Source organism: Anabrus simplex, chromosome X (genome assembly GCF_040414725.1).
Source record: "Anabrus simplex isolate iqAnaSimp1 chromosome X, ASM4041472v1, whole genome shotgun sequence".
Taxonomy (NCBI): domain Eukaryota; kingdom Metazoa; phylum Arthropoda; class Insecta; order Orthoptera; family Tettigoniidae; genus Anabrus; species Anabrus simplex.
The window spans coordinates 10,385,817-10,507,712 of record NC_090279.1 but is presented as its reverse complement, the minus strand read 5'-3'; the positions used below and the strand labels follow the sequence as shown (position 1 = coordinate 10,507,712).

Genomic DNA, 121,896 nt, shown 5'->3' with positions numbered 1-121,896 from the left:
TGGAACTTGGGACTGTTAGATCGGCACCGTAGTACTGTTCGTTAAAAGTGAGAAAATCTGCAGTTTTTCATTTGATCGAGTATTTTATATATAACGTTGGTTTTAATCGCTACATTCCTACCGACTATTTTGTAATGACCTATGTTGACATCTTTTAGGAAAACCACAAATTCAGTCTTTCTGAAAATCCCGCAGGGAAGCACGGGTACATCAACTAGCAATTATAAATAAATATCCCTTGTTGATTCGTACCGTGGCGTACTTTTTGAAAAAAGGTCATGTATATAACTTTTTAAAATATGATTCTGAAAATGAATATTTGTTTTCAGCGTTAGCGCGAGTTCGCCTGTGTACTGAATGCTGCACGACATCGTTCTCCTGTAGGCCGCAGAGTGGCCTTGTATCCTAGGTGTGTTGGCTGAATCACAGTTAATTACAGTTAAAAATCACTGCTACTTCAAAATAGCAATCACAGTTTGACCTGTGAGTGTAAAATCACTGCTAGTCACACCACTACTTTTCAAAGTCTTCTAAGGAACAAGGCTAATGGCGTCCATCTCACAGCTTGCTCAGAACAAGACTCCTCGCTCGCTAGTTGACGAGACAGAAAAACAACTGCAGAGCGCTCCGGTCAAGAGAGACACTACGCATGCTCAAGTCAAGGATTAGCTTATTGGGCCAATAAGGAAAATCAAAATTATTGACGTAATGACGGATTTTAAATGCATTTTAAATAGCCACAGTACCGGCACATAAATTAACGGCAATGCAACAATGGCCGAGAATTGCAGATAAGGTCCCCACACACAAATACATATGTTCAACAAATGAGGGTATCGTAAATTATAGTCACAGAAAATATTAAATCATATTGATTATAACCATAATCATAGATCAAGAAGCCATCTCCTTGTCGGCAGAAGACTGCACAATATCTTAATTCTAGTGGGGAGGAAATATTAGATCATTCTGTATATATATCATCATCTCACTAATCTAATTATCATTGTGGAACAACTTCGACTACTTCATCATGGCACTCAACCCTTAATCACATCTCTGAGAGGCAAGTTTCGGATCCCTTCAGCAAGGGGGGCGGTAAAGAAGCAACATTTATGCACGTCTCAAGGGTCGTAAGTTCAATGCAGATACTTCTGAACAATTAACGCGAAATACACAAAGTGTGCGTGTACCCATTTCTTAACACTAGAATAGACTATGCTGGCTCAATTCTCATAAACATTGGCGTGAGATGGAACAAGACCAGACTGCCTAGCTACCAAGTCTCTCTACATAGACATGATACCTGATCTCACAACAACTACATTGCTCGCCTCTCTTTGTTCACTTATTTTCACAGAGGTCACCCCATGAACATTTACAGTGATAATGGCACAAACTTCTTCAGAGCAGCTAAGGAAATCAAGGCCTTTCTGAAAAACAATCCTGAGAAAAACCAGCTCTTCCCTGCTACTGCAGGCATGGGACTTATACAGCATTCCATCCCTCCTGCAGCATTACACTTTGATAGAAAACGAGAAGCAGCTGTCAACAGTCTGATATATCACCTTAGAAGAGTGATGAATTCTTATTTCTTGACCAACAAAGAATGGACCACTCTTACAACACATACTCACATCTCTTCACTAAAGTTAAATGATGACACTTTTGACACTTCTTACCTAACTACATCCAATTTCCTTGTAGGAGAGAAAAATACTACACTCCCTGATCATGATTATACTTCCTCTCTCATTATCCAGATGGCTGTATATTGAGCAGCCAACCCAGAATTCCTGAAAGAGATTGTCAATTAAATATCCCAATAAATGGGCAGTTAAATACCCCATAACAACATAGTCACACTGAAAGAAACACATGCTATGCAGTGGACGATGGCAGTGATCCTAATTCATGTAACAAATGTTCAGGTGAGTAATGGGGAACATACAAAGCCTATTCACAAACACTGTCCTTTATGACACATGAAACAGAAAGGCAAGATCACTCTTGAAGGGCTCATTTATTCATTGAAATTTTAAGTAATATTATAAGTCACCATAGACTAGTATCATCACAGACCACATTAGGAAGGATAAGAATGTTTTCTACTTGCCACAAGATGGCTACAATGTATGTAGTACATAAGTGAATTCTGACAGTAAGCAAGCAATCACCTGCAACTTGTATCTACAAATAATTGTATTATCTAGAAGTCAATAATTAATATAATCAACAAGATTACAATGGTGTTTCATTTGGAACAACTAGTAAAATACCCAGGAACAGTAACAAAAAAGTGCTCCTTATAGCAACTCCGCGTTGGAAAAAATTCACTAAGTCAAAAATATTAGTAGCAACGATACCACCTCCATAATGATATACAGTAGAGATCTTTGGATCTACCCCAACTGCTGCGTGATACATAATGCAAAATCTTAAAGAACATGAAGGACAGGTGAAAATTAGGTAAGTAAACAGTCAATCTCATAAAAAGGTGTATCAATCATATGTATTGAAATGAAGGGTCAACCACTGATATCTGTTCAGCAATTTTCTATTTTCAGTACCTAAGAATGGCTTATCAAATTATGTACATTACCTCAAGTGAGTTTTCCTGCATTGGCCCTGGCTCTGTTAACTCTGATTTGGCTTCTTTTTTCAGTGGTATCATTTCTGATACATTTTCAATATTTTCCTGTGGAAAATAAGATACATAAGTTATGCACGTAACACACATTTACAAATACTGTCACCAACAAATGAGCATGATAATTTACTACTTCCAAGTATTACAGTTACTTTCAAAATTTTACTACTGTTTAAGAGAGATTTCTACCAGCAGAGGATTTCAAAACCAAAGGCTGCACTGAGAATGGTGTTATCATCCTTGTTCAAACCTAATGTCAGAGAAAGCATGAGACTGAGAACCAAATATAAAGTTAGAAGCATTTTCTAGCCATATCAGAAGATATCCTACCAGAGATGGAATTGGGACCATCTCGCACAAAATTTTGGAAGGAATCTGCCACAGACATAAACACTAAATTATATTAATTGATTTTATGTATCCAATTACGTCTATCAAATCATTGAGGTTGTTTGAATCACATCCAAGTATTAAAACTGTCCTAAATCTTTTGCCATACAGTGAGAAATATTAATACTATGCTCTTAACATTCATTTTGTTTAGACAGACAGATCAAAATCCCTTGAAACATTTTAATCACTTTCTATAATCTGGTTTTGGCAAGCTCACAGGGGATAAACACTGCATTGAGACAGTTCTGTTCATCCAAGTGTAAAAATAAAAAACGAACATGAAAGAAGCAGGCTTATCACAGTCATAGACCAGGGAAAGATGTGATGCAGGTCAAACATAAAGCAACTACAAATGAAATGTTTTACTACTACAAGGATGTTATGCAGTGTTCTGTGAAGAACTGTGGGGATGAGAACACCATCAGTGTTGGAGTGTACATCTGCAGTTTCAGAAGCTCTTTCATGATCTACGAAGGTCATCCAATAAATAAGTTTCCCTATTTTTTCTCTGCAAATCACATGTTTTAGAATTAAGTTGGTACTGTAGGAACTTCCACTGGCGTATGGCTGGGGTAAGGTGATCTTCAACCGCACGTGCTTGCTCTGTGTTCACCAGTACGGCGCTACCTGCCATAGAGCTACCAATTGAAAGCGTGTCCACTTGTGAACTTTGTTCTGTTATTCGGTTTACCATGGCAAAAAATGAAGTGGCTACCAATATTCATTGTCATTTGGTGTGAGTTTATAATGAAAAATGCATGCTGGCATTCATGGTTCCTGGAACAACAGCACGATGTACATGATGACAAGCGCCAGTCCCAATACAGCCACTGTTGCAGGTCGGAATGTGGTGGACGAAGATTAACGCGTCAGCACTGATGAGATAATGAATCTACTGCCTCCCGGCACGGAACCTGGGCAGTCCTTTACTGCAATGATATTGCTGAATGTCTTGCAGTATTGAAAAGTCTGTGCAAGATGGGTCCCAAGTTTTCTTACTGATGCTCACAAGCAATAACAGAACGAGGTAGCCTGAGCTTTCCTGCAAATGCTTCAAAGAGAGGGAGATCAAATGTCTCCCCGCATTGTTACTGGAGATGAAAGCAGGGCGCATTATTCAACTCTAAAAACAGAACCACAAAGCATGCTATGGAAGAAACTTGGCGAACATGCTCATAAAAAGGGCCAAGACCTCAGACTCTTTTTTACAATTTACTTTATATCGCACCGACACAAATAGGTCTTATGTTGACGATTGGAGAGGAAGAGCCTAGGAGTGGGAAGGAAGCAGCTGTGGCGTTAATTAAGGTACATCCCCAATACTTACCTGGTATCAAAATGGGAAACCACGGAAATCCATCTTCAGGGCTGCCGACAGTGGGGTTCGAACGCACTATCTCCCAGATGCAAGCTCACAGCTGCGCGGCCTTAACCGCATGGCCAACTTGCCCGGTTAGACCTCAGCCTCTGTAGGCATAGTTTTGGCTACTGCCTTTTGGGACTGTAATGATGTTGTATTGGTTGACTGACCGCCCCAATGCACTGTGGTCACACATGAGAGGTCCTGCAAGGTCCTTACAAAGCTCAGAGTTGAAATCCAACGAAAACGTTCTTGTCTTGTCTCAGAAAATATTGCCCATTCAGCTCAAGGGATGCAGGATTTGCTGCAGAACTTCAAAAGGGACCTTTTTCCCCATCCACCTTATTCTGCGGAACTTGCCCCGAGTGATTTCCATCTCTATCCACAACTCAAGTTGCACCTTGGAGGTAAGCAGTTTGCAACTGATGAAGAGGTGGAAGAGGAAGTGCACCGCTGTCTACAGAGATGGGACCCAACCCGGTATGATGAAGGTATCAAGAAACTGCTGCCAAGATAACAAAATATTTGGACTGAAATAGTGACTATGTGTAAAAGTAGTGTACGAGTTGTAGAATGAAAATTAAATATTTCTCAAAGGTAAATAAAACCAAGCACCATGGGGCAACAGCCCTCGTAGGGCCATGGCTTACCAAGTGACCACTGCTCAGCCCAAAGGCCTACAGATTACGAGGTGTCATGTGGTGAGCACGAACAATCCTCTCCGTTGTTATTCTAGACTTCCTAGACCAGGGCCACCATCTCACTGTCAGATAGCTCCTCAATTTTAATCACATAGGCTGAGTAGACCTCCAACCAGCCCTCAGATGCAGGTAAAAATCCCTGACCTGGCCAGGAATTGAACCCGGGGCCTCTGGGTAAGAGGCAGGCATGCTACCCCGACACTGCAGGGCCAGCACAAGTGTAAATAGCCTGCTTGTATTTTTTGTAAAATAGGGAAACCTATTTATCGGATGGCCCTCGTACAACGAGACCTTTAAACTTCTCACTTGGATTCATGAAACATTTTGACACTACAGGGGTGCAGGAGGGACTGCGATCAAAAGCTTACATTCTATTAAAAGTTAGTTTACTAATAAAAGCGAATTAAAGTATAAAATTCCAGAATATACTCACTTATCCCATTTAATACAGAAGAAATCGAACAGTAGCTGAACTAATGAAAGGAAGATAAAATGATGCACAAAATGGAGAGTTTGTTAAAGATGAAGCCATACTTTCCATTGTAGACTTAGTTAAATGTAACAAAAATCTTTCTAGTTTGTCAAACATACAATTTTAACATAAATTATTACACTATAAACATACCCGTAAAAAATAAACACTCTATTATACAAAGAATGACATGTTTCATTCTACAAGAACATCCTCAGATTCTATGAAATCACCCAAAATATGCATATATGTACAGCATTGTTTACGTTGCATAAACTTGTCAATGATAGAGAGTTCAGTGATAATATGAGCCAGTACTGACAAATAAGAAATTTACAAGTATTAATATATCGAGAAAACTCCTGAACTTATCTAGACTGCCAATGCCAACTTTGTTGTCACCAAATACTATTTAAGGACTGTGGTCATGGAGAGGTAAATGGAAAGTTTTGAGTATAGCATAAACCTTACGGAGAGGGGAAGGGAAGAATGAGAGGGGAGCGCCGAACATTGTGGATCCCTCCTACTGGATGTTAAAATCTAGTACACTGTACCATAGAGAGGAGAGGGGGAAGTAGGATGGAACGAGTGGAGCACTGTGGAATACTCTTTCCACACTAGAGAGGGGAGAGAAGGTTATTAACCTACTTCATGTTATAATGTACTTTTATTTAAGATGGATGAATGCAACTGAATGATTTTAGATGAATAATGTATGGAATTGAAATAGAGAATATCTATAGGAAATTATTGTGATAAATGCCAATTTAATGAGTAAGTATGGTCCAGATATTATGTGAGTAGAGCGATGTGCAGGGAATTATTTAAGTGTGTATGGTCATTAAAGTTGGTTACGTTAGCACTTTTTGCGATGTAGATCTCGATTGCTTCCCTCATATTCGAAGATTTTATTTTATTTTCAATGTGTAAAATTTTTAGATATGTGTTGATGTCTGTGAAATAGTGTGAACTGTCATATATGTGCTCCCCAAAGGCTGAATGCTGATTATATCTGATTGTTTATTGTATTCTTTGAATCTTGTGTGGAAATTTTGTTTTGTCTGACCTATATAGGTGGCATTGCAGTTAAGTTCTTGGCACTTGAGTTCATAGACTCGGGACTTTGAGAAAGGGTCTTTTTTTTGTTTAGGTGCACTTGTTGATGTGTATCTGCAGTGTGTTGTTCATCCTAAAGGTTAATTAAAACCCTGTTTCCTAAAGATATAACCTACTTTTTATGTGTTATTATTAATGTAGTTGAGGACCAAGTGTGATGGTTTTCCAGGGACTTTTCTTTTGTTTCTTTAATATTTTATCTACTGTGCCTGGAGGGTGGTTGTCTTCTTTCATGATTTGTTTAACAATTTGTGCCTCTTCATTGAAATCCATTGTACTCATTGGTATGGAAACAGCTCTGTGTATCATTGTATTCAATCCTGCTATTTTTAGTGTGTATGCATGGTTAGACTCGTCAATAGCATGCAACACCTGAGTGGGCTTGCTGTACACTTTGTAAGACAGGTTGCCATTATTCCTGCTGATTGTGGTGTTATTTTCTTATTAGATTCTTGCTCCATTGTGAAGCTGGTGGAATTTTGTAAATAATTTAGTGTGTTTAATAACTGGTGTGCATTAGTGAAGTCATCATCATATGCACATGATGTCACCTACATACCTGCTCCAGTATAATATTCCTTTTGAATGCTGATACGTTCAGAAGATGTTTTCAAAGTTATTCAAAAAATGTTTGCTATTATACCTTATAATGGTGAGCCCATGGCTAACCCTTCTTTGTGGCAATAGATCTTGTCAGTGAATGCAAAGCAATTTTGGTGTAGCATTGTTCTATCAAGGCTAATTATTTCTTTGGTTGCCTGCAGTGAAGTATTTTCTTTATGAAGATTTTCGATAATTTTAATGGATTCATCTATTGTTACATTGGTGTACATTTTTGCTCCGCTTATCCCCAGGTTTCAACCTATTAATTGTCCGACTCGTTGGCTGAATGGTCAGCGTACTGGCCTTCGGTTCAGAGGGTCCTGGGTTCGATTCCCGGCTGGGTCGGGGATTTTAACCTTCATTGGATAATTCCAATGGCCCGGGGGCTGGGCGTTTGTGCTGTCCCCAACATCCCTGCAACTCACACACCACACATAACACAGTCCTCCACCACAATAGCACGCAGTTACCTACACATGGAAGATGCCGCCCACCCTCATCGGAGGGTCTGCCTTACAAGGGCTGCACTCGGCTAGAAATAGCCACACGAAAAAACCCTATTAATTAGGAAACATTCAAGCAGAGCACACCATTTCATAAAAGGTTAAATATTATAAAAAATATTGATCACAATTTATTCACATTTTCAATAATATTAGAAAACATGCCATCATTTACAACGTTTAACATACCATCATGTCCATTTCTGTATTCATTGAGTCATAAGTTTGTCAGTTCAAACCCCCACCCGTGCTGGAGATACTCAACACTGAGGTAGGCTGTATTTGTCACATTCTCATGTTGTCTAAATCCCCCTAAGCCAATAAAGATGAGATTCTGGAAGTGTAATGGTGACCTTGTATATCAACTTTCATTTCCTCTAGCAAGTGCCTTCCCATTCTGTTTCTATTTTACTGAAATGCGCCTGTTTGATTGCTGCATTGATATATACGCAATCGGTAATGTCACGGAATAGATTGTCTCCGCCTAACATATTTAAAAATAATTCTCATAATACTCTTTTGAAGTTATTGATAGGTTCAACATCATCCATATAATCATTGAGTAATGAAACAAAATGTTTGTGTTACCTGAATTGCAGCCGCATCATCATCAGGTCCGATTTCTAGATATCCGTTTTTAATTATATCACAGTTATCAGTAAAATTATCTTTGTTGATATGTTATTTACTCACTAAAAATTTACCTCCACCCCTGCTCAACAATTCTGTGTCATTTCTTATGCCGTTATTCAGCTCAGTCTCAATATCCGCAGTATTCAATCCCGTTATGTTCACGAATTAAACAGCTGACCAGCATTCGCGGAAGTTCAAGACCGTTGCCTAGACAACTTCAAGACGAATTCTCACTCTTCTTTTATTTCCTAAGCCTTGTAGATTGTACTGCATGTTCATCAAAGCCTAATAAACAATTCACTACCAAAAAATACAAAACTATTGCAAAGATTGCACACGTATGCAGATAATGCAGCTAGGTGTTTTCGGGCAATACGGACCGTAAGGCAAAGTGAACAGTCGGCCGCTTTCGGGCGGGAAGGGGTTGATTAGTTCTAGACTGGTTTAAATTTATCTGTCTTTTTTAAGTGAGATTTTCTCTTTTAGGAATTTTTAAGTTGTTAGCTTAAATTGTAACTTGGCACATCATAATTTACTATTGGTCTAATGGGACATGAGCTTTTGTGTATTTTGGGGATGGCCCTTACTGTGGGGAGTTTGGGATTTTTTGATGGTGAGGCATTCTTTTTCTTGTTCTGTGAGAATGAAGTCTGTTTGCTGGATAGCTTGTTTTATTTTGTTTTGAAATTTATTTGTAGGATCACATTGTAGTTTTTGAATTCCGTTGTTGTTGATGACAGCTATTGTTCTTTTTTATATACCCAAGAATAGAACATAATAAGAAGTGTCAAGAGTATAGATCTTGAATAGCAGTGCACTCACATCTCAGATATATTCAGACACCGTTCTGTTCTGTAGTGCCTGTAATTTAGAACTCAACCAGCACACATTTATTCAGAGAACAGTGTGCATAAGCTGCAGAATTTCACCTTTCAGCAACTCCTGGATAATATCACATCTTTAAATTAGCAGTTCACAGTTTTGGGAGTAGATTTTTGCTGTCGAGTCACAATTATTCATTGAATATCCCTCTTCCAACTCTCAAGGTTTTCAAAGACTCTGAGGTGCAAGAATGATGTGCAGGAATTCACTTTTATGCCAGTATAACTACAGACGTGTGCTGGGATATTCAGCTTCATCAAATACCTCTAGAATGGACCCAAATTACACTCGCCAACATGAAAGTAGAATGTTATCACATCACCATGTAAGCTATCAGATGAAGAGAGACCGAACTGTAAGCCACACATTCAGAAGATTACAATGGACTGTGTTTACAGTAGCAACAGACAGAGCAAGGAAAGATGATGACATAAGTAGCTTCTTCTCCAAAATTATTTCACAGCTTCCCCGCCAAGGTAGAGTTTTACTATGAGATCACCCAACATTAGTAACATTGTAAAGAAGTTTAAATGATGCAAATCTTACCTGAAATTTCTTTTGGAGGAAAAATATGTTCACTATGAGATTCAAAGACCTACTGGCCATAACCGAATTAAATCCAGCACCCACAATTGTCCTTCAGTTCAGCAGCTACTAGCACTAAATTTGGATAATGTATGATAGGAGATGATGTTAATCCCACAACGATACCATTACCAAACCATGGAGAATAAAAACATAACCATACAACCTACAGAAATCCATTTCAATAAAAGCCAGAAGTAATCAATAAACAATACACAGTCATTTGATGGGTACTTAGCTCATGAAATGTCCTGATGCCTCGATCTTGAAACGCTGCCTGTCACAACTTCATTGGTAGCTGGACCTAACCAAGGTTCCTTCACTATCAAGTCCACAACTTTAATTCAGCTTTTTGCCACTATCAAACATAGCATGCACTGCCATCTCCCTAGTAAATGCTAAGAGGCCAATTGTCCACTTGGCGACCATAATCTGGGGGCATGTACCACCAGAAGCCCTTTCCTTGCCCCACAAACAAAGTTTCTGTCACTAGTTGGACCTATAGATGTATATAAATACTGTTGTTTGTACTTCCTAAGAGTTGGCTGCCTTGCGTAGCACATTATCACATACTCCCAGACATAGAAACAAAAGAGAGACATACTTTTCCTAGATGCCCATGTAGCAAATGGCGACTGCTGGGGTTAATATTGGGGAAGCACATAGTAAATTATGCCCCTGCCAAACTTATTCAGCTACTAAGGGTTAAATTCTGACCTCTATAAAGTTATTTGCCATGAGACTCACAAGTGATGCATTTGCTGTTCTTTCAAGCCAGGCTGGTTCCTCTTTGATTTTTACTTGCAGGTCCATTTCACACTGCAACTGAAGTAGTTAGAAGGTACTGGGGTTCTTGATTACTTCCAATTGATTTTACACTGAAACATAGCCCAGAGAAATATATTACCTTATTGCAGTCATTGCTACTTAGGTTATCTGTCAACAGACTAAGCATTATGCTTGAAATTTTACATGATCGTCAATATTATGAACATTCCAAAAAGACTCAAAATTTTACATGACTGTTAATATTGTGATCATACCTATTGGACCTCAAGTTTTCTATGACTGATATTATGCAGAAGAATCTCCATAACAACACTGATAACCATAACAAGAATTCTACATATGATATCCTAAACGGAAACTTTTCAAAATTTCGAACCCTACTACCATATGTCGCAGCCTACAGTGTAAAGAACAACTCAACATTCGCAGCGTCACTATTAAATTGCAAACATAGGTAAATAACACAGCAACACAATAATTAAAATTAAGCACTACATATTGTAATTTCTTACTGAAACTAATATCCGCAATTCTTCACCTGCGTAGCCCTTCAGAAAAATTCTTCACTCCAAAAAATTTTGATAGGTAATGTAAGTTACGTTATATTGCTACAACACACGAGGAACAGATTTGCCGGCACTTGTGACACAAAGGCCAGGAGTTTTCAAAAAGAATGCCAGTTATATGCGTATACAGTTTTAATGCTTAAGTGGAAATAAAATTTAAAAAAATTAAAAATATTAAATGTTAAAAATATGTAGAATGCTGAAACTGAGAAAGATTAGTAGTATTAACTTCTTACTGTTCCCAAATGAGATTTATAATTTTCGGAAAAGTAAATTATAGAACTTGAACCTTACCGACAATAGAGATTGTGGACACAGTGTAAATGATATAAATCACAATTTCTCAATGAAGAAAATCTGTAGCACAATAAATTAACGGAATAGGCTGTACAAATGGCTAATACGCGTCTTATGTAACACATACCTCACACCTAGAGACAAAACCTGATATTTTAATTCAGTGTAATCACTTAAAACAAACACTTAAAGAACGGATTTGATTTGTATCAGTCAGTAGGACGGGCTGAATTTAGGAAAGGATGAATTACCAGTGAGAACTCCAGAGTACACGACACTTCTTGAAAACAGCACTGGGTGCAATGTCCCGTTATATTTCTAACTATCAACTATCAATACAGTCCTGCTCTAGTGGGCTTTACACGTGGTCAAAGAGAATGAGTAAGAGATGACTCTCAACGTTATTTTTCACTTCTGAACGCAACGGCCGCGCAAAGATCGCCAGGAATTGCACACCAGCGCCTCTAGTGTAAACAGGGCTGAACTAAAATTACCGGGCGGGTGATTTAAATAGTTTTGCGCGCGGAGAGTCCCCAGGTTCTCGTCCCCCCTCCACTCTTAAATATTATATTAAATATATTTTTTCTTTTCTTCTTTCTCTTCTATTTTTCTTTCATTTCCTTTTCTTTCTTTCCTTCTTTCTGTTACATTTTTCTGAAATACTGCATTCTGAACAACAATACACCTGGAGGTTGGACTGTGCTTTATTATTATTATTAATAATTTTTTTGCTGGAGAAAAGAAGCTTACCACCTTGTGCTGCTTATTATAATTATTTCAATTATGGAGCTAAATTTCATTTTTACTAATTCACAAAACCTTGAAGGATCGGAGTGACTGGCCTTGCCTGTGCTGCTTTTGTTTGTTTCTGCTGAGGAAAAATGAAGCTAACTCACAAAGGGAGGAAGGAAGTGACCTGAAGGTGAGTGGGATTGGCAATCCTTATCTCAGATTAAGACCTATGACAGAAATAGACACTAACATCCCCTCGTACATCAGTCCTCTTTAACACTACTTAAGCCAACTGTAACAATCAATAGTATCAAGATATGCCACTTATGCAGGAAATAAAATATAAATACAATGTAAGAAAGAAAATCAAATACAGGAGCCAAAATGATGAAAGGAAACTCATATGCTAAGGAGGGAGTTTGTAGGATTCAAAGGTAAATTGAAATGAAACATGATCTTTTGATTTATGGAGCTATATTCTACCTACTATCCACAGTGTTACAGGTATAATATTGTGTAGAAATTATATTCAGCAGTGTTAATCATCAATTAATATTCATCAGCCAGAAAACTATTCAATACAACACAAATACAAGATCATTAATTTATGAAAGAGAGACTGGAACTGACAAGGTACAACATAATACTTTTCTCTCTTATTGCAGTTTAACGTTGCACTGACACTGCAAAAGTTTTCAGCAACACCATTTGTATTTTCCCAAGGAACTTACTATATGATCCACCTTTCAGTCTGTCAAAAGAGGCACCTAGGGCCACACACTGAAAAATATTGAGATTTGTACTTCTTTTGCATCTACTAGAGGATGGCAAATCTCTGGCAGAGTAGTGTTTGAAGAAACCAAGACATGATAGCACATACTCTGTTTCTACATACTGCACCAAAACACAACATATCATTCAATCAGTCATCTGCATTTAGATGATAAACAATGTCAAGCTACAAAATTGTATGCATCCCTTGTATTCATTGATCTACACTATTTACAATAAAAATGTTCTATTTTATGTGACTGTAGGATATATCAAAAATGTTCTGCTACATTTAAAAGGATGGAATCATGAATATATTTGAGGGTTTAAAAGACAAGAGAGAGCTTACAGATTCTGTGATTGCTCGCTCTTACAACATACAGGAGGTACAAATAATGCTTCCTTTCAGTCCATCCGCAGGAGAGGAGTTCTAATAAATTTACAGAAATATGTAGCATCAGGATCTACATACAATAATATGGCAGCTGATAAAGCACAAAACATTCCCATGCCAAGTCACAACATAGCTCCACCTATTAACAGCTATGTCCAAGGAATTGCTTGCTAATTTAGTACAGTATTATGAACAATATGCTGCTATTTCCACAACATTACGGTGTGCTGTGACCTAGACGAAATGCCAGTTGAAGACAGTGGAAACTCACTTCAGACAGTGCCATTTGTACCTACTGTATATCGAAGGCAGAAATCTATGTTAATGGTTGCAGAGTAGGCTGATCTGTGGTCTAACAGCATGCACTCCAACCGGCCAACCAAGCAGAGGAGGGGTGGCTATGGTTCCACCGTGTTTCTACACCTCTGCATTTGGGACACAGAAATGGGCTGTTCCCCTACCACTGGCTGTCCTGAGATTGGTTTTTCCTTTCGCCTGCAGTAAGGCGATTGATGGGACAGTTCCTAGTATATGTCATGGCCACCAAACATCTTGCCCTCACCACAAATCTCCATGCTTAAGATGATGATGCCTGTTGATTAAAAGGGCCTAAAATCTACTTCATTGTTTTAAGAGAAAGTACAACTAGGCAACCATCCCCTATATATATTAGTAATCGGAGAGAAGAAATGGAAGGGGGCTGACACAAGGAAAAATGATGGTATCAGCTAAGAAGGACCATGCCCTTTGAGGAAAATAAGACTCCCTAGGCCTCCATACATAATACAATCGGGGGCAGAAAAGAACAGGTCGTGATCGAGGTAGATCAGATAGGATAGATGAAAGTGGGGAGCCTGCCACAAGTAAGCGGAAGCAGTGCCAAAATTCAATTAAGGGATCCGTGGTCGCCTACCCAAGCTCCCAAGTACAGAGCCCACATGGGACCCCTTTTAGTGGTCTCTTACAGCAGGCAGAGGATGCTGTGGCTCTTATTATACTGCCACGACCCACAGGGGGACAACTATGATAAGGCTAGTTGCTTTACGTTGCACCGACACAGATAGGTCTTATGACGATGATGGGACAGGAATGGACTAGGAATGGGAAGGAAGCACCCGTGGCCCTAATTAAGGTACAGCCCCAGCATTTGCCTGGTGTGAAAATGGGAAACCACAGAAAACCATTTTCTGGGCTGCCGATAGTGGGGTTCGAACCTATCTCCCGAATACTGGATACTGGCCGCACTTATGTTTCAAATTATCCGAAATTCATTTGCCTTGGTGTGGTATGTTTTCATGTTCTGGCCTCAGGAGATTAGTAAAACAAGAACAGTAAGGATGCTTACCTCAAATATCTTGTACTTTTTCTTCAAACACGCAAACGAAGATAACATTTATACGCAAGCAAATCAAAGTAAAGCTAATTGTCACAAACGTCAAAAACGTGGTCCAAGTTGTCAAACTCAAATCGACCAATAGCAATCGGGAGATGTTTCTACCAATATGAGCTGCCGTATTCGTCACGTGGGCTTAGGGTGAGTGACGTGATGTACAATAGCGCGCCCACGCGGGTGGAGGGCAAACGTATTCCGTCTGAGCCGGGCCCTCGGAACGCTAGGACTTATGCTGCTGTCAAACCCTTTCACGTGGTAGTGGTGGGCGTAAAGTTCGGCAGAAAGGTTCACTGCCAACTCAATCCTACATATATAGATTGAGACGGCGGTGGTTCGGTTATTGATGATGGGGAAGAAGGGGCGTTACCGTTGAAGGAGGGATTGGATATGGGTGGGGTATAGTAGCCATTACTGAATGAAAACAGCTCATTTGCGAACTTTAATCTGAAAATGCAACAACCCGACAACATTATAGAGATCATTTTGCAGTTGCTCACAATCTTGTAACTTATTTATTACTCTATACAGAATAACATCTGCGAAAAGTCTTATCTCTGATTCCAATTCTTTACACATATCATTGATATATATAAGAAAACATAAAGGTCCAATAATACTGCCTTGAGGAATTCCCCTCTTAATTTTTACAGGGCCAGATAAAGCTTCACCTACTATAATTCTCTGAGTTCTATTTTCTAAAAACAGAGCCACCCATTCAGACACTCTTTTATCTAGTCCAACTGCACTCATTTTTGCCAGTAGTCTCCCATGATCTACCCTATGAAATGCCTTGGACAGGTCAGTCGCGATACAGTCCAATTGACCTCCTGAATCCAGGATATCTGCTATATCTTGCTGGAATCCTACAAATTTTGCTTCAGTGGAATAAACTTTGTAACAGTATGGCTTCTCTTCTGTGTGTGTCCGCATATGAACAGTTAGGTCAGAGTGCCTTTCTTTGTGAATGATTTGCCACAGACAATACAGCTGGTTGGCTTCTCGCCTGTATGGGTCCGCATATGTTCGGTTAGTTTGCCTCTCTTTATGATTCGCCTCTATGTCTCCGCATATGTTCGGTAAGTTTGCCTCTCTTTACGAATGATTTGCCACAGATATTGTAGCTGTATGGCTTCCCGCCTGTATGGGTCCCCATATGACCGGATAGAAAGCGTTTATGTATGAATGATTAGACACAGACATTGCAGCTGTTTGCCTTCTCGCCTGTATAGGTCCGCATATGATCGGTCAGACTGCCTTTCCTTGTGAATGATTTGCCACAGACATTGCAACTGTTGCAACTGTAAGACTTCTCGCCTGTATGGTTCCGCATATGTTCGATTAGTTTGCCTCTCTTTATGACTCGCCTGTATGGCTCCGCATACGTACGGTTAGTTTGCCTTTCTTTATGAATGATTCGTCATAGACATTGCAACTGTATGGCTTCTCGCCAGTATGGATCCGCAATTGATCGGTCAGAGTGCCTTTCTGTATGAATGATTTGCCACAGACATTGCAGCGGTAAAGCTTCTCGCCTGTATGGGTCCGCATATGATCGGTCGGATTGCCTTTCTTTGTGAATGATTTGTCACAGACATTGCACCTGTTTGGCTACACGCCTGTATGGGTAAGCATATGATCGGTCAGACTGCCTTTCGTTCTGAATGATTAGCCGCAGACATTGAACCTGTTTGGCTTTACGCATGTACGGGCACGCATATGATCGGTCAGACTGCCTTTCGTTGCGTATGATTTGCCACAGATATTGCAACTGTAAGGCTTCTCGCCTGTATGGGTCCGCATATGATCGGTCAGACTGCCTTTCGTTGCGTATGACTTGCCACAGATATTGCAGCGGTAAAGCTTCTCGCCTGTATGGGTCCGCATATGTTCGGTTAGTTGACATCTCTTTACGATTGATTTGCCACAGACATTACAGCTGTGTACCTTCTCGCCTGTATGGGTACACATATGAACAGTCAGACTACCTTTCGTTGTGAATGATTTACCACAGACATTGCAGCTGTAAGGCTTCTCGCCTGTATTGGTACCGATATGTTCGGTTAGTTTACCTTTCTGTATGAATGATTTGCCACAAGCATTGCACCTGTAAGGCTTTTCGCCTGTATGGGTACACATGAACGGTCAGACTGCTTTTCTGTACGAATAATTTGCTACAGGCATTGCAGCTGTTAAGCTTCTCGCCTGTATTCGTCCGCATATGATCGGTCAGATTGCCTTTCTTTGTGAATGATTTGTCACAGACATTGCACCTTTTTGGCTTCACGCTTGTATGGGTAAGCATATGATCTGTCAGACTGCCTTTCGTTGTGAATGATTAGCCACAGATATTGCAGCTGTAAGGCTTCTCGCCTGTATGGGTCTCCATATGTTCGGTTAGTTTACCTCTCTGTATGAATGATTTGCCACAGGTATTGCAGCTGTATGGCTTCTCGCCTGTATGGGTCCGCATATGACCGGTTAGAATGCCTTTCCGTATGAATGATTTACCACAGACATGGCAGCTGTAAGGCTTCTCGCCTGTATGGGTCCGCAAATGATCGGTCAGATTGCCTTTCTTTGTGAATGATTTGTCACAGACATTGCATCTGTTTGGCTTTACGCATGTATGGGCACGCATATGATCGGTCAGACTGCGTTTCGCTGCGTATGATTTGCCACAGATATTGCAGCTGTATGGCTTCTCGCCTGTATGGGTCCGCATATGTTCGGTTAGTTGAAATCTCTTTACGAATGATTTGCCACATACATTGCAGCTGTGTACCTTCTCGCCTGTATGGGTACACATATGAACAGTCAGACTGCCTTTCGTTGTGAATGATTTACCACATACATTGCAGCTGTAAGGCTTCTCGCCTGTATGGGTCCGCATATGTTCCTTTAGTTTACCTTTCTCTATGAAAGATTTGCCACAAGCATTGCAGATGTAGGGCTTCTCGCCTGTATGGGTCCGCATATGTGCGGTTAGTTTACCTCTCTCTAAGAATGATTTACCACAAACATTGCAGCTGTAAGGCTTTTCGCCTGTATGGGTACACATATGATCGGTCAGACTGCCTTTCTGTGAGAATGATTTGTTACAGAATTTGCAGCTGTAAGGCTTCTCGCCTGTATGGGTACGTAAATGAACAGTCAGACTGACTTTCGTTGTGAATGATTTTCCACAGACATTGCAGCTGTAAGGCTTCTCGCCTGTATGGGTCCGCATATGTTCGGTTAGTTTACCTCTCTTAATGAATGATTTGCCACAGATATTGCATCTGTATAGTTTCTCGCCTGCATGGGTCCGCATTTGACCGGTTAGACTGCCATTCTGCGTGAATGACTTGCTACAGACATTGCATTTGTTTGGCTTCTCTCCTGTTTGAGTCAGCTTGTGATAAGATAAACAGCTGTTCTTGACAAATGATTTGCAACATACAGTGCAAAAGTGAGGCTTGTTGCCTGTGTAAAAACCCATTTGACCTGCTAGTTTTTTACAGCTGATGGATTTTCCACAGACGTTGCAGAAGTATCGGTTCTCGCCCGTGCGAGACCGCATAACGTCCGGCCTTTTCCTGAAATTTGAATGAGATACTGAGCAATCGTTTATAATCCCACCTTTATGCAATCGCGTGTCCCCAGTCAGCATTTTCCTCTTTGTAAAGCAATTATCAGAAGATCCGCACACTTGGAGCGGGTGGATCCTGAGGTGTTTCGACAAGCTGCTTCGGCTACATAACACCTTTCCGCAGTGATCGCACTTGAAGGGTCGATCTTCCTTGTGTCTCTTCAGATGTCGCAAGAGGTCCAACTTCCTAGCCAGGACATCACTGCACACACTACACCTAAAACTAGATGATCCGCCTTCCGGAGGTTGATGATCTCTATGGCTCACCACGGGTCTCGATCTACAGTGACAAATTAAAACCATGTGACCAATAGTTCAACAGCCAACTCCACCACAACTCTCACACAGGGGATTTGCTACTGGACATTCCAATCACTGATATCCTGTGCAGAGAGCTCGTTACTCATAAACATTACATTCCTAAGAGTAAACATCATCTGAGGTTAAATTTCAAAAGCTCTCACTTGTTACGAGAATATGTTGCGTCTTTTCTTGATCACGATATCAGGCGCAAGAAACTTGTCACGGTTTAGAAATGTACGAGTTAATAGACAACCTCATTTGAAGAAAGGATGAGAAGTGGTCCAGCCTAAAAGGGTAAATACTCACACAAGCTCTTTAATCCAGCACATATTATTCTATCGAAATCCGTCGTCTGTCCCCCTACATAAAGAACGGCATATGCTTTCGAGTTTTGATCTTGTTGAAGCACTCTGCGCTTTGTTGCAGGGAAGTAATAATTTCTGTAAAGGACCTTGTTCTTTAGGTTGTTTGAGAGAATGTCTGTGCTGTAGACATTAATAAAGTTGAGAACGTTTGCCGACATTCAGCAAGATCTGTTTAAACAAGGCTAATCATTTATCAATGTTATTTTGTCACACAAATATACATATTGTATTTGTACATTGTTATATCACTATAGCATTTTATTATGTCACTGTGTCGCTTTTCCGAAATATGTATTTTTGATGTGCAATCAAACATAGCCAACCTATATATAGGACGGTAGGTTTATACAAGGACGTTCATACTTACTACCATGTACTACATCAGTCTACGTCTTAATTCCTGTATTTAACACGGTAGCCACTAATCCTCATGAAATCCTGGCAAAGCTGAAATATAACAAGTATACGACGGCTCTCTCGCTAGCATTGATATTGTCTTTTCTCCTCAAGACACTCCGGTTAAAGATATTATGAAGGCAACACAGAATATGGCATTGGTGGTAGCGTTTTATTACAATGTCCTAATATCCAAATTTTGAAACCAAACGCAACCTATCATGCCCTTGAATATTCTTACAAGTATTACTTTAACAATACGGATAGAAGCAGCATGAAAATCAAGGCTTGAGCCAAAATTCGAGATGACAAGACGTTGAATTGCACCGTAGTGGATATTGCTGCTATGTAAAAGAAGAAATATTACTCTATTTATTTCAAAAGATCACGGGCAACGTGATTATTTTTAGTGGATTAATAACATAGTTGGATAGCATCCAATTCTGAGCCTGTCTCCCCACCACAGAGTAGTTCTACATATTCTACGGAAGAAGGGCGGGAAATGCAAATTTCTTGGTTAAAGGTGAGATCCGCTTAAAACTGCGACATGGGAAAATCGATCACGCATGCTAAAATATATCGTAACATGGACTGGTACATTCCAATTCATGCTGTATGATCTGAATTTACATGGCCCAGTCGAATGAATGACTGGCTCACAAGCAAAGTAATGGGTGGCTCGACCATGTATTGTTACTGCACTCTTTGGAGAAAATAAGTGGACAAATGAAAGGGGGACATTGATTCCAGATATGACAGGCTAAATCTCTTGATCATCAAACAAGATATTGATGTTGACACCACTAGACAACAGGGGGCAGAAACTACGACACTGGATGGTATGTCATGCATTCTGTGGCATATCACACCAAGCAAAGGTGCAAAAGTCTGTAACACTTCTTCTTTACGTGAATACTTGATTCCTGTGACAAGTAATTTATCAGGTTCACAATTAGTTTTCAGTAAAATAATGTTTCATTTTGCATTAATAAATATCGTACACCAACCAGCTATATTGCTGTAACACGTGGCGCTTCCCAGGTGACGGGTACGGGTTCCCCGCTGGCCTGCCGATGAACTTGAGCAAAATATAAAAGCTCTCGCGTACCAAACATGTACAAAGTCCTTAATGGCAACTTTGGCGGAGATGGAGACGTTCACTAGAGACCAGATGGCGGAAGAGGTACACTAAATTTCTGGAAGTTAATGCAGAAAAGAGGGTAGCGTTTCTTCTCTAGAAGAGTGGGTGAAAAAGGCATCTGTTCTCCATGTCCGCAGCTGCGTTACTACCTTCCGTCATGAGCACTTAAATGCTTCAAGACAAGCCGGCCGTAAGATAATGCCGTTACATCATTACAGAAATATGTCTCATGGTATCGGAGCCAAGGTTAGTGCAGCCCCTGGAAGGGACGCGCATTGGCAGTGCCCAGTCAGCATGAAAAGTATGCTAGGGTTACCGTCGCACGGGCTGTGACGGCTAACCATGCTAGAACCCACATTATGTATCCCATCATTGAATTATGCCTGGGTGAAGTAGCGAATACGCCACTGCACTTGAGAGAAGGCTTGTAGGCATTTGAGAGGTGCGGAAAAAAAGATGGAATGGAGAAAAGTCATGTGAAAAGAGGTGTGGTTACTAACTGGTGTACAACATAAACCGAAGAACAGCTCATGGTGTTGACATTGTCATATCAGCTAAATTTGACGGTTCAGTCTCCGAGGTGCAAAAGTTTGACAATCGCTTGATGTAACTCGTCCGCATTGGGGAGAGAAGGAAATTCCAATTATTCAGCGCAACGCTCCAGAAACTGACGTGCGCATGGAAACCAAAGATGCGTTCTGGGCACTGCCTGACAAGAAGACCGCTGACTATCTTATCGCTGCCGCTGATCTGAATGGACGTGTCGGACCGAGGAAAGAAGAACAAACAGTCCATGGCGTTCATGGATATGGAGAAAAGAACGACGATGCCCAACAAATTCGCGATTATGCAGAAACTGATCACCGCAAACACACGGTTCAAAAAGAGTGATATTCATCTACTCTGTACTACAGTGGCTCCCATCCAATTGGCATTGACTACATCCTTGTGAGAGGGGAAATCTCGAAGATGTTCTAGAGATAACAGTTGTCCCTTATTAAATCCTTGTGATGCAACAAGACCAGTCATCTAAGCTGTGGATAAAGTCACCAAGAGCCCAATACTTCACAGGAAATAGACAATTGGGATCAAATGGTTGCCCCTGATGAAGGAGACTAACGTCGTTGCAAAAGTTACAGAGCCACAAATCACCATAGTTGAAGTGAGCCGGACTAAACTGAAAGACGCCTTTCGCTCTATTCCTGGAACAATTAAGTCAGGGCGACGACAACGAAGGATTAAACATGATATATGGCCAAGGAATGAAGATTTTAAATATGCAGTACGGTTGAAGAAGCAGCTGTACCACGAGTTTCTTGCTCGTTGGAATGCCTACAAGGCAGCCACTCGTAAAATGAAGGAGGTATTTGCCGTAACAAAATCAAACCGGTAGGCAGGTCTATATGTGAAACATGACATGCGCGAATTCGAGCGGAATTTTTAACGGCTAGTCCAATCGAGCCATCGCAAAACGTCAGAAGCCCAACGTTTTTACGGCATCAATGAGGTACAGACGATTTGCTACTGGACAGGCGGGAAGCGCGAGTACACTGGTGGAACTATTTTGACAACATTTCAATCATGAAATTTCCGTATCTACCAATCCTAATCACCTCCGCTGTTGAAGGTCCAACGTAGGAAAATGACTTCACTAAAGTCCAGACTATGCTGAAGGAAATGAAACCAGGGAAAGCCATCTGTCCCGATTATCTTCCAGCAGAGTTTTGTTTCTCTCAATTGGGGGATGCAGCAGTGTGGCTAAAGCAAGCTTTTCAACCATATCATAAAAGAAGGTCAAAAACAAACAGACTAGCGACGGATTATCAATTCAGAAATAAGGGAAGCCCTGCCAATTTTTCTAATCACGGCCCGAACATACTTCTGAGCCTCGCAATGAGAGACGTAGAACAAATCTTCGACAAAAGGATTAGCGATTTAGACAAACATACAACAAGCCAAGCTGGATTTGTGTAAAATTGTGGCGCAATAGGAGAAACCCATGCTGCCGGACTATTACTTGAGAAACACTGTGAAAAGAATAAGAGGCTTCATCACAAATTTCTGGACCCTTAGAAGCCCTTCCATCGGGGACTTCATGACCTAATCAGTCAGCCCAACAAGTACATGGCATTCCAGAGCACCTTGCTGAGAGGGTATAATTGCTCTACAAAGAACAATTGAGTTGTGTTCAAGCTGCCGCAGGAGCGTCTGATGACTTCCGCATAACTGTAGGAGTCCATCAAGGCCCAGGCTTATCACCACTGCAGCTTATTCTTGTGATGGACATAATTACCACAAACCTGCACAGTCCAATACCATGGACACTTCTCTAAGCAAATGATATCATTTAGCTGAAGAGAATAAGCTAGACCTGCAGCGTCAAACAGAAGACTGGAACAATCGACTAGCGCAATAAGCCCCGCGCCCCAACAAGAAAAAGACAGAATACATTGCATTACATCGTCGAGAAGTTGGAACCATGCATGTTGACGCTGACGATATTGTACGAGTAGAGATATTTAAGTATATTGGCTCCACAATCTATGATTATGGCCGACTTACTGATGAAGTCAACTTAAGGATATACAAAGCCTGACTGAAGTGGAGAATGACAACAGGCGCCCTTCCGAACTTTGGACGAAGGACCATCTCTAAACTAAGTTCTACCGAACTGATATCTGTCCTATCGATATCCATCCTGTCGTTTTCTACGGCAACGAATGCTGAGCAGCTCTAGAGGTAGAACGCCAACTAAGCATCATGGATACGAAGTTGCTTAGGTGGAAGGCTGGCATAATTAGACTAGATCACATTACAAATGATGTTATTAGAAAACGTTTTGGCATTGCAGCGATCCAGAAGAAAATTGGGGAAAGGCGTGTGCGCTGGTTTGGTCATGTGTTGCGTGTACAGGACGATACATTGGGAAAGTCAGAGTATTACACAGAAAGTCGGTGAAAAGAGGCGCTAGGGACGAACCAGACAGCATAGACTGATAAAGTGCACAACGGCCTGAAAGTTGGAAGACTACATGCAGACATGACCCGAGACCGAACTAACTGGAGTCAATGAACCACAACACTGGACCCTGCCACCAGATGCAGACTGATGAATATTCTGTTACAAAAATGGATATTTTACACATCCTAACATTCAAATTAGTTTATTGTATGTTCAAATTTTCTCCCCTAATGCCTATGTCCGATATATATAAAAACTTATTTTCACAAAATAGTGTTTGAATGTCTGAACGCTTCTGGATTTCGTGTTTAAGTGACTCCTATAAATGCATTGTGAAGATAAACTTATAACTCAAAAAATAAAAAATGGGTATATCTGTGTTAAATGGGAAGGGCAGTTTGAATATCCGGTGAAATTATACGAGTACCTACAAGAGGGGAGTCCGTCAGTGTATTCTAGCCTGAATAGAATTTTGCAATTCATATTTCTGATTACATACGTCATAGACAGCAGACGATCATATTAATCAGTTTGTTATTTTCACTCCGATCACGCCTATAAATATGAAGACCATGGAGGAGTGGCACAAAGTGGTCAGCTCAGGGCCATGTGACACTCAACGCTCTAAAGCTGGAACGAAGCCACATAACTAAGTGGTTAGTTCAGGACCATGTGTCTCTACACAAACGGAAGTAAGCCTCATCACTATTTAGCTCAGGACGATGTGTGTCTCCACAAATGGAAGGTAATCTCATCACTAATTGGTAATCTCAGAAATACGTGTATTTCCACAAGTCAGCAATTAGGAAATTTTATGAATCTTAAAATCTTTTCTTATGTAATTCAATACCCAACTGGCATGGCAAATAGTTTAGACATTTTAAAGGAAGTCATTTAAGTTGCGGCATGATATTTGTAGACTGCTGAAATGAGAGTGAGGAAACAATAGCGCCTGAGGTGAGATATAAAACAAAGTGGGAAGTAGCAGATAAGATCCGGTCGACTGAATCCTTCAGAAGCATCTAAAATCTATGATGTAAAATGGACTAAGCTACGTAGACAATGGACTGTCCTCTGACATATATGCCAGGAAAAAAGAAGACATATAAAATGCATGTCGCATTGCTGGTCTCTGCACAAAATATGTGTAGAAAGTAGAAAGCTAATTTAGACTCCATCAAAAATAGAAATATGATTTTGTGTGTGAAAAGGATTCATAAGCAACAGTTTTACTGGTGGTCATAATACAAGATTGTTCTCTAACATAGCCTATTGTGTCCTGTTACACATGAATTACAAAGAAACAGAGAGTGTGAGCTGGTACTTGGTAGTTCTGAGGACCGACATGGATATTTCTTGCCACTAGTTGTGAAAGTACAGTAGGAACAAGTCAGTGCATTACATAAGAGCAGAGAAGACTCTAACCACTCACAAAATCAAGTAAACCATTCAGAATTCATAGTCTCCATCACAAATCTGGTTTGAAGTCAAACCTTAGGCTATGACTAGCCATCGCATGACCTGCTGATACAAGGGCTTGGTTAAGAGCACCAATCCGAGACTATACAATCATTTCCCACGGATTATCAAAGATCATTTCACACAGTAACCAACAAAGGTGTGACAGCAAAAAATTAATTAGCAATGTCACAATTACAGTTCAAAAATACTACTGGATTAAATGTTTTAAAACAGGACATACACTTGTGGTACTTCGTAAGGTCAGTGACAATAATTACAATTTTGAAAGAATATTATATCACTACGTTATTTACCTATTATTATTATTATTATTATTATTAGCATAGGGCAACCAGTTAGATACATATATACAAATATATAGTATTTACAAATGTACACAGACAAGAAACATGTTCTATAGCAGAATGTCCAGTTGAGTGATCTTCTGTATGGCTTCCTCTGTTGGTTCAAAAAAGTCACTCGGGCTACCTGTGTAGGAACGTCGTGTACATTCACTTACAATATGGGGATCATCTGTCGAGATGCACCACAGTCGCACTCCGGTGATGAGATATATTTCCACTTATAAAGGACATCCCTGCGTCGTCCATGATTTGTTCTCACCCAATTCAGAGTGGTCCAAATCTTATATGGTAGATGATGTTCACCAGAAAAGATGTTGTGTAAGGAACTGTCTGTGGCAACTTTCCAGCGACTTCTTCATTCTTCTAAAGGGTGAAAATTCCCATCAGCCGATGCGACAGCATCATGCAAAGATGGATGCCATGACTCCAACCTCGTAACCTTGAGAACAGGAATATCATCCAAAACAGGCAGTTGAGGCTTCATTTCTATCTTCTTGAACTCTCGGATGGGAGCATTTTATCTTTTTTAAACAGGTGGCATTATACCTGACAGAATTGGGAGCCAATAAAGGGATGTGGACTGGATATTAACCGCAAGCTAACATTCAGTTGAGTACCAATTAGTCTTGTATATGGGCTATCCAGCCAAACTGGTGCACAGTACTCACCACACGAGAATACCAGTCCCAAAGCAGATCATAAAGTCTTTGCTGATGAACAACAACTTGAGCCATACAATTTCTGAAGGATAATATTACGTGTTTTGAGCTTTTTTGACAGATTCATAAGATGTTGTTTGTAAGATAGTGTGCGATCAAGTGTAATCCACAAATATTTGGGAGAGCTGCTATGCCGAAGTTCTTGGTGACAAAAACGTATGTGAAGTTTAATGCCAGCTTGGCAATTATTCAGGTGAAAACATGACACTTCTGTTTTGTTAGAGTTAGGACACAGTTGCTATTTCTTGAAGTACGTTTCAAGTGAAATCAGGTCTCTTTGTAGCACTTCTTCTGTCACACTAAGGTATCGATTTTGAGTGGCTAGTGTTATGATATCAGCATAACAAAATGTTGCCGATGATGTTTCTGGGAGATCGGAGATATACATATTGAACAGTAGGGGAGACAGTACCGATCCTTGAGGTAATCCATTTTTGAGCTTCCTTTCTCTACTCATACTATTTCCCATACACACTTGAAATCTTCTGTCATTGAGCACATTGCTTATAACATCCACGATGGTCCTACGGGGTGCAATTCGGAGAAGCTTGTAAATTAATCCTTCCCTCCAGACTGCGTCAAATGCTGCTGTAAGATCAATGAATACAGCTGAGGACTTGAGTTGTTTCTGGAAACCTGCTTCCATGTGGAATGTCAGTGAAAGCACTTGATCGCAGCAGCTGCGATTTGGCCTGAATCCAGCTTGATCAACTGTAATACGCTGAAAAATAGTTGCGCTGATTCTGTTGTGGAATAGCCTCTCAAAAAGAAGGGCAACTGGTCTATAACTGCTTGGTTCATTGGCAGGCTTACCTGGTTTCAAGATGGAAATCACTTTCGTTTGTTTGAATTCTGCTGGGAGTTGTCTGTTCTGTAGAAGGTCGGTAAAAAACCTTAACAGCCAACTTCTTGCATTCTTCCCTAAATGAATGCGAAATTCTGGATGAATGTCGTCAAAATCTGGAGCTGTACTTGGTTTAACGTCTTTGAGAGCAGCATTGATGTCTTGCACCGTAAGCGGTTGTGAATACCTTGATGTGCGTGGTGTTCTTGATTCCAGAGTTTGGAGCTGGCGCCGTATGTATTTGGTATGCTTCTTATCTGATGGAGTTTGGGAAGTTGTGACGATGTGAGATGCTACTTCATCCGGAGTAACTCCAGGCTGTTGCTTCACCAAAGGTGTCCTTCCTCCAAGTTTTCTGCGGTGCCCCCAAGATCTTCTACTGGAATGAGTTAGGTCGATATTCTCCACTGTCTCAATCCACCGTTCTCTCCGGGTAGTATCCATGCTGGAAAGAAGTTCATCAGCTATGTCTTCATCCCAGTATGCCGATATTCGTTATAAAGTGCATCAGTCTCTACATTCCAACCAGGGATGTATTCTTTTCTATGGCATACTCTTCTTAGCCGCCATCATAACTGCATCTACGAAACACTTGTAATTGTGCTTAGGAGCAATCCACTGAGTACATTTATCCAGTTCAGTGGTGAATGTTGACGAATTTGCTTTTCTGAAGTTCCTCCGAGCATGTGGTATTGACCGTACAACAGGAATTTTGATGCCAATGTCCACTACAATGGGGCCATGTTGACTGTGGGGAAAATGTCTTAACACTTTACGACTGGTATGTAAGGGCTGTCCTGCATCATTGCAGCTAACAAATCACAAGTCAGGATTGAAATCCCTATTTCATGCAGCTGACTGGAAAGTACCAAGATCTTTTGGGTCAAAAATCAGATGGAGATTATTCATTTCTGTCTTTTCGACGAGTTTCTTTACACATTCATTGTCATTCGAGTACTTCCATAGTTCGTGATGGCTGCTGAAGTCGCCTATATAAACTGCAGGGTGTTGAGCAGTCGGGAGTATGGTACCTGACCACTGTGCGTTTGGGGGTTTATAAATGTTAAAAATAGTAACATGTACCACTCGCACAGCAACACAATGGATGTCTTCGTATTCGTTTTGAAAGAGCAGTGAGGCATCTTGGATATTATGACGAACATAAGTAGCTATACCATGTGCACTGTGATATGTTGCACCAAGAGCTGTGTAACCACTAATGAGGCCCCTTTTCCGAAACTCTTCTTCATTGGCTGTATGGGTTTCATGTATACCCACAACATCTATATTATTATTCAGGATAACTTAGGACAGGTAGTCACATTTTGCTCTGCTGATGCTTTCTACGTTAAGCTCAAAAACATGGATGAAAGGTCCGATGTGTCTTGTCTGGTAGCTCTGAGAAGAGCCATTTCCATGAAAAACTTCTGCCATTGCTGGAGGATCTTTAAAAAGATAGGTCCAGCAGCCACAGTTATTGCTTTCTTAGCACCACCCGGGGGTCACGTGTAGGGCACTTTGAGGGTAAACCTACGGACGTGAAGCTATAATGTACCGCCTATTTATCTACTTTTATGAGATAATAAATTCACTTACTTGAAGAATTCTGAATTTTTTAGGCAACCTGTACAAATTGAAAACTCCACTTGTACCTGTCCATTTTATTAGTTAATACTAATTGTGTAAGTATGTTTGCAATCAACACACTAGAAGCACCTGACTGACAATGAACACTAAAATGAAATAGAAAGTGTGACCACATCACTGGAATGAACATAAATTCAATAGCACAATTTTTTTATGCTTACAACAATGCACAAGTTTTATTTGAAAACTATGATACCGAAGATGTAGCATAACTGACCTCAAAGTTTCATTTCTACAACACATTATCTGCTTTGGCATCCACAAATGGAGGAATCTGACTTAACACATAAGAGAACAGAAATGATCAGAAAAAAGGAATCTAACCAAATAATTTCAAAATGACATTCTTCGAGTCATCACATTATTGAACTCAGCCATCATTATATTGATTAATGAAACTGATTATGTTAGTTTTAAATATTTATTGTTTACAAAGTACATAAAACTTAACAATTTCTGTGTGTCACTGTTGGCATGAACGTATAAAAATATTACTCAGAATATCTGGAAGCAATAGTTTCATATAGCATTTCAGATGATACGAATGTGATGAACACATGATGCAGAGAGAGTGAAAGAAAGAACACTTTTTCATGGTTGCTTAAAGGTATTGTAAACAAATACACTTCAAAAATATCTAGCTTTACCAGAGATTCTTTTTGTAGATATATATTGAATAAAACTACGAGTACATGATGGAACATTAAAAATGATCTTAAAGTTCCAGAATATTTTAGATAATTTTAACCAATAGAATTTTCAGATATTAGTGTTTAAATGTAACCTTGCAGAGACAGGATTGAACTGATGAAAATGGCCACTTTTGGAGATAAACCAACCACAACTGAACACAACTGTGAATAGGTACAACATATTCCATATTGTATAGGACTTATAGTATACGTACTTTGTTTCTTCTTTGATGTATGGCAACAGCTGATCATCAGTTTGTTTCTCTATGAATATTTCCTCCTTAGTATCTTCGGAAGGCTGTCAGTAGAAAATAAGAAAAGTAGAATAAAGAATTAAGAAAATAAAAATACATAGGCCTAAAATAGAAACAGCTGAGAAAATAAATTTCATAGTGGCACAAGAAGAGTATAATTAATTTATCTCCCATTTAAAAAATATATAATGGATAGGAACAATCAAATGAATATCCCATTAAATGCAAGAGAGGTGTCTACCTTGGTGGCAAATGGTACCCAAAAATACATTATTATCAAGCACTAAATTTTAAAAGAACACAGAAGAAGACAATTTCCTAAAAAGAGTATTATACAATTTTTGCTATTTTTTTCTATTAAGCAAACAGCTCATCCTTAGTAAATGTATAGAATTTACAAACTCTTACTCATAATATTTTCTGCTTCACAATAATAGTCAACACACATACCACTTGTGCAACTACTTCAAATAATAATACTATACAAATTCTATTAGGTTAAAATTTATATTGCATTTACTTATTTATTTTATTTTTTACCCTTTTTGGAACCTAACATGCACAATGACCTGCTGTGTTTTAACCTGAGTCCCTTTTGACAATGCTTTTCAAACAATTGATGAGATATAAGAACATGACAAGGAACACACGTTGGACAGCAGTAGACACAGTAGCATAGAAAGGGAGGAACATTGCAAATTTGTAAATTTAAAATCACCTACATATTTGTGAATATTCAGCAGAGTATATGTACACATACGTGTATGTGAACTTGTACAATTTTAGGAAAATAAATAATAGTAAGCAGTATCTCCAAATCATTGCCCAATACCATTCCTTGCTTCTGTTTCTCTTTCTGTTGATCCGTAATTCCACAATGATTAGCCATTTTCTTCATCGTCTTATATTCATACTCCCCTGTTCCCATCTTCCTACATATGACTTGACTTGTCACCTCTTTGTTCATTTCCATATTCCTATATACTTTCTTTCCAAAAACACTTCAATGTAATGTCACATAATCCCACAGTACTCCCACCACTTTCCCTACAAGTGGACAATGCTTATATCAGAAGCATAGAAATATCCATCATCCCCTTCTGTACATCACATTAAGACCAAAAGCATAAATCAGTTAATGTCCCAATCAATGAATGAATCAATCAATGAATCAATCAAACCACAGCAATTAGAGCTGCTGGTTGGTTAAATAGAAAAAGATTGTGGAAATATATGAAACAAATTATTTCAATCACTAAATCATCTTCCTCTAAGTGAACATTTGCCAAAATTTGTCCCCTTGAATTCAAACTTATCTTCATGTTGCGACTTTCCTAGACTTAAAGAACATGATTTAAATGTATTCATCAACTAATGTCATTCCAAGACATCTCTCCAATGACATCTCAGAATATACTGCATAATCAAACAATTTGTCTCCTTTCTCCAAGTCTCCCCAGCTGAAACTTTGCAACATCTCTCTAACACAACTCTTTTGTTAGAAATCACCCGCAAGAAAAGGAGCTATTTCTGTGGATCATTTCCTGTTCTCTACTCAAGTAATACTGGTGATGATCTCACACTCTCATTGTGGCTTTGCTGGAGATTTATATGCCCTCACCTTTACAACCCCTCAAAAAACTCATAATCATATTAAGAGATCTGTAAATTTTATTTTCAATATGTTTAAATGATTACCATAATGAAGCTATATCCTTATTATGAATAGCTAGGTACTTACAGAGATCCCCATGAAGAAATTTCACCCATCAATACAATAATAAAACCGGAGAGGACTCTTTCTATATGTGAAACAAAGAAACTGACTTTTCACCACGTTTACAAATATAGCATTGCCCGATGTCCATCTTACAATATTGTCAAGGTCTTTTTCAGTTACTCATAATCCTGAAACTTATTTATTACAAAGAGCCTCATCACTTATTTCAGTTCATTATTCATATTGTTTACATATATATGAGAATAAAGGTCTCATAATAATGCCCTGTGGGACCCAATCCCATAATTGTTACAGGATCAAATAAAGCTTCACTAACTCTTATGCTCTGAGTTCTATTTTGTAGAAATACACCAGATGTGGCCAAATTTTAATGGTAAAAGGTATATTTCTACGTTTGTGTAAACTACTGACCTTTATAGCCTAATCCTTGAACTGGTTTGGAGGCAAAGTTTCCACTTGGGATATCCTGGTCCACACTATAGTATTTTTTCATACAGTGGCTACAGTGAGAACCTCAATGTAATTTCATTATTCACATGGTTTTGTGTCATTTGTGTTAGTGAGCATGTTCTGTTGTTTATCTTTATTAACTGCATATTGTTGCTGTTTGGAAGTAAATAAAGTGACCTATTGTTAAGACTGTGCATTCTGTAAATTACATGTATTATTGATACTATTCAGGAGTTCAGTTGTATTTCTTAAGAGTGGTTCTAGAGAACTGTCAAATTTTGAGGTTATGGGAAGACGAAGAGACCTTTCGCCAAGAAAGGCACTGTCACAGAGCTACTTCTTGAGAAACGTCATTCACAACAAGAAATAGATTCTAGATTGCAAATACCACAGCAATCTGTAGGTAGAATTTTAAAATGTGAAGATAACGGGAAGACGAAATGTGATGATGATGATGATGATTGTTGTTTTAAGGGGCCTAACATCGAAGGTCATTGGCCCAAGACAAAATGTCAACAACATGTTGGAAACTGTGGGCAAAAGAAGAAACCAACCCAAGGAGGAAGCAAAACTGATTAATTTGTCAGTAAACAACCGCAAGGTTACTAGTTTGGATTTACGTAAGAAATTAGAAGAGTATGGGTCATTTGTATTAGCCAGGACTCTGAGGCGAGAGCTGTTTAATGCTGGAATGAAAGCAAGATGACCTCAAGGCAAAGCGAAGTTTACCCCTGCTGTGGCTGCAAAGAGGTTCCAGTGTCCCTAGACTCTCCAGAATTGGTCATCTGATGAATGGAAACAGGCAAGTCCATGACAATTACTGTAATTCCTAAATTATCATTCATTATTCCATTATAAACCAATCTAAATGATGTAACCGTACAGCACAGTAAATGTATGAAATTCTTCTTTTAAACCTTACAGCTTATTGCATTTAATGCTAGGCTTATTTGTTTTATTTATTTCAGGTTTGCTTTAGTGACAAATTGGTATTTCCTGTCGAAGAAGAGACAAGTCAATATGTCAGAAGATAAGGAGAAGCATTCCATCCAGATTGAGTGAGGCATCCAACTTCAGTGATGATCTGGAGTGTGTTTTCTTGGTATGGCCGTGGACGATTATATATTGTAGAAGGAACTATCAGACGTGAACAGTATAGTATTAAGAACCCGTTTGGTAGCTCAGGTGCAAGAGTAGTTTGGCCAAAGTGAATTTATTTTTATGCAAGATGGGCCTCCTTGCCACACAGCCTAGAAACAGTCCAGACATGAACCCCATAGATTATCCTTAGCCGATAGCAAAGAAAAGTCCAAGGAAAAATAACAACAAAAATTGGCTTGATTGAGAAGCTCGGTCAGATGTGGTGTCATGATGACGATTTAAAGTGTCAGTGTAAAATACTGTTTGAGGGTATGCCCAGTCTAATCAAGTTGCTCATGAAAGCTAAGGGGGTGCATACCAAGTACTAATGTCATGAAGTTAAAAATTGGTAACATCTCATGTGTTCAATTCTCAAATTTTTAATGTTTAATAATTTGGCCATATCTTTATAGTCACCCATTTAGCCATTGTTTTATCTATCCCAAATGCACCAATTTTTGGTCAGTAGTTTCCCGAGATCTACCCTAAGAAAATCCTTAGATATGTCAATCGTGATACATTTGACTTACTGAATCTAATATATCTGCTATATCATATTGGAATCCACAAGATGAGCTTCAGTGGAATAATATTTCCTAAACCTGAACTACCTTTTATCGAGCCTGTTGGTAATTTCTTAAATGTGTATAACAATCACAAAGAATGCATTCCAAGAGCTTGCATGCAACACAAGTCAAGATGACTATTGTGTAATTACTAGCTTTAAGTTTAGCAGATTTTCTCTATACACAGAGTGCTACTACACTAAGTATTCATTCATCAGGTATAGCTGTTTCATACATACTCTAATCAATATCTCAATTGAGCGACAGATTTCTTAGCCACAGGTTCCTCAAAGACAATTCTTTCCCTGTGTTCTGTGGAGTCTTTTGTGAAAGCCAATTTATATACAGGGAAAGAATTTTCTTTGAGGAACCTGTGGCTAAGAAATCTCAATCTGAACTGCATGACCGGAAGTAACAAGGTCACTTTAATTTCCTCAAAAGGAAACATTTCCCTGAGAATCTGACTGCACCATCATTCTCAAAATTCCGCGAAGAGCATCCCTGATTTCTCTGTCAGTATAGTTCTGATACACCTTGTACACAGGTCATTACAGTGAGTGCGTCTCGATTGAGATTTATATACAGTATGCCTTCGTCTTATCCTACAACTCTTCTTGGACTGCAATCATCCATAGGAACGTTAGATATTCAATACAAGAGGAACTAGGTTATATCGTACCCAAGTTTACTGTGACGGTTGCAGTGAAAGATCTGTAGAATGTGTCTACATGTTGTCAATTGCATTAAGATCAACAAGAGGAAAATTTATGTTGTTGCTAGGGTCTCCTTCTAGTCTTTAAGCTTCCACCACTTGATGTTCTCATGGGCATAGAGGTCCTTAAATCCGCTATGCCTACCTTAAGCAGAGGTGGAATACAGTCAGATGATATGACATTCACATGCTTTCTTCGTCGTAGATCACAGTGCTGAACAACGATAAGGTCAATTTGCTTGCTGCAGTCACCACAAGTGAAACCTCAAATATGAGCTCCATCATCATATCAGGTACCGAAAGTATTACCACCACGGCAGCTATAAAAATTCTTAGTGACCATCATGCGCATTAAGGTCATCACAGTGAAGTGGAAACTCATCTTCAGGATACGCTGCAACATGACCTCGTAGTTCCTGCCAATGCTCTTCCCTATCCAGGTCGTCACAGCCAGATTGTGACATAGAAAACACAAGTTCGAGAGGATGCAACGTCGAATGTAATTCACATAAGGCTGTCGGAATAGCACTGAACCTCAGCAACTCAATCTTGCATGCTTTTACACACAATGAAATCAACTCCATTCCTGCTGGATGTAACCTGGCAGATAAGTTCATAGACATCTTTGATGTCATGAGATTTCTGGCCTTTCCCAAGCGAGCAACTTAAAATCTAATTACATAGCTACACTTCAATTCTAAACCGGACTTACATTATCCAAACTGTAACATGTTAACAGGAACAATAGAATGAAAAGATTAAGTAATAATAAAGCAAGAATGATATTTACTAATAAAATAATTATTCTACAATAATTCTAAGCCAATTTAGATGTATCCTAACTACAATAGTTTAACTGAAGCAACAAATATTCCTAAAGTATAAATTTATGGAACTTATGAGAATGTAAATATTCATTGACTATGTACATAAAATTTAGTTTCCTTGATTCATCAAAGAGACAAAAACGTGAATAGTTTGAATGTAATTATCAGTCAAAGAACAATGGCCAGTTATAATCATAAATTTAAGCCATATTAATGAAAGTTAATTGAACATAACCTACGGCATATTGTTTATTTGATGGTTTCTACCATTTCTCTTTCACACCGACACAGATAGGTCATATGGCGATGATGAGCTAAAAATGGCTAGGAATGAGAAGGAAGCAATTGTGGCCCCAGTTATTCAGTACAACAAGGAAGCAATTGCTTGAATTCCTTTTCAAACAACACGTTAAAAAGTAAGTTTTTATTTTAGAAATTCAGCTTTCACAGTTCCCCAGATGTACATGCACATTTGGACATAAGTTTTCATATACATGTCCAAAAGTAGTAAAGTAGATTCCCAAAATTCTATGCAGAGCATGCCTTCCTCCCTTGAAGTCAAGATGGGCTGCCTACGTATGCTCTTCGGATCTAGGATCGAGGTGGCCCTTACTTCTTCGCAGCTTCTCTGTATGCCCTTCACCAAGAATCCCCTTGTGAGACTTATCAAGCTTATCAGCATTGTAATTACGTTAGACAATGCTTCCATATTTATGCTTATATTCTTGCAACGCATTCCGAAGTAACCCCATGAAAGAACCTTACACAGAAGAACAGCCAAAGACATGATTCTTGAGGTGATCAAGCTAATGCAAGTTGAACCTAACAGCACTTCAGTTAGAGTAAAACAATTCACTTCAACTAACATTTCTTAACAATGTGAACATTTGGTACCACACGATACAACAAGCAACGTCTCTCACTGAGGGACAAAGAAAAAGAGACAACAATCAAGAAAAAGGTTTATCACAATAGTTCTATGAACTTTGACTGTCCTACATCAACACAGATCTATCCATGTTAAGAAACAAAGTACACATATATGTGAAGATAAACCGACATCCAGAATTATCGCATGGAATATTTGGAAGAGAAGTGTACGAAAATACTAATCAATTGCAGGGTATATGCTGTAAACGGGAATCATGGATCAAAGGTATCTGGGCATAGAGAAATACTCACAGGTCAATTTATCTCCAAAAGTGAGGAGACAGGGTTGGATCAAACACATTTCAATGACACATGGGTGAAATATCAATTAAGAAATAGTAAATGTAATGATTATCATTATTTTACTGTAAAACCAATTTTAGTATTAACATTAACAGCTAAAAGATAGCTGGGCATCTCAGAGAAGTTAACTGTTAATAATGCAGAATGACACTACATAAGCACTGTACAAGTCTACAGATAGTTTCACCTTAAAGTTCTACACAACACTTTATACTGAAAATGCAGTTTTCACACCACACACAGGATTTCTACAAACCAATTTTACTAATTCCGCATCAATATATCGAAATAATACACTTTTAATACTTCTGCATCATTTATAAAGCAGTGTATACTGTGGAAAGAAATCTTTCACCTACAACATATTGTAACCGAAGATGGCATAACTGGAGTTAAAATTGAGATTGCTGCAAAAGCCTAATTTAATTCGGTCAGTGGGTCATTTACAACAGCTGTGGTGAAGGCCAGGATCTGATAACACTGGAGAAATTCGCCTTTAGGCTCATTGCTGCATGGCCGTTGTTAACTTGTTACGGAGTTATCCGTGGTAGTTAGAGGTGAAAGAAGGTGCGGGCGGGAATAGGTCTCAACTTACGAAATTAAAGTTAATTTAAAACTTTAACAAAGGTTACATTTTCTTTTCCAGATAAACAAATAACAGACTATAACAGGTACCAAGTAGCAGATTAACAAATTAAGAAAGTACAATTTTAGTTCGTTACAAAATTTGGGCTTCGAGCCCGACACTCATGAACCTTGAGCTATGAGCCCAACTTTACCTATGTACCAAGTTCAAACAAAGGGGCAGAAAACCCCAATCATGCCAAGGAGCACTTGCTCCCGCTTACCATGTTGAGACTCCTCGAGGCACACAGAAATCCAACTTTAAGAAAGAGAAAACCCGCTCTCAAGGTTCAAGCCTATCAAAGGCCCCAACAAACAATACTTCAAACTGCCCTCAAGGCATACCAAGAACAGGGGTAATAAATACCCAACCTACTGGGCCACTTCAGTAACATCTCTCCTAGTGTGATTATGTAGCAGGGGGCGGGAAGCGCCTCTTTCTTCGGGCAGCAGTTCATCCATAAGGTAACGGTCATTTAATAACTTAATTTCTCGCTAGCTCAGCAGTTTAACCCTCGGGGCAGGTTCGAAACTTTTCTCATGTAAACTATCTTTAAAATGTAATAGACACTTGGTAAAACTTCGTCTCTTTAACTATAAATTGGGATAGAGATTGCTAAACCCTCTCGAGCTCCCACTCCTATTGTTTTGAGGTGACTTCATTTTCACAACCGTTTCTTCCTTTCTTATGCAATAAAGTCTTCTTATACAAGTCACCTCTTTAGTATGGGATTAGCCCTTGTGTATGCAGCCTAGTGCCAAGTAGGTTTTAAAAGTTTCTCTTATTGGTCAGGAGGTTAGCATGCGACAGATATGAACAGTTAACATTTTCAAGGCTAACACCGCCCGGCAAGTTTTCAGAACTCTTCACAAGAACAGTTTTGAACCATGATACTTTAAGAAGATGTGAAAAAAATTATGATTGGTTACCAACTAATCACACTTTCTAGGCCGAGAACTGATAAAAGCAGTGTGTAATAGACGCTCAACTTACTCAGCTCCTACACTACTGATTTCATACTGCTCTACTTTAGAGCACAACTTCACTTCGCTTTCCCACTACAATTCTACAAGATATTCTTCGCCAAGAGACGTTTATTAGTCGTGATGTCTCATCAAGGGAACACTTTATTTCGTCTTCTACAAGACATAACCATGACTATATTAATTCCAGAACACGTGTGGTATGCATAAATCATCTGAACCCGCAAGTTAAGTGTCGACTGACATTTAAATAGGCATGGTTGGAGCACATATCAATGTGCCGCTTCAGTTACAAAGAGAGAGAGAGAGAGAGAGAGAGAGAGTGTGTGTGTGTGTGTGTGTTTGTGTGTGTGTGTGTGAGAGAGAGAGAGAGAGAGTGTGTGTGTGTGTGTGTGTGTGTGTGTGTGAGAGAGTATGTGTGTGTGTTTGTGTAAGAGAGAGAGAGAGAGAGAGAGAGAGAGAGAGAGAGAGAAAGAGAGAGAGAGAGGAAGCCTACTGTTACGAGAAGCCTGCAAGACAAGGAACAAGGGGAATCATCATGCTGCTTGCAAGAGGAATCTTTACTTTCATCATGGTGCACCTTGCAAGGGATATTTCTTCCGGAATGTCTAACTTAAAGGAAAGATCCCACCAAAACCTAAAGGGTGGTAAAGGGACCAATCATGAGACGTTGCCAGCCAGGAATAAATCAACTTCAAACATAAAATTTTAAGTAATTTTTTAAATATTAATTTCATTTCCAGAGGGACTTCATTCTTGAAATAATATTTTCTATTACTTTCTGCTGCTGTAGATTCTTATCGCTTCTGATCTACTTAATGATGTTGGTAAATTTTGTGAATGATTGAAATACACTCATGTCCATAAAATCCAGAACACCTTGAAAGACTAGAGATAGGAAGTCTATATTCATAGGACATGTGCATTAGTATATTCTGAAGAAAGGTCCACATCGATATCTCTGCGCAACACTGACTGGTAAATTGTGCCTGCTGTGTTTTTAGTCTTAAGGTCGATAAAATGTGCTTAAATGTAGCTGCGTATGCTTTTATAATATACTTTATATTAGGCTTATACCTTGTCAAATTAAGTAATATAGACCTTAAGACTAAAAACAACGCAATATGACAAAGTCATTCTAGGAACTTGTTTTACTCGTAAAACTTGAATGTTAATGATATAATTCAAGGTCATATGTACATAGCAAAGTTTTATCATATGTTGTGATCGTTTTAATGTGTTCAAAAAGTGGTAACTTTTTAATATATAATAGTTTTCTAAACTTAGACATAAAAAACAGTATTATTCATTCTGAAACATATTACCTAATGTCAAATATGAAATGTTTATGGGCAAGGCACAACTATTAAAAAAATGTATTATAATGTGAATGTACATGACAGCTGAGGATGACGTGTGAAGAGTCGAAACAGGTCCTGTTGTAGAAGAAAATTTTAATAAATTAGTATTGATTAGGTGGATCTCTTTCTTTCTATGACATATTTAGTTCATCTATATGAGTTTAGAAACTAAACTCTTGGCACTAAGGTGACATAAGTGAAGTGTGCTTTTATGTCTATTTAGGGCTGACTGGTCCGACTCGTTGGCTGAACGGTCAGCGTACTGGCCTTCGATTCAGAGGGTCCCGGGTTCGATTCCCGGCCGGGTCGGGGATTTTAACCTTAATTGGTTAATTCCAATGACACGGGGGCTGGGTGTATGTGTTGTCTTCATCATCATTTCATCCTCATCACGACGCGCAGGTCACCTACGGGTGTCAAATGGAATGACCTGCATCTGGCGAGCTGAACCCGTCCTGGGATATCCCGGCACTAAAAGCCATACGACATTTCATTTCACATTTCAGGGCTGACTGGACAATGTGAGTTGTAACTTCAAGGAGGGGGAGATTAGGGTGAATGGACTAGCAGATAGACAGGTGGATGGGATAGGTGGGGAAGCGGAAGTGTGGCAAGGGAAAATATTGCTATGGTCAGAGGGATTATGGCTGTTTGTGGTATGCATTGCATATTGCGGAAATGAAACTAAAACACAGCATGTGACTACACCCTATTAATGGTCAGCAATTAACATATTTTAGGTAATTAAATTGTCAGTAATAACAATAGTGATAATGTGCAACAGCAGATTAGGCATACAGAATACTCAAGTAGGAGCTTTCTATACGTAGTGTTGACGTTAGAGCTATGTACACGTAATATGGAGGCCTGACTTAAAACAGAACGAGTTAGGAAAATTTTATTAAAGAGTATGTACATCGACAGGTGGTAGGATAAGAAGACAGATGAAGTGAATAGATATTTAGACAGATAGATAAATACAGTAAATGGATAGATAGATAGATAGATAGACAAATTTACTTGAAAAAATAAAAAAGCTAGCTCCTCAGCTGTGACTTACGGTAAACGATGGCTTTGGACTCACATAGTCAAGTGATCAAATAGCACTGCAAGAGAAGCTTATGCCATAGGAAGTTCCTTTAACTGGCACACTTTTAATTTCATCCCGTCAGCCTTCTTGATTATGATGTCTCCTGAGTCAGTCCAAGTGTTTCTAAGACCAAAACACTGGATTGCTGTCGTCATGATCGACATTCTGGTAGCTGTAAAATCTTCACAGATTGTTGTGGATGAGCCTTTCAGTTTCCTTTTCCTAGTGAAGACATTCTGCCATGAGTGATAAGACACAAATTTGAATAGGATAGGTCTTGTTTTCCATGGTGATCAAGGAGCTAGTCTGTGACACCTCTCAATATCATTAAGTGTAACATATGCACCTACTGCTTTGCACACGCTGAGCACTAGTTCACCTAAGTTTTCGTTCAAACATTCTGGGATGCCGAAAATCTTACATTATTCCTCCTGCTGTATTGCTCCAATGAATAACATTTGGAGTCCATATCCTCCTTCATTTTGTGGATTTCCACCTCCTTTTCATCAAGATTTTCAGTTAACTCTGAAATGCTACATTAAATATTAAACTTTTTTCAAGTTCTCTTATAACCATTTCTGTTATGCAGGTCAAAATGGCCTGCACAATTTTTTTAAGGAAGCTGTCCGAGTTAATAAAGTCGTCCAGCGTGCACTTCATGAGGTGGTCTACGTTGGCATCATTGGTAGTGGCTGGGCTTCTAAGTCTGTTGTTTTAGCGGCCCATTTGGTTTACAGTGCAAATTTGGAAGAAAAAGAACAATACCGACAAAATGTGTTGGTACGATTCATAAATACAAACGTAACACTGCTGCATAACACCTTCAAATCACTTGATTACTGAGGAGCCTCACTCACCCACGTCCGTGATGAACCATTTCATCAGATAGGTTAGAAACTCAACATGGCGCGGCCCGAATGGTGTCACGATGCATTACGCATTTACACAAGGTTTACCTACATCAGCACATTTAATAATTGTAATAATAATAATAATAATAATAATAATAATAATAATCGCAATAGCAATGAGCACTTGAATGAGTATTAAGTTCAAGTGATTTTCACACTTACCTGCATTCAGTCAGTGTTTTTTGTCTCTTTTTACATTTTACGAGGTAGTGACTATCGCACACGTCATTACATAGTAAACAAACAGAGTCATCTGTTGTCTATGTGCATATTTCACTGTGGAAGCCATATATTTAAGCTATTAGAAAGCTGAAAACGCAATATAGGCCTCTCCATTCAGCAACAACACAGAATATACAATAGTAAGCAAATCAAAACATTGAAAATTGGATCAACCGATCAGAGCGCTATAGGCTACCCATATAGCTACTGAAGCTATTGGTTACTTCACATTCAATATCACACTTGGTTTTGTTTGAATGTTTATTCAGTTTCCTTTACAATTTATTCCTGGCATAAAAGACATAAGCCTACCCAAGATTACTGTTATAAAAATTAAAAAATGTGCTTCTATTAAGGGAAAAATAAGGTACGTCCATTTTATCTGGCCGAAGAACTAATTTCCAGATATTTTCTGAATTCCCTTACATTTCCTGGTTTTCCCGCTATTAATCAAATTCTCTGACATTCCCTGATTTGCGGTTTTCCATGCAGGTGGACACCCTGTTAAACCCTTATTTGGGCCAATGACCTTCGTTGTTAGGCCCCTTTAAACAACAAGCAGCATCAAACCCATATTTGCATGGGGAGGCCACTCACTTTTTATTTTCATTGAAGTGCCAAAAGGTTCATGATCGTGTGTTGCTATGTATGTTTTTACTAGTTGATGTGGTAACCTCCTTTTGTCGAATTAGTCAAGTGGAGATGCTCATGCTTGAAGTTGGCTACAGCTTCAATGTTCAAATCGACTACTGAGGGATGTGTAATGACGAATCAGTAACGAGAGGAGGGTAGAACAATATTTAAGATCAGAGAAAAAATGGTTAAATTTTGTGAAAAACACTGTGTATACATTTACCTACACCGTCAACCTTTCTGGTATGAACTAGTTGCCTTTGTAGCATCAGAACAAATGACACTTGCACTTCTTGTATTGTATCTGTGTGGTATTGAGGGAAGGGGGTGTGGCGGGGGAGAGGAGATGGGCAGAGCATTGAGCTTATGCGCTGTTGGCTGTAGGCTGAACATTTACAGTGATAATGGCACAAACTTCTTCAGAGTAGCTAAAGAAATCAAGACCTTTCTGTAAAACAACCTTCAGAAAACCAACTCTTCACACAACTGCAGGCATGGGACTAAGTTTCCTCCTTTTTATAACACATGGTCCTCTATGTAACACTTTGACTAGAGTAATCAGGATCGTGATTTTAATCCCTTAGGCATGAGATCACAGCTGATGATGCACATGCAGTGGGCGAAACATGTCCCCTTAAATTAGTATGACAAGATGAAATTCTTAATTTTAAGAACCCAATGTGTATTGAATACGAGGATTTCAATAAACTTTTGTAACCTCGTTGAATTAATGTACATTTCAATATGGACCAGTCATGAGATTTGTAACATATAATTATCTGAGATTGTTGTAAACAACCCACGGAGTGAAATTAAAGTCCACTGTTTGTATCGGAGTTGAACCCTTTACACAAATATTATATTAATGTTGTGCAGGAAACTAACAACTCATATAAAGACTATTTATCCAATCATAGATCAAGAAGGCCATCTTCTTGTCAGTGGATGACTGCACAATACTCCAATACTAGTGGACTGGAAACATTAGAAATTCTGTATCACCTCACAAATATAATTATGATGGCAGAACACCTTAGACTACTTCATCCTGGCACTCAACACTCTGAGAGACAAGTTTAGAATCTCTTCAGAAAGGGGAACAGAAAGAAGCCACACTCATACACATCTCAGGTGTTACAGCGTGTCATACTAATTTATGTTTCGCCCATTGCATACGCATCATCAGCCATGATCTCACGCCTGGGGGAATAAAAATCAGGATCCTGATTACTCTATGCAAAGTGTTACATAGAGGAATAATTAATGAGAAATACACAAATGGTGCCTTTAACCCGACATACCCATTCCTTAAAACTAGAACAGACTACGCTGGCCCAAATCTAATAAAAAAAATTGTGTGAAATCGAACAAGACCAGACTGCTAGCTAATAAGGCTCTCTACTTAGACATGATACACGATCTCACCACAACAACATTTCTCTCCGCACTTTATCAACTTAGTTCTCAAAGAGGTCAACCCCTAACCATTTACAGCAATTATGGCACAAACTTCAACGGAGCAGCTACAGAAATCAAAGCCTTCCTGCAAAATAACCCTCAGAAAACCAACTCTTCGCACAACTGCAGGCATGGGACTGATGTGGCATTTCATCCCTCCTGCAACACCACACTTTGGTGGAATCTAGGAAGCAGCTGTCATGAGTCTGATTTAACGCCCCAGACAAGGGATGGATTCTTATCGCTTCACCAACAAAGAATGTACCATTCTTGAAACACATACATCCTCTCACCAAAGCTAAATGATGAACCTTTTGACACTTCTTACCTAACTACATCCCCTTTCCTTATAGGAGAGCCAATTACTACACTCTCTGGTCATGATTATACTTCCTCTCTCATCACAACCTTGCCCACATGGCTATATTTTCAGCAGCTAACCCAGAACTCCTGGATGGTGAAATGAATATCTCAATAAATGGGCAACGAAATACCCCTAGCAACATAGTCATAGTAAAAGAAGACGACAAGCATGCTATGAAGTGGACGATGACAGTGATCAAATGTGCATCCTGGTAATGATGAATTATTCATGTAACGAATGTTCAGGTGAGTAATGGTGAACTTACAAGGTCTATTCACAAACACTATCCCTTACGATGTATGAAATAGAAAGGCAAGATAACTCCTTAATGGCTTATTTATTCATTGCATGTTTAAGTAATATTGTTCCGAGATTAACTGTGGAACGCAGAGAGGTGAAAGAAGGTGTCAGCATTAATGGGTCTATCTACGATATCAAAGATTAATTTAAACTTTAAAACAAGGGTTATATTTCTTTTCAGATCTCAAATTTAACAAAATTCTTCACTAGGTCAAGGAACAAAATATCAGGTACAAAATAGCAAACAAGAATAGAAATCCAAGGGTTGGAAATTAAAAGTTTTGAGCTTCCAGCTCCAATTTACAAGTTTACAATGCCACAAATGTTGCGTTTGGTTAGATAACGAGAGATATCTCCCAAGACACAGTTCTAGAGCACCTTGCTCCAAACATTACACATACGGCCTTCCAAAGGCCCGACTGAAAATTGCACCAATATCAGACAAGAGTTTACATGCTCTTTAAATTCAGCCAAGGATGCTGTGCTCCCAATTCCTTACAGCCTACTTAAGGAAACATTACAAAAAACTATACAATTTCTGGCATCTCTAGGCACAACCTACAATTCCTTTACACAGCGGTATATTGTACCCATACTACTGGGCCTTCATGGAAGAGAACAACAGGTTATATTACTGGTCCAAACTCAAAATGTATGCAGTCGTAAACTTGCACTCCTTGAATACCAACTTTTGAAACCCTACTTGGGCTTATGGTCCGATGATGCAGTGGCTAATTCCACACAACTGAGGTGACTCGAAGAGAAGTTAATGAGTGATTTACAGAAGAAAAAGGTTACAAGATCGTAGTCACCTCAAGATAAACTGAAGGGGAATTCGAGAGGGTAACACACTCTCTATCCCCAATATACAGTTTAAGACTGTATGAAATTTTACATTAGCAGAATGAAAGCTTACATTTTTGAAAACAGATGGTTACATAGTTAAACATTAGAAGCTTCCCCTCCTGTGAGTTTAAGGAGATAGCTACAGATATAGAAAACTGGTGGCCATTACCTTGTGTGTCTTAACACACACTCAGAAATTTGACGAGAATAAGACAAGGTAACTAGAAAAAGTCGCGGCATTTATACCCGATGGGAGGGTTTGAGAAGGCTCTGGGCAAAATCTGACCACACCCTCTCATTTTATTTGATATTCAAAAAGTTACAAGAAGCTTATAATTGGCTGAAAAATAAATACAGAAACTTTGTGATTGGCCAGAATTCAAAGCTGGCAAGATGAGAAGGAAGTGTTGCAAAACATTGAAGTATCAAAATAAATGAAAGTAAATTTAGTTGAAAAGACTTATAAACCCAAAACTTCTTTAAATCAGTAATTATTCCACCTTGCACCAGAGTACATGACCGGAACTTTTTGTGGGGACATCTATGGAGAAAAATTCAAACTTTTTGATGTACACCAAAACAAAACAATGAAATCCAGTCATTTTAGGAAATGTTAAAATAACATACTCAGTTATTCAGTAGTGACATCTTCTGATCAATGTTGCAACTTTATGCATTAGGGGTTTCAAGTTTTGTTCGATAAATAGTGTTCCCTAAGGTGCTTCTTTTCAATGTGCGGGGTTGAGGTGCACCTCCCAGTACAAATATTATAAGTCACATTGGACTAGTACCATCACAGACCACATTAGGGAGAAAAAGAATATTTTTCACTTGCCAAGAGATGGCTACAATGTGTGTAGTATACAAGCGAACAATTACAGTAAACAAGCATATCACCTGCAACTTGTATCAATAAATTACTGTGTTATTTAGAAAACAATAAGTAATATAATCAATAAGATAACAAAGGTGTTTCATTTGGAAACGACTAGTAAAATATTCTGTAACAGTAACAAAATAATGTACCTTTCAGCTACTTTGTGTTCAAAACTAATTAACGAATTCAAAAGTATTAGTACGAATGATACCAGCTTCCAAATGACATAGAGTTCTTTGGAATAATCCTAACTGCTGCACAATTCATAACGCAAGATCGTGGAACAACTTGAAGGAAAAGTGAAAACTAGATATGTAAACAGTCAATCTCATAATAAAGTATATTATCGGTAGGACTATCAATCATGTGCACTAAAAAGATGGATCAAACCCTGGTATCTGTTGAGCTATGTTCTACCCATTTCCATTATCTGACGATGGATTATCAAATTATATACATTACCGCAAGAGAGTCTTCCTGCGATGACTCTGGCTCGGTTAACTCTGATTTAACTTCTTCTTTCAGAGCTATCACTTCTGTGACATGTTCAAAATTTTCCTGTGGAAAATAAGAAATATTAGGTATGCTCATAACACACATCTACAAATACAGTCACCAACAAATGAGCATCTTAATTCATTAATTTCCAGTATTACAGTTACTTTCAGAATTTCACTAATGTTTAAGGAGGATTTCTACCAGCAGAGGATTGTTATAACCAAAGGCTGTACTGAGAATGGTGTTACTATTCTTGCTCACTCCTTATGTCAGAGGAAGGATGAGACTGAGAACAAAATATAAAAGGCCAAACGTTTTCTAGCCATACCAGAAGATATAATACCAGAGATGGAATGGGGGCTATCTCACACAGAATTTGGAAGGACGCAGCCATAGGCATAAACACTAAATTGTATGAAATGTTTTCATATGTTCAATCATATCAATCAAATGATAAAAGTTGTCTGAACCAATTAGAAGCGTTACATTTCTAAATGATTTTTTGTTCTCAGCATACAGTTTGTTCATAGACAGATTAAAATTACTTGAAATAATGGAATCACATTCTCTACTATGGTTTTGCTGAGATCACAGGCGCTACATAAATCATTAATACAGTTCTGTTTCAAACAGCATATTTCAATGCTTCCAAGTGTAAAATAAAAAACATAAACATGAAAGAAGCAGACTTATCACAGTCATATAACAGTGAAAGATGTGATGTAACCCAAAATCAAAGCAGCTGGAAATGAAATATTGCATTACTATAAGCATGTTATCTAGTGTTCTGTGAGGAGCTGAGGGAATGAGGACACCGTCAGTGCAGAATCAGCAGTGTTGGAGTTAATATCTGCAGTTTCAGAAGATCTTTTATGATCTACTACGAGACATTTAAATTTCACTCCTAGATTCATAAAACCTTGTCAGCATTACAGGGGGAGGGGGGGACTGTGATCAAAAGCTTATGTTCTCATGTAAATTAAGTAACTAATAAAAGTGAATTAAAGTAACAAGTTCTAGAATATGCCAACTTAACACATTCAATACAGAAGCGAAGAGTAGCTGAACTAAGGAATGGATGAAAAGGATGCACAAAAAGGACAGGTAAATAATGACAAAGAGAAAAGAAAAAAATCTGTTTAATGTGCCTTAAGTCCTTAAAGTGTCAGAGCCCTCTAAGAAGGGGCATATAAAAGAAATCATTCTCAGAAATCATACATTCTAGAGCCCTTAGACATGGTTCTCTATATAACATAGAATCTGACCTGCATTTGAGGAATAGAATGAACTAATCACTATTCTATCTTTCTAGAAGAATTCAACATCTGAGCAAAATAATTATTTTCAGAGAACGTACATTCAGATTTTGAGCTATTTCATCCCTCGTATGTCATAGGCAAATCTGCTCATTGCTTAAAACACATAATAACTTCCAGCACATTGTGGATGTGAGGGTAACCCAGAATAAACACACCTCTGTTGACATTTCGTTTAGCAGACTGGTGTATCCAGGCTCAAAAACACTAATGAAAGATTTGTGATTTAAGTTCTTCTACACTAATAATGGTAGGAGTAATAATTTTTAACATGTGGTGCTAATACTGGTGCAGTAGTGTAAGAGGATATTAGTTTTTTAACCCTGGAACCGGCAAGCGGTTTACCTTCAAGCGGCAAGCATTTAGGCGAATTTTGCAAGCAACTTTTAAAAATTCATAAAAATGTTGTTTTTCAATTTATTTTCATGTATAACATGTCATTTTATTCAGAAAAGGACGAAGATTACTATAGTAGGAAATTAAACTTACTAATTTGGTATCCTGAATCAGTATGGGCGAAGTATTCAACACACGCTAAGTATTCCAAAATAATCCGAAACTTCTGGGCAACGTGTACGTAAAAAGTAACATCATATGCAGATTTTACTATATACAAAATTTGCACAATTTAATGCTGATTAAAAATATGTAGAAAGGTTTCACTACATTGAAGTATTGTAAAGTCAAATAGAACTGAAATAACACAAGCACATCGCACCAAAACGTGAGTCTATTTAGTCAGATTCATCCTCGCTACCTTCGGGGTGGCTCTTGTTTCTTCCTACTTTCATAGGCCTCCAAAAAGTTTATAATTTATGCTAGTACTGTTTATGGACACCACAATTACATCCTAGGCACCAGAAGTGGGTACGTGACTTTTCTCTGCAGTCGAACGGACAGGGTACAGCCGCAGTTTCTTCCCTGGGAGGCGTACCAGCTGATGTCCCATTTCTCCTGAAGGTCCAGGTGGAATGTATAGAAGAGTTTCTTCATCTACAAGACCTTAGACAATACTAACCATAAATTCCTCATGTTCAAGGGGTTTGTCGGTTTTCAAACTACAGAGTATGTAGGCATCAAAAATTACCATTACCAACAGGTTATAGAATATTTCTTTCCAGTCGAAACGTTTTAGTGACATGACTTTAGAAAAATATGGAAATATTTGCGATTTTGAAGTGCACCACTATTTTTCAGTATTGTTATTAGGGTTCAGACCCATATTTATAACTAGAGATGATTTGTTTCGATTTTTGATAGTGTATCGTCAACTCATCTTTGCAGGCGAGAATACGGACCCATAATTCCGGAATTAGTTTTATTTCGAATAATTTCCTGTGCGTATTTATTAGTTTCAGCCACTAAATTATTCCAGATAGCATTAGAGAAAAAAGAAATAGAAATATGTTAGAGGAGGACTGTTTCCCGGAGGGCAATTTCGTACACCCGCGTTTCGAACTTTGAACTACTCTTCCACCATTATTTTGGCTCTGGAGGATAAACTCTTGCACACTTCGGTTCTGTTTGGTCATCTGCATTACCGTCATTATTATCATCATCAGTGGCTGGTTCATGGTGTTCAACATCATCGTCAATAACAGTGTCGAAATCACTTAGCCTAGGCTCATATAACTCGCCACTACCTGACGAATTATTGTCAAAATCATCGTCAATTTCTTCTAAAAATACGTCACTATCACCTTCGCCGTGCAGATCAAACAAACATTTACGAATTTAACTACTTCCTGACAATTCAATAATTTTGCGCCACGAAAGCTAATGCACATCGGACAGCCACAGCAAGCACAACAGAATGACCGTCTGCAAAGCGTTCTCGTTTTTCCACGTGTATACCGCACACTGTGTCATACTAAACTACTTCAGAATTGTGCTGTATTATAGAGTAGAGTTTCCTCTTCAACATGATGCAAGATATGACACACAGATGTCGAATGTCAAGACGCTATCTTGAAATTAGTCAGCGCTGGCGTAATGCATCTCGATAGCGACCCTGCCGGTTGAGTAACAGCGAAATGAGTCGCGATCGCGACGATTGCCGGTTCCAGGGTTAAAGCACAATTGGCCAACCATCCTCTATTTTAATCAGAGGAGAAAAATAAAAAAGTGCAACCCCTAAACCAAAGTAATTTCAATACTGTCAGTAAAAAGTACAGACTAATCCAAGCCCAACCCTAAGTTCCTAAGAGTTGGCAGCTTTGTGTAGTGCATTGTGGTGTATTCCCAGACAAATAAGCAAAACAGAGTTGTACTACGCATAGATGCTCATTCAGCAATTGGTGACTGCTGGTGTTAATACTGAGGAAGCACATAGAAAATAATGCCCCTGCCAAACTTATTCAGCAATTAGGGGTTAATTTCTGACCTCTATAAAGTTATCTGGAATGAGACTTACAAGTGATGCAGTTGTTTTTCCTTCAAGCCAGGCTGGTTCCTCTTTTATGTTTGCTTCCAGGTCCATTTTGCACTGCAAACTGAAGTACTTAGAAGGTACTGGTATGGTTGATTACTTCCACTGACCTTACACTGAAACATAAGCCAGAAAAATATATTACCTTATTGATGTCATTGATACTTATGGTGTTTGTCAACAAACTAAACAACAATCGTGTCATTTTATATGACCATCAATATTATGATCATACCAAAAAACCCAAAATTTTACATGACAGTTGATATTATGATCATACCTATAGGACCTCAAGTTTTCTATGACTGATACTTCAATCAAAGCTAAAGACCTGCAGTTTTATATGATTTCTAAAACAGTGATCACATCCATAGGAAATATAATTTCACTTATCTGTCGATATCATGATCATTGTCAAAGGACCCCTGGTATTACATGGCCGAGCTTGATAGCTGCAGTCGCTTAAGTGCGGACAGTATCCAGTATTCGGGAGATAGTGGGTTCGAACCCCACTGTCGGCAGTCCTGAAGATGGTTTTCCATGGTTTCCCATTTTCACACCAGGCAAACGCTGGGGCTGTACCTTTATTAAGGCCACGGCCGCTTCCTTCCCACTCCCAGCCCTTTTCTGTCCCATCGTCGCCATAAGACATATCTGTGTCGGTGCAACATAAAGCCAATAGCAAAAAAAAAGTATTACATGACACCTTATATCATATTAATAGCTATCTAACATACAGTTTTATATGCAACTGAAACCACAACAAGATGACCTTTCTTGAAAATTCATTGACTGTACGGTTTGCATATCACTCTGATCACCGGGGTCCATATACTGGAATCTTCCTACCATTTTTATCCTTTGCAATCGGCTTCAAAACTCACTGAACAAGTTCACAGTTCTTTGAGTTGTGTTCTATCAAAATTTTCCTTCCCAGGATCAAATTCTCTCAAACCATTCTCCTCTCATTAAGCTTATTCACTATCTCTTTATTTGAGACATGTTCTATCAAAATGATCTTCAAGAACTTCTGATAACATGGCATTTAAAAGGCTTCAAACTCTGTTTTTCTTGGCACCAGTTATTATCTGTGTTTCACTTACATATGGTGTCATACTCCTTACTCAGTGTAAACATAATTTTAAAAGTTTTTAATCTGTTCAACCTAAAGAACGTGACGGAGAACAGATGGGAATTTAGGCTGGATTCAGTGATGATATTTATCGATATTGAGAAGGCATATGTCAGTGTACCATGGCAAGTGGTCTCGGATACATTGATAAAAAAGAAGGCAGGGAGAGGTGAAGGACATATTATAAAAGCCATGAACGAAAAGTGAGTAAGTAGTATGAATACTAAGATAGGACAAACAAACTGGTTCAAAGTAGAAACAGAACTTCAAAATGGATGTGTTTTATCCCCTCCAATCTTAATTACAATCATTGATGAAATCCATAAGAGTATACAACAAAAAAATGGGAACCAAGGAGGCAAAGGCCTCACTCTTTGCATATAAGACAGTAATATGTGGAGAAGATGAAATGGAAGGACAAGAACAAGATGATGTAAGGAATCAGGAGATGGAGGAATATGGAACGAAAATCAGTGTGGATAAGAGTACGATAGTAGTGGTGACGAGAGGTAATAGAGAAGGAATTAGGAATATTGAAGTAAATGGAAGACCATTAGAAGTTGTGGAAAGCTTCAAGTATTCAGGGAGAATAATTGAAGAAGGTAGGAAAATAAATTAAGACACTGGATAGAGACTTGAACAAGCCAATGAGTTTTACCAATGTGTGAGATGTATAGTCTGTAACTGGGACATCCAACGGAATGCAAGAAAATTTTGCACCCAATGTATTACACACCATGGACAACAAAAATACATGATGAATGCAGAATGCAAGAGGCCAAGATGAAATTCTTTAGAGAAATAATAGGGAGGGCATAAAGGGATAAATTCAGAAACATAGAAATGAGGGAGTGAATTTGATTCCCTGAACTGAAAGGCAAGATAGATATACATAAGCTGAAATGATATGGACACATGATGAGAATGGAAGAGGATAGAGTTCCACAGTAAGTATTTACAGAGAAAGTCATAGGAGAATGCCCAGAAAGGGATGAATGGATACGGTAAGGAGAGTACAGAGAAGAGTGGAGTAAAATTAGAAAAAATATTCGAGGAAGGAAAGGAGTGGTGGAGAGAGAAAAACTGAGGAGGTTCTTGATTCACATTTCTACCCAGAAGACTGGAAATGGAAAATGAAGAAAATTCTGTTGAAATGAAGACAAAAGTTTATACAATACTGCTATCAGCTCATTTCATCGAACAATGCCAGCAAAATTTACTTAAGTGCCTTTTCTTTATTTTTCTATGCATGTCATGTCTAATGACACAACCAAGTGGTGTTTAACAGAGAGCCCCTTGTAGGGAGTTCCATGTCAAACGAGTGGTTTAAATGTTAAGCAGTTTTTATTGTTTCACAGGTGGTTCGAAAATTGTCTATGTTGAATACACACAATATTAAACAGAAGGAAGGATCCACCTTTCAATACTCCGTTTTATGTTGAACCAAATAGAGGTTACAACTTGTTCGTTTGGGACCGGTTTCAACACATTTGAAGTGTCATCATTAGCCAATTGGCAAAGCAGTGCAAAAATTAAGTCATAAATGTCTAAAAACAACTAACACAGTGATCATAACTTAACAACGGAGTATTGAAAGGTGGATCCTTCCTTCTGTTTAATATTGTGTGTTTCTCTATTCAATACGGGAAAATCATGAAATTTTTAACTTTATATGTTGAATACCTCGAGTAGTGCCCCAGAGAATTCATTTCACCCAATTGCAGTGTTCATTAGTCACTTTGTGATATTTTACTGTAAATGTAAACATACTGCACAAACAATGAATACTACAATTTCTCCTACAGGTGATACGAGCTTCGTTCCTGTGGCTAATTTTGTAGATTCTTACACATTGCCAGGGAATACATTTCTATGTAAACACATATCTATTCAGGAAACTATGCTCATTTGTATTTTGTATATTTTAATGTAGGGGACAATACTGAAATGTGCCGTGTTTACTTGTTCTGACTACCGTTTACAGTTTCTACAGCCAGAATTTATTCCTGAAGATTGTTCTTCCATTCCTGAAAGCAGCTTAATGTTGCACTAACAACTCCAAGGTAAAGGGTTAAGATTAGGTATGCAGTGGCATTAATTAAGGTTAATTAATGATAAAATGGGGAAACCACGGAAACGTTTTTCAGGGCTGCAGATACTAGTATTCAACCCCACGCAATCTCACCACCACTCACTCCTGAAAATCTTTTACACAGCAATAAATCAGAAAGACAGCCGACAGTAACCTAAATCATCACAAAAACATACCAGAAATAGCTGCTGCGGGGTATTGATGTGACACAGAAGAATCTCCATAACAACACTGATAAAACAAGATACAGATATCCTAAATGGAAACCTCTCAGGAATTTGAACCCTACTTCCATATGTCGCATCATACAGAGTAATGAACAACTCAACATTCACAGCCTCACTATAAAATTGCACACAGAGGTAAATAACGCAGCAAAACAATACCGGTAATTAAAATTACACACTAAATATTGCAATTTTTTGTCTAACTACCATCCGCATTTCTTCATCTGCGTTACTCTTCAGAAAAAAAAAATCATCATTCCACAAAATGTAGATACATGATAGTTTGCTACTACACACAACTTGCAGGCACTTGCAACGCAAAGGCTGGGAGTTTTCTAAAAAGCATGCTAGTTATATGCGTATTCATTTTTAATGCTAAATTAAAAATAAAATCTAAGAAAACTAATAACTTTAAATATTAAAAATATGTAGAATGCTGAAACTGAGAAGGATTAATATTAACTTCTAATATTCTTACTTGAGGTCTATACATTTAGCAAATGTACATTATTGAACTTGAACATTACCGACAATATGTTAGAGGTTGTGGACGCAGTGTAAAAAGACATAAATCACAATTCCTCAATGAAGAAAATCCGTAACTTTCTTAACGGAATAAGCTGTAGAATTGGCCTTATATAACAACATACCAGCCACTTCGAAACAAAACTGGATATTTGAATGTTGTTCAACCACTTAAAACGAACTCTTGAAGTACAAATTTGATTTCTAACAGTCAGTAGAACCTTAGCCTACAATGGTTCTGTTCTGTTCTGTTCTGTTCGTGAAGTTGATTTGGGCTCGTTATTTCACCCAGACACAATACTGTATTATATTTGTACTAGTTCTACACACGCACACAATTTCAATAAAGTAGTACACCAACGCAGTTGACAATGTTTTCTGAGTACGAAGTACGTGAAGATTGAGGGAAGTAGACCATGCAGCAAACTCACAAAATGGGTCCAAAGCACTTGAAGTAGTTCAGGAAAAGACGTATCACCTAGACAATTGAGAGAGGAAATACGTATACAAGACTAGGAGATATAGGAAAAGCACAGGGACACAAGGTATACTAATCTTCACGCTAGAGTGGCCGTCTCAGCGACTTCTACAAAACATACACACCGGGCCAACATATAAGGGACAAGTAGCCTACAATGGAATACAAAGCCTGCCCGATAGCCACTCATAGCTGTCCGCCCTGTGGATGCTTCTTCTTCTTCTTGGTTAGTTTTTGGACATCGTCGTAAGACGCTACGCCCAGTCACTGGTTTGCGGGATAATTAATGTCTGGGAGAGGTACCAACATGAGAAGAAATTAATACACTACAAGATAATAGGGTTAGCTATGTAATAAAATGAATGACAGCCAGTAATAAGGAAAAATACCAATAATATGGAGGCTAAACTATCTAGGATAACACAAAAACACTGGGACACAGGGTTCTAATGCTTCACGTCTGTGTGGTCTGCCACGACGGCTTACTACAAACAAACTCGACCGGACCACAAATAAGGGATGGAATGCGAAAGTTCGTACCTATAGGGAAGGAAAAGGTTATAATTGGATGTTACAGGTAACTAAAAAAGTAAGTATTAGAAGTATTAAGTCTACAACGCAAAAAGTCGGTTGAAACACTAAACACGAAACATTTAACTGCAGTTGGTAACCCGCATGAAGAAGCTTAGCTACGAATTCGTGACGGTGATGTTCATATGTCTGACACTGAAAAAGGATATGATTGACAGTTCTTACTGCCCAACCACATGGACATAAGTTACTTTCGATAACATTAAGGCGATAGAGATGAGCAGGCGTACACACATGATTGAAGCGAAACGTATGATTATAGGAATATGACGCCGAGAGTAGTAACCAACGGCGAACCACGGTTTAGTAAGAATATCAGACAGAATCGTGAATAAGTGCTTACCTTTCAACGGGGAAGTTCGGCGCCATTGCACACCACTGATCGTGGATGACGTGACGACAGTGTTCCCATAAGTCTGTGTGTGAAACTGCGTTATAGTAGACCAATCCAGTACCCTGGGCGTCCTCGTTAGATAGGATATCCGCTGTGACGTTACCGTGTTTTCCAGAATGGCCCGGAAGCCATGCGAATAATACTTGAAAATGACGGAGGGACACAGCTGAACGTAATTTGCGGAAATGTTGTATGTACCAAATATTGGAATGTTCGGAATTGTCTAAAGCCATCAAGGTGCTTTAGTAGTTAGTACAAATGAGAGCTGTGAATATTCCAGAATATTCTATGATGTTGCGTATGTAATATGTTCCGATAATTCCATTGCAGTATCCGAATGTTTTACTTAGCAGTAGGGGAAAGTCCAATGTATTGAAAAAGTTCCTCATATACTTCTTGTAGCTGATGCTTACATGGGTCTTTTGGGTCCAATACTGCGATTAAATCTGCAAAATCGTTAAAGAGTTTTCGAGACCATTCATTAGATTGATCGTTTGATTTACTATGTAAAGCCGTAACAGAGGGAGATGACGATATTGGCGCAGGGGGAGCCGAAGGTTGCCCTTGAGGACTTGGCTTCCGGGATGTAGATGCAGGCTCGGTAGAAGTAGCAGGTATCAAACGCACGACTGGAGTGCCAGAATGTTCTGGAACCGTCTTCGGATTACTGAGCAAATTAAGATATGATGCCCTGTCATAACCTGGCTTAGCGGGTGGACGGGAAGGGTTACTAACCACCATAGTAAATTTACGCTTTCGAGGGAAAGTTTCAGCCGATTGAGATGATCTATTAGGTAAAGGAGGAAAATGTTGGGGCATCAGAAGGGGGTTAGATAAGGACTGTAATGGGGCAAAATAGTTTTTCACTTCAAAATATGATTTGTTTTCAACACTCATAATGCGTTTAATTTCTTTTTGTTGTTTGTGGATTTCACAATGTTCTGCTCCCGCAGGATGATTTCCGCCACAGTTAGCACATTTAACGACTTGGTGAGTGCAGTCTTCAGTAGAATGAGTAAGGGAACATTTTCCACATCTCGGCTCCCTGGAACGACAATTAGTAGCGGTGTGTCCATACCGCTGACATCGTTTGCATAATAAAGGAGAGAATATAAATGCCTGAACCTCTAACATGACTTTAAAAATGGACACACTTTTCGGAAGTTGTTGACTCTCGAATACAACCTTCACAGTACCTGTAGGGATATATTCAGTTTTTCCGTCTTTAGATGAACGTCTACTTAGACGTTGTACCTTCACTACTGGATATGGTGAGTCTAAATAGGTAAGAATGTCGGTTTCGGAAATAGTAGTGTCTACTCCCCGTATGACCCCTACTCGCTGAATATTCGAAGACGGAATAAAAGCAGTCAATTTCTTTTCCGTAAGAATGGGATGAGAAAGAAAGGCGTTTGCAGCCTTACTAGACATGAAAGTAACTTGAATTCTATTTCTTCCCTTCCTATGGATGGCCTTGACGTCACTAATGTGCCTCTCGTAGAAAATTCGTCCCAGAGCCATAGGGTGAATATGTCCTATTTTATTTGTAGAGTCAATCGATTCGACAAATACTATGTAAGGGCCAAGATGAGTGGTAGAATAGGTAGCTACAGGAACCTGCGGACGCTGGTCCGAATCACGTATTGTATCTTGAGAACTGTCTTGTTGAGCAGCAGAATTACTAACGTCCATGGGTAAATCCCTACGCACGGCACCTGTACCAATATCAGGAGGCCGGCCTAAAGGGCCGCCGCCACTATCTACAGACATAATAGCCCAAAAGGAATTTCCCTACACTAGCACCAGAACAAACACAAAAGAAAAGTACTAGAATACGAACACAAACATAAAAAACTCTACTTATCTACTGTACAGACAGGAAAAGGCCGCTGCACCAGTGACCGGATCGAGACGTGTGCACCGCACAACAGCCGAACACCGAATGCCCTGTGGATGCTATATTTGCCGCTAGAGTCGCCGCAATTCTTCTTCTTCTTCTTCTTCTACTCTTGGGATTTTCTTGGGCGCTGCTAAAAAGCCATTACCCAGTCGCAACACTTATTTTATCACTAATCTGCAATATAAATTTATACTGAGTTTTACTTATGACTGATAGAGTTGATCAACACTTGTAGAAACACTCAAGAAACACTAGGGTTACAGGTCGAGAACGTGACGTCTTCATAGGTTACAGCAAAGAGATTGAGTTACAGTTATGTAGAGGAGGATGCGAGTTAAGTAGCTCATAAGACTCTCTAGTCAAAAGAAGTTAGAATTTAATGTTACAATTATCCAAAAATTCTTCGCCGCAATTCAACCTCACATCAATACCTTGGTTGTCGGTATTTCTACACGTTGTCTGCCTACTGGTGACGTCGTATTGATAAAATACCTCAATTATATGACAATGGTGTACTGTTGCGTACCGCTTTGTAAACAAGGCTCTAGAAATATAGTTCCTGGAACTAGTTCCTGGAATTAAGGGTTAAAGCAATAAGCAGACAAGGTATGGTACAGTAAATACGCAGACCATGTGACGGCAAAAGTTAGGTTACTTATTATTAGGCTATTGCTCCTGTTCTGATGATAATTATATTATCTTCGATATACATCTCCTGGCTCGAGAGACAGTGTCACCGTCTAGGAAGCCCACCTCCCTCTTCAGGGGAGGAATGAAAGTATTTAGTAGTTACATGATCCGCCAACATTAGCATCAGTGGCGTATCCTGGAATCTCCACTGAGGCATGCAACTAGTAACCATGCAGTTAACACAATGTATTAAGTAAATTTCAATTCTACTCACCCTAATTACATGTAGGTGAACTCGACCCAAACAGTTTTACTGTAAGTTTCTGGATTGAACGTGCGTACACAATTCTTGTTTTCTCTTTCCAAATTTACGAGGGTCCGCCTCTGTGGTGTAGTAGTTAATGTAATTAGCTGCCACCCCCGGAGGCCCGGGTTCGCTTCCCGGCCCTGCCACGAAATTTGAAAAGTAGTACGAGGGCTGGAACGGGGTCCACTCAGCCTCGGGAGGTCAACTGAGTAGAGGTGGGTTCGTTTCCCACCTCAGCCATCCTCGATGTGGTTTTCCCACTTCTTCTCCAGGCAAATGCCGGGATGGTACCTAACTTCAGGCCACGGCCGCTTCCTTCCCTCTTCCTTGTCTATCCCTTCCAATCTTCCCATCCCCCGCAAGGCCCCTGTTCAGCATAGCAGGTGAGGCAGCCTGAGCGAGGTACTGGTCATCCTCCCCAGTTGTATCCCCCGACCCAGAGTCTGAAGCTCCAGGACACTGCCCTTGAGGTGGTAGAGGAGGGATCCCTCGCTGAGTCCGAGGGAAAAGCCAACCCTGGAGGGTAAGCAGATTAAGAAGTAGAAGAAGAAGAAATTTACGAGGGAAGGTAGAGGTCTCGCGGCTTTAACTATTTGCATTCAAACTGATTTACAATTATATCCGTTTTAGACTCATCCATCGTCAATACCACATTGCGCAAAATATAATAAAACAACGAAAACGACGAATAGCACAGGAACAGCACACACAGAATGAACTCACTAATCAGCAAAACACACAATGAATTTACTCACTAGTTAGCCACAACTCAAGCACTTGAGGTAAGTCACCCCAGTGGCATTGGTCAGTTTCGTCACGTTGGGTTCTCGGTAGGAGGTAATCTGTGTGTCCCGTTCGCTGTAAACATGTCGACTTTCTCCAAGTTGCTAACAGATGGCAGAGGCTAGCACGGGTATGGGGTGACAAATTCTGACCAAGTTTCAATTGCAGCGACATCGTTCGGAGGGTCTCAGAACTACGTCTGCCACTGAATGCAATTTTAAGATTGAATGCCTTACGTCGTTAACTCCTCCATTTGCTGTCTCTTTCTTCCGAGAGTGGAGTAGACGGCGAGACTACACCAGCACCACACGTAAGCAAGCAACGGAACTAGTACAGTTGCGCGGACCTTTTGAACTTCTGAGAGATGAAATCTTTAATATTTGACCTGAAACAACCTAAAATCGTAAATCAGACAGTTCTTTGTGTTGTCATAACGCATGCAATGAATGCCTTGCATTCAAGGAGAATACGCCCCTGATAAGCATATTATTTGGGAAGGTATAAGCAATGCCAAACTCCTAGGGTGTCATGGCCATCGTATTTGGCACAAATATTGGAGTAGGTACCCCGGACTTGAAGGCTCTCTCATGCTTCCATTATTTCCGTGGTATACTCTACATGAAACTCACACTGAGAATTGCCAGTGTCGAAACTGTGATTTGAAACTTGGAATATTCGAAGTGTGCAGCTGCCCATTCTTATCATGGAGCGTAAGTTAATGTGCTCGTCTATGCAGGAGGAAGAGAGGAATAGTTGTGGAACGTAAAGTGACACAATATACTGTACAAGTAGTTCCTTTTTACCTTTCAGTTTTTCGTGAAAAACAACCAGAAAAGGAATAAATGGTCTCCTATAAGTTTCTAAATGGCTTTCGTCTTATTTTTCGGAACAAAATAAGTAAAATGTGTCTTTTCCAACTTTTGCAACCGTTAGTTAATGAACAAATCACACACGCGGATGAACCGGCAGCTACGAATCCTGAGTTAGCAAGAAATTTTTAAACACAACTGGAAAGCATCGAAAAGGCAGCCGAAGGAGCACCATGAGTTTCTATGTCGAGTGCTGCAATGGCATATGTTGGAGGGTATTTGGCAAAAGTCGTCAAAGATTACATGCCATGTCAAGAGTGTGTTGATAAAATTAGTAGTATCAAGAGTCGATCTCCACTAACGTCATTACTAAAAATCAAAGACAGAGGTGGTCTCAGGTATCCAAAGCCAAGGTTTGTCTCACTGCTCATGAAACTGGGGAAAGTAACGGACGAAATTATATCGGTAACGCTGGGCGGTCCAAAAATAGCACAAACATTAACCAAAATACTGTTGCCCCATGTTGCTAAAAATCATATTCTACAGTGTGGGAAAAGTGATCATCCTGTGGAACTAAGCAGAATAATACTGCACAAGTTTCTGGGCCCCTCTGTCACTAACTACGATAATGACATGACAGATGAGTATCGCCGAGAATATTTCTTGAGAAGAAAAACAATCTATGAGAAGAAAATATCTAGAAAAATGGTTAAAGTCGTTCCTTTTCAGTGAAAATCTACGGTGCGGAAGTAAAAATACCTAGTGCAGACCTTATATCCTTTTAAATGCCAGACAAAAATTTCGACAGTTATTTGTGTTATCTGAAATTAAAATACACAGCTGAATTGAACTCCTAGGGGTAAAAGGTGAACATTTATTATATTGTACTTCATTCTGTTCAGTAAGGTGTATAATATACAGGAAGTATGGTTTTAACTCCCGTTAGCAATGCTAGTGAGTGCTGATTTGAGGTGGTATACTAGCGCTGCAGTGGTCAAGGCGCGCACTGCCAGGCGGACACTGTTTCTGAAGAGAGCACTGCGAGTGAGCAGGCTTTGTATTCCTTGTAGGCTAAGGTAGAACAGGCTGAATTTAGGAAAGGATGTATTACTTAAGACTTCTACTACTTCTTCTTCTCCTTCTTCTTCTTCTTCTTCTTCTTCTTCTTCTTCTTGATACTTATGGACTTTTTTACTGTCGTCCAGCCACTATGCGTATAAAAAGGAGATCACACGCCAAATAGAGTCCAAAAAACATAGGATAAGTGCATTTTGCACATATTATAGAGGGTTGAAAAAACTCATGTCTTGAAAGCAGTCTAAGGGTTCACTGTTCACATACAACCAAAACTTGCACAGGATTCAAAGATGGAAGCCAGAACAGCACGCAGTAATGATAGGTATAAACTTGTGGAGAGAACAAAATATATGGAGCACCAGTAAATATGATCGAACTGCGAACATGTCATGTAAATTCTTGTATGGAACGTAACAGTGTAAAGCAGGTGAGAAGGGGGAAAATAAGGGTGTGTGACACAGAAAAAAGCACAGGGACACAAAGGTACTAAACTTCACGCCGAAGTGGCCTGTCTTGGCGACTTGTCTACTACTCAAACACAACACCGGGCCTACAATTTGGATAGACAAACACTTAGGAAAAATGTAGTAGAGAGAAAGGAAAAAATTTAAGCTAATAGGAGTATTAATTGAAGGAATATGGATGAGTTGAGGTATAGGCCTATACCAGAGAATTTAGTGCCGAAATGAGAATACTATCCTAAAACAGTAGTGCGCACTGTTCTGATTTAGTTGGCGAAAGACGAATGTACCGGAATTACGTATAGTAATGTTTGAAGCACGAGGAACGGGAGTAACAAAAGACTGTAGCTGTGGAAAGTAGCAAGACAAGCAGTAGCAACTAAAGTGAAGTAAAACGGGAGCCAAATGAAAACTAAGATCAAATGAAAATGAGTGAATAAACGTATATACCAGTGAAATATGTAATTAAAGGACCAAAAGCGTGGAATGATTAGAGGGTCAAATGAGCATCTTCAATAAATTGATTAAGAACTGCAATGATATAAGATGAGAGATCAACTAATAGACAAGTAAGACTTGTAGGAAATGGAATTTTCATTCGTGTCAGGCTAGCGAGTAACTTACACCGGGGTGCAGAATAGAGAGGACATTGAAAAATGAGATGGTTACTATCCCCTTCTAATTCACCACATACACAGTTAGGATGATTAACTAAATGAAAACGAAACCTGTATTGCGGCGTAAGGGAATGATTGAAACGTAATCGAATTATGTAAGTGATATGTCGACGTGTGTATGAACCCTTGGCAAACCAGGGTTTTGTGGTAATATGTGGTTGTAGTTGATAATAATACGTGCCTCTAGAACGTGCAGTTTGATTCCAGTCATCTTGCCAGGAGCTGTAGGCCATGTCCTTAAGACTGGGATAGAAATCAAGAGGGGGTATGGCTACTGTGAGAGGGGGCGTGGGGAGTCGACTAGCTTTTTTAGCAGCAGTGTCCGCTAGATCATTACCAAGAATATTGGAATGTCCCGGTATCCATACGAGTGTAATATATATGCCATATTGTTCAAGGTAATAAAGTAGGGATTTAACAGTATAAATATATAAATTTAAGGATGGAGTAACAGAGGATAATGCCTGTAATACACTTTTAGCGTCGGTATAAATAGTAGCTTTTGGCAAGGAATGTTATTGTATGTAAATTAATGCTTGTTGAATGGCAAATAACTCTGCAGAAAAGATGGAGAAAGTAGTCGGAAGATGAAAACTTTCAATTGTGTTGGAGTCTCTAATAACAAAAGCAGCACCGACTCCTTGGGGGTGTTTTGCCCCATCTGTGTAAAAGTCTACACCGATAACAGAGGGAGATATGCACATTCTTTTTGACATGGGGTAGGCGCAATCAGCGATAGCTGACGATCCTGTTAATAAAGATGTATGAGAGAAAATTATTGTGGGTGTGTAGTGTAAGCTTGCAAATGGAGTAGAATACAAGGGTATGGAAGGAGTTCTAAGGATCGAAGTGCAGAATCTGTTTATAATGGTATACGCAGTATATATAGCTGGCACGCGTCCCGATCTAGGCGGACATTGTTGATAATAGTCATAGCTTTGGAATTAAATGGGAAGATGAAAAATCAAGCCTTTTAATCAGATACTTTTGTGAGAGCAGTAAACGCCTTATCACAAGTGGGACTTCACTCGTTTCCACTAATAATGCATTGGTTGGGGTAGTCTAAAGTGCTCCAATACAAAGGCGTAAAACTTGAAATTGGAGGGTATTGAGTGGAATAAGCGAGGTAACTGAAGCGATGTCTATTATGTGAGCTGAATAATCAAAAATGGAGCGTATAAATGCTTTGTATAAGGAAAGAGCAGTATTGGGGTCGGCGCCCCAGTTACGACGAACTACAGTTTTAAGAATTTTGATAAATCCATCAACTTTTTGACATATCAAAGTAATATGACGTTGCCAGGTGAGTTTGTGATCAAATATTATTTTTGCTTTTTTTTGCTTGGGGCTTTACGTCGCACCGACACAGATAGGTCTTATGGCGACGATGGGATAGGAATGGCCTAGGAGTTGGAAGGAAGCGGCCGTGGCCATAATTAAGGTACAGCCCCAGCATTTGCCTGGTGTGAAAATGGGAAACCACGGAAAACCATCTTCAGGGCTGTCGATAGTGGGATTCGAACCTACTATCTCCCGGATGCAAGCTCAATCAAAGATTATGCCAAGGTATTTATGATGAGTAGTGAGAGGGATACTATATGCCTCAAAAGTAAAGGGAGTGTGATCATATGAACGCTTATGAGTAAATATCATTGCCGCACATTTTTCGATGGATAGTTGAAGGCCATTATCTTGAAACCATATATACACGTGACTCATGACCAGGTTCATCAGCTGTCGGGCAACACCAATGTTGTCTTGCGATGTGTAAAGAACTATATCATCTGCATAAATAAGTGCTCGGGCATATTGTGAAATGAGATGTTCCAATTCACTGATATTAAGGGCAAATAAAATTCCGCTTCATATATCACCCTGAGGCAAACCATTACAAGCAGAGCGGCTGGGTACGTGATGATACGATTATTTAATATTTAATGAGCGATATGTATATATTTTGGCAGGATAACAATAAAGGCGGGAGGTATGCCTTTTACCGCTAATTTTTCCCAAAGACAGTGGAGTCATATGCACCTTTGATATCTAAAAATATAGAAAGAGTACTTTGCTTTCGATGTTTGGCTAGGAGCAGGTCAATAGTAAAAATATTAATAGGATCTTGGGTGCTTTTGCCTTTAAGGAAAGCATATTGATATTTAGGTATTAACTGATAATATTCAATAGTCCATAATAGTCTTTGTAATAATACTTTTAAGAATGTCTTACGAATACAAGATCCAAGTACAATACCACGATAACTGTTTGGACCTGTTGGGGATTTTTGTGGTTTGAGGATCGAAATCAGAAAAAATTCAGTCCAATGCGGCGGAATATGCTTATTCAGTAAAATATCATTATAAGAATTTAGAAGTGCATTTTGTGCTCGTAAGGGTAAGAGACGGAGCATAGTGTATGAAATATAGTCCGGGCCTGGGGTGGATTTAGAGGCGGAATGAAGGACAGCTGATATTTCACTTAATTGAATGGGTTGAATTAGAGTGGAGTACTGTGAGCGAACATTATACGAGGGAAGTTCAAAATAAGGTATCACATAGTCGGGGGTCAGAGAATGCAGAAACTTATTGATGATATCACGTGGGATGATTCGATGTACTTGATATTGAGAGGCACGCGACAACATACGAATAGCGTTCCATAAATGCAGAGCTGACATATGAGAACTGAGAGAGGAGATGAACGACTTCCACGCAGCACGTCTTTTCTGATTAAGGATACGTTTAGTTTTGGCAATATGATTCTTTAAACGTAAATAATTATCTCGCGTTAGAGAACGACGATATGTGCGGAATAAAGTCTTGCGGGTTAATATTAATTGGTGACATTCCTTATCCCACCAATGGATATAATGGAACGGGCGAGGAGTAGAAGAGGCGAATGGTTTGGGAGGATGATAGATATCAAGATACTGATGAAGAAGTGACATAAGGGAAGAGTACGTGTTGATGCGCTCGGAGCTATGACGAAGATGATATGGCCTATAAGATATATGTGTCTGTTCATCAAATGATCGTATTGAACTTACATTGCTGGATGACATTGAAGTGGGCTGGTCTTGTATGGGTCTACCAACTCCATACGTAATCCATATGGGATAATGGTCGCTGGTGTAGGTATCTGAGAGTCTTGACCACGTAATTATAGGGGTCAAGATTGATCGAGAGAACGTTAAATCAACCGCACTAGGTGGGGATCCAGGTACAGTGAGGCGATTGGGGGATCCAAAATTAAGAAGAGTTAGGTCATGCTGCTGAGACGCTATGAGGAGATATGAGCCTCGTGGGGTATCACTAATGCCACCCCATGCTGTATGGTGCAGATTGAAGTCCCCAAAGATGATAATATGAGACAAATGATGAAATTGATGGAAAAAGCGAGACCAACTCGAACTCGAAATATAAATATCAGGGGGGCAATACAGGTTAATAAGGTGTAGTTGCCGATAAGAAATGGCGACAAGAAAAGTATGTGGAATGTAATACTGTATAGGTAATGATTGATATGAGATCGTATAATGAATAAGAAATGCAGCCCCTCCATACCCCGGGCCATCATGCCGCACAAGATCATATCCGGGAAGTAGAAAATTTGTTTGTTCGGAAAACCATGTTTCCTGTAAAGCAATAACATGTGCTTGAGTTTCATTAATTATTAACTGAATATCATTCTTCTTATGAAGGACACTCCTAGCATTCCATTGGACGATATTGATCATATAAAGAAAAAATATCACTTAACCTGTCACGTAATTGGTAAATAACATGCTGTAAAGAAGGGTGACCGCCTACCGCCTGCAGTAGGAGGATAATAATTTTATGTATGTCCTGTTGTAAGTCGTCTTTTTGGCGATAAACGGGACGTTGTGGCTGGTCAGAAGATGGAAGGGGGGAAATTACATTTGCCAAAGGAGCCGGGAATTGCGGCTGTGAAAGGGGTGGGGGGAGCATTATGTTCATAGGCACAGTAAGTGGATTAGGGGTATCCCGATGGATAGCCATGTGTGCAGCTCGATCATACCCCTGAGCGGGTTGCGGTCTGGGTGATTGAGTAAAAATCTGAGTAAACTTTCGTTTTCTCGGATTTGAAATAGGAGGAGGGGAGTGTTCAGCAACAAGAGGGGGAAATTGTTGGGGGTGTTGCGCTGGGCAGTAGCTAGGTGGTGAAATCTTGGACTTGGTCTCAAGAAATGATACATGCTCGGTGCTCATTATTTTCTTAATAAGCTGTTGTTGTTTGTGCTCGGGGCATGACACATGTCCTGTGGGATGGTCCCCATTATAATGAGCACATTTAGTATACTGCTCCGTACACTTATCCGTAGCATGCGACAGGGTGCATTTGCCGCATCGGAACGTTTGCGAACGACACTGACGTATTGTATGGCCGTATCATTGGCATTTCTTACAAATGATGGGATTAGAGATAAATGGTTCCACCTCCAGAAAGACACTATATAGAGAGACATATCGTGGCAACTGCTGGGATCGGAAAACTACTTTTACTGATCCAGTAGGAAGGTATTCGATAGCCTCATTAACAACCGCTTTACGTTTTAATCTCTGGACAGATTTAACAATGTAGTCAGATTTGAGATGTTGGAGTATAGATTCCTCAGTCAAATTTTTATCAACCCCTCTTACGATACCAACACGGAATATGCTTGTGCTTGGAATATATGCCCGTGCACAAATAGATTCTAATAACGGGAGACTCAGAAATTTATTTGCTTGGGTAGCATGCTCAAATTGCACCTGAAGACGATTTCTGCCTTTACGTATGATGGATTTTACTGGTAAATTTCGATCACAAAATAAACGACCTAAGGTCATAGGATGCTGCTCTCCAACATTTTTGTCCGTTACAGATTCTACTAGAACAATGTAAGGATCAGAATGTTCTCGAGTGTATTCGTCCGAACTAATCAAAGATGTCGACTTTTGAGTATTCTGAGTGGTTTGTTTGTTAGGTATTGGATCTTGAGAACTTTGATTATTAGATTGACTATTTAGAGAAACATCGTCCATTTCCACCTCAATCTCCTTTTCAACTGGTAACTTGGAGATATCCAGAAGGGACCTCCCATCACTGGCGGCAGCCATCACACGCTAACTTCACAAGACACAAAGCACGAACAAACTCATCGCGACCACCTAGTAAATACCGTGCACACTGTACAACCGAACTGATTCGCAGCACAGCGTAGACTGTATTACTTAAGACAACTACAGAGTATGAGACACTTCTTCCGCTACTTGAAATGTGAATGGGCTTGTTATATCACCCAGTTCCAATACTTGTAATAAATCACGCTGTACCACTCATATATACTAAAATACACAACTGTGGGGAGAGTTGTAGTTGAACACATCCGTAATGTCTACAATTGTAGTATGAGGCACTTACTGAAAAGTGCACTGTTGGCACTGAGTGAAATGAGTAGTGTTTAAGAACCTTGTGTCCCGCTATGTCTAGCTCAAAGAGGATATATAAGGGAGAAGGAACCTCTCCGGGTGAAAGAAAGAGAATACGAAAGCAGGTCCGTAAGTCTAAACGAATGTGGACAGCCATGGAAGGAGGAATCAACTGCCTGAACTTTACGATCCAATTCTTCGTACACTAACGGAAATAAAATCATACGGTTTTAATACATATATACATGCATTATCATTAAAGTCCGTTATGCCATTCAGCGTACAGTCTGCAAGCCTCCGTGAATTTACCAAAACGGCACGTCGCGACAATCCTCTATTTGCAACCAGTGCCGTGGCCTCACTTAGTTCTATACCTCTTATCATTAAATCGTTAGAAACTGAATCAAACTATTGTCATCTTGGTCTCCCTCTACTCCTCTTACCCACCATAATAGAGACTATTATTTTTCTAGGTAACCTATCCTCCTGCATTCGTCGCACATGTGCCCACCACCGAAGACGGTTTACGCGTGCAGCTTCATCCATCGAGCTCATTCCTAACATAGCCTTTATCTGCTAGTTCCGAGTAGGCCTACTCTCCTGCCATTATTCCCACCTGTTTTAAACGCAACAATTCTCGCTACATTCATGTCTGTTACTTCAGTTTTATGAATAATATATACTGAGTCCACCCAGCTTTCGTTCTCGTAAAGCAAAGATGGTCTGGAAACACACCGATGTAAATACAGTTTCGTCCGGGAGATGACTTCCTTCTTACAGAACAATGTTGATCGCAACTGCCAACTCACTACATTGGCTTTACTAGACCTTGATTTAATCTCACTTACTATATTACCATCCTGGGGGAACAACCAACAAAAAACTTAAAATTATCTACCTGTTCCATGTTTGTATCACCAATCTGACATTCACTTCTGTTGACTTTCTTACCTACTGACATCAATTTAGTCTTGGAGAGGCTAATTGTTATTCCATACTCACTGCACCTATGTTCAAGTTCCAAGACATTAGACTGCAGGCTTTCGGCACAATCTGCCATTAAGACGAAGTCGTCAGCAGAGGCCAGACGGCATACTAAATTTCCACCCGCCTGAATCATTCCTTGCCAATTTATATGTTTTAGCAGATGATCCACGTAAACTACGAAGAGCAAATGAGAAAGATTACAGCCTTGTCTAACCCCTGTATGTATCCTGAACCAAGAACCCGTTCTACCATCAATTCTTACTGGAGCCCAATTGTCATCACGAATGCCTTTGATTGATTTTAATAATCTACACTTAACGTCATCCCCCCCGCAATATTGTGAACATCATTTCCCTCGGTACCCTGTCATATGCTTTCTCTAGATATACTAAACCAATACACAGCTGTCTATTAATTTGCTAACATTTTACATTCACCTGGTGCGTACTGAAAATTGGATCTTGACAGACCCTCCGTGCTCTGTAACCACACTGGATTTCATGCAACTTCCTCTCTGATCGCACCCTCTCTTCCGAGATGCCGGTGAATACTTTGCTTGGTATAGTAATCATACAGGGAACGGATTTATACGTACTAATATTTATTGAATTATGTACATATATATTTAGTTATTTTTATTCAAATATGGAATTATATATGGACTTAAAATTGCACATATAACATTCATTTCTATTTTTATCAAAGTTCAAAGAAGCTAAACAAAGTACATCTACATGCAACATAATGTTGCACTTCACATTTTAATATATTTGAAGAACACACAATATTTTATTCTCTGTTACCAAAAGAATGGATTACAAAATGTTCTTTTAAGTGCTGCAAAGTGAATCTCCATCTATTATCTGTAAGGACAGTTTTATATTGACTGAAACTGCGTTCAACATCGGAAGACGTAATGGGGGCATAATTCAACTTCAAAATACCTACTGGCGTTAAATCCAGTGTTAATTTTACAGTTAAACCTCCACACAGCATTGCAGCAACCTTTGTCATTTCTTCATATCCGGGGTTATTTGAAAGCACAGTGGCCATCTCTTGTTTGCTTCATTTGCAGGATTTAGTTGTTCCACAGTTTTATTCACAATTTCACAACTTTCAGAAAGTGGGAGATGCGAGTTTTGGAGCCTTTTCAGTGTTTTTTGATGCATAAAAAATTATGCTGAATGTAACATAAGTCATTTTTCACATATATGTCGCAAACAACTGTTTTCGCGGCTTCAATTGAGGCTGCATCTTCACAGTCCATGGTATGCAGAACGTTCTTAATACAGCCTATATATATTCAACAAAATATTCAATCGCTTGCAGCCACGTACCCCCACCTAGTTAGAATCGGCTTAGGCGGCACTGGAATCTCTGGGTACATTTCTTTCAAAAGATGAACTCTTCTGTGGGCTTTGAGAAAAACTGTTTTCACTGAGGAAATCAATAAATTTATCTTGGGGTAACTGCCTTTTACCACTTCAGCCACACGATGAAAGGCATGTGCCACACATGTTAAATGAGTCATCCTTGGATATACAGCACATAATGCTTCTCCGGCGTTCATCATATAAGGTGCAGAATCGCTAATAAAAAGTAACACTTTATTATACTTAACGCCCTGTGGCCAAAGGTTACTCATAGCCTCACTGAACAGTTTTGCTATAGTTTTGTTATCGCACTTTTCTAAAACATCACAGTGTAAGAGAATCCGTTTACAATAATCTTCGCTTAAAAAGCCAATGATTACCTTGCCAATTAGCCTGCCTTCTTTGTCTGTTGTCTCATCAATGGAAACCCAAATTCGACCGTCTTTAATCTCTTGCCTTATCTTCCGAACAGTTTCATCGTATATGGCTGAACAGTACGTTTTTCTGAACGTTGACTCATCCGGGATGGATCGTTTGGTATATTTCTCGAGGAATTCCATGAAGCTCTGATTATAAGAGAGGTATGTCAGCAGAGATGAGAGCACGGCAGAGATCGGTGTTGAACTCGAACGTTACACTGGAAGTTGCTGGTTGTGTCAGAAACAACTGTCTCTGCTTGGAATCTCCTTGGTTGTTAGCCTGGTGTTTACTGGTTGAAACATGCTGTTGCACTAGGAACATTTGAGTAGATGTCAGTGTACAAAGACACAAATTACAAAATAATATCTTACTGTCAGTTGATAAACCATCTTCTTCAAATTATGATACGTAACTTTTCAATTTTAAACTGGTTGACTGAGCTACTTTAGGCACATTGTAACAATGTTAATGTCCTTAATGAATATCAATATACAACTGCACACACTGAACGTACTAGAACACTATGATCCGTCTCACTGATAATTCAAACTGTGAAGACTGGTAGTGAACTAGATGGAGTTATGAAGCAATCGACGGGAATGCCCGAATTAACTAATCCGGAAACCACTAGCACATGGTCGTTGAATGAGATTTCCCTAGTTACGAAAGCATGGCACAGACACAGTCGATGTTATGTAATGCAGCTTATCAGTGCTGTAAGTGTGATTCAGATAGTCACGGTACTGATCATCTGATCTTCACCAATTCCGGGCTCAACCTTTCTCTTTCTTCGCACCGCTTTTCAGCTTACTTTATCAGCCCAGACCTGGACAGGCGTGATAATGACCTGCACACCACTTAAAATATTAATTTTTTGAATATTGATTTTTAATTTATTTCTTCATTATTGAGATGACTGCTAATTTAATATAATTTAATACTTTTTAACCGAAATATGGACTATATTGATTTTAATGGCGAAGAATATGGAACATATGTACTAAACTCTGAAATATGGAAAATGAATACTCCATTTTTAACTCCACGCGTCATGATTCGTAAAGATAATGAAAAATATAATTAATTTTATCTTCCTAAAGGGATATGCATTTACATATAAATCCGTTCCCTGCTAATCAATGAGATACCTCGATAGTTGTTGGAATCCTTCCAGTTCCATTGCTTATAGATAGGTGCAATTACTGCTTTTGTCCAATCTGAAGGTACCTGACCAACACTCCATTCTAATCCTACTACTCTATAAAGCCATTTCATTCCTGCCTTCCCAGTATACTTCACCATTTTGGGTCTAAATTCATCTATTCCTGCTGCCTTATGACAATGGAGTTTATTTACCATCCTTTCCACTTCATCAAGCGTAATTTCACCAACATCACTTTCTTCCTGTCCATTAGCTAGGTTGTTCGCGACACCACCAGGAAGATTTCCTTTTACATTGAGAAGATGTTCAAAACATTCCCTCCACCTCTCCAGTGATTCCCTGGGATCTATTATGAGTTCACCTGAATTACCCAAAACACTGTTCATTTCCTTTTTCCTTTACTTCCTAAGATTCTTTATTACTGTCCGGAAAGGTTTCGCTGCTGCTTGACATAGTCTTTCCAGGTTATTACCAAATTTCTCCCACGGTTTCTTTTTGGATTCAACAAATATTTGTTTCTCTCTGTTTCATTCAACGACGTGCAATTCCCTGTCTGCATCAGCACTTGTGTGGAGCCATTTCTGATAAGCCTTCTTTTTACGTTTACAAGCTGCCGTCACTTCATCAATCCACCAAGATGTTCGCTTTTCCCCACCTTTACACATACGCGTTCCTAGGCATTCCCTTACTGTTCCTGCTACAGCATCCCTGTATGCCACCTATTCTCTTTCTATATCCTGAAGCTGCTTACCATCCACTGTTCGAAGCTTCTCACTAATCATATCCATGTACTTCTGTGTAATCTCCTCGTCCTGGAGATTTTCTACTCTTGTTCGTTTGCAGATAGATTTCATTTTCTGTATTCTAGGCTTAGAATTACCAATTACCCTTTCGAATACTTCAGTTCTGTTTCACTACAGATCGGATAGTGGTCTGTATCACCGAAAAATCCCCGTAAAACTCATATTTTCCTACCAGACTTCCAGAATTTAAAATCGGTTAAGATATAATATATTTTGTGGACCTGTTACCCTTAGCTCCCCAACTGAATAGCCTTATGCTTGAAGAATATATTCGTAACAGCTAAACACAAACTAGCATAGAAGTCGACCAAACACTTCCCGTTCCCATTAGCTTCCATGTATTCCCCACATTTACCAATTACCCTTTCGAATACTTCAGTTCTGTTTCCAACTCTCGCATTGATATCGCCCAATCAGCTAACGTATGCGGCTGTTGGCCGCAAAATTTTTAACCAACTCGCCGTTTCGTCTCGGCGCATCACAGTGTAATGGAAGGAGCCAGTATTGAAATAATAACATTAAGTTATTTATTAGACCACCTAATCAATACAAAATCGTCTTGGATGATTTACATAAATTTGTTAGCTAATAGTGGGACATGTTTCGCCTTCCCTGAAGGCATCATCAGCCATAGTCTTAACCTTAAATTAAAAATAAGCGTCTAAATAACATGTAGTAATGAAATGAATTTTTAAAATCTTGAAGAGATTTGAAGTAAAATAACATTAAAAAAACAACAATGATGGTTTGAAAATACAATGTGATGAGATACAATAGTGGAAGTATTAACAAAATTAACATTAGAAGGCTGCTAAAATAAGTACAATGGATAAAACAACAGATTGTTATACAACAAGTAGTGAGATTGCATAAAAGTAAAGTTGATAGTCATGGCGGTTATAATAAGACGATGGCGAAAAATCTTATATAATCAAAGTAAAGGGGAGAGAATAAAAGTCAAAGTTAGTCGAGAGATCCGAAGTTCATCATGATCTTGAAGATAAAAGACAAAGTCAGATGCATATGGTGAAGTTGTAGAACACGTTGAGGATCTGTTGTTTTATCCATTGTACTTATTTTAGCAGCCTTCTAATGTTAATTTTGTTAATACTTCCACTATTGTATCTCATCACATTGTATTTTCAAACCATCATTGTTGTTTTTTTAATGTTATTTTACTTCAAATCTCTTCAAGATTTTAAAAATTCATTTCATTACTACATGTTATTTAGACGCTTATTTTTAATTTAAGGTTAAGACTATGGCTGATGATGCCTTCAGGGAAGGCGAAACATGTCCCACTATTAGCTAACAAATTTATGTAAATCATCCAAGACGATTTTGTATTGATTAGGTGGTCTAATAAATAACTTAATGTTATTATTTCAATCTAATATCATCAATACGGACCAAAAAAAATGATATTTATTACATGTAATGGAGCCAGTATTCCTAAGTTACACCCTTCCCCATTAGGCGGCACGGTTTCCAGAAGTCTCCACGACAAGGAGGTGCCCAGTGTGTCTTCTAAGTTCATAGATGTCAGATCGGCGGCTGTCTGGCGCACGTTAGCCAGTGTGTCTCAGCTTTTGGTCACAATATAGGTGTATGTTATTATTATTATTTTGTTTTGTGGATTGCTTTGTAAATAGGTGTTTTCAACGACATTAAGTATAAAATTATTAATGTCTAATACAAATAAGTACATACTATAAAACTTTTGTCATAATATAAAATATACGCATCCTTACTTAGAAACTTGACCAGCTACTACTACTTCTGTAGCTAAACGCTTGCTGAGCATCTTATGAAGAATAGCATTACATTCCTTGGGATTCTGCGTGAAGTCTTTGCAGTGTGATTTTCGAAAGTTCCAGAAATTACTTAGTGCCTTTACTTTCTTTTGTACGAGCGTCAATCAATCAATCAATCAATCAATCAATCAATCAATCAATCAATCAATCAATCAATCAATCAATCAATCAATCAATGAATCATTAAACCAATCAGTCAATCAATCAATACTGATCTGCATTTACAACAGTCGGCCAGGTTGCAAATTCCCTATCTGTTGTTCTCCTAGCGTTTTCTCAAATGATTATAAAGAAATTGGAAATTTATTGAACGTTTCCCTTGGTAAGTTATTCCAATCCCTAACTCCACATCCTATGAACGTACATTTGCCCCAATTTTTCCTCTTGAATTCCAGCCTTATCTTCGTATTTTAATCTTTCCTACTTTTAAAGAAACCACTCAAAATTATTCGTCTACTGATGTCATTCCGCGCTATCTCTCCACTGACAGCTCGGAACATACCACTTAGTCGAGCAGCTCGTCTCCTTTATTCCAGTTCTTCCCAGCCGAAACTTTGCAACATTTTTGTAAAGCTATTCTTTTGTCACATATCACCCAGAACAAATCAAGCTGCTTTCTTTTCGATTTTCTCAGTTTCTTTCTATCATCAATAACCTGTAAGAGAGATTATTCGGCATATTTTCAGTTTACAGGCTGGTTATGTCTTCAAGCTTATCCAGGAAACATAGAGGAGAACTAATGTGCTAAGCTATGTGAACGGAAATTAGGTCAGCTTTCAAGCTCATTTCTGAATTGAGAATAATAATGTTAATATTTCTACTAACTAAATCTATGGTTTTTATAAAGGACAAGGAGCCAGAATTTCGTCCCACAAGAATTCTTTTACGTACCGGTATGTCTGCAGACATGAGACTGGCGTATTTGAACACCCTCAAATACTGCCGGACTCGAACCCGCCAACCCGAGCTAGTCATACGTCCCCTCCTTCATCAGCTTAAATTAAATGTAAGTTAAATATTTCCTGCCTTTATTTTGATTTAGGCATTAGTATAACCGTATTGTCAACGGGAGGGGGGAGCGAGACGGAAAAGGAGAGAGATCTAGATTGTATATTTTATTGCAATTTCCATAAGTTCAAGGACTTACCACGTAGGACCTATACATCCTTCCTTTGGCTTGGATGTTTTTTATTCTTCTTCTCTCTTCAATAAGCAGTAGGGGACAGGAGGGTCATTTTAAACATATTTTGAACTTACACTTCGGTGTATCTCAAGCTTACCACATTAGGGGAGCCCAGGAATTCTCCAGGGGCACTAATGAGTCAAACAAAATTACCAGATTTTTTAAATATATTGGCCTAAGTCACACTGATAGAGGACATGTTGTAAGGCAAGAATGGCATAGGAAAGAGGGCTAATACTAAAATGAAAGGAAGCGGTCTTTGCCTTAATAAAGGTACAGCCACAGAATTAGCCTAAAGTGAAAACGAGGGAACCAAGGAAAAAACAAATATAACTTCAGATCTACCGACTGAGGGGTTGGAATCCACCACCTCCTGAAAGCAAACTCACAGCAGTGTAATCGAACTGCACAGCCAATTCACTCAGTTTCTTGTGACGCGCAATACCACATGGGCTTACTCTCTCCCAAATTGCACAGTTTCGATTTATACCAGTTATAACCGTATATGGATCTTCAGATCTTTAATTATACCAATAAGTAAGAACGTTATGTAGTGCAATAAAAGGCACTTCCCTAGTCTGTAGTCTAATTGGTGCGGGTATAATTAACCGAGTGATGATGGTGCTACTTTTTGCTTGAAGGGGCCTAACATCTAGGTCATCAGTCCCTAATGGTATGAAATGAGACGAAAGAGAATGGCAATTTAAAAATTCAAAATCGTCCACAGAGCAGAATAAAAACGTGATGAAGAATTAAGGGTGGATATGAATTTAAAACAATCGCTGGATCCGACCAGAAACTGTCATAAACGATAGTATTACTGACCGAGGGACTGCTTCTAAAGCATAATCCTGAATGGCCCGTCATAATGACACGTATCGCTAGTAAAGTAAAATCATAGTATTCGTAATGTTGCAGTACTAATAAAAAACAGTGTAGACTCATTATGGTATGACTCAAACGTTCACTGAATGTAAGTGTGCCCTTATGAAAAGTACGACATACTTGGTGTTGTCAAAACAGTTGTCAAGTGTGAAACTTAATTTTCTTATAATACTTCAATTATTTTACGTTATTCCCCGTTCGTTCTCTCAGTATACGGTATACTAAGTCCCATTAATATTAAGAAGGTCAACGACATGAGGAAACTTATACTGTATATTGGTGGTAAGATGCCAGTTTCTACCATGACACTGTCAACAACTGTCCAATTACTGAGCAGGTAGCTCTGCATGAAAAAGAATTCTGATCCCCTTAAAGAGAAGCTACTTGCAGTTCTTGTTTCATATTCTTAAACTACGGTCAGGGACTACAATATGTTCATTACAATGGTTACAAGGTCAGTTCTCGATGAGAGAACATGAACCATATTGAAGAATGTAATGTCCTATAAGACGGAATGAATATGTTTGCTGATTTTTTTGTTAAAACTATAATATGTCCGTTGTTTAGGATCACTTCATAAATCTCTGATTTCTAAATGTTATAGGTTGATTGAAAAACGACATTGTAACGGAAACTCAAATTAAAATCAAAACTAAAGGACAGGGATGAAAGTTTCGTTTATATTTTCTAAGAAAATTCAGTTCACATGGAAAACTGTACGCATCCGGAAAACAAAATTTATTTTTCTTACCTTCAGGGATGGGATCTGAAATCCGTATTATAGGAATAAATGGCCCTTTACTAGTTATATGCAAATTCAAAAATTTCGTTTGTTAATTCCATTTGGTATCTCTCCTGTTAAATGCAATATTTTGGACGTGTCCCCTTTTCCAGATGACCGACTCAGTCAGTGCCAATCGCTCAGCTTGACTTACGTCAGGAAAAAGTTTCTGTTCACCACAGGAACTGACTCCAGAGATGAGAGAACTCAGTTCGTTTTGATAACTACTAGCAGTATAACTTTGTTGTGCAGCACAGAAACAGACTCCAGAGGTGAGAGAACTCAGTTCTTTCTGATAACTACTAGCAGTAGAACATTGTTGTGCACCACAGAAAAAGGCTCCAGAGGTGAGAGAACTCAGTTCTTTCTGATAACTACTAGCAGGAGAACGAGGAACTCTCAGTAACGTTATCAAGTCTAGCCGTTACTAGGAACGTACAACTTACCGGAAGTTCCATGGAAAGGTAAAAATCGTCGCGCTAAGAAATGAACAATGCCAATTACACTTCACTAGTGCTGAGTGTCTGGATTTGCGTAATGCGTTGAATCAATTGTATATTAATTTCAGTCGAGACAACGCCTCAGTTCTCTTTGAATGAGAATCCAATTGCTTTTAGATGTTTCCTGTTCGTTGAGATACGAGTATAAATGTCCTCCATCATCACTGAGGGAAATTTGGCTACAGGTGAACAAAACGCATGCTGCATTCCCTAGTACAGCTACGAGGAAGAACGAAATCACTTTGGACCCACGAATTAACCTGCTACTCATATCTGGAGCAGGCTGAGTGAACCTCTGGGTCATGTGCTGCTCCAGAAAATGAAATATATTTTCTCACGTTTCTCGAACTCACACCCTTCCAGGAGAATCAAGGACGTGTTGGCAACTTCGGTTATGCAGCCCTTGTTAAATAGAGGTCTTACTGTAAGGGTGAGTCTCAATTCTGTGAAGACAGGTGACTGGTGTAAATTCAGGATATTTCTCCCTCTCTCGGACGACCAATGAGTTACATCCAAGTGTTAGGCGATTTAATATGCGTGCCTAACGGCAACACAAGTGTTCATAGACAATAAAACTGCATTTTATTCGTCGTAATTTGACATTGAAAGAATGTTTAACTTTACTCTGCGCGTTTAGCAGTTACAAGAGCAAACAGGTGTTTTAGAAAATAACCTCGGAGTGGTCGTAAGAAAGGCGTTGGTAATAAACAGTTGTACATCGCGGATGTGATTGTACTTCTTAAAGTAGCTCACATTACGGTATCTGTAATGAGAAAATGTGTAGATCTGTTTTTATCGTGAGAGGAATGAGAACTACCAAGTATATCCAGATATATTCATGTAACAAACGTTGAAGAAACTGCAACTCAGGTACATTTTACCGCACGAGCTACTCATCTCTTGAAAGAAGCAGTCATACATCACAATGAAAACAATAACAAGATATTCATAGCACTGCGGACATTGAGCAGGTACGGCAATTGCTTGTTTTAACCACTTAGAATATAATTAACTACTTCTAAATCCCGTAATGGTCCACATTGTTTATTTTCGTGTTATATTAGTTATATTACTCGATTGTAAGCACTTCTGATACGAATAATGGAAACACTCACTCGGATCATGAACTTAATAGTGGGCACTAGGAAAGTTTTGCAATACGCAGAACCAGTTGGCTGGACACCGCATTTATGGTGAGGGATGAAAAGAGGGGTGAAAACCGGTCTAGAAGACAGCAAGGCGCGACCTTCACACCATTTGTTACCAAGCAGTGGGACTGATAGCATGTTAATATGTCAGTATGGTCTAAGGGTGAATATCGCGCAAATATCCGCTACAATTTTGCTCGTGTATTAACTGTTAACCAGTGCCTGGAGGAAATGACTCCGGTGTTGGGGAAAGACTGTCCACATCGGACACCAATTTTCCTCTGGTATAAGGAGTTCCAGAGGGGAAATTTTGGGGTTCAAGACGATCCTCATTCTGGGCGACCCTTTGAATCAGTGACTGAGGAAAACATTGAAGCTCTGAGGAAAATGTTGCAGCAAGAGGGACGGATGACATATCGGCAGGTGGAAGAGACCTTCCACATCCCTGCACCAGCTACTCATTCAATTCTACACGACCATCTCCATGTTAGAGAGGTTTGTTCCCTTTGGGTGCCCATTCACTTTCAGAGCAAAGGGCACATCGAGTGAAATGGTGCCGGAAAATGTAAAAACACTTTGAAAATGAGACTTCACGTAACGCCAATAGCATCGTTACAGGTGACGAAACTTGACTCCATTATTACGATGTCCCAACAAAATCTCAGAACAAGGTGTGCCTGTTTGAAGATGAGGGTACTCCTGTGACTGAGCGAAAGTCAAGGTCAGTGAAGAAAAGGATGATTGCAGTATTCTTCACTAAAGGGGTCATCTGACTCGGGTTGTGCTAGGAACACAAAGGGGAGTTACTGCGAAGTGGTACAGTGAGACTTGTCTGCCTCAGGTCACCCAGGCTCTGAAGCAGCTCCGTCCAAGGTCACGGCTCAACACTTGGCTCTTGCATCACGACAATGCTCCAGCACATACAATTTTCGGCTGGAATATGGAGTTCCAGAGGGGAAATTTTGGGGTTGAAGACGATCCTCATTCTGGACGACCGTCTGAATCAGTGACTGGGGAAAATATTGAAGCTGTGAGGAAAATTTTGCAGCAAGAGGGACATCATGCTAATGCAGCAATGGGTTTTCTTGCCAGATCAGGGTTGACTGTGCTTGTTCGCTCTCCATACAGTACTGATCTTGCCCTTGTGACTTCGCACTCTTCCCAGAAGTGAAAATGAAGCTGAAGGGGCGGCGTTTTGCATCCGACGAGGAGCTTCTGGCAGCATGGGATCAAGCGTGTGAAATGCAATCGAAGAAAAGTGGCAGAGTTGGTTCAGTGACTGGTTTCGACGTATGTAGAAGTAAATTGAGTGGGGTGGAAATTATTTTGAAAAAGTCTAAAGCGTTCACTCACATTGCAAAACTTTCCTAGTGCCCTTTGTATTGGGCATTTGGAAAGAGATCCTCTAGCGAACAGCAATCCATGAGCAAGGGAGATGGAGGGAAGATATTTCGTTGATCAGTCACATGCAGTGTGTGGGCTGAGAGCACAAGATTGTCACTATCAGTCAAGTAATTGAACGATAGGAAGAGATAGTTATGCTCATGGTAGAGCACCAGGAGATCGGGAACAGATTGTTACAGAACTGATGACAACCTTCCTCTCTTAACACCAATCAGAGGAGAATGAAGCTATCGATAAAAGGAAGGGAAGACACAAACCTCATAGCGTCATAGTCGGAAAAGATTAGGAGTTGACTAAGGAAGATCGGACAGTGAATACCAAAGTTAGGAAGCTCACAAAAATAACTAGATAGTGTGTTAGACTCAGCTACGAGTTCCGTGGTCACCAAGCGTAGAGTCAAGGAGAGGTTACCTCTTCTTTCTCCTACTTAGGATTATGTGATTCAGAGACGGACGATCTTTTCTACAGCTGTCCCCTATCAGTTCAACATATCGCATCACTAATCAGATAACTTGGTGGTTACATAGAGTTAGGCACCCCTGTAAGTCCTTTCTTACGACCGCGCTCAGGGTGATTCTGTTCAGTCTGGTTGTTTGTATACTACATTTAAAAATGATGAGCTTCGTATTGTAGCCAGAGAAGGGGTGTTAGGTCAGAGTGGCGACAGTGGGATCACGAGCTGGGTAAGACCATGTTTCCCCTCTCCCTGTCCGATATCTCCTGGTAAAGTCCTGGTCTCTTCTGACGCACAGTGAATCCCTCATTTTCTGTGGACATGTCTTCATTGCATTCTATTTTCTCTTTTGTTTTACCTGCGCGCTGTACCGTCCTGGTCACAATCCATACTTTGTAAGGAGCACGAACACTACATTTATGAAGAGCTCGCTTCCAAAATTGGCAAGTTATTGAATTACATGTAAAAATTACTTTATGTGTAATTTTTACTCGTAATTCACTTCTGAAATTAACATTGTAATCGTTACATTGTAGTAATCGAGATACATCGCAACAAGAGCTTGGTAACTTTGGAGCCCCAGCACTCGTTCATTTACTCGCAGCTTGTTGATATTTAGGTAATCGTGTACTACATTGTTCAGACGGTGGTGGTGATTATTGTTTTACTGGACAACCATCCTCTATTAACACTAAGCAGAGGGAAAATGGAGGAGATATGGCATTTAAAAGTATCGGCTAAAGAAAGAGTGGACTCCATAGGACTCGAGCACCTCAAAAAACCGTGGAAGAGACTCACACAAGACTGACGTAGCGGAACCGTGGAGGAGCCTTACACAAGAGCCAGCTAGAGGAACAGTGGAGGGGTTCACACAAGACTGAGGTAGCGGAACCGTGGAGGAGCCTCATACAAGTGCCAGTTACGGAATCGTGGCGGAGCTTCACAGAAGAGCCAGCTAGCGGAACCGTGGAGGAGCCTCACACAAGAGCCAACTAGCGGAACAGTGGAGGGGCTCACACAAGACTGAGGTAGCGGAACCGTGGAGGAGCCTCATACAAGAGCCAGCTAGCAGAATTGTGGTGGAGCCTCGCACAAGACTGAGGTAGAGGAACAGTGGAGGAGCCTCACACAAGAGCCAGCTAGCGGAACAGTGGAGGAGCCTCACACAAGACTGAGGTAGCGGAACCGTGGAGGAGCCTTACACAAGAGCCACCTAGCGGAACAGTGGAGGGGCTCACACAAGACTGAGGTAGCGGAACCTGGGAGGAGCCTCACTCAAGAGCCAGCTAGCGGAACCTGGGAGGAGCCTCTCACATGAGCCAGTTAGCGGAACCTGGGAGGAGCCTCACACAAGGCTGAGCTAGCGGAACAGTGGAGGAGCCTCACACAAGAGCCAGTTAGCGGAACCTGGGAGGAGTCTCACACAAGGCTGAGCTAGCGTAACAGTGGAGGAACCTCACACAAGAGCCAGCTAGCGGAACCTGGGAGGAGCCTCACACAAGAGCCAGCTAGCGGAACCTGGGAGGAGCCTCACACAAGACTGAGCTAGCGGAACCATGGAGGGGCTCACATAAGACTGAGCTAGCGGAACAGTGGAGGAGCCTTACACAAGAGCCAGCTAGAGGAACAGTGGAGGGGCTCACACAAGACTGAGGTAGCGGAACCTGGGAGGAGCCTCACACAAGAGCCAGCTAGCGGAACCTGGGAGGAGCCTCACACAAGACTGAGCTAGCGGAATCGTGGAGGAACTTCACACAAGACTCAGATAGCAGAACAGTGGAAGAGCCTCACACAAGACTGAGTTAGCGAAGCCATGGAGGATCCTCACACAAGACTGAGCTTGCGAAAACGTGGAGGATATTCACACAAGACCGAGCTAGCGGATTCGTGGAAGAGCCTCACACAAGACTGAGCTAGAAGAACCGTGGAGGTGTCTCACACCGTTAACGAGGCAACTTTTCTAGCCTTCCCCATTTATGTTTTGGACTGGCTATCGCTGTAGAAATTAGTGTCACATCATACTCATCTTTCAAACTGGTTTTCTACGACTACTTCTAAGTTACTGGGGGCCATATTCCTAACTTATTATTTCTACTTGCCTAAAACACTCTGTTCTATTTTAATTCAAGAACTGTCTGTTTGTGTTTCGCGTTATTCTGTGCCAGGTATGGACCATTGATGGACTAATTAATATAAAAATAGGATCAAATAAGTATAAAGTGTGCACTATGGAACAGTTAAATGAACTAAAATGATATGCGGGAGAAATGGTCACAACATTTTGTAAATTTCTATTGTAGTTTCATTTTAGAGTTATCCTTGTAGTATATCGTAATTTTTAACTTTAACTCCCTATTAGAACGTAATTAGTAATATAGTTTACTTTTGCCTGCCGTAGTGGTAGATTGGTGTTAGTAGCAGCAGACTTGGTTCAGTGCCTTATTTTTGTCGTGTTTATTTCCACTTACATTATTGACACATTGCCATTATCGTACTGATCGCAGTAAATAGTTATTTCCATTCCCATTATTGTCATAATCTTCTCCAACGTAACTGAGAACAACGTAAGTTACAGTCCCCCTGATAAACTTGAGACAAACGAACAGGCTCCTCTATTCCTTGCAAACATTCCTCTAAACCTTTCATTTACTCCACCCTCCCCCACTGTCGCTGGAACCAGCTGTGCAGGCAACACACATCTATTGTCATCTGAGCTTTCTTGCCATTCCCAGTCGACAAGGGACATCATTAACCACCAGCTTTCTCCGTACAGTAATGCTTTAAATATTTGCAATATAAACGCTCAAAGCTTCATTTCGGAGGCGCGAATGGATGAAATAAAAGCCCTATTTATGCCTCCCAGTTTCCACGCAATATTCATCACTGAATGTTGGTTAAAACGACACCACGCAATAGAAAGACTGCAGCTGGCGGGTTATACATTTCTCAGATCCGACAGATTAAGTAATCCCTCCGGGGGTACTGCCGCATATGTTACGACCAGCTTACGCCCTAAAATAATCTGTAGGTCTCCAGGTCCGTACGAGCGAAAACCTGAGTTCATGTTCCTGGAAATAACTGTGAGTGAAGTAAAATGTCTTCTGGGTGTAGTATATAAACCACCGAAAGCAGGTTTTTTATGCGATCTAGAGACTCAAATACAAGATTAAGTCCCTGATTACTCAAATATAATTATAACGGTTGACTTCAACATAAACCTTCTTGAACCTAACTTCTTTTAAAGCTTGCGATTTAACGTTTTTCCCTCTCAACGCTACACATCACACAGACACATCACACACTTTAATTGATCTCATTACCACTAACCAACCTGAAGTAGTTCTTCATCGCGGTCAAATTAGTGCCCCAGGCATATCGCGACATGATGCTATATTTATAGCCTATTCTATTGAAAGTCCCAAGTTCAAACCGAAAATAATTTCATACAGAGATCTACGAAGAATTGATAAGAATAAACTTTTACAAGACACAGTTGCAGTGCCATGGCATGACATATTGAAACTTAAAGTGACTCTCTTCAATCAACATATGACTGAACTGTACGCTAGACATGCCCCTGAAAAAAGGCTCGAGTTACGCGAAAGCCAGCTCCCTGGCTCTCAGATGAGATTAGAGCACTAATGGCTGAACGCGATACTGCTTATAAACGAGTTAAGAAACATTGCACTCCTGACAATCTACTGAACTATAAGAGACTAAGAAACGCTACGACCCAACAGATTAGAAACGCGAAACTACGACACGCTCGCAGTTTAATTCAAACAAATGTTTCAACAGTTGTATTGTGAAAATCCATAAATAGCTTTGGAATTACCAAAGGACGAGTCGACGACGAAAAAAATGTACCCTTGAAAAACCTGAACGATTATTTTTCATCTAACTGCAAATTAAATGCAGCCCTGAAACAGGAAGTTCTAGACGGGAATTATGCAAAGACCCGAACAGATAGAGAAAACTTCTACTTCCGTCCAACAACACACTCACAAGTCAGGTTTGCTATAAATCGGATAACATCAGCGGCAAAAGGAAATGACAGTATAGGAATAGAGATGATAAAACTTATTCTGGATGTGATATTACCTGCACTAATTAACAAATTTAACTCTTCCCTTGTAGAGAGCACATTTCCCGAAATATGGAAAGTGGGCATTATACGTCCTCTAAAAAAGTAGCATCCCCTTCTGAACCATCTGACTACAGAGCCATCTGCATACTTTCTGCTTTATCCAAAGCGCTAGAGTTCATCGCTCATAGACAAATAACAGACTACATGACGACTTACAACATACTTGATCCACTACAATCTGGTTTTCGTCAAGCACACAGTACTACAACGGCACTACTGAAGGTCACAGATGTCATCCGAGAAGCTATGGACAACAAGGAAGTGACAGTTTTAATACTCCTAGACTTGAGCAAAGCTTTTGACTCTGTTGAAATTGACATTTTGCTCTCGAAATTGTATTTCCTCTATTACTCGGACAGCGCCCTCCTTTGGTTGCATTCCTACTTATAAGGCCGTCGGCAGTGTGTTACAGATAGAATAAACAAATCAATTTGGCGGTCTGTGCAGTGTTGTGTACCTCAAGGGTCGGTGTTATGACCCCTTCCTTTTTCTATTTACATTAATGACGTCTCCCAAATCCTAACACACTGCAAATACCATATTTATGCTGATAGTGTACAAATGTACCTCCATACATCTCCAAATCTAATATTTTTGGCCGTAGACAAAATCAATCAGGATTTAACATCGTTTTCTTCTTGGTCTTTGAGATGTGGTCTTAGGTTAAACCCAGCAAAAACGCAAGCCGTCATCCTTGGATACCCGAAACTACTCGCGAAGGTCAATCCACCAGAGATTCCATCCATAAGGTTGTGTAATACTAACATACCATTCATGTCATCAGTAAAAGTCCTAGGTGTTACTTTCGATGATGACATGTCATGGAAAACGCATATTACAAACATCACCCAGAAAGCATTCTCTGCATTGCACATGCTGCGCGGGTATAAATACTTATTTTCCTGAAAAACTCAAAAAATACTGGTAGAAGCTCTGGTTTTCCGTCATTTCGCCTATTGTGACGCGATTTATAGAGACACTCGGAACATGTTATTGAGCAGATTACAACGTGGTCAAAATACATGTGTGAGATACGTCTGTAACCTACGGAACTATGACCACGTAACTCCTTCATATAACCACCTATCTTGGCCCCGACTAGAAATCCGTCGCACTGTGCGTACCCTATGCCATCTCCATAAAATCCTTAATTCTTCAAAGCCATTTTACCTTACTTCATGTTTCAAATACCTATCCTCTTATCATACTCTTAACACCAGATCTGCTAATAATTCCATCCTTGCTTTACCTACCCATAGAACTGCCATCTACGATAAATCATTCACAGTAATTGCCTGCCGTGAGTGGAACTTCCTTCCCGAAAGTATCAAGGGGTTAAGCGCTATTCGCACTTTTAAGGAAGCACTTTGGAGACTTTTATGCACTAGTAAGGATCATCTGTAAACTTGATGCTGCTACTTACAACCATTCTTTTGTTATGGATGTCCTGGTAGAGAGTCTAAAATTCTTATCCGATTTCTTTTTAAAATCGAGTTTTATGTACTGCCTCTTTCTTTTACATGTATAATATTAGTTTGAAGAATTTATCCTTTCATTATATCTGATTTATTTCATCTTCATTTAATCTTAATTTATTTCATCTTAATGTAATCTCACCATCCTTGTATTTTTATTAATTTGTATGAGATCTACTTATTGTAAGTAATACAATGTAATATATGTATATTTCACTTCCTGGTTAGACGGAAGAGGAGGCCTGAGGGCCTTATATATCGGTTTTGTTACAATCTGTACCCCTTCTGAATGTTCATTCTTGTTTTTCATGGTTTCGCAAGGCTAGGTTCTTTACCATATTAGATCTTAACCAGGCATATCATAAAACACCTCTGGCAGAATAATCTAAACACCTGACGGCTTTCGCCACGGATTGGAATCTGTATCAATACTACCGCACCCCTTCGGGATCCACACGTATGCAACTGTCCTTACTAGACAGCTGGAGAGGGTCTTCTCCGATATCAAATTCGAATATCTGAAACATTACCTCGATGATGTCGTCGTGTTTTCAGTGACCTCCGAAGAGCACTTAGATCATCTGACGGAAGTCCTCAATCGCCTTCGGAAGCCTGGGTTGACTGTTAAATTATCTAAGGTAGCCTTTGCTAATCCTTCTATGTCGTTCTTAGGGCATACTGTGTCGCCCGATGGTGTTTATATTGACCATTCCAGAACACAGGCTATTCGTGACTTCAAGCCTCCGAAGGACATAAAGGGAATCGCTAGATTCATAGGCATAGTGATTTTTTCAGGAAATGTATTCCTAACTTTGCTATTAGGGCGGCGCCCTTGAACTTACTTCGCAAGAAAGGTGTAAAATTTGAATGGGGGCCGTCGCAGCCAGCCGCTTTTTAAGACCTTAAATTAGCTCCTTGTAACGTCCCTGTACAAGCCATGCCTGATTTGTCTAAGAAATTCATTGTCGAAAGTGATGCCTGTTCATCTGCTGTGGCTGCTGTCCTTTTTCAGGAGACGGAACTCGGAAGGCGGCATACCTTCTATGCGTCTAGGACCTCATCGGCTCGAGAAGTAAAGTATTCTAGCTATGAATTAAAGGGTTTTGCAGTCTTGTTTGCCCTGGAGAAGTTACGCCTTTATCTGGAACATGTCAAATTTGAATTGGAAAGACACAAGCAGCCTTAAGGTGGGTTTTCGCAAGGCCTCGTAGTAACGGACATAACGCCCGTTGGGCTATCAGGATCTCAAGCTTTCTTATGTGATGTACGACACATTAGGGGATCAGAAAATGTATGGATTAAGCCACATGTTTTCTAGTGATATTGAGACCAGTGAACAGGAAGTTAGTTCTTCTCTTTCTATGCCCACACCTTCTGTTTCGTGACACTGAGAATTATCAACCAGAAGATCCCGTGCTGGCTCCGATAATGGAAACCCTTTCTTCAGGGGAACATGTTGTCCCTTATGTATTGAGGAACGGGGTTTTGTATTGCCCTTCGAGGCATGATCAGAAAATGAAAGTAGTGGTTCCAACCTTTCTTGTGCTAATGACCTTCAAATAGTATCATGAGACCCCATTAGAGATCAAAGGGGAACGGGAATAAATTTTTATTATTGTATGTGTAGACGGCTTCACTAGATTTTCTTGGTTGTTTCCCACTAAGCTGACTACCGCTCAGTCTACCATTTCTTGTCTTAATACTATCTTTGCTTCTTTTGGTACCTGTCAAGATATAGTTTCTGATAATGCAAAGGCTTTCATATCTAACTCATTCCGGAAATTGTGTTTCAATCTGTCCATATCCCATGTAACAACTTCCGCTTATTACACTCAATCATCTCCGGCTGAGGGGATCAATCGTAATCTTCGATCCGTGTTGATCGCTTTTCATCATGGAGATCATTCCAAGTGGGATACTTCTCTGCATTGGTTATGTTTTGCTTTAAATTCGGCTGTTCATGAGTCCCACAAGTTCACTCACGCCTCTCTCATGTTTAAATTTATTCCCAACACGCCGCTGTCTAATCTTTGGTCACTCAATGACAGATTACCAGAGACAATAGTTACTGATAATATCAGAGACCTATGGAAGAAGGCTGAAAGTAATCTGAAGACTTCTCATGAAATGGTTAGAGATAGATATGATCGTGGACGTAGGCCCACCAATTTAAATGTTGGAGATCAAGTTATGGTTAAGAATTTAGTACCTGCAGGAAAACTTGCCCCCAGATTTCATGGGCCATATATTTTTTGGACTTCTTAACTCTTGTTATTCTTTTGGTCAGTTACCCAGCCACTGAGAGGATATTTAGAGCCTCCTTTCGGAGATTAAACCAGCATAATCCTTTGTTTTGCAGTATAGGCCACTAAGTCATGGCAGTAAGAAATCAGTTATTTTTATTCGGCGTCAGTTCTGTAATTTTTTAAAAATATCAGCGTGTAAGGTATATGGGGAGGCCTTCTGCCCCTCATATATCCACCTAACGGCAGTATCTTGTGCACATACTTAATCCTGTACAACCTTCCCCTCTAGTTAGGTTTATTTTATCCCGTTGCCCGCTTCTAAGCCCAAGCCTGCTAGTCACACATGCAGCCCGCCTGATCTGAAACTGCAAATTAGAAAAATATACAACTCTCGCTCCCCACAAAAACAATTTCTTTCGCCAAATAAATGACAGTTTCAGTGCCCTCTCTTTCATCTGCGGCCGTGTCTCAACATCTGGCGAGGGATGCCGGCGTGTGGTAACGGTCCACTCTGTTCTGGCCCAGTCTCCTGCATAACGGCGTACTGGAACACCATCCTTTCCGGCGAGGGCTGTGGTGCCTACCCATCTTGGAGCATTATCACTATATTTGGTCTGTGGCGACATCATCATGGCTACCCCTCTCAAGGTAGCGGGAGAGATGTATCTGAGAGTACTTGGGAATCCGGGCGACCCCACCAGGCAACAGGCTGCGGCGGCTGCTCTTGCCGTCAAAACTTGAACTGTATATCTTCTACTGGTACGGTTGAGAGAAGACTTCAAGACTTTTTTTTAACGTAATTTCTTAAAAAGGAACATTTTCAAGAAATTTCTGTCTGTAAAATACAACTTGGTACATTTTCTTTTAACAAGCAAAATGTCAAACTTTAACTGTGAGGAGAGACTTTAAGGGAGGGAAGGTCTATACTGCAAGGTTCACCCGCCCCGTTCATTTAAATGAAGCGCCTTGAAGAATGCCATCTGGTATATGAATGTTGCAACTACTAGCGCAAGAAGTTTGGACTTTTATCTACAGATGTCTCTACCCGAAAACTTATGTTATACCCTCCAGTGTGAAGAGGAACTATTGAAATCTTAAAGTAAATTTTCATTTTGAGGTTTCCTAAACTGAGTTGATTATGCTTTGTTTTTGGTGTATTCCAGTTTTCAACACTTTTATCTCTGTCCACTAATTTCAAATATCGACCAATATAATTTTTTATATTTTCTTTTTAGCCAATAGGATCCGTCTTGTACCTTTTTGTTTATATAATAAAATTTGGAGGTGTACTGGGCCTTACCCCAGAGCTCTTTACAACCTTCTTCTTGGGTATAAAATCTAGTACCTTTTCGAGCTACCTTGCCTTATTGATCGTCCAGTCTACTGAGTTTGTGTTGATAGAGGAGGCGGGGGCGTCTCGCCCTTCATCGAGTATTCCAGCAGATTAAGGTAATAGCAGCCCTTTAACAAGAATATGATAGCCTCTGAAAGCTAACTCGAGGGGAGGGTTTCCTATCTTTAACAATGGAACATTAAATTTCCAGTCTTTTAAATGTAAATTTCTACTTCTAATGTAAATTTTAAATGAGCCGAAAAGCACTTGGTTAAAATTCGGGAATAGAGTGTGACACCCTTTGAGTTCTCTGTCGACTTGACTTAGAGGTGAGTATGACTTTGTAACCGTTTTCTCTCTGTAGCTTTCGTAACTTAAATTTTCTCCATCTAGTCGCCTCAGTAGTATAGGCTCAGCCTCTGTAACTTCGGGCCGAAGCCCAAATAGGGTTTTGATGTTTTGAGTGCAAATTTCAAGGAGTCCAAGTGTCCGCCTCCACATCATTTTGATTTATGGGCCAGTAACTTTAATCTGTGATTTTTGTCTCCCACCAAGTTCCGGTAGAATGGGTATTCTATACTTCTGTAAAATTGATTATTTATGTAAAGATGTTAGACTGTTGAGTGTTTAAGACAGTGAATACGGTCTGAATTGTAAAATGTAGGTTGTGCCTCGAGAGGCCTGGAAAGTGTTAATTTTATTAAGCAAAGATTCTCTCGTTGTAAATATAAAAGTTGCAGGTTGCCTTGAGAAGGCTGTAAGGGTATAAGGTTCGGAACGCAATCTCGTAGATAAATTCATAGAGCATAGACGTTCTTTCTATTCTTGTAGAGGTGTTAGTGTAAATATTGAATGGTGCCTTTTGGAAGGCGGTAACGTTGTAGAGCAAGAGGTGCTCTCGGCAGATTGTACGTTGTGAGTACTCTGTAAATGAAATTGTGAGACCTGTCTCGTTGACCACTGAATGGATGGGGCAACAGTGCTCAAGTAACATTTGTAAAATTGGGAGACCTGTCTCCTTGACCACTGAGTGGATGGAGCAGTAGTGCTCAAGTAACATTTGTAAAATTGGGAGCTTTAAGCTCGTATTGTTAATTAGCAATTTTGGTTGATTTTTCTGATTTCTCCTATCTAGTATCTAAGCTACCGAGCTAGTTCTGTACCTGAAACCTTGCTCCGTTGCTGAGCAACCTTGTTTCCCCTCTGTCTACCATGCTATCCCAGTAACAGGAATAAATGGTGAAAAAATATACTTTATGATGTCCCTCACTTGATTAAATCACTCAAAATCTATCTAAAGAAGTATGATTTAAATGTAGCAGGGGAAATTTTTAGCTAGTCTCATACTGAAGAATTTTATAACAAAGATTCAACAATTGTTCCCAGACTAGCCCCAAACTTAACAAAACAATGTATTTCTCTTCACTCCTTTTCACCAATGAGAGTGTGTTTAGCTGTTCAGACTGTAAGTCAATCTGTTGCTTGTGGCATAAAGGTGCGTGTTCAGTGTAATTCACTGTCACCCTCTGCAGCTATTAGAGCTGATTTAATTGAAATATGTGACATACTATTTGACATCTTGAATTCCTCAAAAGGTAGTACCACAGGCCCTAAGCAGTATTGAAAACACCTTTGCAGTAGTTATAATAATTTAGAAAAATTGGTAGAAATTGAAAATATCTAAGGCAGATCATTGTGTTAAACACAGGTGGTATCAATGTTGGGTAGATAATGTCACTGCCCTTAAGATTTTGTGGTCAGAATTATTGGAACAATAGATTTTCAATTTCTATTCACTAGAAGACAAGCACAGGATTGTCTGGAAAATTAATTTCCCATTGTCAGGGATAAAGAGGGCAATAATATCGCTCCAGATGCATCTAATTTTCACAGTGCATTAAGAACTGTTAGATAAATAACTTACTATCCCCTTCACACGATAGCAATTGTGAGGCTGATGTCGCAGTATCCCTAACCAAACACAATAATTTAAACTAAGTTACACTGTGAATGTAAGATTAAATATTAGTAGTAAGAGACCTAATTGTAATGAAGAAACTGAGATCGTCGACAGTAATGTGCAAACCACACAGGCAAAGGCAGACAATTATGTCATTGGTTGGGCACTCAAGATATCAAAGACAAGTTAGTGAAGACCTTCATGAATGAATATGTTAGTGTAGAAGGTGTTTGTGACAACTTTTATTCCTTGTTGGCCCATAAATACTTTACAGTCCTCAATAAAGCTTTTGTAAGTAAAACGAATCGTTTCTACACATCTCAGTAGATAAAGAAAAATGCCAAATTACAGAAAGTAACGCATATGTAATTTCATATCTAAGTGCACTGGGATGTACATAAGATAGTATATATTGAAACGGGAATGCCCTGCGAGCATTCGCGTTCATTCATTTCTTGAGAGGAACTCACTAACACCCGGCCGTATGCATTCAAAACGAGCGCCGAACGCGCAGGTATTGTGGAAGACAACATGCAAGCTCGCGCTGCTCCAGAGTACCAGCCAAGGCCAAGTGACGTCACACCGAAAGTTCTCTCCTGTTCCATGACATTTCATCACGAACGGAATGTAATATCATAATTTCAAGGACGTCACCTTGTAGGCCTGAATAATAAATGCTGCTAACCGAAATTTCACGTAAATCGGCAGAAGGATGGCCGAGATATAAATTTTTCTAGATGCCCACATGTGCAACCACGCCTTCCGACCATCGGCAATAAAAGGCAGTCGCTAGCCTTGAGTAAAGCAGTGTGTGCAGTATGCGGTGAGTGCGTGTGTCACTCAGTGTGTGTATGCAAGCAAACACATCGCTATACGGTTCGTCACTCTGTCCGGATGGGTACTTGCGTTCGAAAGTGTTAGTGTTGAAAGCCTTCTCCGTGGACTTGGACTTTGCGCGTGAACGAAAGCTTAATTTCGTTTCTATCAGTCTGTAGAGCTGTGCATTTGTGTTACGTTTGTGGACTATGAATTTAAAGAGACTGTTCGTTTGAAACTGTGCTGTAGTTGTTTCCTCTACCGTGTTGAGCTACCTCGTAAAATTGTGTCCTAGCGACTGAGCAGTTCTTTTACGAATAGTGTTACGTTATTTTATAAAGAACAGTGCCTACTTTTTTTTTCTCCCTCCAAGACTGTGTCTATCGCTCCGCGTGAAAAGTGTTAATATTTCCTAGCATAAACTGTGCCAACCTTCACTTCATTCGAAGACTATGTCAAACTCCCTCATGAAACTGTCAAAAATTGCGCCTCAGTGATGACCTTGTCTCTGAAAAATTACCACGTAACAGGACTTGGACTGTCATAAACTATTTCTTTATATTTTCGTCGAAGCTCTAGTTTATTTCAACGTGAATGTGCGTGTTGTACTTATGTATACAGTGCAAAGACTGTATCCAAGGAATTTATTTTTTTGAGATTGAGCGAAGTGTTTAAGCATTGCATCTCGGAAGGTTCCAGATCGCTTTCATTGTTTATTTCAAGTACGATAGTGTCTACTGTGACTTTGATTTCATCTTCGAAAGTGCGTCCAACACTATTACTGGGGAAACTATTCAAAAGTGCTTCGCCTTAATTCGCGGTGCGGTAGAAAAATGTCGCACCAGATCCCCTTGGCATTCTGTGCGGGACTTCTTCACTTCTCCGCTCCTTAACAACTGTTTCACGCTGCACGATCTGCCTCAGGTCCGAGTCGTCATCAACGTCCTGTGCTGAGACAACACGAACGACGCCGACACCGGCGACGAAGGACGACGCCGACGCCGCAGAATAACGTCTTCTCCGCACCTTTAAGGGCAATCTCACAATACATCTGTAAAAAGTGATATAATTCCTTTGCTTATCTCTTGAATATACAGCAAGTTCCCCATTAATCATAAATGTATTGCACTACTCTTCTCTCATTCTCTCTAAGCATGGGCCGTACACACCTTGACGTCATCCATGCTCTCCGAGCAATTGAAGTACGGGCGTTCCTGTTTCAATATATATATAATTATGGTATGTGCATGGTTGTCAGTATATATGGTTGCCTGGCCTGTAGTTGTATGCAAATTGTTACAGAAATTTGTCATGACTAATCTTCAATTTGTAGAAAATAGCATGTGAACGGAAGAATAATTTAATTTTGAATGAATATGACATGGTATGTAAAAATTGTAGACAGTAGACTATCACATGAAAAATCCAGTAGTTTTGGTCTAGGTGTAGGACTAAAACGGATGTTACTTTTCATGCCTCAGGGTATTTCGTGACTACTAAAATTTTATAACCGTAGATCAAACATTTTGTACTTAGAGAGCTATTCAGGTGAAATTTCGAGACCTCTGCTTCAGGTATTATGTCATAGCAGCCACAAGGAACAGTCGACAGCGGTTCGTTTTCACACTGCGAGCCGCTAGATAGTGGTAGTGGCGCTGCACTTTGGAGAGTGTTTCTGCTATTATCTTTATAACCTACTTGGTATGGCCATGTAATGCGTACAGAGTGCACTTCACATCACACCGTCTGAAAACAGGCCACGTGGTCGGTCCTAGAAACACCTTCAAGAAGACGTGAGGGACGTTCATCTTGTTTCAAATGATGCTCTTATAGAACCAAGTGAAGATTCGCTTGAAAAAAAACAGCAGATCCTGCTCCATCGCGGGACAAGCGCTAACAGGTATTACTTGCCCATGAAGTGCTCTGTAACAATCGGGATGTAACAACACAGTAAACTGTACTCTGGTCCGACATCAGTACCGTTAACACTAGGGATGGCAAAAAATGTTTAAATACCGATATATTGATATTGCGATATATTGAAAACTTATTTTCGATAATCGATATTTATTGCACATAATATATCGGTATACTCAAACGATATCGATATATCGTTAATGATAACCTAAGGGTCCAATACCAACAACAATATCATCAGACCTCAATGCATATACTGTATATCAATATTGGTATTCTGCCTGTGCACACGACTGGTTGGTTGAGTTTATCTTGCTACTGGAATTCGCGGTTTAATTATCCATGGAATATATCCATCAACGGCTGCTAATTTCAGATGAGCACCAGCCTGCACGGTGCTACGGTTATACTTCCGACACACAAATTTTCATTGACCCTCAGCCACAAGATATACTTATGTCAATAGGCGCCAACAGTCGAGAATTGACCCTGAATATTTAGCTTTTTGAAAGAACTAAGTACACCTGTGAAAGAGAGTGAAGAAATAGTGTCAGTAATGCTTGATGAAGTCCGTATAAACCTCGTAAATTAGTAGGAATGGCCAAAATAGTTAAGAATATGATGCAGAATCTACCGTGCAAGTATTTATGGCTTTATCATTGCATTCTGGGAATAAAGATATCATTGGTCTTTTTTGCTGGTGAATAACAATAACTCAGACACTTAAAGTGTTAGAATTCATGGTTGAATTAGGTTTTAATGTTTTGTACTTTACTGCTGATACCATTTTACACAAAATATTTTGGTCATTATATTTGATTCCCTTAATTATCTTGTTTTTCTTGGAACTGTCGTGGTCCCCGTTTTATAGAACTTCAATATAATTTCAAATCGTTGGATTACGAAAAAAATTGATATCGAGATATATCGATATTTTGTTTTGATAGTAGGATAATATCGGCATGTTGTCGATATCGAAGGAAATATCGATATTTTAGTACGGTATATCGGAACGTCCCTATACGTTATCGTTACCTACGAGATAAGTAAAGGCCTCTGCATGCACGGTCTCTTCAAGTACTAAATTGACAGAGTAGCAGCAGTTCAAATAGCGCCGCTTGATGTCAGGTTTTCCCTCTATTCCTCAGCACGATTCCAATTGGCATTACGAGAATAACTTGCAGATAAAAGCACATGACAAATGTAAAACATTGCGTTTTGAGTAGGAAAGTGATATTTCCATGACGTTTAATGAAGAAAAATAAATGTATCACCCAGTAATTCAAGATGAGGTCATACGAATCAGGTAGTATCATTGCAATCGGAAAGTTCACGTCCTAATAAAAATGAAAATACTCCTTAGCATATTTTAAAACACTGCAGTATTCACATAGCGTACGTCGATGAATGCAGAGTGGGTCTCGGTCCGCAAGTGGCCACGGCTGGCCCGTGGTCCCACAGCTCTGCACTCCGACCGGCCAACCGAACAGAGGAGGGGTGGCCACGGCTCTACCGTGGCTCATCACCTCTGTATTCGGAAGACGGGACAGGGCTGGACCTCATGGCTGGTCCCCACTGTCGACTGTCCTGAGAATGGTTTTCCGTGGTTTTCCATTCTCCTGCACTAAGGCGAATGCCGGAACAATTCCTAGTATAGGCCACGGCCACCAACCCCCTCACCTTCTCCGAGCATCTCCTTCAACGTGACAAATCTCCCGGCCTGAGAGACGGCGTCACCGTCTAAGAGGCTCGCCTCCTCCTTCAGGTGAGGAATGAGAACATTTTAGTAGTAGTACATAGCCTAGTCTTGCCATGCAAATATGATGGATACCCTGAAAAATGTGTTGGTATTGATGCGGCTAGTTTTAGTAGAAATGCTAAAGCATGTGCTTTCAAAATGTTCACTACATACTACAGACTTCGAGGAAGGTTGCCATTTGCTATTCTTCTCGTCACCCCGACATGATATAATTCTGACCCATTTTTCTCGTAGTTCTACATTTACTCGTGGAAAGAAATGCCACTGCCTTTCTGAAGTTTACTTTGGCAGAATGGTACACAGCAATAAACCATTGTTTATCACGCGCATTAAACATCCTGTGAATATAATGTTTACAAAAAAAACTCTCTCGGCTCTTGCATATTTATCAATATGCACAAAACATTTTCTTAATGTAAATACTCAGCTTGTTTAGTCATTTGACCGGGTCAGGAATGGAACGAATAAGGCCTCATCTAGCGGCGAGGATGGGAACTGTGTCGGCTGCCGAAGCCTGTCGCACTTCTTGGGGCAATGATTAATGGCTGACAAATGAAATGAAATGATAGTGGAGAGTGTTGCTGGAATGAAAGATGACAAGGAAAACCGGAGTACCTGGAGAATAACCTGTCCTGCCTCCGCTTTGTCCAGCACAAATCTCACATGGAGTGACCGGGATTTGAACCACGAAACCCAGCGGTGAGAGGCCGGCGCGCTACCGCCTGAGCCACGGAGGCTTCTATGTTCTTACGTTTAAATATAAACCATACACTCGCCCCAAGCTGAATACACAAATCAACGCCTCTTTAAGGCTTATCTCACCTAAAAACGCACTGACTTACCTTTTTGCTTCACAGTTTCCTTATACGTCTGTGTTGTTAAACAATGGAGGGCTAACACGAAGTCTAGCGGCGACTCTGGAACTAGAACGTATTTCGCGCTGTGTAAACTGCCATGCGGAGGCCTTATTACTAAACACGTAGGCAACGGTGTTACATATTCCACCGTTTGTATTCGAATTATAATCCAGCCTATCAGAGGCTCAGAGCAAGGTACTGATTAAATTGGATATTTCCAGGTTGCAATTCCACTTTCACTAGCACCATCTCTTGAAGAATTATCGGCTTTCTCTAGTGCGGATGTATTTATGAAAACAATAATTCAAAGAAAAACGATACATTTACGGAAAAACCGATATATAGTTGCCATCCCTAGTTGACACGTAGTAATACGAGCTTGTGTCATGAGCACGAATATCTTACTTACGGAGTTGACAAGTTATTGAATTACTTGTAACGACTACTTTCTTAGTAACTTTTACTCGTGATTTACTTCTGAAAATAAAATTGTAATCGATACATTGTAGTAATCGATGTACATCGCATCGAGAGCTTGGTAACATTGGAGCACCAGCACCCGTTCATTTACTCACAATTTGTTGAGATTTAGGTAATCGTGAGACGGTGGTGGTGATTATTGTTCTAAGAGGAAGTACAACTGGGCAACCATCCTCCATTAACACTAATCAGAGGTAAAATGGAGAAGTGAAGGTATCGGCGAAATAGAGGGAGGACTCCCTAGGACTAGAGCACCTCAAACCGTGGAGGAGCCTAATACCAGACTCAGCTAGCGGAACCGTGGTCACCAAACGACACTCCCAAGTTGACAGTCCTTGGTCTCCCTTAAAGTCGCCTCATACCGCCCCCACTTCGTGGAGTATGGAGCCGGAATAAACACGTGACGGTGAACGGGTTAAGGCATTTCCACTCTCATATTTGAATAAGTTACCCTGAAAACTCGAAAGTGACATTCTATTTTCGCTCGGGAGCTACCAGTTTCAATGTCTGTTTAGTCTCACGCAGCGATGATAGCCACTTAATGTCCTTGTACTAAAAGGTACAAAACGGACAAATGAATTTCCCTCTGGCATTCCCATGTAAAGAACTCAGTGGTTCTCGGAAGACTCGCGTTCTACGATTATTGTAACTTTACTGACTACACTCAGAAATTAATTTCTGCTCGGGTAACTAATTGAGCCCAATCACTTTTATTTTACACTTTTCCCATCACAGCTTAGTTACATCATAACTAAATGTTTCCACAGAGCGAGTGACCACATCACTGTCGGGACAAAATGGGATCAAACCCCACCTCAGCAAACGCGAATATTGATTTCTGTGGTTTCCAATTTGCACACCAGGCAAACTAAGACCAGAGTAACTTCCTTCCCTGTCTCATTGTCACCGTAAGACCTGTGCACGTCGGTTTGAGAAAATACTGGGGGAACATCTAGTAGTGAACCTGCCACCTGGTGACTGCCCTAAATGCAGATCAGTGGCGACTGACAGAAAGTTGCACCCTCCTTTTTCAATACCATGGTTATTCATAAACGCATCAATGCGGCATTTCTTGAAGGAAGATTCGCAAAGGATTTGTTGGAAGTAAGAGTTAAAATGTTTAGAGTGAAATGCATAATATCGCATAGTGCAACTAGTGACCCACTCAAGCTTCCTATGGGATCAATAGTTTCTTTGTAGCGACAGGCCTCTTATGTCATTGGGCGTTCTCCCACTGTGCATAGCTCAGTATGACAGCCGTCAGCTCCCTTCTTTCAACCTGTGTTATGTTCAAACCCATTCTGCCATTTCAATCAAACTACGGCAGCATAACATTTAGCTTGGGTTCGATTCCAGTTAAGTGGTTAAAAAGTTATGTGCGGCTCCATTGGGGGCGCACCTGAAATTAGCTGCACTAGTTCAGAGTGAGGACGCGAGTTTACTGAGCCAATGGCTTTTCAAACCAAATATTCAATGCAAAATATATTTTTATCGTCATAAGTTAATTGAGATCATTCATTATTATTTTGATAAATACTATGTAATTAATATCAAAATATGGTTTCTAATTTCAAGCCTGATTTTATACCCTAGTAAAATCACATTTCAAGCACTGGGATAAGTGGATCATTAGTCTGCCTTATTCTCCGCTGACACAGCCACTTGCATCGATTCTCACTTTCACCCCTGTTTAAAAAGTAATTCAAATGCTTCTGCGGGGATCAATGCAGGAAGTACTGAAAGCGTAAATGTAGTGGTGAAGAGGGAAAACATGAACATTTTAAGATGACTGATGTGCTTGTCATTTGTGTGATGGGAAAATTACGTACATTACTTCAAGTTTCCCATCTGTGCCATATCTGGAGGCCACCTACCTAAGTGAGATCAAGCTACATATTTCATGCCAGCGTCTTCGACGGTTACGTTCCTCAAGGTCACATACCTGGATGATCTATGGTGCTGACTATCCACACTGTCCTCAGCCTGTAGAGCGGCTTCAACCACTTAATTCGACGATACTGTTTATTACTCTACTGAACTCCCAATTAGAGAGCGTCATATGGTCAGCAACCCTCAGTAACAAAGGAGGCAGAGAGCTGCTAATTTAATCACAAGGAAGATGGGGCTGGGGCCAGCACTAACTCATATTTAACAGTTTTATTACCTTGAAACAATTTATTTACATTGGTACAAGCCTGAGCATAGAATACCATTCGCTTCCAGGCAACGACACAACACAGAGTTCTTTGTTACCGGCAGAATCCCTCACTGTTGTAGCACTGAACCTCCTGAGAGGAGGAAGGGCTTCTCCTCACCTCCAAGGCGCAGGTAAGGATCGTACTACGGATGGAGGGAGACACACTAGATTACTGTTGTGTGTCCAAGTAACTTACTTATTCAATGAGCACTGCTCTAGGAAGCGTACCACCTCATGGTGCCTTCCCCCCTCCGTTTGGCAAGGGTTAGAGCTGTGCAACTATTAGTCTTTGCATTGAAACTAGTGGGTCTTGTGTGGTGAGGTATCTCACTATATCTAGGTGACCCCACTGAGCAGCTTGTACAAGAGTAGTACCCAGCAACTCCCTAGTAACACCTCCCTCCTCCACCAGGTACATCACCACATCCACGTGGCCCTGTACGGCTGACAAGGAAAGTGCAGGCACTCCTTGTCTGTGGGTACCAATGTTCACATCAATGACACTCATTCCAAAGGACATTCCTCTCGACCTCGATTTTCTCCTTTCCTACCAGTGCCTCCACAACATGCAGCTGTCCCCTTCTTCATCATGGTTCAAATCGGTACGTTTCCAGTCCATACATGGATTTCTTGCAAGAAGGAAATTCACCACATTGATATATCCCTGATCAGCGGACCAATATAGAATTTGCTGAAGGATTTCGTGACCTTGTTCGTACTGGACGAGCAGTTCCCGCCACCGTGGATCTTCTTCTCTTTTCCGCCAATCCTCTCTCTCTGGAGAGGAGGTTTCTCTCTCATCTCGCAAGCCAGCTCTCTCTTCTCAACAACCTTCTCTCTGTCCTTACATGCTCTTTCCTTTTCCTCCTCTCTCTTCTTACATGCTCTCCCCAACTCCTCTCTCCTTACATGCTTTCTCCACATCCTTTGCTTTCTTCTCTAATGCCTCCTCCCTCTGTTCTATCACTATCTCCCTCTTTTTCAGCACATCTTCCCATGAACTCGGGCTGTTCTCTGTCTCCTTAGGGGTTCTCACCAATTCTTCTACCACTCTGGTGTCATCTTCCAGCTGCAATTCCCTAATCTCCACATGTTCCGCCAGTGACCCATGGAGTGCAGCACACAGTCGCACCGAGTCTGAAACACACAATAACACCACAAATTAACAGATAATCCTCCTTAGAGCCGGTTTACATGGGATCATGTTAATGAAACTGGCCACCATGAGAATTACCTGAAAGGAAATTGATTAAGTTACTTAGTACTGCAGACATGGCAACCCTATTATAATGTTCAAGAAACCTACTTCGTCAGCTGAGTGGCACTGTAGTCAGGTTGCCAATTGCACGCTAAAAGGTTGATTTAAACACTGAATTTATTTGTAATGTAGAACCCTCACCTGTCATTTTGAATGCCACACGTTTTATATTCAACTACCTATATTTCTTAATGTTCACGGTTGAATTTTTACTTCTAGGATTGTCACGACCTGTAAATTATCTATGATGTGAATTTTTGGAGATTTCTTTGCTGTGAGAGAAATTTATATTCTTCACTTTTTAATTTTAGTTTTAAAGTTAATATACCGGTATATTTAATTAAAAATCATATTATTCTGTCTTAGGTTTCTTGGCAGCTCAGGTTGTCTACGGAATAGTTCATCCTTTCAAAGTAATAGCAACCCTCGATTACCTATTCAAAGAAATGTAAACAACTATAATTAATGCCAGACTCAGCTTGAGGTACTCTAGCCGCTAATACCACGGTCGGAAGCTAAGAGCTCATAACACCCCTTTTTTGTCGTTTCTTAAAGCAGTATTCCATCACCCTCCTGCCTATGTTCAACCACTCCACCGAGAGTTGCAAGTTAGGAAGGGCATCCGGTTAGAAGGATAGAACCTCGAATTGGGGTAATACGTGAAAAAAGCCCTAGCACAGCCCCCGCCGGGTTAGTGTCATAAGAGTCCATGTATGCGCGTGCTTCTACTTACTTGTGTTAGGCCACTCACTTTTATCTATCCTATCCGACCTTCCTCGGTTAACTCTTGTTCTTTTCCTTCCCCCACGCTATTACGTTTACGAGGGCTAAGGAGTCTTTAATTTCCACGCCCTTCGTAGCTCTTGTTCTTCTTTGGCTGATACCTTGCGCGGTCGTTCCACTCCCCAAGACCTTATGTCGCTTTTCAGCGTTAAGCCTCAATGAATAATGCACATTGTGTATTAAGACTTACACCATCTCCCTGGTACAGTGTCAAGTCCTAGGAGGTTGGCGTGGTCAACGCGACGCTAGGCCTGCAGGAGCATTGAATGTGTAGTGTAGGTAGGGATTTCATTCCATATTCGGGAATTCTGATAATACGCGAAATCCTGCAGAGCTAAATTCCGGCACTACATTGTAACGAATTGTAATTTCTTAACTTGTTTTCCTGCTACTTGGTACCTGTTACACTGTTGTTGTTATCTGTTGATTTGGAAATAAATATAACCTTTGTTAAGGTTTTAAATTAACTTTAATTTTGTAGTTGAGACCTATTACCGCCCGCACCTTCTTTTACCTCTAACTACCACGGATAACTCCGTAACAAGTGGTAGCAGAGCGTGGTTGACTGGGTCTCATTTAAGCCCCTTTTGACGGCGAACACTTACTTTGTTTTGAACTCTAACAATTTTCTCAGTCGCTGGTTTTTCTTTTGATTTCTTCCAAATTTGTAGAGTTTTGTCATCATGCCCGGCCCTCGTGACGTCCTCCATCCCGGCTATTTGCGCAAGGAGGAATTGATCTATGAATTAACTATTAAAAATGTGCAATCTGGAGGCACGGTTGCAGTAGATACTAATAAGCTAAAAGACTCCCTTGATTTGCCTATTACCATCCCGACCTTGGGAGAAAAGGAGATCGATGACGCTCTCTCCACGATCACTGATAATGCTACTGAGCTAGCATCAGTAGTTATTTTTTGAAGGGGTGGTCCTTCACGTAATCAACTTAAACGTGTACAAGCTAGATTGTACCATTTTTCCAATAGGGTGAGTGATCTGTTGTCTCTTAAATTGAATGATACTCAAGGGAAGGAGGCTAGTGCCGTCCTCGAAAATCTCTCCGATTTATCCAGTAAGGTTGGCCTACTGTGACGTGGTACTGAATGCTTGGTGACGGACGTGAGTGAGTGAGGCTCCACAGTAATCAAGTGATTTGAAGGTGTTATACAGCAGTGAAAGTGACAAAAATTTGCGGAAGTGTTACATTTGTATTTACCAATCAATATACACACACGTTTTGTTGGTATTGATCTTCTTTTAATTCCAAATTAGCATTGTAAAGAAAATGGGTCGCCGAAACAACGGAGCTGGAAGCCCAGCCATTACCAGTGCTACCAACGTAGACCGCCTCGTGAAGTGCGCGCTGGACGACTTCATTAACTCGGACAGCTTCCTTGAAAAAATTGTGCAGGCCATTTCGACCCGCATAACAGAAGTGGTCTTAAAAGAACTTGAAAAAAGTTTAAAATTTAATATCGAAGCGTTGTCAGAGTTAACTGAAAAACTTGATAAGAAGGAGGCGGAAATTCGCAAACTGAAGGAGGATATGGACGCTAAGTGTGATTCATTGGAGCAATATAGCCGGAGAAATAATGTAAGAATTTTCGGCATTCCTGAAAGTTCGAACGAAAACTGCGATGAACTAGTGCTCAACGTGTGAAAAGCAGTAGGTGCAGATGTGAGACTTAATGACATCGATAGGTGTCACAGAGTAGGACCTCGATCTCCAGGAAAAACACGACCCATCCTAGTGAAATTTGTGTCTTATCGCTCACGGCAGGACGTCTTCACGAAGAAAAGGAAACTGAAAGGATCATCTACAACAATCCGTGAAGACCTTACGGCTGTCAGAATGTCCATCTTGAAGACAGCAATCCAGCGTTTTGGGCTTACAAACACTTGGACTGATTCAGGAGACATCATAATCAAGAAGGCGGACGGGATGAAATTAAGAGTTTGCCAGTTAAAGGAACTTCCTATGGCATAAGGTTCTGTTGCAGTGCTGCTTTATCACTTGATAATGTGAGTCTACTTCCCATCCTTTACCGTAAGTCACAGCCGAGAAGCTATCTTTCAATTTAGTTTAAGAAAATCTATCTATCTATCTATCTATCTATCTATCTATCTATCTATCTACCTATCTATCTATCCATTTACCGTATTAATTGATCTAAATATCGATTAGCTTATCTGTCTTCTTATCCTACCATCTGTCGATTGACTTACTCTTTAATCACTTTCCTAACTGGTTCTAATCTAAATCAGGTCCCCGTATTTACGTCTACATAGATCTAACATCTACACTACGGAGAATAAGCTCCTACTCGAGTTATTCTGTACGCGTAATCTGCTGTTGCACGTTATTATTATTATTATTATTATTATTATTATTATTATTATTATTATTATTATTATTATTATTATTATTATTATTATTATTATTATTATTATTATTATTATTATTATAGACAATTTAGCTATCTAAAATACGTAAATTGCTGATTATTCATTGGATGTATTCGCATGCTGTGTTCTACTTCTAGTTAGTTTTCATTTTAGCAATTGGCAATGCATACCACTAACAGCAGTAATCCCTCTGACCATAGCAATACTTTTCCTTGTCACACTTCCGCTTCCCCACCCATCCCTTCAACCTGTCTACCTGCTAGTCCATTGACCCGAACCCCACCCCTTGAAGCTACAACACACATTCTCCAGTCAGCCCTAAATAGACATAAAAGCGCACTTCACATATGTCACCTTAATGCCCAGAGTTTAGTTTCTCAAACCCGTATAGATGAACTCAAAGCGATTTTCATTCCCCTGTCCTTTGATATCATATTATGCAGTGAAAGTTGGTTGAAAGTCAAACATCAAGCTAAGAATCTTGAATTACCTGGCTACTGCCTTCTGAGGAATGACAGACTTGGCAAAGGGGGAGGTGGGGTCTGTGCTTTTGTCTCTTCGCGCTTGAAACCTCAAATTATCTGTCAGTCGCCTCAACAGTACGAGCGTAAACCTGAGTACATGTTCATAGAGATACAGGTCGCTACTGTTAAATGCTTGGTAGGTGTAGTATACAAACCGCCTAAAGCTCGCCGTCTGAATGACTTAGAGACTGATATTAACAGACTGTTACCTATGTACGAACATTTTATAATGATGGGAGATTTTAATACAAACCTTCTAAATCCAGATTCTTCCGAAGCCACCCATCTATTGAATACGTTTCAGGCATGCAGCTTGGCGGTCCTCCCACTTTCTCCCACTCACCACACTAAAACTTCACACACACTACTGGACCTAATAGTAACGAACAACCCTGACAGAGTATTACATCACGGCCAGACATCTGCTCCCGGACTGTCAGCCCATGACATCATCTTTATGTCTTACGCACTGCAATGCCCTAAACATAAACCTAAGTACGTGACTTACCGAGACTATAGCCGTATTAACAACGAAAAATTACTGGAAGACGCTTTTTCGATGCCGTGGCAGGAGATAACTCATAAAACTAATATTGACGACATGGTCACCACTTTCAATAACATGATAATACATATTTTTGACAAACATGCCCCTATACGAACAGCACGCGTCTGTAAAAGACTCTCCCCGTGGCTAAATGATGATATTAGAGCAATGATGGCTAAGCGTGATGCAGCTCATAGGAAATATAAACATTACCCGACAGAGGAAAACTTTATCTATTACAAACGACTACGTAATAAAACGACTCAGACAGTAAGAAACGCTCGACTACGGTACGCCCGTGACCTTATAAAACCTGACGTAAGACCCGCTACTTTATGGAAGTCAATCCGCCATTTTGGACTAAATAAACCGGACAAGGTAGACGATTTGGAAGTTTCTCTTGATGAATTGAATAATCACTTCGTATCCTCCCATGTACAATTAAACGAAGAAGCAAAAGAAAACCTTTTGTGTGCAAATTACAACACACCACCCGTAGGCAGAGACAAATTTTATTTTAGTTATGTCTCACCCCTTCAAGTGAAAGCGGCTATCATGCGAATCAAAACCAAATCCACAGGGGTGGACAATATATGTATTATAATGCTAAAGAAAATTATCGACGCTATTATTCCAGTATTGACATTCATATACAATTTCTCCCTTCAAAATAGTGTATTTCCAACTGTCTGGAAAATGGCCCTGGTGCATCCTTTACCAAAGATAAAATCTCCTAGACTAAACAGTGACTACAGACCTATAAATATACTGTCAATAGTAGCCAAGGGACTCGAACACATTGTGCATAATCAAATCACCAACTATCTGAACGACCACGACATATTAGACCCACACCAGTCAGGTTTCCGACGCAACCACAGTACATGTACTGCCTTACTAAGCGTGACTGACGATATAAGACAGGCTATTGATGAGCAAAAACTGACTATCCTAGTATTATTGGACTTCAGCAAAGCATTTGACTCTGTAGACCATGAGTTGCTCCTATCCAAACTTTATCACCTAGGGTTCTCCTACAGTACTCTGAGATGGTTGGGAGCTTATTTACACGAACGTCAACAACGTGTCACCAATCAAGGTGCATTTTCTTCGTGGCAATATGTAAAAAGAGGTGTCCCACAAGGGTCAACCCTTGCTCCTTTGCTATTTTCTGTCTATATCAACGACCTAGCTAAACAGCTGACACATTGTAAACGTCACATCTATGCTGACGACGTACAATTTTACATCCATGCAAAACCAACAGACGTTTTGACAGCAATCGAGAAAATTAACATGGATCTAGAGGCCATAAGTAAATGGTCTTACCAGCATGGACTTATTTTGAACCCGAAAAAGTCCCAAACTATAGTAATTGCCCACCCAAGACTTATTTCCGACAATTTCCGCATGTCCATCCCCGAAGTACAACTTCAAAATCAAGTGTTGCCCTTTTGCAAGAGCGTAAAAAATCTCGGAGTAACCATTGACCAGCACCTCTCGTGGACGGATCAGATAATATCTGTGAGTAGACGAGTTTTTGCTACGTTGCACACATTAAACAATTTCAAATTTACTTTTCCGTTCAGTTTAAAGAAGAAACTAGTTGAAACACTCGTTCTTCCAATATTCGATTATTGTGACGTAGTTTACAAAGATGTGAAAACCGAGCTTCGAGATAAACTACAACGTGCACAGAATGCCTGTGTAAGATTTATATGTAATCTGAAATTTTCAGATCATGTTACCCAGTCTTACGTCGACCTCGGATGGCTACGCCTTGAAGACAGACGCAAGCTGCATACCCTGACTTCATTGCACCGAATCCTTACCTTACAATCCCCATCTTACCTGTATGAACGATTTCATAGCCTTTCTGAACACCATGATAAAAACACCAGAGCGCTGAACTCGACATTGCTCGCTATTCCTAAGCATAAATCCTCAACCTACAACAATTCCTTCACTGTTGTGGCCAGCCGTGAATGGAACTTCCTTCCGCAGGAGGTCAGAGGGATATCAAACCACGGAAGATTTAAAATTATGTGTTCAAAATATCTCTATGAAACGAGCTCGTAGTGCGACAGTATTCTTCTTCTTTTCCTTCTTCTTCTTCTTCTTCTTCTTCTTCTTCTTCTTCTCATGGTCATTCTTCTTCTTCTTCTTCTTATGATCATTCTTCTTCTTCTTCTTCTCCTCCTTCTTCTTCTTCTTCTTCTTCTTCTCATGGTCATTCTTCTCTCCATGGTCCTTCTTCCTCTTCTTATTATCATTATTAGACTATTATTATTATTATTATTATTATTATTATTATTATTATTCATCAATAGTGTTAGAAAGTACTCAGCTGTGGTTTCCTGCATAGTTATCCTTATCCCTATCCCCATTTGGCAATGTTTTTCACCCACAGTAAACACATGAAAACTGAACATTCGTCAATGTGATATACTTCTGGAATTGGACAAATTAATTGTAAATATTAGTAGGTTTATCTATATTATTATTATTATTATTATTATTATTATTATTATTATTATTATTATTATTATTATTATTATTATTGAAATTGTAATTCGTTCTTTGTTGTATGTTAATTTCTTCGTACGAAGCAAAATGTTAATTTATATTGTGTATTATAATAGTCATTTTATGTACAGCAGGATAGCATAGTACCGTAGTAATTTGTTTCAGTCTCTTTTTTTTCATTTATTCAGTATGTTATATATTTTTATGTTAATTATGCATTTCACTGGTTAAGTGTAAGACAGGGACACGTGTCCCTAACTTTGCCAGTTAAAATAAATCATATCTATCTATCTATCTATCTACTGTTAACTGGGGCAGGGCCTCCCAAAACCGATAATCCCACTCTGGTAAATGTTGTCAGCGAGGAGCGTTCTTCCACCGGGGAAGAAAGTACTAAATCTGTAGGAGCTCAACAAACCTCTGCCCCATTAGACAACGAATCTGAACGACGTAACTCTTTGAATAATGCACGTTCTGAATTAGCTTCTTCGCCAATTAGGCCCCTTGCTACTATGTCACCTGGTTTCAGCAGTTTGCCCCATCCATTAGCTATGTTACTTAGAGGTATTTCCAAGTTTTCTGTTAACTCCACAACTGATGTCATCGCTTTCTTGAGGTTTTTAGTCGAATTCCAAGACCATGCCCTCGTTTTTTCTCTTTCTCCGTGTCAAATCCTTAAGATAATTTACCCTTATTCCATTGGTGTCCTCTCAGACAAGATAGTTAGGGCAATTGCTGAACAATCATCAATAGAAGACTTCCATGCCCATCTGTTAACAAATTTCATTCCGGCCCGAGCTAGGTCTTCAGTAATTCAAAAGTACTACTACCGAGTACAGCGTCTGGATGAGAACCTTGCCGACTTCATCCAAGATATTAAGTTCTATACTACGGTATTTGCTCTACATTTCCCTGAAAATCAAATTGTACAGGCTATTGTGGAAGGTATTTCTCCATCATACCGATTATACTTGTGTTTTGCGTCGCGTCCGCAAACTTTCGCCGAGCTAGAGGCTATGGCTGTCTCAGCCGAAGGAGTTAGATATACCGACACACTACGTGTGGCGAGGGAGCCCCCTCTTTCTTTCAGTAATCCTCGGCCTCCACCTCGCCGACCAGTCCCTGCTCGTAAATGTTACGCTTTTGGGTCGCCTGACCATCTTCGGAACAAGTGTCCATTAATTAAATCTAGTGGGATAAGGAATGGAGCCGGGTCATCACAAGGCTGTTTTAAATGTGGCGCTTTCTCACATATCGCCAAGAACTGCCCTAATGCAAATAGCACCCCCTCCTGCTCAACTTCGGGTGCAAATTCCACCAACAACCATAAGTGACTAGTGGCTCCGGCTGAGTCGGCACATTCATCTTTTCAAGGCTCAGCCCAGGTTAAATCCGACGAAAATTCAGAGAAAAGTCTGAAATATTCTACATTATCTTTTGAATGTCCCAAAGAATGTCTTAGGATCGCGGCGGATGCTCCCGCACCTGTCCCATTTCTCACAATTGAATTGAATAATGAGCCTGTAACCGCTCTTTTAGACTCAGGCAGTGTTTGTTCAATTATTTCGGCTGAATGGTATTCCAAATTGAAATCGGTTTGTAAACTTCCTGACTATTGCTCGTCTTCGGTTCAATATGTTTCGGCTAATTCTTCTCCAGTAGAAATTTTAGGTTCCTTAAATGTCAAAATTCGTATTTCTAAATTTACTTGGATGGTTAAACTATTGGTGGCAAAGCACTTGTCTTGCCCCATTATATTGGGAGCAGACGTCATGTCCCATACTGGTCTAGTGCTCGATCTTCAGAGCAAGTCGTGCACCTTCAAATTTGATAGTAATTCCAAAATCCCTTTGTTAAAATGTAGTTCTGGGTCATGTTCATCTGTTTCGCCTACCCAGGATGAGATGTTCTTAGATCTTAGACATCTACCTGAGGAGCAGGCTGATAGTATTCGTAAGTTGTGTCAGTCGTTTCCAGAGGTTTTCTCGGATACTCTTGGTGTTACTGACCTTATTGAATACAAGATTGAGGTTACGGATTCGATCCCCGTTAGATTTCCACCTGATAGGCTATCTCCGTTTAAAATGAAGGCTTTGAAGGAGATCATTGATCAGATGTTGAAGGATGGCATCATTCGGCCCTCTAAGTCAGCGTATTCATCGCCTATTTTCCTTGTTCCGAAACTCCAAGGTGGCTTCAGGCCTGTGATTGATTATAGGGCTCTGAATCGGAAGGTGGTGTTACAATCTGTGCCCCTTCCCGACTTTCATTCTTGTTTTTCATGGTTTCGCAAGGCTACGTTCTATACCATCTTGGACCTCAATCAGGCGTATAATCAGATCCCTCTAGCTGAAGAATCCAAACACCTGACAGCTTTTGCCACAGATTGGAACTTGTACGAATACAACCGCGTGCCTTTCGGGCTCCCCACGGGAGCAGCTGTGCTTACAAGATTGCTAGATAGGGTCTTCTCTGACATCAAATTTGAGTACTTGTATCATTATCTGGATGATGTCGTCGTAGTTTCTGAGACCTTTGAGGAACACCTTGATCATCTAAAAGAGGTCCTTAATCGCCTTCGTAAGGCAGGGTTAACAGTTAAGCTGTCCAAAGTAGCTTTCGCTAAAGCTTCCATGTCATTCCTAGGGCATATTGTGTCGCCCGATGGTGTTGCAGTCGATCACTCTAGAACACAGGCCATCCGTGATTTCAAACCTCCTAAGGACATCAAAGGTATTGCCAGATTCATTGGCATGGTGAATTTCTTCAGGAAATATATTCCTAACTTCGCCAACAGAGCGGCGCCCTTGATCCTTCTTCGTAGGAAAGGGGTCAAATTTGAGTGGGGACCTTCTCAACAAGCCGCTTTTGAAGATCTCAAATTAGCTCTTTGTAATGCCCCTGTTCTGGCTATGCCGGATTTCTCGAATAAATTCATCGTCCAAACCGACGCGTCGCCGTTGGCAGTGGCTGCGGTCCTTCTTCAAGAGACCGAACTAGGGAGGCGACCCATCGCCTATGCATCTAGGACTCTTTCGGCTCAAGAAGCCAAGTATTCCATCTATGAACTTGAGGGTTTGGCAGTCTTATTTGCTTTAGAAAAGTTCCGTCTCTATCTGGAACATGTCAAATTTGACTTGGAGACAGATAACCAAGCTTTAAGTTGGGTCTTAGCTAGGCCGCATCATACTGGTCGCATAGCCCGCTGGGCCATTATAATTTCGGCCTTCCAATTTGATGTGAGGCATATTCGTGGTACTGAAAATGTTGTGGCAGACGGACTAAGCCATATGTTTTCCAATGAGGTAGAGACCCATGAACTGGTCGATAGTTCTTCACCTCCCGAGTCCGTACGACCTGAGGTTAATGCCATTTTAACTGATGCTCCCATGTTGTTTAGGGATCTTGAGAAATATCAACGTGAAGATCCGACGCTGGCCCCTATCATGGAAACCCTTTCTTCTGGGGAATATGTTGTCCCTTATGTGCTGACGAATGGTGTTTTATGTTGCCCGTCGAGGCATGATAATAAGATGAAGGTGGTGGTTCCAGCCGTTCTTGTGCCCATGATCTTCAAGTACTTTCATGAGACCCCATTGGGGGGGCATTTAGGTATCTTCAAAACTAGAGAAAAGATCCGGGAGATGTTCATTTGGAAAGGCATGGACGGTGAAATTCGGGAACTAGTTAAGGCTTGTAAATCTTGCTTGCTTAGTAAACCCACCATGTCCACTAAAGTAGGATTATTGTCTTCTCATCAAGCGTCGCGCCCAATGGAACGCCTGTATATTGACTACGTAGGACCCTTCCCCCAGTCAAAGGGGAATGCCAACAAGTTCATCCTTGTGTGTGTGTGGATGGTTTCACTAGATTTTCGTGGTTATTTCCGACGAAGCTGGCTACCGCTCAGTCCACCATTTCCTGTTTAAATTCCATCTTTGCTTCTTTTGGTCCTTGTCAATATATTGTGTCCGACAACGCTAAAGTTTTCACTTCCAATCTTTTCCGTAAATTCTGTTTTGATCTTGCCATCTCGCACGTAACTACTTCTGCATACTATCCTCAACCATCTCTTGCTGAAAGGGTCAATCGTAATCTGAGGTCGGCTCTTATTGCCTATCATCACGACGATCATTCTAGGTGGGACACGTCCCTGCATTGGTTAGCTTTCGCTCTGAATTCGGCGGTTCATGAATCTCACAAGTTTACTCCAGCTTCTTTGATGTTTAAGTTTGTACCCAACACGCCGCTCTCTAACCTTTGGTCTCTGAGTGATATTCTACCTGACACAATCGATCCTGATAACATTACAGATCTTTGGAAGAAGGCTAAGGCCAACCTTAAGGTGTCTCATGAAAAGGTTAGGGAAAGATATGATCATGGACGGAGACCCACCAATTTGAAGGTAGGCGACCAGGTTATGGTCAAGAATTTTGTCCCCGCGGGCAAGCTTGCCCCCAGATTTCATGGGCCGTGCGTCATTTTAGATTTCCTTACCCCGGTGACGTTGTTACTAAGCAATCCAGCCACCGAGAGGATATTTAGGGTTCACCTGTCGCAGGTGAAACCTGTGTAATTTCCGTGCTACTTGGTCTTTATAATTTGGTAAGAATCCTGAAGGTTATATTTTTAATTTCATTTTAAGGCCTTCTGCACCTTATATTTTTACATGTGGTTGAATCAGCCTTGTATATGTATTGTGAAACCTTCCTTGAGGTTACTATGCTGTCCTCTTTATATGGCCATTACCACGCTCCCGTCTCCTGCTAAACCACACCAGTGGCTACTTTAAAAGAAATAAAACCTTCCACGCCGCTGGCCCCTCAGCCTCACCACAAAGACTGTACCCTAAAACCATTATGGTCCAACAAAATTCTGCCGCCGAGATCTTAATGTTTCAGTGCCCCCGCAGCCGTGCGGCGCCGTACCGCCACTGAGGTGGGGTACAGGCCCGCTCCACTCCAGTGAGGTCAACCAGTGTACGGCGAGCCGGAGTCCTCCTTCCGACCAAGGCTGATGTGCGGCGCACCACCTGCAAACTGCTCGAGGACTGTAAACAATCGTCGCGTGAGCGGCGTGCTTCACCACCACTACCCCTCTCATAGTAGCGGGAGAGGTGTATCTCAGAGTAGTTGAGGGGTCCGAGCGGCCTCCTCTGAATACAAGCAGCGGCGGCCGGCCTGGCCGTTAAACTTAATCAACAGCTAAGGCTCTCCCTCAGCTACATGGACACTTTATTTCTACGCTTAATAATTTTTTCTTCAAATCAACTGTTGGTGGACTTAGAAAAGTTTTCTTTTTCTTTCAAAAATTAAAGTGTTTCTGAATTCAAGTTCTACAAACATAGAGACCTTTCATCAAAATCTACTACAAAAGTTAAAACTGGACTTAAGCTAGTCGCATCCACCAATATCAAACCTATTAAGTGATCTCTGACTTCTGAAAAATTGGTATTTTCTCTGTTAAATTTTTCTTCATCCAATCTGCAAAAACCTTGGACTTTGTTTTAAAACAAAATTTTGTTTACTTCGGTGTCACCCCTTGGAAGGACTTTTGGGGGGGAGGGAGGCCTGTACCGGGCGGTACACCTCCACGCCCCTAATTTAAATATTGCGCCAGTTGAAAACTCCTCTACAGGAGAAAGCCTGAACTTTAACAACGGTATTACCTCAACGGTTTCTTGGAAGTTGTCACTACTGTAAATTTGGTAATTTTGAAGTGGTCTGAACTGTATCTATTTCGATTTGTGTTTGTCTCTACAGAGAAAAAACTATGATTACGCACTCTGGTGAAATGGAATGAACTTTCTTGAAGAAATATTGTATTCCTAAGTTTTATGTTTACTAAATTTTGTTCTGTGGTTTGTGGGTTGGCAATATAAATCCTTTCTTTCCGCCTGTTTTGAATGTAGCCAATCAGGAATTTCTGTAATTAATTTTCCCCCAATAAGGTGTTTCTTCCTCGTCTTGCGTATTAGTTTTTGCTGTTATCCAATAAAATTTTGTGGGCGGGTTGTAATCATTCATGAAACGACTCGAATTTTCCGCGAGGGTATAAAAACTGCTGATATTCTGGTCTCCTCGCCACTTCAGTAACATCTCTCTTAGCGTGTGAATATGTAGCAGGGGGCGGGAAGCGCCTCTTTCTTCAAGCAGCAGTTCATCTACAAGGTAATGGCCTTTTAACATCTGTATTTCTCGCTAGCTCAGCAGTTTAACTCTCGGGGAGGGTTCGAAACCTTTAATATGTAACCTATTCCTTTAATATGTAAATATCCTTTCTGTGCATGTAAAAACTTCAAATCGCTTTTACTATAAAGCGGGGATAGAGAGTGCTTCACCCTCTCGAACTCCCTTTCAGTTTGAATTTGAGGTGACTATGTTTTCGTAACCGTTTTTCTCTTCTTTCTTAAAAAATTTATTTTGCCGACTAGTCACCTCCATAGATTGGGATTAGCCCCTGTATTATCGGCCTAGTGCCACATACGTTTTTAGACAAAACGTTGTGTAGGAGTGCAAGTTATCGCCTCCATTCAATTTTGTATTATGGGCCAGTAACTTAAACTGATGTTTTGTTTCCTCATGTAAATGCCCGGTAGGTTGGGCATCTAATACCCCTGTTTCTTGGTGTGCCTTGAGGGCAGTCTGAAGTGAAGTTTGTTGTAGCCTTTGATAGGCCTGTTGAGAGCGGTTCTGCTCTTTTCTTTAACATTGTAATTAGGACCAAGTGCTCCTTGTCCTTAGGGGTTTTCTGCCCTTTAGCAATTGTCGTTGTGAGCTGAGAGCTCAGGAATTAAACTTGGGGCTCGAAGTCCAAGTCTTGTAATGAATTGTAATTTCTTAACTTGTTTTCCTGCTACTTGGTACCTGTTACTCTGTTGTTGTTATCTGTTGATTTTGAAAAGAAATATAACCTTTGTTAAAGTTTTAAATTAACTTTAATTTTGTAGTTGAGACCTATTCCCGCCCGCACCTTCTTTCACCTCTAACTACCACGGATAACTCCGTAACAATAATTATTCAAGTTGAAATAATAATAAAAATGTTATTTGCTTTACGTCCAACTAACTACATTCACGGTCTTCGGAGACGCCGAGGTGCCGGAATTTAGTCCCGCAGGAGTTCTTTTGTGACCTCCCCTCTCGGAGAACAATCATCGAACGAGAAATGCAACCAAGCAAGCTAAGGGCGCCAATCTTTAAGTTGAGGACTTAAAGATAAAAATTTATAATCAAGCTTGGACGGACTCTTATCACAGGGGTGGGGTGATAGTGCACTAATCATTAAGCAGGAGAATTAGAAATCAAAAGGCTAATTAAGGCGGATTGATTACAATGAACTAGAAAAATACTATTTATTATATTTAATATAAATGACGACGGTTTAACGAGAACTGAATTTAAAATAGAAAATGAATTTAATAAAAAATTGAATGACTCTACTTCGCGAAAACTTGCAATATCTTTAACTCGCTTGCTCACCATGTAGTCTTGTTCTGCTGGTCCTTGGAAAGCTTCCATCCTTGTAGCTGGAACATCATCGGTCGTCTTTGAGATCTCTTCATCTGCAGCTAAGTACCATTCCTGCCTTGCCAATTGCACCCACCACTAATTGGAAGATGACTTCAAAACTAACACTCCCTATTATGCTCTATCCCATATATTGGAGATAAGCCCTAAGATATAGTTAGAAGAACCACCTTGGGTTATATGGAGAGGATACTCAATTAAGAATCCTTCCAACTTTACTGAAAATGTGCTCTGAAGTTTCATTTCTATCTAGATTAATACTACCTATTGACTTAGACTGGTTCAAACCGGTCTTGTAGCCGTGCTGTACGTACTTCCTGATGAGAGTGGCTATACACCCCTCATTCAGAATTTCTAAGTATCGAGACGAAGAATCAAGTAGAAAATCAAGTAGAAGCTCAATAAGAAAATCACGTCGAAGATGTAGAATAACTCGTAGAAGTCCAGTAGAAGATCGTAGAATAATGTAGAGAGAGAGAAGCCAAGAGCTCCAACACGCCCTTTTATAACCTTCTCTCGCGCTAATTACAGGTCGCTACACGTGGTCCAATCAGATGACACGTCTCTCCCCACTCCAGATATTAGAGTTGACAGGCCATAACCAAGATATCAACCGTTCTTCTATTAGTCCTTTCACTCAGTATCCATGGCAACATGACGCTCCTTTGAAAATATAGGCGGTGAACAGTTTGAATAATTCTGGTCGAAATACGGTAGCTTACGTTACGACGCGTGAACACGTGCTCGCTTTTCCCAGAACTTGGTGTCTAAATTTGTCCTTCCTTCTTCCTCGGTGATGTGGCAAGATAGAGGAAATCTACTGCAAGTTAATTTTAACCGACTGTCGCAAGAATCTAAGTGAATATTAGGATATTCATCCCTCGTTTACAAGTCGTAGTTACAAAGTAATGAAATGATAGTGAGCAAATGATTAAACATGAATTATAATACAATTACATACCAAGATAAATATCATGACGTTAAATTCCTGAATTAATTACACATAATAAAATTAACATAATTACACTGTAACGTCTGGAACGTTACATACGCCCCCATGAGTTCTTAACAAATATTACATGAGTTGAGAACTCACACACTTACTCCCACATTGACTTGAAATACCTCTATTACCTGCCCATTACGAGCGACAGTATTTTCATACAATTAATTATATCTCACTCTTTCCATATCTCTCTTAGACTTCTTACCATTGCGAATGTCTGTTATTTCAGTTCATCTTGAGGTTTAGATACAAAATTATGCCCAACATGAGCAACTTTTCACTTTTTGTAAAAAACAAGATTATCCTAGAGAATATAACATAATATATACAATTCAGATTACAAACTCTGCCGAGTGTCTATTTGTCCTTTTACTCCCCATCTTTCCGACATTCTTTGCTAGATAGCAGTAACACGTTCTCTTCCAATCTTTTACATTAAAAAAAATGGAAAACAAATGATACAAACAATTTACACTTTTATCACTCTTTCGAATGTTTCAACCTTATCTTGAAGCAGGATGTAATACACTTCACACAAATACACACGTGATTTAAGCTCACGGTAAAATTATTGCAAGTTAGAAATGCACATACGGGAAAATTAATTATTTGCCGTCGTCAGCTTTAATTAGCCTTATGTAACATCTCAGAAAACAAATATATAAAATTTCATGGCCTCACATACGGAAAACAGATGATCTATCGTCAATGAACGAGCGTAAATCTACCGCTACACACAAAACATCTCCCTTGTTTACAAACACAACTAGGAAATACCACCACAATTGAGACGTAAACACATACCGCTCGTAGTCTGACATAACAAGTAGCAACTTCCCCGAGTTACTGACCTATATCTCACAATCCGGTTCAGCCACCTCACACGACAGGTATCTCCGTAAACTACTAATGTTATATGAACCATTCATTACGCTCTCGCCATCCGCTAACTTGTAAGCACAGGGTCCTAGTTTTCTATGTACTTTATACGGGCCTTGATATAAAAGAAAAAATTTCTTAGTTACCTTATACTCACTGTTTGACAACATGGGAACTCTCACCAAAACCATATCACCTACCTCAAAGTTATCCAGTAAAGTGGTACGATCTAAGGGATTAACATATTGACTGTTTGATAATTCAATCACATCGTCTGCTAACATCGCTTGAATTTGATCCTCTACGGCTTTTGCATATTTGTGTGGTATCGGATCCCTCGGTCCGCTGAATGGAGTCTTATCCAGCACAGAAAAAGAATGTTCATACAGATGGGTAACACCAGGTTTCTCGGAGAAAATCTCCACGTGTTCACATAACACTTCATATAACTTGTCCTTCTGGACTTCATTCAACTCATTTCTACTTACGGCTTCTTTCAAGCCACATATTTTATCCTCCTTAATCCACAACTGGCACAACTTCAGGCCCTCACTAGCCTCTTCATTTACTTTAGAAACCTCTCTCATTCTCCACACTGTACTAACTTCCGTTTTCCTCTGAATTTCCTCCTCAAACTTGACCTTGATATCCTCATTATCCCACCTCAAATTTAGCACTAGATCGTTGTAATTTAACTGAGCCAATTTTAACGTTAACCAGTCAGATCCCAAGATAAGATCAAATATCAAATGCGGAATTACCAAACATATCTGAACGCTAATAAAATTATTAATACAGATCGGAACAACTACTTGTTTACAAATTTGCTTAGACCTCTTTCCAACAGCCGTAATGATGAAAGTAGACTTAACAGGCATTTCCTCCAACTGAATACCCTGTTTCACTAATGACTCATACCACTGAGAACTAATACATGATATTTGGCTACCAGAATCAATCAAAACTTTAACCCACGCCCCCCAGACTTTCAATTTAACAACGGGATTGACTACTTTATTACTTGAATCTCCATTATTCTGCTCGGGTTCATACAACAAATCGTCTCTAACATCTAGGTCATATGGTAACACTTTCATGGCAAGACACTTCGCTACCTTCGTACTAGGCTGGAATTCTGACCTAACATTACAGCCTCTAGTTAGTTTAAAGGTTCCCTTTGTGTATTGACGTTGGACTCATTAGTACATTGCTCTGGCCTCCGTTGGAAATTTCCTGTCCTATATTCAGGTGCTCCTCTCCTGCTGTTATGCTGAGGTCTGAACTGATTGCGAGCTTCGTAATTCTGTGTACTACCGTTATGTCTCATTCCGTTGTGATGACTAAAGTTCTGAATATTCTCCGTTCTACTCCTAAGGTTACCTAAAGCATCAAAACTGCCTAGTAGGTTCTCCATCTCCTGAATAGTTCCAACTTTTTGCATACAGGCCGCTTCTCTCACCCTGTCCGGAAAATGTCTCAAAAGTAGTCTTACTACATCAGACCCCTCGGTTATACCATCTAAGTTCTGACAAATCATGACATGTGCCAGGAAGTACTCGGTCATAGTAACTCCCTCATGCTGTTTGTACCTCCCAAATACCACCCTTTCTCTCTCCCTAGCTTGTATCGCTTCATTCCAGAATTTCTCTCTAAATTTATTTCTGAATTCTTTCAGGTTCGTCATCGTCTGCCTATATACCATGAACCAAGACCGAGTTTCTCCTACAAAAGCATGGTCAATATTTTCCATAACGTCTTCCCAGTCCATAGACCCTTCCTCTAGACGCTTTTCAAACCGTTTTTCTATCATATTAAGGAAATCTAGCGGGTTCGTTTGTTTCCCATTAAATTTAGGTAGTTCAATTTCCTTAATGTAGCTATTTCCTAGACATTGCCTTCCCGTGAAAACCTGTTTATCCTTTGCCACCTGTTTTAACTTATTTTCTGCTTTCTCCATCCGGCATTCTACATCTCTGTCTCTCCTATCAATTTCTCTCTCCAAATTAACCTGCTTCTCTTTCAATGTCCTAATTTCAATCTTATTCTCTTCAGCTATCGCAAACCTTTCTTCGCTTGCCCGGGTCTCATCTTCTATTCTAAGCTTTACCGTGTCAATCTCTTGTTGGACGTGGTCTTTAAATATCCGTATTTCCCCTCTTTGAGTCTCAACTCTCTTATCAATACTAGTGACCTGCCTCATTACTTCCTCCCTAGTAGAGTTGTTTTCCTTCCCCATTAATTCCAGGAATTCACTTCTCTGCTCCGCCAACTTTTCTTCTACCTTTTTCCCTTGCCGTACATATTCACTTTTCTGGTCCTCTAATCGCTTATTAAAATGTTCATTTTTTACCACCAGATCGCGTAACTGCCTACTGTGTTCGTCCATTCTCCGATTCGCTTCCTCCTTATTTTCCCTCATCTCCCTACTTAATTCAGCTTTAGTTTGCTCTAACTGTTCTTTAAGTTCATATTTAATACTCTCAATTTTAGTGTTATTTTGTTCTACATCTGTTTTAATTTGTTCCAATTCACTTTTAAGCTCAGATTTAGTTTGTTCTACATCTGTTTTAATTTGTTCCAATTCATTTTTTATTTCAGATTTACTGTCCTCTATCTTACTTAACATTAACTGCATCATTCCCATTAACTGATCATTATTATTACTTTCATTGTTAGTGTTTACTTCCGCTTCGCCCCCCATCCTACTATCATCTGACTCCATACTGAATTCTTTCTGCTTGCCTTCACTCTCCATACTACTTACACTTCTATCTTCAATTTCCTCTACTAGACTACACAACTCTTCCTCTGAACTCAATACGTTATTGCCTTTTATCGCCCTTCCACTGCGCAACATCCTCTCCTCTTTCGTCTGATCAGCCATGACCCTTCCCACAATCAAACACTCTTAATGAAACGTGGATATCCAAATTTTGCACATAATACGAATTCTGATATCGTTACTGTCATTAACTGCTCCGTACTTAATGATTTTCTCGCCCCACGTTGGGCGCCATTTATGTGACCTCCCCTCTCGGAGAACAATCATCGAACGAGAAATGCAACCAAGCAAGCTAAGGGCGCCAATCTTTAAGTTGAGGACTTAAAGTTAAAAATTTATAATCAAGCTTGGACGGACTCTTATCACAGGGGTGGGGTGATAGTGCACTAATCATTAAGCAGGAGAATTAGAAATCAAAAGGCTAATTAAGGCAGATTGATTACAATGAACTAGAAAAATACTATTTATTATATTTAATATAAATGACGACGGTTTAACGAGAACTGAATTTAAAATAGAAAATGAATTTAATAAAAAATTGAATGACTCTACTTCGCGAAAACTTGCAATATCTTTAACTCGCTTGCTCACCATGTAGTCTTGTTCTGCTGGTCCTTGGAAAGCTTCCATCCTTGTAGCTGGAACATCATCGGTCGTCTTTGAGATCTCTTCATCTGCAGCTAAGTACCATTCCTGCCTTGCCAATTGCACCCACCACTAATTGGAAGATGACTTCAAAACTAACACTCCCTATTATGCTCTATCCCATATATTGGAGATAAGCCCTAAGTCATAGTTAGAAGAACCACCTTGGGTTATATGGAGAGGATACTCAATTAAGAATCCTTCCAACTTTACTGAAAATGTGCTCTGAAGGTTCATTTCTATCTAGATTAATACTACCTATTGACTTAGACTGGTTCAAACCGGTCTTGTAGCCGCGCTGTACGTACTTCCTGATGAGAGTGGCTATACACCCCTCATTCAGAATTTCTAAGTATCGAGACGAAGAATCAAGTAGAAAATCAAGTAGAAGCTCAATAAGAAAATCACGTCGAAGATGTAGAATAACTCGTAGAAGTCCAGTAGAAGATCGTAGAATAATGTAGAGAGAGAGAAGCCAAGAGCTCCAACACGCCCTTTTATAACCTTCTCTCGCGCTAATTACAGGTCGCTACACGTGGTCCAATCAGATGACACGTCTCTCCCCACTCCAGATATTAGAGTTGACGGGCCATAACCAAGATATCAACCGTTCTTCTATTAGTCCTTTCACTCAGTATCCATGGCAACATGACGCTCCTTTGAAAATATAGGCGGTGAACAGTTTGAATAATTCTGGTCGAAATACGGTAGCTTACGTTACGACGCGTGAACACGTGCTCGCTTTTCCCAGAACTTGGTGTCTAAATTTGTCCTTCCTTCTTCCTCGGTGATGTGGCAAGATAGAGGAAATCTACTGCAAGTTAATTTTAACCGACTGTCGCAAGAATCTAAGTGAATATTAGGATATTCATCCCTCGTTTACAAGCCGTAGTTACAAAGTAATGAAATGATAGTGAGCAAATAATTAAACATGAATTATAATACAATTACATACCAAGATAAATATCATGACGTTAAATTCCTGAATTAATTACACATAATAAAATTAACATAATTACACTGTAACGTCTGGAACGTTACACTTTTACGTGCCAGTAAATCTACCGACACGAGGCTGTCGTATTTGCGCACCTTCAAATACCACCGGACTGAGCCAGGATCGAACCTGCCAAGATAGGGTTAGAAGGCCAGCGCCTTAACCGTCTGAGCTCCTCAGGTACCGCATGTTTTAGGTATACAGTA

The 121,896-nt window shown here is 39.9% G+C and overlaps 1 protein-coding gene across 1 annotated transcript; it reads right to left on the bottom strand.

Moving 5' to 3' along the window:
- Positions 1–17,175: 17,175 nt before the first annotated feature.
- Positions 17,176–101,216, bottom strand: LOC137503163 (zinc finger protein 37A-like). The gene is made up of 5 exons (XM_068230638.1): positions 101,210–101,216; positions 100,847–100,947; positions 93,479–93,626; positions 17,664–18,050; positions 17,176–17,411 (listed from the first exon to the last, which is right to left on the bottom strand). The coding sequence occupies exons 1-5, from the start codon at positions 101,214–101,216 to the stop codon at positions 17,176–17,178; spliced, it is 879 nt and encodes a 292-aa protein (XP_068086739.1).
- Between the last annotated feature and the right edge of the window lie 20,680 nt (positions 101,217–121,896).

What these genes read in the sequence shown, in the direction of transcription:
- LOC137503163 (XM_068230638.1), bottom strand. An exon ending in AGTTGTTAAGGAGCGGAGAA is followed by an intron (nt 18,051 to 93,478) that starts GTGAAGAAGTCC and finishes GGACCCATACAG; the next exon opens with GCGAGAAGCCTTACAGCTGC. An exon ending in TAAATCATTCACAACGAAAG is followed by an intron (nt 17,412 to 17,663) that starts GCAGTCTGACTG and finishes TCACAAAGAAAG; the next exon opens with GCAATCTGACCGATCATTTG.